Source organism: Gavia stellata, chromosome 14 (assembly GCF_030936135.1).
Source record: "Gavia stellata isolate bGavSte3 chromosome 14, bGavSte3.hap2, whole genome shotgun sequence".
NCBI classification, from domain to species: domain Eukaryota; kingdom Metazoa; phylum Chordata; class Aves; order Gaviiformes; family Gaviidae; genus Gavia; species Gavia stellata.
The window spans coordinates 24129278-24268803 of record NC_082607.1 but is presented as its reverse complement, the minus strand read 5'-3'; the positions used below and the strand labels follow the sequence as shown (position 1 = coordinate 24268803).

The window sequence follows — 139526 nt, the reverse complement described above, 5'->3', positions numbered from 1 at the left end:
GCGGGAAGGGGATCTTTGCAGGAATTTCGACCCAGGAAGGTTTCAGTTCTTTCCAAAAGAGAAGGGAGAAAAATAGAGAGACAGGGAAAGAAAAAATGACACGTGTCTTTTAAAGCTGCTAATGGAAGATTCCCCGAGGCGACCAATCAAGCTGGCAATCCTCCTGTTTCATTTCTTGACAGGTTCCTCTCTTCGACTGAGTTGTCAGCCCAGACATCTCTGTATTTCGGCACTCGAGGGCTGACGGGCGCCGGCAGGAGGGGACAGCGGGACGCAGCCAGGACTCCACCGGGACCCGGCGCAGCCCAAGCTCAGAGACCACGCGTACCTCCTGGCTCTTCCACCCTCTCTTCTCCCCAGCTGTTCGCTGAGACGGGTAAACATTTTCGCTTTTTAATGATGGTGTTAACTCTGACTTACATAATTGTTTGTGGCTAGCGATGGATTCAACCAGACTGAGATTTGGCTACCATAGTGCTCCACGTAAAGTAGCTGACGCAGGCTAAAGGCAGCTGTGACCCTGGTTTCGGTGTGCGATGTTTAAGCTGGTGGGGTCTTTGCCACCCTGGCATGCATGAGTTAGCGTGAAGGCATCAGCCATGTCCCTGCTCATGTCTTTCCCTTCCAATGGTTCTTCAGGCACAACGAGCGTGAGGGTTGCACAGTGAGCACTGACAGCTCTCCAAATTGCAAGTGGGCTTATTTTATGCCCCTTTCACATTCCCTTGGAGGACTATGCTGGCCTAAAAATGTGTTTTGATCAAAAGGCGACTGAAAACCTTTCTGCAAAACTTGCAGAAAATCAGCCTAGAGCCTTTTGCATCTTGGGACATTGGTACGGGGACAGGCCCGACAGTCTCGTGTTGCATCCGTGAATCCCAGCAGAACAGCGTACGGCGCACTGAAAACAGGCGTGCCGGTCCGAAAGCGCTCGCTGTGCACGTGAGCAAATTCATTAGTACTCATGGTCTAACGCTTAATAGCCTGCGAGATCGCGTTGCCCTCTAGCGTCTGCTCACACGGCAGGAGGTTCGCGTCGCTCCCAGCACTCTCTGCTCCGCGACGGTTTGGTTAAGCACTGGAAGTAAGGAGTGAGAACCTGTGGTTGCTCATTTTGGGCACTGCCAACCAGCCCCAGGCAGCTGGGGAAGATGCATGCGTGCATGTGTGCGGGTGCTGTCCTCTGCGGCCTGTTGGTTGGTGTCTAAAACCAGAAATCGGGATGAAAAACTGAAAGCGAAATGCCCCAACCCCATGAAACATGTCCAGAAGAGTGTTTCCCCCTCCAAGGCAGCAGCCACTTGGAAATGGGGATGCTCGATAAAAAATGGAAGGTGTATCAAAAAAAAAAAAAAAAAAAAAGACCAGTTGACGTTTCTTTGCCACACCAAGTCTGCCCTGTCCCCTTGTGAAGCCAGGGACCCCACGCTGGATTTCTGACGGTCCTTCCCTGCAGAAAGGTGGAGACCCCCTTTGCCTCACTGGGCACAGAGGTGGCTCCTGGCTGGGAGCTGCCCCACGGCTAAGGCTAAGGCTAAGGCTAAGGCTTTCCTAAGGGAGGGAATCTCCCTGTGTGCCCTTCCATGCTCTGCCAGGGAGGAGCGCCCGGGGATGCCCGCTGCTGCAGGGAGTGCTTCCAGCAGGCGCCAGCACGCCGGGCTGCAAGCACCCCGCTGCCGGTGGCTGCCTGAGAGGGAGCTGGGCTGGGCTCCACTGCGGGAGATGCCTGCAGTCTGCCAGGAACCCAAGGGCTGCACATAACTGACATGGAAAGGGCAGATGATTATTAACAATTGTGGCTCGTATTTCACCCTAGAGGAGCCCTAAGCCTCTGATGAGTGGGGTGTTCAAGCGCCTTTGGTGTTGGTCTAGCTTTGCTCGCTTTTAAGTTGGTAATAAAACTCCCGCAGCTGGTACTGGGACAGAGCTGGGCCAGCTGTGCTGCTCTGGATGCACAGGCTCCTGTCCTGCGCAGGGAGATGCACGGGGCTTTTGTGTCTGTTGGGAGGCAGCAGGACCTGGCCAGGGAGCCAGCGTCCTTGTCTCCCAGCAGAAGAGAACCAGGACAAGTGCCTCCCAGGTAGCTACCTGCTCAAGCATCACGGGGAAGGATACCACCTTCCCACATACTTCTGGGCACAGGTAGTTGCAATGAGCTCTTAGCATCAGTTCTGCTTCACTATGTTTTTGAAAAGTACCCAACAAAATAGACGCCTTCCACCCCGCACAGAGTCGGTGATTTAGTGACACACAGATGTAATGTGATCGGAAGAGCGAGGAGCGGCAACGTTCCCGGTTATCCAACAGGCAGAGGAACTGCCTTCAGGGACTTCATCCAGGAGCTGTGGGAAGCAGTCTTCTCTTCTGGTCTCTGTTTTCAAGTGGCTAAGCCGATTGCTCTGAGATGTTGAGCACACGGGTTCCTGTTGCCTGCAGCTGCTCTTGTGGCATTGCTCCCAGTTCCTGCGCGTGCTGGGTCTCCTCAGGGGATTTCACAGCTGCCCTCCAGGATTTTGAGGTGTTGAGGATTCTTGCCAAAGCACTTTAACTGCTCAAGGCAAGTAATCCAAAATGGGCCACAGCTCCTTGCTGCGCACCTACAGAAGCGAGAGGAAACTGTGACATACCAGAGCAATTGATGCGGTCATGTGTGCTGCCTTCTGGAAAAGTGGCTGTAGAGCATCCTCTGCCCAGAGGGAAGGAGGAGGACACCGCTGTGGAGAGCAGGGTGATGAGCCCTGACGGAGATACAGACTCTCAAGTCAACTCCTACACTGGGACATGTGGTTTGCTCTTAATTTCCTTGAATCGTTCACAGAGGTTAATGCGCCCTTCAGGGGCCACATCCAACACCCTGCTCGGCTGGAGGCAAAGCAGAGCCACAGTTGTTTACAGTCAGGGGCTGCTCGGGGGGCTCTGTGAACCCCACATCTCCCCCCTGCACAACCAGAGCAAGGTGTTGAGAGGGAAGGTGATGCACAGGGCTCACCGCAGCGGGACCAGACCGTGCTGGGGATCGGAGGTGCCTGGGGTGGCTGTTGCCAGCCATGGGGATGGTTTCCAGGGAGCGAAACTCCATGTGGGCTGCAGGGTGAGGCCAGTTTCTGTGTCCGGGAGGTGCTGGAGCTCAGCCTAACTCGTCCCACACAGAACCAGGCTATCCACCCCCCATCGGCTCCCCCCTTCCCCCCTTGGTCCCCCTCAAACAACCTTTGGTCTGGGATACGTGGGACGTCCAACTCCCCCACTGGGTGCAGAAAAGAAAGATAAGCCAGTGCTTCAAAGCCAGCCCACAATCCCTTTGATTCTGCAGATACAGGGTATGAGAAAGTCCCTCTTCTGCTCTGGTACCGGGAAAGACCGGGCAGTGAAGCCCAGCCAAGTCCATGCAGATGCCATCAGCTTCCTCCCCGGCATGCAGAGCAGATGGCATTGCCCACACCCCCCATAAGGTGGGGGGAGTCCCATATAGCTCTGACACGCAATGTCCTGCCTAGGGCTGCCTGGGCTTTCTGCCTCCATCGGTACCATCAGCAAGCCAACGCACGGGGGACACGAAGCAGCAGCAAGGATCCTGCCGCGAGCACTGGCCAGGGAAGGGGATGCTGAGGTTTAATTGCCGTACGCATGTGATCTCCTAAAAGCCCTGTTAGTTCTCGGGGCCTCACTTTTCCCCGTGTGAGCTGGAGAGCCTGCTTGCGCTACGCCTCCGCTGCGTGGTGCATCACCGCAGCAAAATATGCTCCTTGTGGCAATCACGGTGTCAGAACAGAGCCGTAGAGGACAACCATTCCTCTCGCAACCATTGCCAAAAGGATCTGCTCCCTGTGTCCTGGACAGTACCAGCACCACGGCATCCTTTTCCCCCTAAAAATGGGGAGCATCGCCTGCATGCCCCAATAGCACAAACACTGGCAGCGTCTCTCCAGCCTCGGGGCCGGGAGCTCCCAGCCACAGGGCCGGTGGGAAACAGAAACATGGCGAAGGTGTTGTTGCCACAGGGTCAGCTGCGACTTCACAGGAGAAATGCTTTTGCTAAGTGCTTTCTCATTGCCATTTGCCTGCTGGATCTGGCCACTAAAAAGCAAAATGCCCTGGAAAAGGCACCGGCTGGAGACAGGAGAATTGTCACATTGAGGCAGAGGGACTCCATCACGGCACACACCTGGAAAACATGGAACAAAGTCCTTGCACCTGCACTGCTGCTGCTGGCGCTGGGCAAAACATGAGCAAAATTATCTACAAAGGCTTATCCACATTTCTGTCCAAATTCACCTTCTCTGCCTCTGCTTTCCCAGTAACACACTGTTGACAACACAGTGGAGTTTAAGGATGCATTGCAGACTTTCTTGGGAAAACACACTCTAAAATCCTAATTGTGAGCCTTGTACTCATCTGACCTACTCAACACCACATGATCCATGTAGCAAATCATCTGGATACTGAATAATTATAGCCTAGTGCTAATAAATGAGCAACAAACTCATAATTATCTGCAGAAGTTATTTGATGAATGATTTAAAAAAAACACCACGAATCCAGCTAAATTTGGAAGGACTCAAAAGCTGTCCGGAGCCAGGGGAATGAGTCAGTGGGAAAGACGAGCTCTGGGCCTTTCATCACTGCATGACAGCAGTGTGAAGTTATTGCCGACTTCCACGCTGTGGATTTTTTTTGCACCCCATTAGGCCTCCAGAAGGTTTCAGTTCCTGGTTCCTGCAGCGCAGTGCCCGCTGCTGCGTCCCGGGTGCGAACACTGACAGCAGATCTGGTATGCCCAGAGGAAACTTTGCTTTCCATTGGAGAGAGAGAAGAAAAGAAATAAAAATATCTGGGCTATGTTTCTGCTCCTCTTCAGATTCCCAGATTGACTGGGCATCGTTTAGGCTTTGGACAAGACAAGTCTTTGGAAATGACTTGTCAAGGGGGAATGGTGTTTGGGGACCCACTTTAGACACCCTTACAGCGATGTGCAGCAGTGTCGCTCATGTTGGTGATTGCCTGAGACCTGGAAACACCAGTGCTCACCCTTCTGGTGTGGCCAAGAGTGCCGTCTCCATGACTTTCACCTTTAATGCGTGCAGGGGAGAGAGCCTCCGCTCCAAATGCAGGGAAAGCAAGAGCCTGCGAAGATAAAGCCTGTGGATGGGCTGGCCTTGGATGGTCTTGCATGCGGGTGATTCAGGCAGCAGCAATGCGATCCAGTTGGAGCAGGCTCGACGTGCGCAGCTGCCTAATTACGCGGTAAGGGGCTGGCAGCGAGCCGCGGCGCTGTGCTGCATCTCCACCCTCCAGCCGGGAGCAGCGAGGGCCCCAGCCGGTTCCCAGCCCCGGCTCCTGCCATGGGGCAGGGCCAGGAAAGCTGCTTCTCTCCCAAGAAAGGGCTTGGCATTGCCTGATCCCACCCTGAGATAGCAGCAGCACAGGGTAGGCACTGAAGCGGAGCTGATGCCGGGGCAGGGAGTAACCAGGGCTGCGGAGCGCTCCTCCGTGTGTGCCCATCTGTCCCCCTGCAGCACCGCTGCCTTCGGAGGGGGGTTGCTGGTGATGGAAATCCCACCAGTGACCTGGAGGGAGGCAACAGAGGCCAACTTCAGCCAGTCCTTCCAAAAGCCCATCATGCAGAAAGGGGCTCGGGTGGTTCCTCTACCTCATCCCTGCTGTCCTCAGCACGGGGCTGGGGTCCCCACTCGGACACGGCTCCTCCCGAGTTGACCCCTGCGCTCTGCCCCCACCACAGTCCCGTACCTTTGCACACATGGGGACGAAAGCTGAGGATGAAACACATGTGCTCCTCAGCTCGGCTTCAGCTGCTTTCATCTTGGTGGCACTCTGTCCTTGTGTCTCCCAGCCTGTGGTCTGTGCCTAGGCTCAGCATACATTCAGTCCCTCAGGACCTCTCTGGATTGTGCTGCCGCTCCCATCAGGACAGGCAAGACCTGGGAGCATGTGGCAATGCTCTGCAAAGGCTACAGACAGCCCCAGTGCTCCCTCGCCCGCTGCAGACCACCAAGCAGCACCCTGAGGACCCAGGCAGGTCCCAACCTCCTGTCTCCCTGCAAAATGCCCTGGGAAGGTGCTGAGCTCTGCCTGCTGCCAAGCCCTACCGAGCACTGACTCCCTTCTGATAGCAGGATCCTGCCTGGGGAAATAGCATCCCGCGCTGTGAGCAAGCTCTCCCGTCCTCCTGAGTTAGTGGAAACATTTTTTTTCAAGCCTGTAAACCTTTGCAGGTGGATGTAAAGTTGAAACAAGCCACCCAGCTACTGCATCATCTGCAAGGGCTGGATCCAGGTACTTCCATGGTAGCTGCCTGCTGTGGGAAGCTGTTATGCAGTGCAGTTAGGGAGAATTCTTCCCAATAAGAAAATAAATTGAAAAGAAAGATTTTTTCTTCCCTCCCTCCGTTAAGCCACGCGCTCCCCAAATGGTAAATCTTGGCTGGCTGATAGGTATTTAGAAGTGCTCTTTCATTGACAAAGTGAAAAAAATATCTGAACCAGAAGGGTTCTCTAAAGGTCCTTGTAGACTGTGATTTTTGATTGCTTATTCTCAGCAGCGAAGCAGAATCCATTAAAATGGATGTGCCTGTTAAGGAGCACATTTCCCTTCTCCCTGTGAGGTGCAATTACAATAATAAGCTGCACGAGAGCAAGACTAACTTTTCAAACAGCAGGTCTTGCGAGCAGCAAAGCACCTCCACAAACCCCAGGATATGACTGCCATGAGAGCACTCCTACGGAAACGTCAGTGTTTCATCAAATCAGCACCATCATCTTCCTCCCTCCAACGTCCTGCGGTCAGCAGGGCTCACGTCCAGGCAGGCAGGACTCTGTGGTCAGCATCGCCAGCACCGTCCGGCCACCCTCCCCATCACGCATGCACGGCAATGCCACGCTGGACCATGCCTGGAAGAGCTGAAGGCTGCCGGTGCCGGCCTCGCTCCTCCTCCCAGAGGAGCTTTTGCAACCGGAGAGCACCGCAGCAGTGCTGTCTCTGCCTGCCGACACTCACAGTGCTGCCGGCAGCTGCCTGGATTTGGGTCATTTTTCTCTTTAAAAACTTATACCCACGTTCTCTTTGTGTTGATCTGTGAGCTGCTGGGAAGGCTAGAAACTTGCCTGACTTTGTAAGTGGATGGTGAGGTATGAAAATACTCCCATGGCTCCAGGAACTGGAGCTTTAAAAAAACCAAAAAGAATTCTGCAGGAATTGGGTGCTGACTGGAGGCTAAGATCCTCGGATAGCTGCACATTGGTTTAGTCTAGCAGGAGCCTCTCAGGAAAACAAGGAGATAAACCACCTCAATAGTAATACTTCAGATGTGAAGTTTTTACCTTTTAACTCCATCCAAGGCAAAAATATTTTTGTTTTGCCGTGTCAGCTGAATGGACCACCAACCCTTCCCAGGGTCTGAGGGCAGCCGGGATGACCTGGGTGCTCCATCGCATGGATCAGCTCTCCTTTGGGTCCCATTTATCTGGGAAAGGAGAGCAATCTGGCTCGCTTTCAGATCTCTGATGATGGAGATTCCACCACATCCCTCAGTAAATTGTTTGAATAGCTAATTGCCCTCATAATGAGCAGCGTGCGTTGTATTTCTTATCTGAATTTCTGGGTGAAACTTCCAGCTCTGGTCTCCTGTTAGACCTGTATCAGATGAAAGAATCTTTTACCATCCAGTGTCAGCTTCCCACGCAGGTTTTCATGGGCTGGACTGAAGGCACTCATAACCTCTGCTTCGGTGAGCAACTGAGACTTTGGAGTCTCCTGACTGCTTTTAAGCCTCTCTGTGTAGTTTCAGCTCTTGTCCAGGCTGCTCCGTTGCTTTACCAGCCTCCCTTGGGAGGTCAGGCAGCAGCAGCAAGGTCCACCACCAGAACACCAGCACCAGAGCAAGGTCCTGGCGCTGCCTCCCAATTCCTCTCCCCACGCCCAGGGTGGCTGTAGCCCTTTCAGCTTGGCATGACGCAAGAGCTCAGGTTCAGCACGTCAATACCAAACTCACCTGAGGTATTAATGTGTCCTCTGAGGTTTCTGCGAAAGCGTGTGCTAGAACAGCTTCCTAAAATGTCGTGGAATGAGCATTTCTTACGGTCTATGATTCAGAGGAGGATGCACAGAGTCTTACAGTGTCATAACAACCCAGAAGGGATTTCAGCAGCATCGGCATACTCCATGCTCTCTGCTCCTCTGGGTATACTCCTCCTCCTCCATAACCCCCACCTCCGGTCCTAACAGCCCAGCCACAAAAGCCAAAGGAGAAACTGCAAGTACGGGAGTTGCACTGCATCTGGCAATTGGGTGAAAAGCCAAAACTCAGTAATAAAACGTGAATTATCAAAGCTATCTAGCTACAAGATAAATGCTACAAGAACAGGTATGGAACAAAAGCAAGGGAAGGGAGACAGAATGGAAGGGAAACCAGATCCACCTTCAACGAGAGGAGGAGAGGTTCTGAGGCAGAGCCACGTGGGGTTCGCTGAGTGGGTCCCTTTCCGTTCTGGCATCGAGCTTGGAGATAAGGAGTTTCCTCGCCACCAGACTGATGCTCAGCATTACTCGAGAGGATGCTTCACCCTAGAAGACAGACCCCAGGGAACCTAGAAGGAAACCTGGACTCGGCTGGAGCTGGTTTTAATATACCCCCCAGCATCATGCTGACTGTGCACCTGGGAATATTACTGACCAGGCTTGAAGCAGTGCTTAAAAAGAAAGGTGGACAAAATCCATTTTATAAGCATGGTGGTTGTCAATTATTTCACTTCTCTTTGTCAACTTACTCGTTATCTTATACCACCTGGTTTACCTTTAACTATGACCTCTCTAGAGTATCCTGGCAGAGCCTTGTCCCCATCATCTGAAAAGTCTCTGGTATTGCAAGATATCTGGAAAAGCAGCCGCCAGTGACTAGTAAGTTCCTCAGCTCCTCCAAAACTCTTGCATTCAATTAACTCAAACTTGGTGCTTAAAAATGAGCTTCTGAAAAGGCTCATTCCACACAGGGCAGAGCAGTGGATGACTGCGCACTGTCACACTGGCGTTGGTGCTTGCTACAACGTCCATTGAAGGAGAGGGACTGGAGAGTCAATACATGCGCATACCCGTGCATAGCTTCATACCCCTCCTCCTCCAGACTTTAATTTCCCATTGAGATTGAGCATTACTTCAACTTAAAAAGTCAGCACATAGCTGCTCTGCTCACTGAGCGCCATGCAGTGCAAAGGGAGGAGCGGCGAGTGGTGCTCCCAGTTGGACCTGCTGGGTAAGGGTGCGTGTTAGACAGGGCATTCCTGTCCCAATGTGGGGGGGAGTCACGCAGCTCACTGGGGAGAGGGGCAGGAGGAGGCTGGAGCTCAGGAAGGCTTCACTCACACCTTGGGATGTGGACATGGGGGCTGACACCCTGTGATAAGGTGGCAGCAATAGTCACTGAGAGGGTCTCTTCCTTCCAGGCTCTGATCAGGTTTTCACTTCCCCATCTGTGACCTGGTCCAATGCATCCCCAAGTGCAAGGGGAGCCCACAGAGAAGGATGCAGAGCAAGGGGTGAGGAGTTCATCACCAGATGGTTGCGCTACTCCACCAGTACCAAATCATTTTGGTACTGCAAGAGTTTGCAGACGAATCCTCTAGCACCATTTAGTGAAACTGCATCGATTAACTCTGGTTAAAGCATTCCCTCTGGAGCTACAGCCGCTTCTCCTGTGCTTTTGCTTTGCTCTTCCTTCACCTCTTCCCAGCCTCGTTATCTTCCCTGTTACAGTTTTGTGCAGGCACAGTCACCCCACAGCCATCAGCGGAGGGACCGTCACCTCCCCACAGCCTCACCCGCCGCCGGGTGAGCACAGCCCCAGCTGCATCCATCATTTTCGTTGTCACCTTATACTGCAGACTCCACTATTGTGCTTCTATTTCTTTCAGCATCGCTGCCTCTCCCATTCGCCTCTTGCTGAATAGCAGCATATCACATTATTTTTGAGATGAGCTTTTCTCGCTCTGATTTGCATTTTGTTATTTTCTGCCGTGCGTCTGCCCAAATCTCATCTGACGAGCTTGCTGCGGTGGGATCGGAGTGCCAGTTTCGCTCTCTCCGGGCTCTTTAAAAGCCGTTGGCCTCTCTCCCTGCTGGAGAAGGACCAGCCTCCCATTTCAAGCCCGCATCCAGCTTTCCTCCGGGTTTCGGCCACATGAGACACACGCTGTGTCTCTTCCTAAGACTCGCTGCCTCCCGGGGAGGCCTGCCTGTTCACAGCACCTTCCCACTCCCCCAGATAAACATCGGAGCTTCACCCACCACAGACTCCGCTCTTCCCCACGCCTGCACCTCGGAGAGGCCCTGCCTGCCTCATACAGCCTCTTGGGAAGAAACCATGGGAAGTCAGCCCACGGCAATCCCCCGCAGCCATTTTTGAGTCCACGCTGCCTTTTGCAACAGCCTCTAATTTCACATCCTAATTTAGTAAATGACCTCAGCGTGCCTTTTGCTCACTCCTCTGCCTCATTAACAAAGACAGTGCTGTTTAGGAATAGGGCTTATTTTCTGCTGGTGGCCAGCAGGCTCAGAACAGCCCTGTGTGCATCACGCACAGATACAGGCAGCTGCTCAGCTAAAACAAGGATTTTGCCCTGCCCTGGCAAACCTCAGCCCCGACTCTCCAAGTCCCTGCCTAGCACTTGCTCGCGCCTGCCTAAAGGCGTTACTCTGAACTCCAAGAGAAGATCTGCTATGGTTTGTTTCTCCTTAAATTCCCTTAAACTTAGCATTCATTTCCTCCACTCACCATCCAGCTGATCAGGTGTGAACAAGAAGGAGAAGTCACTTGTGTGAGTGCTCCAGACAGACCCAGGGGGACCCTCCAGGAAGATTTAAACCAGCGGTGCAGGGGAAGGGGGGATATAAGCTGGGGAAGCACTGCTTTGCTTTTTGGAAGGGTGGGAGGTCTTCAGGGTCCTTGGAGTGCAGATGATGGATGTTGAGGAAATTTTGAGTGCTCTGGAATGAGTGTCTTGCTTTTATTCTGGTTATAAGCCTGACCTAGGTCTTACTAAATGTGTATTTGCTTTGTTTAATTCCTAAATTAGCCTAATGCTAGGGTGAAAAAGCTAGCAGTGGGATATCTGGTACCTGTTGATATGCGAGGCTAAAAGAAAGTGAGAGATTAAAGTTAAAGGGCTGCTCCTAGTGTGTGTGATCAGTGAACTGGGAAGTGTGGGAATGTTTCCTGCAGTCTGGTAGGGTCAGGGTAGGTCTTGTGATGCCAGGGGCTGACTGGAGGGGGGGAGGCTGTTTTGGCTGCTGCCAGCCACTGTCTCCTTTGCAAGGCATAGAGGCTACCCTGAAGCATCCTAGAAGACAGCATAATGTACTAGAAGAGCCCACGACAGTGGCCTAAACTGTGCTTGACACAGAGCTGGGGAATGCAGATGCAGAGTGTAATCTTGCTTTCCCTTTGTGCCTGCGTTCGGACTTGCATGTGTTTGAGGGGGGGCTTTCTCATACGCAGCGTTGGATGTGTGTCAGAGGAAAGAGAAACCTCCATAAAACCCCTTAGAAATCTCAGTGCCCTGGGAGGCAACGTTCCCCTTGCGTGCTCTGTAAAGCAGCTCCAACAGCCCAAAACCAAGATCATGGGGAAGCGTTTCAGTAGTACCGACCCACTCCTTGCAATACAGCGCTCCACCACGTGTAGTGTGTTCTGCAGCGTTTGACCTCAGGAGTAACTCTCATACTTTTCTCTTGTTTATTTCCTAGTGATTTGACTGGTTTGGGAGTCAAAACAGTCTCCTTGGATGCAAGGCTGGGTGGCTTGGGGCACCTCTCCTACCTGGGTGGCTGGTACAGATTCAGCTCAGGCTACTGATGCTGGCATTGCATGTGGGATGGCTCAGCAAGGTTCAAAGTGGGTGGAAGACTCTCACCCTCTTCGTACACTGGAAGAGGTTTACTAAGAACTGGTGTGGAGGGGGCTAGGGTTAATAAATTAAACCAGCTGTGACTTGGGTGGCTCTAGCCCTGTTCCAGCAGTCTGGAGCACCTCACTCCAGGTTGAGCGAGGAGATCCATCTGTTTGCTGGGCAGCTGCAGAGGGGCTAGTGGCCTGAGAACCGCTGCCTCCAGTTGCAGGTAGTTACTAGCCCTCGACTGCCGCTGCAGTTGGTAGTCACTGTTGTGCCTTTTAGATGGCAGTTGCTTTAGGATGCTGATGGAGTGACTGAACAACTTCTGCCCCCAGCTATGAGCCCTTACAGCTGGTTTGTATGACAGCGAGAGGGCTGTACTCGTACTCGCCCCCAGCTCGCTCCTCTATCTGCTTCCTTGGTGCCAATGTTCGACTGGGGGTTGGTTTACCACTGTCTTTAAAAGCATGTCCTCAGGGCTGCAAGGATCAGCTTGTACATACTGGGAAGTGAAGCTTTCCACACTACACGAATTCCCCTCATGCATATGTATGGTGAGGTACTCTTTAACTATGTGATTCTTGGCAGCTTTTTTCCCAGGACCTTGTACCCTTTGGTCAGGGTTTTCATGCAACAATTCTATGTTTGCTCTCCAAAATGAGGCTCTAGCCAGGTTTTTCTTGAGCTCTGGTGAAATGCTGTGCTGAATGCAAAATTACAGATGTCTTCATGTGTGCTGCCCCTGGAGCTTGTAACTTATCCATGTGCTCTGCAAGCATAATGAATGTTTTTCCAACATGAATATCAGAAAGCTGGGACCCACGGCCCAAAGATTCTGGGGAAAAGCACCGACAGCATGTGATCCCTCTGCATGTCTGACCTGAGGTACTTGGGGTCCTTCTTCTATGCCCGAAGTGCTTGGCAAGACAGGACTTTATGCGTGTAGATCTGCTGATGGCCCCGGTCATGCTGTGCTCACCAGGATCCGTACCAACATGGGAACTCGGAGAATGAGCAATACAGGAGCGGCCACTTCCGAATAGGAGCTCTGCAGTGGTTGCAGAGATGAACCCCTCGTTCTCCGGGGTGGCACTGAACTGTCCATGCCCTATCGCATTGCTTTGCTCCGCCTGTAGCTGCCAGGCATTTTTCCATTTCACCAAAAATCAAAAGAGGTCCCTGCAGAGAGCAGCCCCATCTGCTAAACCACCCAGCTCTCCTCCCTCGCAGCATCCATCCTCTGCAATGAGTGATGAGGGAGCCCCGCGGAGTTAGAAAAGCATAATGAAAGGTGGTTGCGATGCACAGGCAGAAGGGGCTGAGCAGAGACTGCCCTTTTGGGTGCCTAACTTCATAGTCTGACGGCTCCCATGTGTTTCTCCTGTGCTGTCTTCTAGCCTTAAAAACCAGCCTGAATAGGGAAAATCAAATTGTCATGTGAAGCCATTCTGTGCCCCACGTGGATAATGAGCACATTCATCCTGCGGATGCACAGCACCGATGTCTCTGGCTGCAGCAGCAGAGGCTCTTCCAGCCCTGATGTGGCTGGCGTGGCTGTTGCCCTCTCTGCCCTGTGCCAGCAGAGCCGGGGGGGGGCTGTTGGGTTTGATGGTTGGGCTGGGAGCTCCTGGGCACCAGTCCATAAGCTGGAAGGGAAAATAGCGGGCACTGGCGCTGCTTTCTCTGTTCTTCACTCCCCTGCAAAGCTTGCTTTAGTGGAAAGTCTGTGAAGCTGAACCTATTTAGTTAACTGAGGAGCAGTTTCATCTTGGAGTCACTGTGGGGGAAGCAGTTATTGTACAGCAGGACTCCTTGGGTTAGTGAAGGCTTGATGAAACAAGAAATACAGACCAGAGAACCTGTGCTTTATTTTGGTGGCGAGCGTCCCGGCTGCTGGAGCGACTGACCAGGGATATGCCGGAGTCCACCCCTGTGTCCTTAAAACCCAGCCGAAGTCTTTTCCCCAGGGATGTGTTGTCTCAGGTCCCTCTGCAAGCACAGGAAGAGCAGCATCTGGGCTCTGCTTCGCGACCCTGGCAAGGCAGGGGAGACCCGGCTGGGGCACGTTGTGCAATGCACCCGCCCAGCCCAGTCTGGGAACGAGGGAGGACTGGGGCTTGTCACGGCAAGGGGAGGGTTTGGAGACACCCGCCACCCCCTGCCCAGGAGCTTCAAAAACGAGGAGCAGCTCTTGCAGATGTTGTGGGGAGTTGCCTGCTTCCCTCCAGCTCCCAGCTTCACGTCTTGCCTCTCCTGTGCTAGCTGCCAGGTAATGGGTGTCTTATCTCAGCGCCCCGTCCCACCCCACTGCTGGTCCCCAGCAGAACAGAAGCAAAACTGGGGACTGCTCCTGCTCTCCTGCTGTGGGAATGGTCTGGGCTCCCCTCTGCAGTGCTTCGCCTTCCGGCTGGAGGCCTCTTCTTCCTCGGGAGGAGAGAGAGCAGTGCTCTCCCTGGAGAGGGTGGGATTTGCTGATGCTTGTGTTCGCCTTGAGCAAAACTGCTTTACCTGCAGCTAAAGGGGATGGCTGAACTCTGGCGTAAGGGGAATGCAAACAAGCAGCTGAATAGGGAGGTGTTCAGAAGATGGCTTGAAACCTGGCTAGATAGTCCTCGCCTATCAAGCCCTGACTCCCTACCCAAGTGAGAATTTCCCCTCCGAGGGTGCCGGGGGAGGCAGAAGGATGGGATTGCTCACAAACAAGGTGGTGCAGAATCCTGCCCTTTGGCCCTCCTTAAAGAGCTGGGCTGGACTGAGAAAGCATCGAGGGCTGGTTCGTGTGCAGAGGAGAGATGCACTTGAGAGAAGAGTTTTTCCCCTTCGGAAGTCGAACCCTGCGGGGCGGCTCAGCCCTGCTGCTGCCGCTTCTGCGGGAGGAGGCTGAACAATGGAGCTTAGCAAAGTGCACGACACCGCCGCTGATGCCTTGCGAGACAAAGAGGCGTTGGGCAAGTGGATGCTAAGCCAGAAGAGCTTGTTTTGGGGCAGGTGAGGCCTCTGGTTTACTCATCGTGGGAGAGAGCTGGAGTTCAGATCAGGCTCTGAAATTCCAGGCCTCAACATGAGGTGGTGCAAAGCATCCACTTCCCATCCACGAACCCTGTGCAGCAGCAAGGAGGAAGAACTGAATGCCTTTGGGGAAGAACTGGAGATAAAGGAGGTGCTAATGAAAGCTGGAAGAATGAAGTCATCAAAATATAAAAAGAAAACGAGAAGATACTCTTCTCGGGGAATTCATCCATCCCTGCTCGTCTCTACAGCTGCCCGCCTGCTCTTCAGAAGAAGCAGGCAGAGCAGTTCAGAAGTTAAAAGGATTTTTTTTCTCCCCTATGCTTTCCACTGTAAGAAGGAGTTTTTGAGGGGGAATCCTGCTTTATAACCTTGTGTTATTTATTCAGTAGGCATCCCAGGCACGCGGTACAACTCGAGTGTCTCCATTCCCCGTTTGTGAAACGCGGATGCTAACGCATACCAGCCTTGGGCAGGATAATCATGACTCCCCGAGTCCCAGCAACATGCTCACAGCTGCATGTTAGAAAAATCCAGACAGTCCCTGTTCAAAATGCACAGGTCCTCCTGGAAGGGCTGTTGAGCACTTGCCACTCCAAAATGCCTTCGTGGGCAGATGGAGATGATCTCCCCACCCCGAATGAATGTGACTCACTCTGGAGTGGTTAGCACATTAGCATAAAGAGCTCTACCCTCCTGCTGCCCTGCTTGCTCAATTAAAGTGCCATTTGAACCTGATCCCTTCTGTGTTTTGAACACATGCACATACACAACACCACTGTAATTGTAAATATTTGCCCAAGGTCACCTCTGACACTTCCAGCTTTTAATGCAGAGGCCCAGCTAATCTCAGCGCTCATCAAGCTGTGAGCGAGGCTGTCGTCTGCTGGTGATCTCTTAGGAAAACTGTGTGTGGGACTTAAAAAAAATATACTTCTGCCACTGAGCTGTGGTCTGGCGGGTCCCAGCCCACTTGGGCGCCAGCATTGGATCTGTTCTACAGATGGAGCCACAGCTGCACGCACCCGTCACTGCTCCTCAGCTTGTGAGCGTGAGCGCCGGCAGCAGCCTGTTCCGGGGGGCAGAGGAAGGCACTGAGGCTGATCTCTGCTCCGTCACCCCAGCAGCTACTCCAGCCCCCCGTGCTCCCCAGCCCTGCCAGCTTGCTCACCCTCCGTGGTGAGGCTGTCACCAGAGCTGGGAGCGGGTGTGACATCGTGACGCTACGTAGCTGGCCACCGCTGCCTGCTGCCTGGGCTTTATTTCTCCCTGGCGTGCTGAGGGAGGAAGCCTGAGAGTCTCTGAGCTCAGGTCCGAGCCGAGCTGCCCGCCTCCTACGGTAGCTGCTCCCCAGCAGCCCCGGTCACTGCGCAGAGCCCCGTGCAGCCAGGCTGTAACCCACAGAGTCCTTGGTAATGGTGCTTTGCTGGGATCTCCAGCCATCTGCTAGTTGTTAGCGGCCCCCCTTCTCCCGCAGCCTGATGTGCCTTGTCTCAGGGCTGCACGTCTGTGCTACTGCCCTGGCTGCTTCACCCCAGCCACCAGCGCAGGGTGCGCCGAGCAGCCTAAACCTGACCCTGGCTACCTGCTGTGTCCTGCTGAGCAGCACTGAATTTGTAAAAGTGGCTTTCATGTCCTGCCTGTCTAACCGAAGGAGGATTGGGCCCTATCAGGCTCTGATCTGGCTGTTCCCTTCTCACTCGCTCTGCACAGATGCAATCGACAAGGACCCGTCCCAGGACAGCCATGAATTACGTGACTTGGCCACAGCCGCGCAGGCTGGGTTTTTGCTGCCAGAAAAGCAGAGATAGGATTTAATGCAGAATAAGTGGCGCATATTAACTATCCCGCTGTCAGATCCTCCTAGGGAAATGGATTTGTAATTCCTCCGCGCCGTGAACTAGGTGAGAACAAGGCTGGCCGTGCTCGTGGTGTTGACCTCCACTGCTCGGCAGAGTACAGCTGTTTCATTCCACTGGAAAGTCACGGCGTGACAGCCACCGCGTGCTCAGCGTCTGGCTGTAGAAATACAGCACGTTTGTGTGTGTGTGTGTGTGTGTGCGCGCGCACTGACGACAGTATCGCAGCGGGTTAAGGGCAGAAAGTGAAACAGCTGCAGGTCCCTGCGCACCAAAACCCTCCTCCAGCATCTGCGAGCATCTCTGCCTATCTCACCTTAAGGAGCACCAGGAGCCTGGATGTATGCTTCCTCATGTTTATTTTAAAGCGACGGCTCATTTAACACTCTGGGCAGTCTTCAAATATAAATAACCTGTGCAGCACGTATCCATGTTACCGAAGAATAAATTACACTTCTGGGTTCCCCCTCCCTTGCTTCCCTTTGATGTTATTGCCGTGGATACATATGTATGTATACGCGCGCCTCAGGCATGCCCACGTAACCTCGCCCGCCAGCCCTTCTGCGTGTGGGGAGCCCCAGGACGTCCCTCGGCTTTGCTGGACCCCGAAGTCGGACCCCGAAGTCGGACCCCGAAGTCGGACCCCAAAGTCGGACCCCCCGCCTAACCCGCTTTGCAGCCGCGGCCGCCCACGGGAGAACGGACACGTCGGAGGACGCGCTGCCAAGGGACGGGGCCCCGGCGCGGGCGGAGGGCGCGGGCCGTCCTCCAGCACACAGGGGCGTTACGCGGCTCTCCGCGGGTGCGTGGCTGCCGCCTCTCCCCCACGCGGGGCGAGACGCGGCGGGGGGGGTGCGTGGGCGCGCTCCGCTCCGCGCCGCGCCGCGTCGGGCCGGTCCGGTCCGGTCCGGTCCAGCCCCGCGGCGGCGGCTCCCGCGGTGGAGGTGCGGGGGGGCGCGGCGCGGCCCCGCCCCGGCCGGGCCCCGAGGACCTGCGGGCCTCACCTGCGGCGGGGAGGGGCGGCGGGGGGGGCGGGGAGGGCGGGAGCGAGCGAGCGAGCGCGGCGCCGCCCCCACCCGCCCCGCGCTCCGCCGCCGCCGTCGTCTCCCCCGCGCCGCCGCCGCGCATCCAAGATGACCGGGCAGCGGCGGGGAGGCTGCCGCGGCCCGCTGGTAGGTAGCGGCCCCGGGGGAGCGCGGCGGGTCCCGGCCGGCGCCCGGGCACCGGCGGAGGGGGGGGGTACCGAGCGCGGCGGCGGAGCGCGGGGCCCCGGCGCGGCCCTTCCTGGGCTCCCCGAGGGCTCGCGGCAAGTGGCGTCGGGGGCGGGGGGGGGGCTCCTGCCCTTCCCGGGGGCCGGTGCCCGGTGGCGGCTCCCCGCCACCCCGCTCGGCTCTGTCGGCCGCGAAGTGCGTCTGCGAGCCCGCCCCGGCATCTTCCGCCGCTCGGCGGGGGGACCGGGGGGGGGCCCAGCCCCTTCCCCGCCGTCCGCGGGGGGCGGCCGGGGGGCGCCGCGTCCTTCCCGGCCCTTCCCGTCTGCTGGCAGCTGTCCCGCTGGGAAGCAGGCATTTATGACCCGGCGGGAGAGGGGACGGAGGGAGGGCCCTCCGCGCCGCACCGGCCCTCCCTGCAGCCGGTGTCGTGCCCCGGCGACTCCCCCCACTCTGGGATTGTCCCGGTGGCGCGGGTCGCACCCGTTCTGCCCCCGAGCCCGGTGACCGCCTTTCAAATCCTGCCTTTCTGGGTTCCAGGCTCCCGCTGCTGTCGACAGGGAGCTGGGTGCAGAGCCGCTGCCTTCCGACTGCTCCCGTTTTCCTTCCTGGCAGCGCGGCACGGCGTCAGTCGTGATAAACTTTAGTTAAATGGCAGTTAAAAGGTAACGGGTTCTCCCGAGACTGGCACCTTCGGGGCTCCCGCGGGCTTCTGGCAGAGCAAGAGGGAAGAAACGGGCATGTGCCATGTATCTCCTAATGCAAACCCCTCCGTTGCACCGAGAGGCTGGGCAGTATTTCTTGGGATATCGCTCCGGCGTTTTACTGCCTGTGTTCTTTCAGATATTATTGCTAGTCTTGAAGCGGAGCATGTTTTGCTCACGCTGAGAATCTGTTGAGCTGTTAGAAAATGTGCCTGAATGACACGCGAGAGCTGAATTTCCTCATCCTCACGCTTTATTTATGTGTCTTGCCTCCAAAAACATATCAACCGCATATTTTATTCCTCTAATGTGCACAGCTAAAGATGGTTGTAATGTAGCTTGGGCAGTAAAGGGCCGTTCTGCTGAACGGGCTGTGGAGCTTCTGGAGAGGGCAAATGGCTCTTGTTGCTCCATAATTTCCTCAAGTCCCGACACGCCGGGGTGTTAATGGCTCCGGCTCTGCCTGCCCTGCCTGGCTTTCGCCCAGGCCTCCTCGCGCTCTTGAGCGAGCCCTGAAACCTCGACTGAGCCTTTGTTGTTGGAAGGCGGCTTCAAGGAGACCGGCTCTGCTTGAGGAGCTGCTGCAGCCAAACCGAAGCTGGCAGCCAGCGCCCGCTGGAGCGCTGTGCCTCGCGCTGGGGCATTGCTGGCTCCCGGGTGGCATCGGCTCAGTGGCCAGGGCACCGCTGGGTAGCGTCCAGCAAAGTCGGGAAGCGCCACCAACCCATCACCCTGCGTGGACGGGGTCGAGTGGGGGCTTGAGCTGCTCCTTGACCCTTGTAAGATCTGCGGTGTCCTTCCTTCCTTATCTCCCCCTGCTCTGGCGAGGTGGTGGTGCGCGGCGGCACTCAGTTTGTGTTGGAGGGGGGCCGTGGCGGAGCTGGCTGCGGAGGGCTGGGTGGTGGGCTGCAGGCAGAGCCCTCCAGCTTCTGCAGGTGCCGTGGGCTCTGTGCTGCGGTTGTTGTTGCTGCGTTTTGCCTGCTAGGAGCACGCTTTAAACTCCTCGCTTAGCTCTTGCCCCTAACGAAGGGGTAATAAAACTAGCCACGAAATGGGAGGAAGGGAGGCTGGTTGTGGCAGTCTCCGTGCCCTGGGCAGTGGTGTTGGAATGCTCTCACACCCGAGGGGGTATTCCTTGAGGATGCTCCTGGGGAAAGACAGCGAGTGGGGTAGAAATAGGAGGATGAAAAATGAACGTCAGTGACAAAAGCAGTTGCATCGATTCAGGCAGGTGGTGTTATTGCTACAGAGCCCTGGGTGTGCCGGCTGCTTCACGAGCGATTAGAGACAGGTCTGTGCCCTGCGGAGCCTTTTGCGGCATCGGGTGAAAGTAGTGCGTGCACGCAGCCAGGGTCCTGAGAGTTGCACTGCCTGTTTTGTGAACGTTGCTTTAGAAAGAGAAATTAAGCTGCAGTGGGTGATAGATTCCCTCCCTTGAAGAGTGCGCTTGCAGGCGGGTTGCGCTCCAGTGGCCTCGCTGGCACAGCCACAGCTTGGGGGGGGTGATGTGCTAACAGTTTGTGTGCCGTTGCATACATATATGTGTTTGTAGGCAGGGTGGGATCATCCTTGAGACCACGTGAGATTGATAAATGACTTATTTTTAAAATCAGGATTGCCTTGTCTCTTGATCATCTCCTCAAGGGGATGGGGAGGCGTGGTTCCAAACCTGCACTTGGGTTTTTCATCCTGAGTCCCCTGGATTTTGGCTCTGAGTGGGTTTCTGTGTAGTCAGTGGTTGGGGCCACTGGACTTTCTGAAGTAGAGGGTGGGGGGCATTTTGAGCCCGTTACCTCTGAGGTCGGCTCCTGACTTCTAGGAGTCGTCACGTCTCAGAGGCTGGTTGCTGGAGAGACCCTGGCTCTCGGCTGTCCCATCGGAGATGCTGGAACCAGAACCTTCTCTGCAGGCTGCACAGCTGGTTCTTTAAACGAAGCTAATAAGGAGTGTGATTATTTTGTACCTCTGGAGGCAGTTACTGCTTCTGATAACGTACCCACCTTCGCTCGCTTGAAGTCTCTCTTAGGCTGGTGCTCCCCTCCACGGGGCGAGCTAGCAGGGTATTTCAGGAGGGTTTGTGGCTGCAGAGGATGCTCCCCTGAGCACCCTCCTCGGGAGGGACAAACAGCCTTGGGGAGGTGTGGGGTCAGGGTCTGGTCTCCTTGCCGGGCCTTGAACCTGTGCTGCTGCTTTTGCTCATTTTTTAATGTTCTTCCCCTGGAAAATGAGTGCATGTTGCAGCTTAATGAGTGCCAGGCTTTACCGTCATCTTCTGCAAATGAGCAACTCCGTCAGCCTCTCCGATTAGCGAGAGGACGTGGCGGGGAAGCCAATGACTGGCCTCCTTCAGCTGCCCCTTCCAGCGTCATCGCTTGCTGGTGCGGAGCCCGGGGTCCCGAAAATGCCAGGGCAGGGAGGTCACTGGCGGGGAGAATGGGGCGTCTGTGTGCCGCTGAAAGCTGCCTTGTGCTGTGCGAGGGCGGCGCGGCCTGGACCGTGGCTGCCGGCGGGGCTCCGGCAGCCCGAGCGGCGCTGGGGAGGGAGCGCCTCGCCCCTTGGATCCTGTGCCACCTTCCTGTTTTCTTACGTGCGGCCGCTGGAAAACATTGCGTTAGCTCTTTTTGCCAGCAGCCCGGGACCTGCCTCCTCTCTGCTGGGTGCGGAGAGGGGAACAGTGCTGAGCCCCGAGCCGGTGGCCCGCATCATCCTTGGAGGTGACGCGGGGGCAGAGCTGGGCACGCTGCAGCCCCAGCTTTGCGGGGCGCAGGCAGCGGGGCCCCGCCAGCATCGGTGAGACGTGCAGCGCTCGGTGGCTTCGGCCCCTGCGCTCCCCCCACTCCTCGTCCCAGCCCCGAGCAGGCCGGGGGGCATGGCTGGCAGCAGAACAGCTCCTTTTGTGCCTCTGGACACGCTGGCCTTTCTCAGGAAATCGCTTATTGTATTTGCTGGCAGCACCCGGCTCTGCCGTCGCCTCTGCTCGCCGCCTCCGCTCCGTCCCCGCTGCGGGCAGCGCTGGGCCCTGCGTCCAAGCGGCTGCTGTGCCGGGGGGCAGTGGCTAGGACGGGGACACCCCTGCCCTGGTCAGCTGGGGCTCCCCACTTGCTGCTGGGGGTGGGAAGGCAGCCCCCCTGCCGCGGCAGTGCCCACCGGCACAGCGGGGAGAGGAGCGGGGTGCTGTGCCTCAGGACCACCGCGGTGTGGGGACGGGGCTTGGTGACGAAGCTTGGTGTGCCCGGCTGCCCCTCGCCTGCTGGGTTGAAGCTCTTTGCCCCGCGCAGCCTGGCCCTGCTGCGCCCCTTCGCTCTGTGCTGGGCCGCAGCCTGCCCCGCGGGGCTGGGGCGCTCCCAGAGCTGACGCGGGGTCTCCAGGCGGGGGGGTCAGGCATGCCTGCGTGGGGGCTTGGACCTCTGCTCGTCTCCTCTCCCACTTTCAGCTCTGTGGTGCCAGTCTGCCTTCGCGCAGCTCGCTTGTCCCCGCGTCACCGGCTGGGCTTGGCTTCCTTCCCGAGCAAACAAACCTGATGTGCCTGCGGGCGCCGGAAGGGCAGGGGACATCCCTCTGACGCCCCTCTCCGCTGCTCCCTTCTTGCCTTCGGAGTCCTCCTTGCAGCCAGGCTCAAGCTGTCGTCCCTCTCATGTCCCCCCCCCCCGCCCTGGCAATGTCCCCCTTTCCCTCCCCCTGTGATGTCCCCTTCTTCTGCGCAGGGATGTTCGCAGGGATGTCCCCCCCCGCCCCGGCAATGTCCCCCTTTCCCTCCCCCTGTGATGTCCCCTTCTTCTGCGCAGGGATGTTCACAGGGGACGTGGCCCAGTGTTCCCCGGTGTCACACCAGTGGCTGTTGCGAGAGCCCGGGACCGGGGAGGGGACGCTGCACTGCCACAGGTGCCGTCACTTCCCCCAGCACCCAGGTGCGTGGGAAAAGCCTGGCGTGCTCTGCAGCTCTGGGGCTGCTCCCTGCCTCGGCCAGGGCTGTCCTGGGAGGGCCCAGGCATCTTTTGGGCTGTGCTGGACCAGGGGAGTCTTTTAAATTGAAGTGGAAATGGCTTGCGGGATTCAGAGGGTGTTTCCTGATGAAAACCGTGTTTATTATTTGAAACTGTGCTGGCTGGGACGCGTCCAAGCGGAGGAGCGTGCTCGGTAGCCTGCTGCAAGCAACCTGGCCTGATACACGGATGCCTGCTCTTCCCCGCCTGGGTGTTGGCAGCTGGTTTTGTTTCCTTTTGGGCATTTCCCGCGGGATTTCCGCACTTCAAAAGGAAGAGGGTGCGGATGGGGTCTGGTTCGAATGCGATCTTCAGCCAGAGTGCCCTGGGGATGGCCAGGGACACTTGGTCTCACCCGTGCGGATTAAAAATGATGATGAATTCTTTTCTCTCAAAATCTGAGAGCAGAGAGACTAAATAGAAAAGGGGTTTGCTGTGCGGGGTTTTTTTGTTTGTTTTTTTGGGGGTTGTTTTTTTTGTTGGTTTATTCTTACAGCTGTTGCGGAGTTGGATGCTGCAAGCTCTCAGGTCTCAACACTGTGTTTTTGTGTTTTATGTATCTCTCTATCTGGACTTCCTACGTGAGAGGGAAAAGGAAAAGCCTGTAGCTTGTGAAAAGTCAATGTGAGAAGTAATAGGAAGCCTGCTACATCAGTGAGAAACTGAGGGCAAATCCAAGAGATGCTTTTTGCAGGCCGTGCAAGAAAACATTTAGCAGGTCCGTGTGCCAGCTCTGCACGAGTGACTTGGCGTACGTCAGGAGTCCCGAGGCTTTGCCTGCTTTCCGTGACGTGGCTCGAGATCCCGAAATGAAAGGGGCTCTGTGCCTCTGCAGAATATTATTACTATTGTTTATAACTGGAATCCATGTCTAAGAGGGAAATGAATTGCTGGGGCTGTTTGTTTATTCCTCATTCTGCAGACACAGGAGCTAGACCATAGTGGGGTAATGGCCTAGAAATTAAATTTCATTTTAATACACAAACCTGATTTTGAGTTGGTTGACCAAAGGGGAAAAAATTAACTTCAGACAGCAGGCAGAGGTCTTCCTGCAGTAGGATTCAAGCACAGCATAATAAGTGTAAGCTGGCTGAAGATCTGTATGGGAGTAACGAGGAGACGCATACGCGCACTCCTCTGAAATGCAGCTGTGCAGCATCATTCGGCAGCCAGTCGGAGATGACATGAAATAAATCAGCTTTTGCTTTTTCAAAGAGGCACGGAGCGAGTTAAATGTTTCACGGACAATTGTCAGAAGAACCCCACTAAAGCTGGTTGTGTAAATGGGCTGATTAAAATTAGGCAGGGTAAGGCCATCGAATTAAGCTCAAGTACCCGAAGCAGGGGGTGGGCTGGGGTGGCTGCGGAGCGCAGCGCTGGCGTTGGAGCGCGCTGGCGTGAGGCTGTGAGCAGCCGCTCCGGTTTGCTGCCCCAGCTGGGTGTCCTGGGAGGGAGGGAGGAAGGAATTCAGAGGGGCTTCTTTAAGCCAGGTCACCCGGCAGCTCAACGCTTGGTTAAGGAGCAGGCTGGGCTTTCTGCTGGATGCTGCGCTGGCTCAGGCTGCTGCCCGCGGCACCTGCTGTCGGGTGCTGATGCTGAGCACCCCCGTGAAGCCTCGCCGGTGACTCTGCGTGGTGGTGGCACTGGTGGCTGCCGTGCTTGTGCTGCCTGAGGTGCTGTGCCTCCGCCCCAGGGCTTTGCTTTGCCCAGCCAGGGTGTCTGGGGCTCCGGCGTGTGTGTGGGACCTGCTGTCCGCCTGTCTTGCTCAGCAGCTTCTCTCCAGTGGTGGCTGTAAGCAGATGCTTTGGGAGAGAGGGATCGAGACAAGCGAGGGTGGCAGGGGTCTGCAGTCCCCATGCAGGGGGGAAAGGACAGGCACAGGAGCTTCGCGTCCCTCCCGTAAGTGCTCCAAAGTCCCGGGGCTGGACCTGCTGCCCATGCAAGGAAGCAGATGTGGATCCAGGCTTCCGAAGTCCTGCACGAGGGCATTTATCCTGGTTGGACCTGCCCTTGAGCCAGTACCCGCTGGGTGATCGCTGCCCTGGTACCCTGGTACTGTGGATTCGGACGAGGTGTCTGCACCAATTCTTACTTCTTGCATTCAGCTGAAATCTCATTCAAGAAAAGGCTTTTTTTTTTTTTTTTTTTTTTTTTTTACTGTGAGATTGGTCAAATTGCTGGCACAGGCTGCCCAGAGAGGCTGCAGAGTCTCCGTGCACGGCGGTGTTCAAATCTCAATGGGCCATGGTCCTGGGCAGCCTGCTCCGGGTGACCCCAGGTGAGCAGGGGTTGGTCCTCATCCCCAGAGGTCCCTCTGGACCTCGGCGTTTCTGACACTTACCCAGTTTCTCATCCGAGGGTCCCTGGGACCGTGGTGGGCCCAGTGGGATAGCACGGTGCCCTGTGATCCCCAGGGAGGAGGGATGCAGTGGATTCAGCGCTCGCCTTGCAACGCAGACGTTTGGGAGAGCTGATGGCTGTGTGCTGTCATATCGTAGGGTTTAGTGGCAAGAGACCTACATCAGCCTGTTAGTCTGTGTGGTTACTACTAGAAGTGATGTCTCTCCTTGGAGTGATTTGCTTGGACCAAGTGGACCCCAGACACGAAGGGAAGGACCTATTGCCAAGCTGTTAAAAGGATATTTAATATGGGGGACTGCTATCTGGAGGGGATGTGCATCAAAGGGGGAGTGAGGTGCTGGCGGCTGTGCTCCCAGCGAAGGAGGGACAGTCGATTACCCTCCGTTTTAGGGACACCCCTCCAGGGTGAGGAAGGAGGGGACAAGCTGTCCCCTGTGAGCGTGGGGCTGTTTGTCAGCTATGTAGTTGGAAGAATGATCATGGAAAAACAGAGAGGAAAGGCGAGATGATGCCCCAGGTCCAGAGGTCATCCAAACCACTGGGTTTATGGCTGGGGAGGGAAGAGATCGAAGGAAATAATAAAGCCCTTCAGGGCTGGGATGTTGCTGAAGGGCCCTGGGGGGTGTGGGTGGTCCTATGGGTGATGTGCTGGGTGTCGGCGCTGGGCGGACATCGGACGTTCCTGTTTTGCAGCCTGCCTGCTAGGCCAGAGGAAAGAAAATCTCTTCCAGGCCGTTATGGGTGAGCTGAGCAAGGAAAGCATCCTGCATTTAGGAATAATTTTAATCTTTTAGCCCAGTGCCCGTAAAGGCAGCGGTGGTGTCTAGAGGAGTCGTTCTGCATGGTCAGTCTAGCTTTGCTGCCTGCTCAGCTCCCCCAGAATAGCTGGGGAATTCAGGTGAGAAGCAAGGCATGGATTTTCAATGGTGTGCATGATGAATTGCTGGAAAAAGAGGGGTGGTGATGCTCCAGAAATGTGCTCCGCCGGGGTCCAAAGACACCTGGGCAAGGGGGGACGTGCCAAGGCAAACCTGAGCTGGGGGCAAAATGCGGTGGCCTCTGTTATGTGTGTGATCAGGTTCTTCGAGGGGCCTTTTGGCCTTGAAACGGCTGGTCTCAAGGTCACCCGAGAGTTTCTGCCACCTGGAAACAAGTCTCTTGCTGGCTGTGATGATGTGGTGCCCCCCTCATGCTCCCAGGAAGGCCCCGGCTCGGTACCGCTGTGCCCGTGGGGACGGCGGTGCGGGTGTCCCTAGGGCAGAGGACCTGCCAGCATTGGCGTCCGTTACTGAGGGCTGTCTCTGCCTCCAGCTGTGGAGCTGCAGCTCGTGCAAAGCCCAGCACGGCTGCCCTGCCCTGCCGAGGGTCACCCATGGGTTACACCCCAAGTGGGGCAGAAGAGCTATGCTGCCTTTTCCCAGTTCCTCCTGTCTGTTTTGGATGGTGGGGTGCTCCAGGTGCAGGGGTGGGATGAGCCAGGTGCAGAAGAAATCCAGAAACTCTGAATTGTTGCAGAAATATATTGGCTCAGGCCACCTAAAGGCATTTTGTTTTTCTTAAAGCATCTGATGTGTTCTTAAAGCTGGCGCTTGGGAGCTGCTGGAATTCCTCCGGCAGCACGTCCCGGGAGCAGCCTGCACGCACGTCGGCTGTCTCGTGAACCCTGTCTGTAAACACGGCAGGCTCGTTCAGGCAGTGCTTGTGTTGCCAAGGTCTTCTCCATTGATCGCTTTGCTTTAGTGCTCGTGTTACCTTCTCAGCGCTGCAAGCAGCTGCCCCAGAGCTGAACAGTTTGCACAGGGGTTGGAGCACAGAGCAAGGATCCCGACCAGCTCTGGAACTCCACGTGCAAGGTCCTGAGCTGCAGCAGAGTGCTGGAGGATGAGCCAAGCTCAGTTGCGTTTCTTTAGTGAATTCGCCCTGATTTCTTCTGGCTTGCACTTCGCATCACGGTATATTTGCGGCACGCTGGAACCTGGCCTCGGCTCTCTCTGCCGATGCCTCTGTTTGCCTGCCTTGCTTTTCCCTGGCTGTGGGTGGCTCCATCTCTTGCTCCCTGGTGCTGGAAGTGTTTGTGTGCTTGTGGGAAGGAGGAATGGGCTGGGCTTTGTCTTGCAGGAGGGTGGTAAGTGCCGAGCTGCACGACTCGGGGCCCTTTCTATGACGAGCAATCCTGGCCATAATCATCTTATTTGGCGCATTCCTCCTCTATGGCTGGTGGGTGGGAGATGTCCTCTGGGATCTCCGCTGGCCCCATGACCATGCCTGAGGTTCTCCTGAGCCCCTGCTTTTCTGTGCTTCGCCTCTCAGGCTTGCTTTCCTACTGGGAAATCTCCCGTTCCTTCATCAATGAGGGCTGGCCTCTCCCAGGGGCAGGCTCCTCTTCTTTATCCTCTCCGGGATTTTTCTTCTCAGCCCCCAAATCCGGACTTGATGCTTCCTGGCTTCCCTGTTCTCCCTCGAAATCATGGTCCTTCCCTCCACGTCCTGAAGCACCCGCCCCACCGCCCCAGTTCCGTGTACTGCCCCATCCCGTCTCCCTGCCCTCCGCGGCTCTCCCTCCCTCCCCGCCACCCGCAGCTGCCCCAGAGAAATGCTCTGCAGCCATTTCGTGGTCGGACCGGGAGGATTTCTTCCTTGCGCCCTGCTAGAGATGCTCTCTCCTGTTCGTTGCTCACAGTACAGGCTTATTTCAACTCTTGTGCCTCTTCCCTTCTCTCCTGGCACCTCTGCTCCCATTTCCCCACCACCATGTCCTTGCTCTCCCTTATCTCTTTTCAAGCCCGTTGCAGTTGCTCTCTCTGTCACTGGTGGCTCCCAGGCTAGGTTTCCCCACCCTTCCTCCTTCCAAGCCTCTGCTGCCCTCCTGACACGGAGGGCATCCCCATTGCTCCTGCCGTGCCAGGGCCGCATCCTGCACCGTGCCTTACAGGGGCTTCCCACTCCGCCGTTCCCCCTCTCCCAGCCCCAGCCTGGGCATGACGCCTGAGCTCTGCTGTGCTCGCCTCTCGCCCTGACCCGCTGCGCGCTGAAGCGAGCGCGCAGGAGGCCGCACGCGCGGGCAGAGCTCGCCGGGCACTGGGTCTGCAGGGAGGCAGCAAGTCCCTGCGTGCTCACGTGGGGAGCACGAAATGCAAAGCTGGGGTCCCAAGCTCTGCTGCTAAGGAGGTTGCTAAATCTTGTTGCATGCCCTTGCTAGCTTACTCCAGGGCGCTGAGGCCACCCAAGCAAAGCGCAGGGATGCTGTGGCTTCTGCTTTGGTATCCCAGGCACCTGCCCGGACTCACAGTGTTTGGGCTGATGGTGTGCCAGCTGTGAGAATGTGTGTATAGTGCGAAACTTAATTTCCGAGAAGAATCTCGCGCTGGTCTTTGACTTTGTGCTTTGAAAGGCGGGAAGCCAGCTTCTGGTTGTCATCAGAGGATGCTTTTTTGGGTGCTGGCTGCTGTCGCCTTCCTGGCCTCCGTCTCCGCATGTGACACGTTTGTGTTTTTCTGGCATGAAATATTTCAGCCTTTTTTCATCCCTTTTACCTGATTCATGAAGCCTTTTAGCAGTGCTTCATCTCATGAATAGTCATCAAGCAGCATTATCACCCTGCCTGTCCAGAGGTGATTTGGGCTGGTCTGCAGGGGTCATTGGTGGCAGGGTGACATCTGTCACCGATGGAGGTGCCACAGGGCTGGCGCCTCCCCAAAGCACAAGGTGGTGATGCCCGCTGCCATGGGAGAGGATCCAGCTCCCACCCTGGCCCCAGTGTCATCGCTGCACATGGGGAAGACAGTGGGCAGGAGATGGGGCTCGGGCTCCTCCCCACTGCCTGAAAAGCTGCTCAACACTCCAGCCCTTGGCTGAGAAAGACCATGGTCTGCGCATGCCAGGCTGAATTGATTTATATACATTTTTTTTAAAACTCTTTCACTCTTGCCAATACTTTCTTAAGCCTCTGACCACTGGTGTGGTCCCTGTGTGACCTGCAAAGTGATGCGCTCCCTTTAGCATCCTCGGGATTTGCGTGCATTTATTACTCTTCAGCAGTCGTGAGCTTTGCTGTCCGTCTGAGGAGACGCGGTGGGCTTCCCACAGAGAATCAAGACAGTCGGATGCTCTTGGAGGCAAAGGTGCCTCTGCGTGTAAAACCCCATCTCCAGCGAGCCTCTTGCAGAGTCTGTGATTATTACAAATGCAAAATACAGAGCGTTTTCTTTTTCTTTCAGATCACTGAAAGAACACTTCAGTGTTATATAGCAGGTATTGTCTGTGCTGTGCCTCTTGTTGCTAAAAGACATCCTCTGCCTCCCTCCGGCAGCCCACAGGCGGGGAGGGAGTGGGGATGGCCGGAGGAAATTACCTTTGTGCTTACCTGCTTCATCTCATAAATTGCATTTAGGGAGAGCTGAAAGGGATGGCAGGGAGATCCATAGCCCCTGCACGCTAGCAAAATTATCTCGGTTGCCCCTTGGAGCAGGGAGGAGCGCTCTGGATGATGTAGTGTAGCGGAGCTCTCCTGTCTGGGGAGCATGGGCTGCTGTGCCGGGGACGGGGAGTGATGGAGGCAACCGGCGCGGTTGTAATCCTCTAGGAAATAGGGTGGGATTCTGTAATGATTCAGTGTGCTCTGGGACGCAGCCTGTGCTGGGCTTTGGAGAGGTGGGTTCAAAGGTTATTTGGTCTTTCTCCTCAATCTGATCAGTTAGATGTCTTGGTGAGCTGCTTGTTTCTAACCTGGCTGTGTGCGCTTGGGACCTGCCTTGCTTGCTTGGTGTTTAATCCTCATCCTGGCACGAGCTGTGGGACGTGGCAGGTGGTGTCCTGCAGCAGCATAGCCTTACTGGTGTCCTGCTGATACCCTGGCTTTGATCAGAAAACTTCTCCTCGGTGAGCCCAGGGCTGCTCCCAGAGGATGCTCAGTGTTGCGTTGCTGGTGGAGCATCCCGTGACATGCCACGCAAAGCGTGAGGGACCACCGCTGTGGGTGTTTGGTGGCATCCAGAGCAGAGAGTGGGATGTGGGGGCAGGTGGTGGCTTTGCTATACTGGTCCCCTCTGTGTGCTGGAGCCTCCTCGCTCTCACTGTAGAGCATGAATTCCTTTGCACAGGGATATTGCCTTGTAGCGTGCTGCATTGATAAACGCCCAGGGTGTCCGGGGCAGCACCGGCACCGAGGGGTTTGTGTGAGCGGCTGGAAGCATGTTGCTGCTGCCCAAGCTGGTCATGCCGTGCCCATGCGCGCCCCTGTCCTGTAACGTTGGGCCGTCCCTGTTGCCTGGGCCAGATCCTGCCTGGACGCAGGGTGCAAATCTTTCCAAGCCAGTGCTGTCAGCTGGGTGATAAAACCTGGCCGAGTTGGAATTGCAGAAAGCAGAGCTTAGAGCTCGCAGGCGGGTGGGTGGGCATCACACAGCGGTGACAGCAGCAAGGAGCTGAAAACATCCAGCCCCTACAAAGCCAGCACCGCTTGCTCGCCAGTGGTCAGCGGTTTGGGAGATGAGGGAGCTACGAACCTGCCAGCAGGTCCGTGCTGCCGTGGCAGGGTGCGTGCAGTGCCCGCTGCTGCACCTCCAGCAGATCTGGTAGCAGGGTGCTTAGGGCAGGGGCTGGCTGCTGGGCTCCCTGAGCGCCTTGCTGTGAGCCCCGGGCTGAGGGCTCGCAGCGCTGCAGCAAAGCAAATACAATTGCAAAATAATCTCAGTGTTAGGTAGATTACAGCTGGGGGAAAGCTGAGTAAGTTGAACTGGTGCTTTTTTTTTTTTTTTGAGATGAAGGGTAAAAGTGCTTATGTGCAGAATTGATTGAGGGCTGGAGAGCCCTCTCCAAAGGGATGCCTAATGGTTGTGAGTCACCTCGGAGTGCAGGAGCATTTTGTCTTGAAAGGCTTCAAATGACCTGTTTAATGCGCTGGCAAAACATCCAGGGAGTGCTGAGGTCCCTCTGTCACTCTGCAGCGCTGGGAGGAGGACTGGGAAATCTGGCTCATGTACGGAGCACTCCCAAGGGCCCGGTGTAGGAAAACGGTTTAAAAAAATTGCCGTGATTTGAAAACAAGCCTTGGTTTGTCCCTCTCTGAAATGAAGAGGTGGTAACTGTAGCAGCAGAGGATCTCCGACATCCTCTGGCCCGGCCGTGGACTGGGTTGCAGCTGGAGCCCTGCAGCGACATGGGAGCTTTCCTCTGAGTTTGCTTGTGGCTGGTCCCACACGGCATCGCTGGCTGTGACGTGCTGGGAGCGAAGCAGGGCTGGGGCATGGGCGCTAACTCCGTCCCCAAACCTTCTGCATTGGGACCCTTGGCATGTGGGTGCCCACAGCCCCCAGCACGAGCCTGGGTGGTGCCCAGAGCCACTTAACGCTGGAAAAAAACTGTCTCCAAATCACGTGCCTCGTGCGCAAGCCTCCTTTTGCAAGGGGAAGCCTGAAACAGCGAAGCCCCAGGCTGATCCCTCTGCTCCGGTAGCGTGTTCTTCCCTCCTTTTAAATAGTTTGTCTTTTAGTGGAGGCCCATGGGCCAGGTTACGCCGGTCTGGGTGCCTCTTCCTGAACGTGGCGGGGGGGAGGGTGTGAAAGACCAAAATAGCTGCTACCTGCATTGTTTCTGCATTGGGGATTAACGCTAATTATTCCCCCATTGTCTTCAGTTCCTGCAGGAAGCCTTGTTTATCTTACCCGCTTCACCAGGAATGCAACCCCAAGGAGCCCGTGCAGATATATTTAAACTTGCACAAGGCAGCACAATAGCCTTTGAATTTCCCAACTCCGCAGCATCCGTCGCATTTAGTGGTTTTGGGGTTTGGAGGCTGGAGCGGGTGCTTGGCTGGGGCACCCCGGCAAGGCTCTGTGGCAGCGGCTGGCTCTGGGCTGACTTGCACAACCTCCGGCTAGCAGCGCGCGAGGTTGGGATCTCTGCAGGGAGGTTGGAATAACCTTTTTCCTGCTGGCAGTGCTGAGCAAAAAAAATGGGACTGAAGTGACACCGTCTGCAGCTTGCTTTCTCGTGGGCTCGTGGGGCTGATGCAGCGCTGCATCACGTGTGCTCTTCAGAGCGCTGTCTGAGCTGCCGTCTGGGGACACACCGTAGCGCTTAGCAGGCTGAGAGGTTGATGGAAATCTTGGTCCAGCCAGCAGTTCCTGGCCCTTTTGGCGCCGTGCCTTGATTCCATGGCCCCGTTCCAGTTTTCTTCCTTCCGCTGCGGGGCTGCCCGGCACTGCTCTGCAGCATGGGTTGGGGAGCGTGGCGGGGGGATTCCAAGCACTGGGCTGGCACGCTCAGGCTCTGCACCTTTGCAGGGATGGGGCTGTACCATGCAGGAGGAACCCCTTCTTTGATGGAGGATCTGTTTTCATTCTGTCCCCCAATACATGTCCCTTCAGTAGCAGCCTCGACGTTTGCACAGCGGAGGGTCCCTGGGGAGCACCGGTGACGGGCCAGCTCCTCGCCGTCCCACGCTCTTGTTGCAGCAGCACCGGTACCTTCCCAAGTTTGGGTCTGTGTCTTCTGTCTCTTTCCTGCAGTGGACTTTGCCATGAGCCCAGCCTTGCCTTTGCTACAGTTTTTCTCAGCACCTCTTTAGACCCCGCTCCCCTGTGGGTGAGCGGCACCAGTGCCCTGCGTTGAGACTTGGTGGCCCGGTAGGAAACACTGGAGTGGGGATAACCCTGGCGTGGCTCACGGGGTGCAGTCCCCGAAGGATGCTCTCTCCCTTGTGTGGTGCCGGGGCCGCGAATGCTGGAGCGGGCTGCTGCTTCTCTAGCTTCCAGAGAGGTTCACCCTTGAAATGTGCTTCTCAGCCACGCTGCTGCTCCAAGGTCAGCGGGGGATTTACGTGCAGCTGCCTGCGCTGCCTCGCCTGGCTTCTGGTTTGGTGAAGGAGCTGAGCTTTCATGGTTGGTGCATGCAGAAAGTGGTTGGGGTGCTGGGTGGTGGTGTGGGGGGCTCTGCTTGCCCTGTAGCTAATGGCGGTGGGCCCTGGCAGCGCCTGACGTGGTGCTAGATCGGTTGGGTCTTTGCCCGCAGCAGCTCTGTGCAGGGCTGGATGCCTCTCCATGCAGCATCCATCTGGGCGATTAAAAGCCACGACTTGCTCTTGAGCCCAAAAGGTTATTATAAAGCACCAGCTGCTGTTGCAGTGCATTTGCAGCCGTGCCCTCCCCTCGTCCTTGCAGGGCCAGGGGCCTCTGGCTGCTTGCAGGGAGGTTGCTGGGCTGCAGCTGCATTGCAGGCGGTGGCTGAGGAAGAGGGGAAGGACACAGAGCTGCGGGGTGTGCTTGGAGAAAGGCTTGGATCAAAAAGCTGCTGCGATGTGTGGCCTGGCAGGAGCCAGCCGGATGCAGGTCTTTTTTCGGGAGCTGCCGGTGCTGACATGAGTGCTGTGTTTTGCTCGCCTGCCCTACAGCAGCGGCTGACCGTGCTGGGCAGCGGAGGAGAGGCCGTTAGACCAGGGTGGCAGGAGAGCAAATAACTGCAGGAGAGGTGAAGGAGGGAGGGAGGTGGCGAGACCTGGGGCAGAGGAGGGGTTTGGTGGGCAGGGGAAGGAGGGTTTGCAGGGGATGGCAGGGCTGCCAGCACCAGGGCCGCGGGAGTGGTGGATGTGCCAGTTTGGTGGCATGCCAAGTCCCCAGCTGCTTTTCTCAATGACTGGGCTGGAAGTGCCTCACTCGCATCTGTGCCGGTCTTGGGAAGGTGGGGCTGCTCCCACTGCCACTGCAGCCCTCGGAGCCGGGCGCCTGCAGATGTCCCTGGCTCCGGCACCGCGGGCTGGGGCTGCCCGACATCGCCGCGATCCCCGGCTGCGGGGCTTCAGCCCCCGAGCTGCTGCCGGCCGAGGAGCAGGGGCTGCTGGGTTTTGGCAGTGCCAGGCAGAAACACACGGTTGGGGAGGCTGGGACAGACGGATGGACATGGCGCAGCGTGCGGAGAGGAGGTCTGCGATGGGCTGTTGCCTGCAGGAGGGTGAGCCTGGCTGCCACAGTCCGTGGTTTTACTAATTGCCGGAGCGCAGAGGGCCCCGGGGAGCTGCGGCGTGCGATAGGAATCAAGAGCAACTGTATTGTGCTCCAGGGACCTGCCGAATCGGAGGGGCCTGAAAAGGTGCCCTGTCAACTCCTAGGCCACCGAAGGAGGTGTCGGGGGAAGGTTTCCACGCCATGTCTGTGGGAATTGCCCTTTAAGGCTCCCAGAGGGTGATGTGCACCGTCACTGCATGAGGTTGCTTTGAATCACTCCAGCTGCTGAGAAATCCGTACGGCGCGATTCTAGTGTGCATGGCTGCAAGAGCTGGTGAGCAAATTGCAGGAAATCTCTCCCTCATCTGCCTTGCACGTTGTAAACTCCAAACGCCGGATCCTCCGGGAGCCTTCTGTGGGCACGTGCTGTGCTGAGGTCCCGCGGGAGCGCTCGGGGAAATGTCACCTCGCTGAGCAGGGCCGAGCACAGTGCTTCATGCACGCTGCTGAGCCAGGCACCGTTTGTAGGAAAGGGGTAAAATCTTCCCTTTGACCGGGCCGTAACCGGGGAGAAAACAGATGAGCTTTGTTTGGTGCTTGCCTCTCCGACGTCTTGGAGGTGAATGAGGTCTCTCCCCGGTGGACACCTCGTGGTCTTCAGCCAGAGCATCCTTGCCTGTGTGGGTACCCTAAGGCAAACTCCTTGGAGCTGCTTCTGCTCCCTGGTGAGCTCATCTGAAATGTGAGTGGTGCTGGGCTCCCACCGAAGGCTTTGCCTCTATGGGTGAAGCATTCAGCTCCATCTGCGGAGGGCTGTCGTGGATGCTGGTGGGCTTGGGGTACTTTCAAGACCTCCACGAAAACCAGATGATGTGCTGCGAGGCTGGCACCTGATACCGGTGAATGGGGAGCACAGCTTGGTGATGGCTTGTGTTCTTGTGCGGTCATGACTGACTTAAAACAACCACACAACCTTTGTGCTTCATCCTATACTGCAATCCTGTCGGGCTAGACAAATACAACAGTAGCAGCTGATGGTTTAACATCAGGTCACAAAAAACCCCCTATTGCTGTGAGCCCTCCCCACATCGTACTTTCTGGCTGGCAGGAGCGTGGCTCTTTGTTTCGCACCGAGCGAATCGGAGGCGGCTGCAGATAGGAAGGTTTCATGGCATTGCCAGAACAAATAGCGTAATCAATTGATTTGTGCACAGCTGTAAAAATATTACTAGCCATTTAAAACAATGGGAAATGTTCAGCTCCGGCGCTGGCAGTAGGGGAAGGACGGTGGGGCATGCTGGGCACAGAAGGTGCTGCGTATTTGGGGGAGCATTGTGTGCTGGGCACAGGGGGCTGCGTATTTGGGGGAGCATTGGGAAGAGCCTGCCAGGGCAAAGGCTTCTTGTGCGTATACAAACTACAGAAATCCCTGGGGGGTGATGGGTGGTGGAGGCTCGTGGAGCTGCTTGACAAAGGGAGAGATGTTATCAGGAAGAAAAGAGAGAGAAGGGGGGCGGGAAAATGCGGTGCCCCAAAACAGAGCCACCCGAGGGGCAGCCCAGGAGCTTCTGCAACGGGGATGGGAGCGGTGGCCGGTGGGACGTGCTGGACCGGTGATGCTGACGGGGGGCTGGAGTGCCCTGGCTTGGGGCAGTGCTGTGTGTTGGTTATTAAGGCTTGTGCAGTGTTTGCACATTGGGAATCATTCCCTTTTTAGGATAGGGTGGCGGGGGAGACCCAACCAAAGCTAGTGCAAGCTGCCAGGGCAGAGGGACACCCCACCAGCCGTGCGGGGGCATGGAGCAGGGCGCGGGAGCCCTTCCCAGCCCTGGAAGCTCCGCTCCGTCGCCGGAGCCGGACAGTAGAAGTTCAGGAGAAAGAAGATGTTGTGATGAAGCGAAACAGTTTCATCCCATCAGCCAAGAGAACGTAGGCAGTGATGAAGATGAAATTCCCCAGGGGAATAAGGTACTGTGCAAAAGGAGGAATTAAAGAGCAACAAATCACCAGCGCCTGGTGGGCTCCAGCCAGCTCTTCTGCAGGAATTTAACAATGAAGCGGCTGAACTGCCAGCAAAAAGTAATCTCTCATTAAAAGCAACTGCTGCATGGGAGTGCAGCCTCTTCTGCTCTGTCCTTAATTTAAGGAGGTACGAGAAGAACTGTGGGAATTACAGAGCAGCCAGCTTTATTTTAGCACCAAGCAAATTGGCTGAGAAAATAATTAAGGCTTGTGTAGAAATGCCTGCGCTTCAGCGTGATAGATTAAGGACAGCAACGCATGGCTTTTATACAGGAAATCCAGTTTAATTGGGGTTTTTTTATTTTTTTCAGTATTGCGATAAGGTGATTGGGGAGGGCAGTTGGGAGATGAGTATCTGGATTTTCAGAAAGCCTTGCACAAATTTGCTAAGTTATTAAGGAAACTGTTAAGGCAGGAGCTGTGGGAGGAAAGGCCAAATTCTGTTTGATGTTTTCAGATTTACTGGGAGGAAAAAGCAAGCGAAGAGGCACATGCTGCAGCGACGGCCTGGCCGAAGGATGCTCTTCACCGTCTGGGGCTTTAAGCTTGAAATTTAGTGTTAAATGTGCATAGCAGCTCCACACGCACCCGCTTATCAGGGTTGCAAGTCAAGCACAGAAAAATTAGGTAACGCTCGGTCTAAATCGGCTGGGTGAGCCCGACTGCCTCCCCTCTCTCCCTCGAGTGTCTTCGTGGGGTAGGAAGCTGTTGCTAACTGCAGGGCTGGGGACTCTTTTTTCCTTGTAGGACCCCCATTTCTCTTGGGACAGACCTGTCCCAAGGGCAAATTTAGGGCGGTTTGTTGGAATGGCTGGTGTTCGCAGGAGTGCAGTGTCATCGGCAGGGCTGGGGGGAGCAGAGGGGAGCTCCTCTGCCCCATCAAATCGGGGAGCGGGTGCTTGCCGCTGCGGGAGGGTCCCGTTCAGCTGGAGCGGGGGCTGCGCTGGGCAGCCTGGGCTCTTCAGGGATGTCCATGGCTCCTGGATGGGGTTTTTGTTTTTCCCTGAACAGCGATCCAATTTCGAAGTAATTTTCCCGAGGACAACAGAAAGTACACAGACAACTGCTGCCCGGATTTTATATCCTGCTGTCGTGGAGCCAATTAAGGAAAGGGTTGCCATATTTTATTTTATTATTTTTTTTTAAATGTACGGGTGGAGCAACATAGCTTTTTTTAAGCCTTATTCTTGGAAGATGGCTGAGCAATTTGGGCTGAAGTTTTTCGAGGGGGGGTGGGGCGGGGAGGGAAGGAAAAAAAAAAAAAGAAAAAAGAGGGGGTGGGGGAAAAGGCACACTTGGTGTGTAAAATATCAACCTGAAGAGTTAGCATTTGCCTAAGTGGGTCCAGAGAGGAGAGGTGGTTTGCAATGGGGGGTTTCACAGGCTGGCAAAGCCCTGCCCAGTTCTGCTGCTGGAGGAGACCAGGAGGAATTTCAGGTGGACTTAGGAAACATTGGTAAAAGTGAGGGCTGGCAAGGTCAGGAGGCTGTGCCGGAGGGGAAAGTGTGACCTGCAGATGTACGTTGTTGGGTTTTAACTTCTCCGCAACTGTTTAGGGAAGTGGGTGCTGCTGTGTCCAGCTTGGCAAAGGCTGATGCTCGCAGTGCACAGGGCGCATTGACCTGTCACCACCAAACGGCAGCGAAGCCAGATGCTGGGGGGGACTGGATTTTTAGCCTGATAAACCCTCTGCAGTTATACAATAATTATACGCTGATGCCTGGAGAGCGCTGAGAATTGCATCCTAAATACATCAAACCCATAACTCACGGGGCTCGGGGAGAGCTGCGGCACTCCTTGCGCCATGTATCCGGTCGTGGGCAGGGGTAGGAGGACCAACTTCAAGATGTAGTTGTGGCCAAGCCCAAGAACTTAAAAGAAATTGCAGCTCTTAAACACATACAATGTGCCATACTGATTTTTGGTATCCGAACTCCACGGCACAGGGCTTGCACGGCATGGACGTGTGAGCAAGAGCTTGCTTGCACCAGGGGCCAGGCGGAAACCACAAGCAGGAGGAGCAGGGGGAATTTTGGGATGCCTGAAGGTGGTCAGAGGGATCCAGGGGAGTTTTGGGCTGGCCGACCATGGCCTTAGGTGACATACACCGGGACGTCCCCTCCCAGGTATAGGGTATAGGTATATCCCAGGTGATGTGAGCAGCATCTCCTCCTGCTGTTTCTCTCGCCTCCCTTCTTTCCTTGGTGGCAAACCCCTGCATTGCTCACGATGAACCTTTGAGCTGGAGGCAGCAATGAAGCATTTTTGGCTTTGATCTCGTCGAATTAATTATTTGCGAGAGGTGGTAGGGGAACCTTTGTATCAAATGACCCTTGGTAAAACTTGCTAAGGTTACCCCGTGCACCCCTGGGGCTCGCCGCACTCGTGCTGCTCCGAGTCAGCAGGTGGGTGTCGGAGCCTGTCAAAAAGCCGGGCTCGAAGTAAAAGCACTGGGTGCTCTGCGTCCCAGTGGAGCTGGCGGCTGGCTCTGTCACCGGCTCTGCGGCACCCACATCGTTGCTTTGCTTGTCCCGGCTCTTGCTGCTTTCTTCTTCCCTTCTGGCTTTGCCCTTCTTTCTTTGGCAGTCATTGATTTATTTTTTATTAATTTTTTATTTTTTTTCTCTTTCCCTTGGGTTTTGAGCAGAGCTGAAATTAACACAGCCGATTCTGTTCCTCAGCGTCGGCAACAGCTTCTCATCAGGGTCGTTTTTACCCCGCGAGTGGGAGGCGCTCGGTCTCAACTGACGCACCGGTACGTGTGCGTGCCCGGCAGAGCAGCGTCTGCCGACGGTGTCGGAGGATTGCAGAGGCTGGGGGTGTTTACACCAAGTGCTGCTGCTGAGGTTTGTCCCTTTGGGAGGAGGAGGGCTGGGCTACAAGTGCCATTCCCTGCTGCTGGGCTGGCACCGGCGCTCCGGGTGGCACCCAGCAGGCTCCCACCACCCTGAGCAGTGACCCCGGCGAGGACGCAGGGTCCACGGCTGTGCGCATCTCTCCTGTGTTTGTCCTCTCCACGAGTTGTGTCTCTCACCCTGCCTATCAGCCGGGAAGGGAAGCGGGGAGGCATAGAGTGGCACGTGGGTATGTGTGACACTGGTGGGTCTGCACGCACCCGCAGCATGGGGGGAGCAGGTCGCAGTGGTGCAGGTGGGTGCTTTGCCCACGTCTCGCCCACTGCACAGACTGACCTCCGGCAGCACGGGTGCCCGCTGGCCAACTGGCACCCACCTAAAGCCGCTCGTCATTGCCGTCGTGCTGAGCGAAGGCACCCCGCACATGTGCTGGAAGGACGCTGCATGCCTCCGTGTGTTACGCAATGGGAGAAATCCCACCCAGGCGTTTCCACGGCAAAAATGTTTGGTTTTATGTTACTGCTTTGTTAAACCGCTGCTTCTTGCAGTCGCAGCCCTGCCCAGCCCTGCCGGCTGCAGGGAGTTTCCCCAGGGGCCGGTGCGAGCGTGGCTGGGGCCGCAGACCCTTGGGCACGAATGACACGGGGCTGTTTGTAAACTGTGTTAATATTTTATAACTTTTATATTTAGGGAGTTAATGACTCTAAACAAAGCAGATTTTAATCTAATCAGCTATTCCTCGTGCCACGTCAATCCTGGACATCAAAGTGAACATCAAAGTGAGAGGCATGAAAGGCTTCGAAGGCAGCGCCAACTGCTTCGCCCAGGTGCATCTCTGAGCGAGCTTCCTCCTCCCTGCTTCTGCTCCAGCCTGGGTTCTGAGGCTCCTCTCGGTTATCTCAGATCTAAAGGATGTTGTCCCAGCAAGGAAAACAAGATTAACATAAGAATGGCCCTCAGGAACAAAGCAAAAGGCTGTTTAAACTTTTTGCATCTTTTCGCCTCCATGGCGGCGAAGCTGGGCGCTTCAAAGGCAGGCGGGCTGGGGTAGCGCGGCGTTGGCTCCATGGGAGATTGGTACAGAGATGAGCGGCTCTCGCACCGCTCTGCAGAGGCTGTTGGGGAACTTCTTGCACCAATCCTTATTTTTAAATTGTTTTCCTGATGTGGGTCAGATTCTGAAACAAATCCTGTTATTGTCCTCCATTTTTTTTCCTTTGTGTTTTCCTGGCCGGAGAGAATCCGTGGCTGAATCGGGGAGGTGAGAGGTGCTCTGCTCCCCATGCTGGTGGTGTACGCACAGCCGAGAGCGTCGGGCTCTTACGGTGAGGGAGCTGCTCTCCCTGGAGCATCCCAGCAGAGCAAGGGACCAGCCCTGATTCAAAGGCAGTTTGCAAGGTTTTAAAGCATGAGTGCCCAAAAGGCAGTGCCGGGGAGCTGCCTGCAGCTGCGGTGATGGCGATGGGGGGTGCCATGGCTGTGCACCGGGACCCCCCTTGCCCTGCCAGGCTTGGAGCTTGGGGAGCCCAGCAGATCTGGCTTGTGGCAGGGGACGGCTGCTGCAGAGTGTGCAAGAGCTCCCGGGCAGGCGGCCAGGAGCGTTTCCTCCCCGCCGCTTTCCCATGGCTGAGATGGGCTCCGAGGCTTGAGAAAAGCACCGGGGGCCGCAGAGAGGAAGCTGTTGGGAGCCTTTGCGCTCCTCAGCTATTTCGGACGCAGCTGCTTTTCCACTGTCTCTCTCTTGAAGAAAAAAAAAAAATTAAAAAAAGAGTTTAAATATATACATATGTGCAAGGCTGCATTTGGGCAGGCCTTGATAAGGCTGCTGCAGCATTATCATATCTAAATATCCAATTGCTTAATTTTATAAGCCCCTTGAGCTGGTGCAGGGAAGAGCTCAAGATCTCCTCCAGGCACTTGCAAATCCTATTTCAGGCAATTAGGAAGAGACGTGCAATAGGCAGGGACCGGTGCGGGCAGGTCCCAGCAGGGCACCTGTGTGATTTGCCATTTGCAGGCACTGGAAGCAGCCGTCCGCCCCGGGCGGGTGGGCAGAGTCCCCCTGCCATGGCTGGGGACGGCTGCCAGCACCGCTTGCAGGTGAGGCTGGAGCTGGCCCCGGAGCACGACGCGAGCGCTGGGATCACTCGAGGCTCTGAAGCCTCTTGGTGGGAGGAGGTGGATCGGAAAATACCTGCAAAATGCGGGACCGCTCCTGCCCTGCCGGCTCCCGGGCTGCTCAGCTGCAGGCGCTGGCTGGCCCCGCTGCCACCTCCCCTGCCCGCCCAGGGCGACTTCTTGGGGCTCTCTGCACCCAGACCCTCTTCTGCTTCTGCTGGTTCAGCCCATCCACACTTAGATTTCAGCCCCTTTTGACACTGTTTTTCCTCTTCTCCCCAAACGGGAGCCCATGTACCCTGCCAGGGTGTTTCTGGAGTGGAAGCTGGGGGTGGAAAGTTGTCTGGGCTGGGCACTGCGTTGCTTTTCGTCATGTCCGCTCCTGCAGCAGCGCCGAGGGGGGGAGTTCCTGTCGGGCTGTGATGGAATGGGGCTTTCCTCGCGTCTGTGGTATAGGGCTGGGTACCACGGTGGGCATCACTTGCGGCTTGACCCGCTGGAGCCGAAGGAGGCCTGGAGGCACCGTGTGTGCACTGGGTGTCGGGCATGATCCGGAGCACGGGTGAGAAAGGAGAGGCTGAATCCAACCCCGTGTCACTGCGTGCCGTCGGCTGCCTCCCTTTGCTTTGGGGTGGCATGGGGTAGGGCTGGGAAGGGTGTGATACGGCTGGGAGAGGCTCTGCTCCTGGGCGTCTCTTGTGGGAGAAACCAGTGTGCAGGTGCAGAAGGGCTCCGCTGCCAGCCCAGCAAGAGTGGGATGGGCAGTCGTCCTCAAACGGGGCCTGCTCATGTCTCCTGGTGCCCTGAAAGGGCACGGTTATGGACTGAGGCTCTGCTACCCAGGCCGCAAAGCCCACCCCATCCCCCTCCTCGCTAATTAGCCGCCGTGCGTGGCTGTGGTGAAGCTGGGGAGGGAAGCGTGCAGTTTCTCTTCTTGGCACCTGCCAGGCTGTTGTTATTGGCCCCTTTTTTTTCGGAGACCTGCCAGAAGCCGGTGCGAGGTCTGGAGGTGGGCTCGCAGCCTGTGCCTGCGGCGGGTGCCGTGGGGTTTTTATTCAGAGGGGGCTGTCGGTGTGCTGCTCCGGTGCCTACTGCTTGCTTGTCCTCCAGCCCGGATGGAGAATTGTCCTGCAGCCTGGGTGGAGAGGGAGCTCGGTGGCTGCTGGGCGCGTGGAGGGGATGGCATTTGGGAGCGTGCTGGGATGCCGGCAGAGGCAGGCCAGTGCTCGTGGTGCGACTTGGTGCTCGGCAAAACCGGAGCTTGGGAACGGTGCGACAGCAGGTTCGGTCGCTTGCTGAGAGCCTGTCTCCAGCCTTGTGCAGGGGAGGCAATCTAAAAATACGAGCTTGTTTGCCTCCAGCTGGAGTTGGTTTGGGCATCCCTGGCTGTTGCTGGAGTGCAGCGGAGGACAGCTGAGGGATGGAAATTTGCAGACTGTAATTTTGCTGATCTTCCTTCCCCGCCCCACTCCTAAAAGGCGACGGCTGGGAGAAACACGGAGCAGGAGGACAGTACCTGGAGCTCCTGGCCTGCTTTGCTCAGAGTTTCCAGGACATGATTCACCTTTTCCCCTTCACCAAAAGGAGACAATACTGTGTGGCTGCTAGAGGGGATATTGAGAGGTTTATCTTTGCTGTGCCTCAGAGTCTTTATGCATGGGAAACCGGCACAGCCCCCTGCTCCTGTCTTGGGCAGCGGTCACTAAAAGAAACATGAAATCATGTGGTTTCTCCTGTTTTTGTCTTCAGCCTTGCTGCCCAAGTCCTCTTCCCTGGCTGGGCTGGAAGGTGATGGAGGGGAGCTTGCTGCTGCCCCTTCTCCCTTCCTCTCCAGACGGCTCTCCTGTTCCACAGCATCTCTGGGCACTGGTCCGAGCCGGTGGCTCGGCTCAGGTGGACGATATGGTGAGATGCTTCAGCCATGCTGATGAGCTTGCGTGAGCCTGGCTGGGCTGTAGTAACAGCATTAGGGTGCAAAGAGCGTCGGGGTGTTGCAGAGACGATGCATCTGACTCCCCGGGCGTCTGTTTCTGGTGGAGAGGAGCTGCCCGGGAGAACTGCTGTCTCATGTCTCTGCTCTCCTCTCTCCCAGGTACCAGACCACCTTTCCTGGTTTTTGATGCTGAATCAGGATCTTTTTAACTAAAGATGGAAACACTGGAGTCAGAATTGACCTGCCCAATCTGCCTGGAGTTATTCGAAGACCCTCTCTTGCTGCCGTGTGCTCACAGCCTCTGCTTCAGCTGCGCCCACCGTATCCTGGTGTCTAGCTGCTCCTCCAGCGAGTCCATTGAGCCCATCACTGCCTTCCAGTGCCCCACGTGCCGCTATGTCATCTCCCTCAACCACCGGGGCCTGGAGGGCCTCAAGAGGAATGTGACCCTGCAAAACATCATTGACCGCTTCCAGAAGGCATCCCTGAGCGGCCCCAACTCCCCCAGCGAGAGCCGCCGCGAGAGGACGTACCGCAACAGCCCTACCATGTCCGTGGCCGGCGAGAGGATCGCCTGCCAGTTCTGCGAGCAGGATCCCCCACGGGATGCGGTGAAGACGTGCATCACCTGCGAGGTGTCCTACTGCGACCGCTGCCTGCGGGCCACCCACCCCAACAAGAAGCCCTTCACCAGCCACCGTCTGGTGGAGCCCGTGCCTGACGCGCACTTCCGAGGACTCACGTGCTTGGAGCACGAGAACGAGAAGGTGAACATGTACTGTGTTGCCGACGACCAGCTCATCTGTGCCTTATGTAAACTGGTGGGCCGCCACAGGGACCACCAAGTGGCATCCCTCAGCGATCGCTTTGAAAAGCTGAAGGTAAGCACCCAGCGCGGCTGCAGCGAACCCGAGGGCGAGGTCGTCCGTAGGGGCTGGTGTTTGCTGACGGACGGTTGTCAGAGCAGAAGCTGGTTCTGGATGCCCCAAGTGGCACCTCTTAACTTAAGCCAAACCACTCCTTAAAGATACGTGGGCTGCAGGATGGAGCTTGTGGGCTCCTCCAGGACCCCAGTACCAGGAGGCTGAGCTGGGTCTCGCTTGCACAATTAGAGCAAAGTCTTTGCTATTTTATTTTTCTCCTGCTGGCGTGTGTGTGCCAGGCCCAGGCGTTGGACCTTGTCCCCAAACGGCCGGACAGCAAAACATCAGTGGGCACTGAGGTGCCCTGTGGCTGTTGCCCCAGGAGCGTGGCTTTCCCCTGGGGCTTGTCCTGTCCTGCGAGAGAGCTGGGGTGGCAAAGCATGGCCTGGGGGCCCTGTGAGCATCGTCCCCTGAGGCTGTCACGCTCGGACCATGCCTGTTCAGCCCTCTCACAAGATGGGAGCAGGACAGGTCAGGCCGTGGGCATTTCCTTTTGGAAAATCGCTCTGCAGCCTTCCAGCCTGCAAGCTGCAGTGCGTGGGAACCCTCCTGCTGTCCATAAAACCTGCCCCGCGGGCTTTACCCGTGCCTGAGGACCGCTGTGCCCCGAGAAGCGTTCCGGGGAGTACTTTCAAGTCCTCCTCGAGCTGACTTGCTCAAAGCTTCTCCACTGTGAGAGAGGAGAGGGCCAGGCTCTGGGAAGTGACGGATGATGAATGGGTTGGGAACAGCCCTGCGGAGAAGGAGTTGGGTGTACTGTGGGTGAAAAATTGGACGTGAGCCGGCAACGTGCGCTCGCAGCCCAGAAAGCCAACCGTGTCCTGGGTCCATCACCAACAGCGTGGCCAGGAGGTCGAGGGAGGGGATGCTTTCCCTCTGCTCTGCTGTGGTGAGACCCCCCCCTGGAGCACTGCGTCCAGCTCTGGGGTCCCCAGCGCAAGGAGGACATGGACCTGTGGACCATGTCCAGAGGAGGCCACAGAAATGGCCCAAGGGCTGGAACCCCTCTGCTAGGAAAAGAGGCTGAGAGAGTTGGGGTTGTTTAGTCTGGAGAGAAGGCTCTACACGGAGACCTTATTGTGGCCTTTCAATATATAAAGGTGGCTTCTAAGAAAGACAGAGACTTTTTACCAGGGCCTGTAGCGACAGGACATGGGGCAATGGTTTTAAACTGAATGAGAATAGGTTTAGGTTGGACATAAGGAAGAAACGTTTTTCAATGAGGGTGGTGAGACACTGGAGCAGTTTGCCCAGAGAAGCTGTGGATGCCCCATCCCTGGAATCGTTCAGGGTCAGGTTGGATGGGGCTTTGAGCAACCTCATCTAGCGGAAGGTGTCCCTGCCCATGGCAGGAGGGTTGGACTAGATGGTCTTTGAAGGTGCCTCCCAACCCAAACACTTCTGTGATTCTGTGAGGCAGTGGCAGGGTTCCACTCTGCTTCACGAGCACCCCAAACTCCTCTGTCTTTCACCCTCCCATGGATCTCAATGCTTCAGCCCTTTGCAGATGCCATCCCTGGAGGGGCTGGCCTGAGCGGTCCTCTGTGTCTCCCAGAGGGACCATGCCAAGGGAGGCTGCCGTCTCATGGAGAAGGTGGCTGGAGGCCGACCAGGATTTGGAGGCTTCCGAAGATCTCCCTGATGGCCCTGTTGCCTGGGGTCTCCCTTCCACCTGCTTCCTGCTGAGACCAGTGTTTCCAGCAGCGGGGAGCTCCCGTGGTGGGGAGCCCCTTCTCTACGACAGCGTTTTCCATCCTGATTTTCCCCGAGCTGAAGCGGCAGGAATGGACAATCACTCTCCAGCCCCCTTCACTCGTAGCACGTATTGATCCGAACTGAATTACTGTTCTGCTGCTCTTCAGGTAGGAGAGAGCAAACTTCCCAGGGACCCCTCCGGAGTGCTTTGAAGCTTAATTTTTATGCAGTGGCTGTGGTTGTACTGAATGTTATGTGAACCTGTATGGATGATGTTTGACCTATATAAAGTTAGAAATCCCTCTCCGTCCCCCGTGCATTCCACATGAGTCTGCAAAAAGGTTTTAATTCCTTTTTTTTTAATATTAAAAAAAATATAGCTGGTCCCATTAGAGGTCACGTTGGTGAGGCTGTAACTGTGGCAGCAGTCATATTCCCATTATAACCCTTCTTGTGTGTTTCCAGCTGCTGCTTCCTGGTCTTTTCTCCCTTAACGTTCTGGGCTGTTCTGACCCAAAAGTGCTTTTCCTGGCTCTTTGTCTTGTTAATATTTTGAACAAAATCAATTTGTCTGCTCTTGTGTTTTTTGAGGGCAGAAGAAATACTTCCATCACTCTAGCAAAAATACAGAAGACTTTTTTTTTTTACATGCAAGCCAGATTATTTTTTTCCTCCTTTTTTTTTTTTCTTTTTTTTTTTTTTAAACAAACTGATGCCTGAAAAGAAATCTGTCTAGATGTCCCGTTTCCTGGGCTGGTTTCCCACCTCCCTTCTCCAAAATCTCCCAAACCTGATGTGACATGCCCAGTGATGCGACTTCAACATCTGCAGCGGCAGAATGTGCTGTAGGATGTCCCGTACTTTATTTCTGTCTCCCCCCATGTTCCAGCCATGAGGTCTGTCTTTCGGTAGGTGCTGCCAAATGGTGACGGTGCCACTGCGTGCCCACGAAGCACCTGGGGGCCGTGGTGGCTGATCTTTGCCTTCAGACCTTGATGTGCCTGTCTCGCCTTCGCATCACACCTCACCTAAACTTCCCCCGGTGTGCGGAGCAGTGCCAGCAGCCCAGTCCTTAGTCCAGGACATTCTTTTTCCATGAGGAAATGTCTCAATTAGCAAACTGGAAACCTTAGAAAGAAATGACCATGTATGTTTGCACGCAATAAAACCCGGGAATAGAAATTAAACCCCTTTTAATATTTTCCTCCCTAATCCAGCCCGTGTCAGCTAGCCAGGCAAATTCATCTGAAGACAAAAACCCTTGACAACCTAAATTGCTTCTTCAACCAGCCAAATTTTGCAGGTTGCCAGAACACCATTTATTTTTTTTTTTCGTTTTAAATAACAGTCTGAAGTGATTTTGGACAGGGAGGGAAGCTCTCCTCTGCTAGAAACATTCTTTCTGTGCTATTCATGCTGCCCAGCTCCCCGTTCAACTGCAGGAGCTGCAGCTGAATGGGGGAGCAGGGGAGAGGGGGCTGGGGTGCCTCTGCCCGAGCCCGCCGGTGGCAGACGTGTCTGTCCTCCCCGGCACGGCTCCTGCGCGGGGGGACCTCAGTTACGTGTCTGTAATCCCCGCCTCTGGCTGTGCATCGGTTGGGCTATCTTTTGGATGGCGTTTTCCCTAATGCTCTACCTCCACTGCAAGAATTGCAGGGGATCAATGTCGAGCTTTACCAGCAGAGTCAATATTTGCATTAGTATTGTGTGTCGTCTTCCTTGTACAGCCTCAGTCTATAGTTCCGACCGCAACACGCCCTCTGGCAATACTTGAAATCCTTGCAAGTATCTGAAATACTTGAAATCCTTAAAAACGCGCTGGGATGGGAGCTCTGGTGAGATGCTGCCCCCCGGGAGCTTGTGGCTGATGGAGCTGGCTGCTGCCTCCCGCAGCCGCCTTGCCCCCCAGGCCTGCCCAAAATCCACCCGTGCCCCACGGCAGGGCTCTGCCCCCTCCCTTCTCTCTTTAAGTCATTAATCAGCGAGTTACGTTGCAGCCAGCCTGCTCTTGAAGATCCGTGGTACACTTGGGCGTCGAGCAGCGAGCACTTGCTTTTAATCTCCAGCTTTGATCCCGTAGCTAGAGCGAGCTGGAAACATCTTTCAAGTTGTTTTTTTTGATGGAAAATTGGGTTTTGAACGGAGTAACTCCATTTTATCAAAAGGGCTGTGCTTTCCACAAAAATCTTTGGTGGGGATTTTTTTTCTTTTTCCTCTTTAGAAGAGCTGAATGCCTGAAAACCATACTGTTGTGTCTAAACCCTAAACTATCTCCCAGTGCTCCCCTTCCCCTCCGAGCTTGTTTTACATCAGAAATCTCTAGTGCGTGTCTGCAGCGTGGCTTTCCCATGGAGACTCTGCAACGATCTGTCCATACCATATTGTACACCTCAAGGTTTTTTAGGAACCACCTTTAATCCCTTTAACGCATATTATGGCTTTTTATTTTGTGCATCTTCAACTCCAATGGTTTATATTATAAAGAACCTGGTAGGTGCGAGCAGTTTTCCTGAACTGCGGTAAATCCGAGTTATGAACCTCCGGGCGGAGGTTCTGGACGTGCCCCGTGGTTGCTCACATAAGGCCCATTGCTTTGGGATAAAGGACTTCTTGCTCCGATTATGCTGCTGTTTGCCAGTGCATAATTCTGCACCCAGTTCTTTCAAGCCCACAGGTCGGCTCATCCATAAAAGCGGCTCCATTTGCTGTGCGCTGCACCTCGGCCGTCGTCTGCCAGCTCAAACAGCCGCTGGCAGAAACGTTGCAAACCCCAGGGATGCTGACAACGCAGGATAAACCACGGCTATTTTCAGCCCTGGCCATTTGATGCCGCTAGATGTTCTGCGGCGAAAGCATCCACCTGTTTTTAGGATGGACAGAGAGGGTTTTCCCAGCTCCCCTCCCCTTTGCTGGGACTCGCAGCCCGGCCCTTGTTGTGAGATGGGAGCCCGGGTCGGGGAGCATCTGAGTGTAAGAGGGGACCACGCGGGATGCCAGGCAGGATGGGGCAGAGGTCGAAGCGCTAGGGTCACCCGTGTGACACGGGAGCGTGTCCAGGAGCTTTCCAAAGCTGAGATGCCTGGGGTGGATGCAGCGGCATCCTGTTTCCCTGGGAAGGCTCCATGTCAAGGGTTGTCAGCTACAGAGGCCACGAGGGAAGGGAAAAACAGCTCTTTGGGTAGGAAAGTGCTTTGAAATAGAGTGGCTATTTCCCAGCGCTGCGCTTAAGCGCTTGGAGAACAGAGGATTCAGGAGATGATATACTTGGCAGTAGCATCTTGCCAGGCGAGCGGTGTGGGTGAGGACCAGCAAGCAGGTCATGCAAGAGGAACCTGGAGAGAGGGCAAGCGAGAGGCACGATGCTTTTAAGGCGTTGGATTTCCGCCCGTGTTTTCTGCTTGCCTCAAGGTTTCGGCGTTTGCTAGTAGCAGGCTGTTTGAGCGGGTCCTGCCACAGCGTGACCCACAGTGCCGAGACCAGTGCTGAAATATTTGTGCGTAATCCTGTGCCGACAGACACTTCTCTTCAACCAGAAGCAGTGTGTGCCTTGTGCTGCCGCCTTTTATTCATTCACAGCTGCGATGGGTAGAGAAAGAAGTGCTCCTTCTCTTCTCCCTCGCCAGGCAAGGTGGCGTTCACATTAACATTTACCCTGGTAAGAGGATGCAGGCGTGTCTCTCTGCTTCAAGCTGGCCTGCTCGACCAGAGCCTTGAGAGAGGGCACGTGCTGGGCTCTTCAGGCAGAGACTTGGCATGCTGCTGGCTGAGGATTCATTTGGTGACATAATTACATCTGTGCAGAGCGGGCGGCTCCAGCGCCCACTCGGCTTTGAGGCGGCACCCATTCAGCTGGGAGAACAACTGGCTGGTGCCTTCAGAAAGTGGACCTCAGTTAACGTTGCGTGTTTGAGGGCATCTTCATATCTCTTGTTCTCTTGCAGCTCACCGTAAAGGTTGCTGGCTGCCTAAACCCCCCTGGCATGAGCTCTCGGAGGTCCTGGGGTGCCACCCGAGTGTGTCTTTTGGGGTGTGCGCTGCTTGATGTCTCCTTGCTCAGCCTTGGACTACCAGTCCTGCTGCATCGTATAGCCCTTCTTGCGGTGGTGAAGCATCTGCCGGCAGAACGGACTGGGCTTGCTCATTGACAGCGTTGGCCTCCGCTTCCTCAGCCCGACGGGCAGCGCAGGCACTCCTGATGCGTGAGCTTGGCTGTGAGCAGTCAAAGGGCACCGGGATTTTGGTGCTTGTTTTCCCTCTCTGCGTGTTCAGGAAGGGTCGAGATGTTTAATGCAATCAGCGGCAAAGAAGTCCGTCAGCTCGGCTTGCTGGCTGAAAATCGACATTAAAGATCAAATTAAAAATGTATGTAGATTAAGTGCAAAACTAATGGCTTGACCTAGATAAAGTCAGCGCCTAGGACAGCAGCGCATTATCTGCCGAGTAAAATCTCGGCCAATTATAAATTCAGATTGCTTGAAACTCGTAATTACGATCCTCTCTGCGGAGCGCTGCCCTGCCCCGAGCCCTGCCTGCGCCGGCGGTGGCTGCTGCCGTGTCGGGGCCGGGCGTGAGGTTACGCTGCGCAGCAGCTCCCTGCAAGGGAGAGGTTACATCAGGAAAGGCTTTGACTGAAGAGCTCTGCCCGGCTCCTCCTGTCCGTGATTTGTGGTGGAAGGAGTTTGCAGAGAAAGGATTTTGCCTTAATTATTTGCTGCCATCCTTTGCTTCTCTGTCCGCTCTGTTCCCTTTGCGGGAACCGGGTAAGGGCCAGCTCAGAGGAGGCTTTTCCTTCGCCGTTGCTGAGGCTTCTGTTGATTGACAGGCTGGAAATACCACAGAAAGTGTTTTGTAACACTTTTATATCTGCTCTTTTCTAGAGGAAGAGCAACGAGCCAGGTGGAAAGCTCATCACCTCTTAGGCTTCAGAGAGGTGCGCTGCCTCCAGTGGGTCTTTGTGAGTGGGACTCAAAATTAAAAAAAAAAAGTCCCTGTGCTAGACAAATCGTATGCAGAACGTTGATAGTTATTCCAAGGCTCTTAAGTGAGCAGTGGGGTAGAAAAAAGAAAAAAACCCCTTCCTCCGCGCTGCAATATAGGACTTCTTCACCTTGGGACTTGTGAACGTGTTCTTACTTGCTCTGTGTGAGTCACTGAGATTGCAGCTTAATTTATAATTTACTGTTCTGCCATGGGGCTAAACTGATTTTATATATATGTATTTCCCCCACACAAATAAGAGTTAGCTGAGAATGAGGGTTGCAATTGTGACTGCTGTGACTCCTACACAGAACGTGGGGGGCCTGTTACCAGCAAAAATACAGAAAGCTCTGGTTGTGTTGTAGCTATCGGTTCCTTTACTCTTCACCGGCAGTGGATTTGCTTTTCCTGCTTGAGACCCGCTTAGAGAAGAAGATGCAAACCCAGCTGAGGCTTGCTTCAGACCAGGTTTGCGGTGGTGGGAATTGCAACCGCCCTGCTGCTTTGGAGACCCTGGGAGGGTGGCGGGCGGTCACCTGTGGATGCTGCAGCCCTGGCCGTGCTGGCGGAGGGGGTCTGAGTCACCCTTGGCCGCAGCCCTGGCTTGGCCACGGTTCAAGCTCACCTACAACGGTTGTAGTACCGGTGCAGGCAAGTCCATCCCTTCCTCCTGCCCATCTCCTCTCTGCAACCGTGCTGGAGATCCAGGCGCCTGCACTGCAACCTGCCGCAGCTTTGGGACTGCGAGCTGGGGCTGCAGCTGCTGGGATGATCGACAGGCGTTTCGGGGCAAGCAGAGCCCCTTCCTTCCCCCACCAGCCTGCTCCTCGACCTCACCTGCTGTTTCTTTTGCTTTCTGTGCGTGAGTCCAGGCATCTCTACTCCCCAGCAAGCTCCTGAGGCTTTTTAGCAGCGGTTTCGTTCTCCTAAGGCAGGTAGATGGTGGGAAAAAACCAATACAAGCACGCTGTGGGGTTTATCTCTGGTTGAGTTGGAATCTAGTGACAGGTTAGAAGAGATGTCTCTGAGCAGGGGAGACCTGTGGTCCAAAATGGTGTCCCCATCACAGCGTTATCATTCCCATCGCTTTGTTTGCGGTAACAACCGAACACCTTGCAAAGCAGCAAGCACTTAACTGACGTTGAACGCAGAAGAGCACCTCACCTTGTTCCTGATGCCGATAAAGGCCTTTGATCCTCTGCCAGGCTCCCGTATCAAGTGACTGCCCTGGCCTCTGTCTGGCGTTTCAGCGTGCCCTTTGGATGCCACACAGCGGGAGTCAGTCATCACTACGGCTTAGATGCCAAAACTGGAACTAGTTGAGGTCCCCTTCATGGGAAGTTCTGAAAGGTCCTGGGGGGTGCATCACATCTGCATGAGCCAAGGGTGCCTGCAGCCATCCTCAGCCTCGTGGAGGGGACAGTCCCCAGGACCTGGTGTGCTGTCCCCATGGCGGTGGAGGCTGCTCGGGTGCAGGGAAGCTCCATGCACTGGAAGTTGTAGCTGTGGAAGTAAGGCTGGCAATAAATAAGGCTGGAAAAAAAGCAGGGCCGCAGCTCTAAGCTTTTTCTTTTTTTTTTGGCATGCCAGCAGGAAGCATCAGCAATGCAGGCTGGTCAGCGTGCTGGTCTGTCCGCCTTTGAGCTGCTGCTCTGGCGTTGCAGAAGCCCCAGGAGGCAGGAGGAGGCTCGTGAGCACGTCTGGGGCTGGCGGCATCTCCCTGCTGCAGCCTGGGCTGCGCTTACTGTTTTGCTCAGATTTCATCGAAAACACGTGCTTGATGTGCGCGGCAGGAGCGCGTCACCCAGTCAGCCGCCGCGGGGAAGCGCGTGTGGGTAACGCGCACTGGGGCGAGTGTGCGCACGGCACTGCTTCAGCCGTCGCATTTACCTATGGAGTGCGAGTCATAAGGAAATACATTTTCCTGGCTGCTTTGCCCCACGGTAGGAGAGGGATCAAAAAGTGCCCCTGATGTAGCTCCCAATTTAAGTTTTCCATCAGCATGGAGGACGCAAGTGTTGGTGACTGTTTAATTACTGATCATCTGTAGGTCACGGGGACTGGAAATCAGCACTGTGTGCTGTGATCCTTGGGGGTTTTTTTTCCCAGAAATCTGCTTTTTGGGGAGGGTTTTGATTTTTTTTTTTTTTTAAACTAAGCTGTTATGGGTCTTGAGATAGCAGACTGGAGAAACTGCGTTGGTTAGATTAATCTCTTGCTTTTTCCAAAACTACGTTCACATCCAAGCTGATTTCGATGTTATTGTCTCAAGAGCAGCTTGAGCTGGAAAATGAAAGTGCAAAGCTGTGCAAAAGTCACTCGACAACACCGTGTTTGGGATGAGGCTAAAGGATTACTCTCCAGCCTTCAAGTCCTGCAAGACAGCAGGTCAGAACTGAAGTCTATGGAAGAAGCAAAATGGTAAGCAGATGAAGTTATTTTTAAATAAGAGGTGTCACCTTCTTTTATTAGTCCCCCCCCACCAAATGCCTTAATTTCAGAAAGTGGCTGGGGGTCAGTCTGTTGCATCAGCCTCAACAGTAGGAAGTGATGAAGGTGATGGTTAAGGATATGAATGAATTCCACCTTTGTTGGGGTTGATAAACCAAAATTCGTGGTTCTTATCAGCTGTGTGAGTGTGGGGACGGTGGGGTGTGAAAGCTGAGGAGCACGTGAGGCTGTGCTCGTGGGGGCTGGTGTGCTCGGAGAGTTGACTTGTTTTGGGAAGACGAAGCCAACAGGGAACGTGCCATTGACCCGCTGCTTGGTGGTGCTTGGTACAAATCCATCGGTTAAGGGACATGGTGCAAGGTGAGCAGCCGTGCCCAGGAAAGCAAGGTCAGAGGAGCAAGGAAAGGGCAGATGTAGGACGTCCAGATACCCAGGCAGCAGCCCTGGCCCTTCAGCTGCTTGCTTTGGGAGATGTCTTGCTTGGGAAGGCACTGGCTCTTGATGGGGCTGCCAAAAGCATCAGTGTCTTCCATGTGCTGGCAACATTGCAACCAGCTGATGCCTGTGCCTGCCGCAGCCTCACAGCTTCTCCTGGCTTGAGGACTCCTCCAGGCCTTCAGTGTTGCAGCAGCAAAGCATCAGATACGCTTTCAAAAGCCCAAGGAAGAAGAATAAAAGCCCCCGAACCTTTTGCTGTCAACATCGGCAACATGCTCACGATGAGTCCGTGTGGGCAACGTTTCTACTCACGCCTAAGGATGAGGGCAGAGGATGCTCAGACCACATTACTCCTTGCAGGGACACTGCTTATGTCCCTGTGCCATCCCTTGCTCTCCACACGAGTAGTATTTGCAATGGTGGTTTGCTTTTATTTTAATTAGCTGCTGTCCTGTGAGCTGCTGGCAAGATGCCGGCATGGGCAGTGGTCAGGCACGGTTAGGAAAGCATCGGCGTACAACGCCAAGGGCCGTTCAGCTGCTCCAGGGGCTGCCGTGCCCCTGGTGCTGCTTTCCTGGCAGGCAACAGCGTGTTTTGCACTGGTGCGGTCTGTGCTTCCTTGCAATGCTGCTGGGTACCCAGCTCAAGGATGCTCTTTTGAAGATGTAATTTTGTCATTGCTCTGTAAATAAACTGGGCTTGAAACGCGGCGTTTCCACTCCGAGCAGCCCTGCAGCGCTTTCATCAGGGGGCTAACCAGAAACAAAAACAGGTCCAAGTTACCGAAGGGGGACGGGGAATTTTTTTTGGCAGAAGTTATTGCGCCGGTAAATTAGAAATGAAAAATTTATGAGCGTGTCAAATTGTACAAGTGCAGCAGCTCCAGATCATTAGGTATTAAATTCTTGCTTAACTTTATACCTTACGATGATTGACTCTTACACGGTGATTAGCTGGGTGGGAATAATTTGTGTGTGGGTACTGCTCGTGCCTCCTGCCGGCGCTGGGCAGGACGTGGAAGGAAATGCAGGTGCTGGAAGTACGTAATTTCCTCTTCAGAAGGGCTTGTGGAGGAGCTGGGGTGCGTGGCAAGGGAAGGAGCTTTTCTCCCTGCAGCAAGAACCTGGCAGAACCTGGGGTTTATGGCCCTTTGTGAATGTTTCCTTGCTCGTGTCATACACCTTGGGGCTTGAAGACCGGCAAGAAAATCAATGATGCGCAGACGAAAGTCTCTGGCTCTCCCTTCCCTGGGGAGGGATCTTGTCCCTGGACTCTGGGAGGCGGGAGACGTGAAACCGAGCAGGAAAACGTTCGAGAGCAGCATGCGTCCTGCTCGGGAGCTGGGCTTTTTGTGGTGGCCCAGGTCTGTGCTGGGACCTCATCGCTGCCTCTGCCCTGGCCGTAGCCACCTTTCCGAGGGCATTGGCAGTGCCGGTGCCTCGGTCACCCGGACCTGCCGCAAGAAGACAAGCGGGTTGTAGAGGAGCCTTGTGCAGAGGGTGGAGGCAGGCTGGTCCCGGCATTCCCGGCCGACGAGGGTCTGGCAACCTCAACTCAACACTGAGTCTGGGAGATGCTGCCCTGTTGGTTGTGCCAATGGGTTTTACTCCTAATGCTGTTTTGCGCAACTTCATCAGGTGGCGGTTGCTCTGAACCTGAAGTAGTGTGTTCAAACACTGCAAAAAATGAGGTCTTAAACATCTGCAGAGTCCAGCTGTGGCTTTTACTGGGCTCTTCTGCAGCTGCTGTGGTGTCCATCAAACAGGCTTAGGCATGAGATGACAGGTTTAGCAGTTGAATTTTCAGTGCTATTTCTGGAGAAGGGGAATAATCTCTGAGATCTAATACTTAATGCTACTTTCCAGCATCAACAAATCTATGCCAGTCCTTGAGCCATGGCCCTGTAGTTTTTCAAGCCAATTTATGTTCCCACCAAACGTGATCTTTGTTCTAGCCATCCCTCATCATGTGATTTAACAGATTATTTTTTCCCCACTCTGTCAACAGATTTGTTAACAATGTGGATACTTTTATGTTATAGTTTTCTTCATAGCATCTCTCTGGATGCCTCAAATCTGTGTTATCTTTTGCAGTTTCTAAATTTCCATTTAATTCTGATTTTTCTCTCCATGTACTCCTGCTGTTTCTCTGCAATATAAACTCTTTCAGGGAAAACTTACCCTCTTGTGCATGGTTTCCTTCCCAGAATAGGGACATTTGTTTCCTGAAACAACTGCAAGCCGTTATCTTTTCAAGGCTTCTGTTTTGTGCTGTTTTTAAGGGTCTGAGCTGAACTTCAGCTCTTTCAGTTCTGCATGAATAGTGTTTTTTTTTTAAATAAGAAAAACAATAAAAATAATTAGTGCAACTCCAGATCCCATGTAAAGTCTTCAGCGGTGGAGGATTGTCTGTGTGGGAGGTGATGCTCTACCAGCTGCACAGCGTTGCCTTGTGGCCTGTCCCCCAGGAGCTCTTCTTTGGGGTGCTTGGGTACATTTTCTGCTTCTTGCTCCTTTTCCTTGGCTTCCTGTTAGATGGTTTTGCTCTTGCAGGTCTGCACCTTGCCCAAGGGCAGGATGCTATTTAAGACTGTTTATTCTCAGCTATTCTGCAGTGCTCCTGCTGCCAGCAAGCTCATGCTACCTGTGCTTTTTTTTTTCCCTTCCCTTCTTTTTCTGAGCTTTTGCTCGGAATTTTTGTCTTTGCTTTGTGGCTTTGGTAACCCAATCTTGGAGCTTGCACTTGGTATGTCTTGCGGTCTGCCGTGTTCCCGTGGCTTCTCCCGAGCTCTCGGCAGTGTTTTCTGGCAGCCTCGCGCTCCGTGTCCCCGAGTCCTGCACCACCAGCTCTCCGAGGTTCCCCAGGGTCGTTCCCTGCTGCACCCTTGACTCCGTGGCCTCAGGTTCATCACAGGGGTCTCGGGATGGGGGAAATTGCTCTTTTTGGACTTGTAGGTGTGTTTCCCTCACGACGCTTGTATTCAAAAATGTTTTCTGCACCATGTCCTTGTGTTTCTTCAGCAGGGAGAAGTGCTGTCCCTCTCCCTCCTGCCTGGCACCCGGAGCCCTCTGCTCACCGAAACAACTGGCAGCTTTGCCAAAGGATTAATATTCCTGCACTGAGTAGCTGTTGTTTAATATTCAGGATATATTGCATTATGGGTGTAATGAATATTCAAGAGCATGAATTAGCATAGCTCAGTTAATTATGCTCCGTGTGCAATTGGGAAGGCACTGGCTCTCGTTAGGCTATTCGTGGCGCGTACTCTCACTTGGAAAATGTGTCCCAGCAACGTTCAGTATCTTTAAGTGATTTGGAGAATCGGTTGCGTGCATTGGAGCGTCATATGAATTTCTTAGCAGGCTCTAAGTCATGCTCTGAGATGCTGAATATTGCTATTATTGTCACATTAGACCCTTAAATAGGCTTACAGGTGTTATTAAATGATTTTACCATGACAGCTGACATGCTTTTTTAAAAAAACCTAATTTGAATATCCTATCAGTGTAGTTCGATGTGCCCTTTTATAGAAATTAATGTACAATAGCAGCACATCTGCTGATAAAAATCCTCCTGCATTGGGAGTGGAAATGGATCTTGGGAGCTCGAGATGAGGGATGTGTGGGGTTTACCTGCTCTGTCCTTCCAGCTGGCTGCAGGCTGGTCCCTGGAGTGTCCCGGCTCCTGCTTTGGGCTTTCTCCTTCTTGGCGTGCTGGCTCCAGGGAGACTGTCCCATTGCTGGAAGGTGCACCTTATCCGCTGCGGAGCTGAGCATGTCCCATGGAGCTGGCAGGCTCCAGCTCGCGATGGGTGCTGTGACCATTCGCTTGACCTTTCCAGCCTAAATGATTCTATGAATGCCTGATAGATCAACCCACCTCGTTTTGATCTTTATCTATAAAGACTAGCGACAGGACAAGAGGAAATGGCCTCAAGTTGCGCCAGGGGAGGTTCAGGCTGGATATTAGGAAAAATTTCTTTACTGAGAGAGCGGTGAAGCACTGGCAGAGGCTGCCCAGGGAGGTGGTGGAGTCACCATCCCTGGAGGTGTTCAAGGAACGTGTGGACGTGGCACTGCGGGACATGGTTTAGTGGGCATGGTGGTGTTAGTTGATGGTTGGACTTGATGATCTTACAGGTCTTTTCCAACCTCAGTGATTCTGTAATTCTGAGGAAAGCAGAGGTGTGTCCCCAAAAAACCTCTTGAGCTGGCTTCCAGATGAACAAGTTCTTGCACCTTTAGTACTGCTTCAGAGCCCCTAGTGGGCTGGTCCATAGGAGGCCACATCTGTAGTGGTTGGAGAGCCCTGTCCTTGCAGGATGTCGTGACTGTATAATGCTATACGATGTGCAATGTAAGCACATAGCTTTTACGCTACCAACGTGTAAGGTATAGCATCTATGTCAGAAGATGGAAGCCCCATTGTGGGCCATGCAGCCGGGGTGGAGGACAGTTCTGGGCCAGCATTGAGAGTGAATTCTTGCTTATAAATTAAACTACTGAGGCGGTCAGTCCTCCTGACCTGCCTGTCTCTCGTGATGGGGCTCTGGCCGTACGCAGCAGGATTAGGGCTGCCTTCAGATGCTTGAAGTGTCCGTGTGAGCCGTGTGACGTTGGGAGCTGGGGAGCCGATGTGCCGGTTCTGGGGCGTCGATCGATGTCCTTGTCTTTGCTGCTTGGAGCAAAAGGAGTCTCGGACATGAAAAGCAGAGATGTTTCTCATCGTCTCTCTCTCTCTCTCTAAGGCACAGGTTAGGGGTCGCTTCTGCCCCTGCCTGTTGCCTTCCTTTCATTTGGTTGGTTTGGGGGTGTATTTTGCTTTGATGGGAACCTGCCCAACAAGCGTTCTTGGGAGGGATATCTAGCACCATTGCCTGTGTGCTGCTCTGCACAGCTCTGATCGGTGGGTCGTAGTGCCTGATCCTGTCAGCCTCGTGGAAGCAGTGCTTTGTTAATCGTGCCCCGGAGAGAGACCCCCGGCTCCCGCAGGGAGAGACCGGAGCAGCGGAGGGGACGGTGTGCTCCTGCCCCGCGGCCGGAGGTGCCGGTGGCTGGGGAGCTGGCTGGGATGCTCCTAGCATGCAATGCCTTTTCCACCTGTGAAAGCTCTTGGACTAATCAGCTGCATCCTGCCATCTCCTCCAAGCACAGCCCTTTTAGAGGCCCGTCGGAGCGCAGCTGGCTGCGCGGGAGGGAGGAGCTGCCTGTGGAGCAGCTTTGGCAGGCTGCGCTGCTGGGAGGGAGGCTCCGAAGCCTCACCCGTGCTGCGATCTGAAAAGCAACCGGCACGGCTTCCCGCTCGTCCTCCACGTGCCAATACCCCTCCCTTCGGGGACGGAAAACGCATGGCTCAGAGGAAGCACGCGTCTTCTGACGCAGCTTGTTTGCGTCCTCGGCCAGCTGGCCGTAGGACAAGGAGGGGAGGCTTCGCCGCGTCCCCCGGCTGAGCACCCGGTGCTGTGACTTTCAAGGCACATCTGGTTGCGAGGGGCCGGGATTTGGGCATTTTAGTTTTCAAAATCCGCCTGATATGCAGCCAAATCCTTGTGAGCCTGCTGAACCCCTTTCTGCTCTTACGGGCATCTCTGATTTATGGAATAAGCTCAGAAAATAACGTGCAAAAAGGCGTGTGTTGCGCAGGATGTGCCAAAGCAATAAATCCAGATTCCTTCCTTGTTTCTCTAAAGGGCTTTTGGGAACCAAACATCCGGCATCCAAGAGAAAACGTGCATGGGTTGTCTTTCAGCATGTGCTGTTTGGCTTTATTTATTTATTCTTATGATGATGATGATTGGAAAATAAAGGTCACGAGGCAAAAGAGCCTGATGGATACGCCCACTGCAGCTCTGCGTCCTGGCAATCGTCTGACGTTTGTGGTGGAGTGATCCATAAAAATCCAGCCTATAATGTAAAACATTAGGGGGAAAAAAAAAGCGTCCCCTCTTTGGCCTCCCAAGGAAGGAATTATGTCCTGCCTGAAGCTCTCCCAGTACTATGAAGAAGGAGACATTTCCAAGCACAGTGGTTCAAGGGTAATGGGGTCTGCAGTGTGGCGTCTAACAAAATTGAAAGCTCTTTCTAAAGTGTGTTTGTAAAGCTTTATCTCAAATAACTTACCTTGAGTACTTCCATACCGCTTAAAATGGTATTCTTCCCGGATGACTGGTGCGGGGAATGATTTTTTTTTTTTTATTAATGTGGATAGAAGTTTGGGGGTTTATTGGGTGCAAAAGTTTAAAGCTGGATATTCTCTGATGGTATCTGCAGGCGTAAAACTGGGCAAGGGACTCGGGGAAGCTGTAAGTCCCGTAGTGGTGTCCGGGGAACGCTAACGTTTTATGAGACTAATCACTAGGTTAAAGCCATGAGAGTTTAAGTCCGAATTTCTTTTCAGCCACACCTAGCTTCTGACAGCAATGCCTTTCTTACCAGAAACTCCTGCCACTTGGATCCTCGTCAGGAAGCCAAGCAGGCTGGAAAACTGAAAGACGCTTAGAGACGGTGTCGTGGAGACAGGAGCTTGGACGGAGGGGTACCTATTTTAGGAACTCTGTTTGCAACGTGAACGTACTGACTTTGTTTTGAATGTGCAAGGTGAGGACAAATGCAGAAGGTTGTTTATGCGTCTGAGGGGTAGAGATGGGAGGTGGGAAACGCGCGATGGCTTTCCCGGTGTTCTCCTCCTGGATGCTCTCGGGCACTGGCACGGAGACCGTGGTGGGTGTTGTCCTCCAGAGGTGGGGCTGGTGAAGGAGACACAGCTGTGGTTGCTGGTAACGGTTGGGCCATTGGCTGAGACCTGCACCCACTCTGTTTCCAGAGAAGTGATTTATCTTTCCCAACTCCTTGAGCATTGCTGGCAGAGGACTTGCAAAGAGGCAGTGCTGGGTTTGCAGGTATGCATTGGTGCTGCCTGGGCAAGGGGGAATCTCTTCTGGCCTGTGCCGGTCCACCTCTGCAGTCCCCCCGAAAAGCAGCCGTGCAAAGATGTCAGCAGGAGCCATTCAAGCAGCTTAAATCGGTTCTCTCAAAGCAGCAGCTGGCTCAGCTGTTTGCTCTTGCTGCACTTTGATCTGACAAGCGTTCACTAAGAAAATTAGCTGCACGGTCTTTGCTTTTGTGAAACCCAGGCAGTTTGGAGCGTGAAGCGTACGCTGCGAGGACCTGCTCTCCCCAGGGCTGCTGTGAAGAGGGGTGCTGCACCACCTCCCGCTGTGGCTTCCCGTGTGCTTGGCCTGGTCTCCTTCTCGTCTGGGACTTTGATTCCCCCCTGAGCGAGCAGAGCTTCTGCTGGGAGCAGGGACGGGTGCTGGGGGTCCTGCCCGCGCAAGGACTGGGCTCCTGGAGATGGCCATCTTCTGGGACTGCAGCCTGGAGAAGTTCTCTATTCCCCTGAAGCCTCCTGTTGCCTTGAAGAGCCTTTTGAGTTGGAGGAAGAACTTAATCTTTGCCAAAATTGATTAAATTAATTTCTTAAGATCGTAGGCGCGGATGCTGTCCTAGTCCCTCGTCCCTGGCCGTGAGCCCACTCGTGTGGCCGTATGGTCCTTCTCATGCTAGCTGGACAGGCTGCCCTCTACCAGCTGTACTTCGGGCTGCAACCCCCCAAAACAGCTTATGGTAGTTCATCCTCCTGCTCCTTGCTTGCCTGTGGCAAGTTCTTAATTGCTCTGCCTCAGTTTCCCATCTTTAAAACAGTGCTATGTGAGATTGGCATTTGAAAGACAGAAGATGGTTGAGAGAAGCTCCTGCTGAAGGGCAACGCCATCTCCTGAGCTCAGAGCTCAGCTGGTGAAGGGAAGAGCTATTGATTTTTCTTAACCTTGTTTTCGAATGGAGTTGTCCGTTTTCTGACTAAACATTATGTGCTGTTAATGATTTGCTGTCTCAACTTTTGTTTTAAAGTCTTGCTGTTCACCTTTCTAGAGGTGAAGCGTGTAAGAGTCGGCACCCAGGAGGCATGCGGGAGGCAAGGTACTTTCCACCTTCTTGGGTCATTTGTTGTCAGCTCAAAAAAAAAGAAAGAGCAACATTATGCAGGAAGGCAAAGAGGGGCTTCATTTGCTCATTGGGTGTGGAGACCTTTGGGGTTGCGTTCTGTCCCGTTGTCTCTGGAGAGCACCAGCTGTAACTGGAGGTATTCCACAGGCACCAAAGCATATGTATGGATGTGTCCCCACCCCTGGCGATGCTCCATCTGCTCCTCCTGGGTTGAGAAAAGTTCAGTTAATTCATCATTCATTAAATAGAGGGAGAGTCTTGCCTTCTCCTTTTCTTGATGCATCTTTTACTCCATCTCCTGTGTCTTGAGTCCAACCTATAAATCGAGGCTGAATCAGACCTGTCTGGAAAGAGCAGGCAGTTTGGGTGGGATGGGGGGGGGTACACGGCCACGCCTCGAGCAGCGTGCCCGAATCTGGCCACATCCCGGCAGCCTGGTCTGGGAGAGTTTTTGCTCTTCGTTCTTGGGCTGCTCCTACCAGCCCTTAGCATCGCTTCCAGAGAGCAAGCAGGGAGGAACTTGGAGAAAGCCAGCACCTGCTTGGCAGGCATTCAAAGTGCCTCTTTGGTCCTTCTGCGGATTTTTGCACGCCTGGAGAAGTGATGACTTTTCTTCCACTGTCTCCAGAGGAGCTGATGGTCCTGCTGGGAGGAGGAGAGGAGAGCACCGTGTCCCCTCCCGCCTGGGTGAGGGTGCTGCCAGCATCAGCTTGAACTTTGCTTCTGCCGGGATTCACCCTCCTGCGCGGCCGGTCCCTTTCCCCAACCCCTGCGTTTGTGCTGTGGCTCAGGAGGCATCGATCTGGGGTCACAACGTCTGCTGTCCTCAACCACCCCCTCCACGTTTGGAGGCTCTGGAAGCTGCGGGATGCAGGTGACCCGGGGATTCCCGGGACTCGGCTGCCTCTCCAGGGGCCACGGAGCAGCACGTCCACTTCCTCCGACCCAAGATGCCCGTGTCCGCTCCCAAGGTGAGGCGGGCTCTGCCCGCTCCTGCTGCTGGAGCATGTGTTTATCCGCAGCGGCTGCTCCTGCATGGGCTTCACGCTGGTGTGACGCTTGGCAAGTCACCGCTTTGATGCGGTCCCAGTGACAAATTACTCTTCGAACGCTTGCAGGCTTCCCGCGCCATCTAAATGTCAGCTCTTTACAGTGCCTCAGAAGTAAAGAAGATTCGCATCCGTTATGATTATTTTTGCAATGCCACTAGGTTTGAGGGGGCTGCTGCTGTTCCTTCGGTGCTGGAGCTCTGGAAGGGCGGGGGGGGGGGTTTGCTTTAATCTTAAAAGTCATAAGAAGAAAGGGTGAATTTTAGGATTTTGACAGCAGAGCCTGGCTGCAGGTGATGTGTGTGAGTCTGAAGGGACCAGCTGCACAGAAGTTTTCTCAAGCCCCAGGCGTGAGCTGCAATGTGCTGCTTTGTCTACCAAAGGGGTCGGAGCTTTTCCCATAGGAAATATCCTCATCCTTCTCATTGGGCCATGCACGTGGGCATTGCGGGGGACCCGTGTGGGAGCTGTGCTAATGCAAACGAGCGTCGGTTGCTTGGGACCGGAGCAGCGTTCAGAGAGGAATCCCGTTGTCTGCCCGTTGGTGACGAAGGGCTGGTTATTTATTTCTTGGTCTTCACCTCTTGTTCTGGGTTTTCTTAGACACATCTCCCATGCTGTGCACGGGGGTTCTGCTCCCCCTGCGGGGAGCCCAGCCCCATGGGGCAGCTTTTCCCTGGCACCACACGTCTGCCCGGCTCTGCCAGCTGTTTTGCGGGTGGCGAGAGCTCCCAGGACCTGCAATTTGGGCACCCTGGTTCCTCTTTCACCATCTCATCACCAGCTCTCTGAGCCCCGAGAGCTAACTCAGTTGTAGCATAGCTGTTACCTCCTAGGAGAGGAGAAACAAATTATTTCACGAGCTCGTTTGTGTGTTCTTCCCGATGAAATGCGTCAGGTTTTCCTTGCTGCAAGCCCGTAGTGCTGCAGTTGCTCATGCAGTCAAAGGGAGTAAATCAGGATCTTGACTTTTGCGCTGCCTCCAAGGTCAGCCGAGACACCGTCATCTTCAGCGTAGGGATGGCGTCGGCGCTGCGGGGAGTGCCTGCGCCTTTGGTTGCGTCTTCCTGCCGCTACAGGTTGGCACAGTGGTGCTGCCTTCGTGCCTTGTCCTCCTTGAGCTGGGATGGCAGGGATGTGGCACGGTGCCGGCCGGTCGCTGTCCCCACGGCGCTGCTCCAACAGTGGTCAGGCAGGATGCGGTCCCCGTGGCACTGGGGTAATCGTGTCCAAGTGACACTCCCAGCCAGAAACGGTTGCAGGGGATGCACAGGGGTTGCATGGCCACTTGGAAAAAATCCATGTTGAAGTTTAGGACTGGGAGGAAACTGAAGGAGGGTGGCACAGCCCTGGGGCAGGTCCCCACGGAGGCCGAGGGCTCCATCCTCGACAGGGACCCCCTTTGCAGCCGTGCTGCTGCAGTGCCCTGCGTCGGGAAGCCCGTGCATCCGGCTAGGGCAGGACTTGCTCAAACCCTTCCGCATCATCCCTTGCTTAAAAACTAGCCTTCCCATTTAATCTACTGCCACTTGATTCTTAAAACTGTGATTTTTAATCTGACAGTGTTCATTCTGAGTCCCAGCAGGAAATATGTTTGCGACCAGTTGGGAAACGGAGGAAAAAAAATTACCAGAGGTTTTTTTCACTTCTTTGATCTACCGTTTTTATTTTTATTTTTTTTAACAGAAAGCACAGCGAGAATGAGTAGTCTCCTGCAATCTGTTTTCTGCTCTCTGGGTATTAGAGGATGACACCAGCTGGGCTGGTGAAGAAAAATCTTAAAAAAGAATAATCCCAGACCCACATTAGCAATTAAACAGGTCACTCGGTGAACTCTCGAGTTTAATCAATTTTCCCCCTTTTTCTCTTTCTTTCTTCTTTTTTTTTTTGTTTCATTTTGTTTCTGAATTGTGGTCTGAGGCCATGCTGGCCGGGGGTTGTGCATCAGACAGATGCAGAGTTATTTTATATTCCACTCAGGCTTAATTAACACAATGCGTAAGTGTGTTGGTGCGGCTGTGGCCGCGGGAGCGTGCTGTAACAGGAGGGCCAAAAGGAAGGGAGGAGGCCAAAAAGAGCGGATCGAACCCCCTGTTTGGGAAGTAGACGGGTGAGGCTCTTGCAGCGCTTGCTGCCTGGTCGCAGAGCGGGTGGGCGTCATCCCCCGGCTCCGCTCCCGCCGTGCCCAGCCGGATGGAGGGAAGTGACGTGCGGCTGAGCAGAGCTCCGGAGGGACTCGTGCTCCTGGTGCTGAGCTGCCTGCCGGGACGGGCTCTGCTGCGGGTGCCTCTGCGCTGCTCACCGCCCTGCACTGGGGGGGTTCGCTGGTTCCCCGGAGCTCCCAGCGCTGCAGATCCTCCCTTCGGGTGCAAGCATCTCCGGTGATGTGCCTGTATCCTTCAGCTGCAGCCAACCTCCCCTAAAAATGTATCTGCCCACGGGTGACTTTTCCAGCATCTCTTTCTGAACTGTCAGGGAACCTCCCAGTCTTGACGCCTTTGCCCGGAGAACTGCAGGGGTGGTAAATCCCTATGAGCTGCACCGGGCTGCTATAGGGGTGCCTGCTCCCTCGTGAGCTGGACCAGGTGGCCATGGAGGGACGATGACAACCCATGACAGCCGTGGTAGTTTGAGGGCGTGTGGCACCACCTTCCCCCATGCCTGGAGAAGCAAAACCCTCCCCTTGCCTTGCTGACCTGATGTGCTGCAGTTCAGCGTCTCTTTGGAGCCGATGCTTGCAAAGAGGGTGAAGCGGGGCTGGGAGCAGAAAAACGGTGCTGTGCCAGAAAGTAACCAGCCAAGTGTTTTGGGAGGCTGCAAGAGCTCGGCTTGGTGCACGGCGGCTGCTGTCATCCCTGGAAAGCCTTGCAGAGGGCAGGGAAAGACCAGCAGCCCCATTTTGCACTGAAGCCCGAGTGCGTTTCTGTGCGCGCGTCCCACGCCAAAGGTCCTTGTCCCCTTTCCAGGGCCACAGAAGCGAAAGCACAGAGCGTTTCTTTGCTTCTCTTAATATTAAGCATGTGCTTTGCCTTCTTGTGTGGCTCCCACGCGTGACGGGGGGGAATGAGGCTCCTCTTGGCCTCTCCTCATTGCTGTTGGTGTGGGGTGGCTTTTCTTGAAGCTGCTGTCTGTGCTGTCCCAGATGTAAATGAGAATCCACTGCGCTGCTGTTGCGAGCCGGGTGCCGCTGGAGAGTGTCTTCACCAGCGTGGAGTGCTTTGAACGTCTCCCGGAATGGGCTCCGAGGGAATCAGGGCGGCTTCGTTTTCCACAGGGAGGGAAGAGTGGATGAAAAGGCAAAGCGGCGCGTCTGTGGGGCAGCTCTCGCCGCCGGCCAGGTCGCTGTCTGCGCTGCCAGGGAGGTGGTTTCAGGGTGGGTGTTCATTTGGGGTATTGCCAGGCGCCTGGCTCTGCCTCTCCCTCACCGCGGCACATGCCAGACTGCCCTGGAGCCGCTTCGGGTGCGTTGCTGGTTGAGTTGTAGCCGAAAGCCGGGAGGTGCGCGTGCATTGCTGTGTGGGTTATTTTGGGCCCAGGCTCTCCCTCTGGGCTTTTTTTGGGCTTCAGAGAGGGGCATCCTTAAGCAGAAGGTATCCCTTGACAGATGGAAGTAAAAACGGTTATTTCCACTCACAGAGGTGCGGGATCAGCTCCCCCTTGGGTCACGACTGCTGGGGTGATGGCAGATGTTGGCTTGATGATGCTGCTCTGATGGAGCACGAGGTAGATGATGCCTTTGGATCAAAACTCTGAGCACGGGGGTTTGATACGCTGAATTTGTACCACTTGCTAAGAGGGATCTCAGAGCATCTCTGTGCATCCCAGGAGGGATTTGCTGGAGGTCACACGTGCTTGGGGATCGGTGGGCCCCTCACATGGGAACCCAAACCTTCCCCATGAAAGTCAGTTTGGGCCGATCTTAACAATAAGCCGTTGAAACGTCCCATTTTGGCATGTTGAAGCCTGCCTGCACTGCCTTCCTCTCATCTCCCTGCTGCTTTGCAGCCCTTCTTTTTGTGTTTTATCCTTTGCTGCAGGGTTTGAATGAGTCCTGGAGCTTCTTCAGCCCACTGGTAACGGCAGCCCCCAGTGAGGCGTTGCACTCAAGCGCATCATTGAAATAAATTGTCTCATAAATTATCAATGAAACCAGCTCCTCTGCTCTAGGGTTGCCCGGTGGTGTCCTGACAAAGGAAGCCGTGCAGTGTTAATACAGCAGCACGGACAAAGCCCCTTTTATATCGGACCAGAGCCTTGGGAAAGGAAGATGGAAAGCTGATGTGGGAACCACCCCCTTTCCCACCCATCTTCCCCCCATCCCCTTTGGAAGGGGCTTGGCAGCATGAAGGTAGGAGTGAGCTTTCTCCAGTCTCAGCTGACCCTGGCTCGGATGGCAGGGGCCAGGCTGGGGTTTTTTCCCCTCCTTTCGTCATAACTCAGGTTGAGCAGAGCGGGAAGATGCTCTGCTGCAGAGCTCTTCACCCCGGGGTGGCCGGGCTTGGCCAGCCTGAGCAGCAGGACAACACGGGCTTTACACGTGAATATGCAGTTATTTTTGGAAACACAGCAAAATATCCCACCCAAAGCAGTGCGGTTATGATCCAGGTCTAGAACTACTTGCATTTTTATCTTTTTTTATTTCCTTCTTTGGAAACGGGCTTTGCCAAGAAGCTTGTTGAAGCAGTATGTGCTCTTGCTGGGAGGGGCTGAACATCTCCGCCGGACGTGCCCTCCACCCAAGAGAGAATCGCTGTTTGGACACGCAGCGGTTCCTGGGCATTTATGAATGAATTGGTGTCCTTAGCCTGAGTTCATTTGCGTTTGCAGCGGATCCTTTAAAAACAACTTAGGGGTCCTTTCCCTACCTGAGTTTGCCTTGATAACGAGGTGATGCAGAGCCTTCCCTTTGTGTATCATTACGGGATGAAGGCGTTTGCGGGGAGCGGCGAGGATGGGGGGGACGCAGGGTGCAGTCTGGGGCTGGGGAAGCGTTGCAGCGGGGTGGATGGCCGTGAAAGCTCTAACAATTTTAATTGCATCTTGCCAAGGAGGAGGGAAGATGTATTGGGATATAGCTGTTTCTCCTCCCCCAGGGGTACTGTGGCTCTTTGGCTTTGTTTCTTTTCTGCATAGAAAAACCCGTCTTCGGTGTCGAAGCGAGCAGATCAGACCCGCTGCTCAGCAGCAGCACGCGGCCGTGATCTGGCAGTGGGTTAGAAATGAGGGGACCCTATAGCCTGAGCTTTCACGGCGGTGACGGAGCGAGCTCTCCCTTCCCGGGGGAGGGAACTTTCCCGTGGGATGCAGGGCTTGGACCTGTGTTGAAGCTTTATTTATTGAAGTGCAAGAAACCTCTCCCTTATTTCCTTTCCGCTCGTGACCGGAGCGGAGGGCAGGGCGAGCGTGCAGGCAGCATGCTGCGACCCCTCTCAAAACAGCGTTCCTGTGACAGATGTTTCTCCCTCCAAATATGTCACAGCGGCTACCCCGGCAGGTCTTCTAAAATTCCCGATCCCGCTGGGAAGAGCCTGCTGTGGCGAGCACGGGCTGCTGGCCGTGGGGCTGGGCCGGGGCAGGGCGCAGTGCCCGCTGCGCAGGACGGGCTGCGGGACCCGCAGCTCAGCTCGGCAAAGCTCCTGGGTTGGGAAAGACTTCGCCGGTTTTAGCACGGTTGAAGGGCGGTTCCTTCCGAGCGTCACTGCGGTAGTGGCACATCCGCTCCTGGGGTTGCCTGGAGAGGCTGTAACGTCTGGCATCACTGTAATTACTGTCCATAGATCTTACGGATTATTTTTGGGGTGATGTGGCGACGGCAGACAGGTTTGTACGCTTCGGGGTCTTTCCCGAACGGTGGGCGTTTGCTGGTCCTGCCGGAGGGGCCAGCCTCAGCCCCAGGCTTCATTCGCGGCTGGGCTGAGGCACAAGGGAAGCGGGGAAGAGTAAGAAGAACAGAGTAATAAAAGTGATGGCTTTTGAAAGAATTTAAATCCGAGTCATGCCCAACCAGGGACTTCATCTTTCAAGTTGTCCACAGCTGAGCTTTGTTTAACCTTGGATAATTCTTCTTGGGTAAGCAAAAAGATCCCTTACACCTATAATATCATCTGTTGGTGAGAGTTATTAAGTGCTCAATATCTGTTTTTTAAACTGTTGTAAAACGCTGCAATCGAAAAATAAAAATAAAATGCTAATTGGTCTGGTTTCAAAGCCCGTGACAAGGCCTCTTACAGAAGATGTATGCTCGCAGACATGCTTGCCAACACATATATTAGCAGTGTCAGAAGGAACAAAAAGTTCCCGTTAGCAAAGATTAGCTTTTAAAGAAAGATGAGGGGACTGGGGGAAAAAAAATAAAGGAAAGAAAAGAAAACTAGATAAAGGTTTTCTGAGTAACGCTCTTTGTGGAGGGCTCTGCCAGGAAGATCAATGTGGTGGTTTTATTTTTGTGCTTTGACACTGCTAAATTTTGAAAGGGTCTTCTGACCCGTTGGTGAATGTGCAGGAAAGAAGCTGCTGGGGCGGGAGGGGGCCGGGGGAGCGGGCAGGGGAGCGTGTGTTTACCGTGCCAGTGTTCCATTGTAATAGCGCACGGATCTGCTACAGAAAATGTCCTGGGTGCCTCGGCTGATGACAGACGAGCTCCTGTGCTCCTGTTACTGCGGCAAAGGGTGCGGGGCGAGGCAAGGCTGTGATTTTGCTGGATGTGGGAACTCTCCTTATTCCTTCCATCTGCAGAGTCCTCCCAAGTCATTGCTCTGCTGCTGACCTTCCTCTGGGAGCTGCTGCAGAAGCTTTCGGGCTTGCCTGGCCCCCCTCTCCATGCCCGTTGTGGTTTGGGAGCAAGCCTGAGACCCGAGGAGCTGGGATGCTCTGCGGCAGCTCTCTGCATCGCTCCCTGTGCCCTTAATGCCTAGCTGCTTCCCACCGAAGCCAGGTAAAGCTCCAGCCTTCCCAGTCCCCAGGGAGACTGTCGCTGGGGCAAACGGTGCCGCTGGGGCAAGTGCTTACCCCAGTCATCTGGAGGGTTTTGGAAAGCCCACCCCTGGGGAGGAGAGGGGACGCGGGAGCCTCAACCTTCGTGTCAAATAAGGCATCACGGGGCTGTTTTCTGTGTTATTCTGCGACTTTGGAGAGAAGCTCAAAAGCTGACTTGAATCACCCCAAAGGCTTGCAAAAAGAACTAGGAGGCAGATAAAGAGTACCCACAAGGTATTTATTTATTTTCTGAAACTCTTGGGATTTTCCAGCCCGTCTCGTGACTCGCCCAGGCTCTGACTCACCGAGACTGAATGCCCAGGCTTGGCAGCCTGTGACTTTCTGCTGCCGTCCCGGAGCTGCTGGGGCAGGGAGCTGCCCGCGGGGATGCCGCGTGCCCCTCAAAGCTTTCGGCTTGCTGCTGCACCCAAGCGATGCTCGCTCCAGCTCGGCACTGGAGCAGCTTCCTGGCCCAGGGGTGTTTGAGCTTTGGCTCTCCAAGGCGAAAAGCTGTCTGCCTGTGGCTCAAAGCACCACTTGGTCCATGCTGGAAAACCTTGTGTGAGAGGAGGGGGCAATACCGGCGCTGCGCCCCTCTGCAGCCCACCCCGAGGGTCAGTGGGTGGCCCTGGGGCCCTGCCCGCGGCACGTCACCCTCCCCTTTACCAGCTGTGCCAGAAAGCAGTATTGCTGAGAAATAATCAGCTCGACTTTGGGATTTAAATTGCAAAGCGTTGCGGGGACTTCGGCGCTGGCCGCTGAGCAGAAGGCGGCTGCCTGCAAGGGGGCTTTGGTATAACGCCCGCCCCAGCCTTTGGTGGCTGCGTGTCGGGTTTGCAAGTAAACGCTTTTCTGAAGGCAGCTCTCTGCGGTTTGCTAGAGCACTCAGAAGACCATTTTTAAAAAAAACTACTTTGGCAAGGTAAGCCTGGAGTGAAGGGAAACCTTCAAGAGCGAGTGCTGGAGGGCAGCGTGCCTGTCTCAGAGATAGAGCAAGGCAAAGTTTGGAGCGAGGGGTAATGCCGTTATTGGACCAGGGATATAGGTGAGAGGAATAGCAAAGCTTTTGGCCACGCATGCCTTGTCTGGAGGCCTTTCCTTGCGATTAAAATGCACAGAGGCTGCTCCTTGGGGGTACTCCCCCTCCCAGCTGGGCAGAGCCCCATCACCGGGACAGCTGGAAGCCACCACCGCTGCTCGAAAACACGCCGACAGCCTGGACCTGCGGTACCCCGGGGCAGGGCCTGAGGCTGGGCCCTTGCCTTGGCGCCAGAAACTAAAAGCAGAAGATAGCCAACCCTTTTTTCTGCTCGCGGTGGCCAGCTGGACTTCCCTTCCCCGCACGCTGCCTGCTGACGCTCTGAGCGCTCCTCATTCCCCTTCGCTCGCGAACCCCCCCTTTGGAAGTGCCGGCTTTCCGTGGGGCTGCTCGCAGCAGCCGCCAAGCTGCTGATAAACACCCGCGTACAGGCACGGGAGGGAGGTAAGAGCACACGCTCCCTCCGCCCCCTCCGCACTTGCTGAGCTGTGATTTGAACGCTGCCAAGCGCAGCTACGTGTCGGTTCAGCAAAACCAAAGGAAGGTGCTGTTGCTTTCTTTCCCTTTGTATTAGTTTCCACCGAGGCCTGTTTTTCATTTAAACGATAGGAGCCAGCCCGCCTTGGAAAAACATTGTTCTCAAAGCCACTGACTCGTTGGGTGATAAAAATAGTGTATTGTGGAGTTGCTGCGTCCTGCGGAACGAGCGCGATTGCCTTCCTTGTTGCCCTCCTTGCAGCTGAGGAGCGTCGCAGCTGGCTCAGCAGCCGGCACGCGCCGGGCAGGAGGGTGCTGCGGTGGCTCGACCGGGACGCGAGGGTCCTGCCGTGGCTGTGCTTGGGTCGGAAACCCTCCTGCGGGATTCTGCTGCCCACCAGCTGGAAACTGGACCTGGGCAGATTCGGGCACCACCCGTTGCCTGCCCTCGGTGCTCCCCGGGTGCTGCGGGGCGAAGTTGTGCCTGAAATGCGGCCGCTCCTTGCAGTCACCGAGGGGTTTTCAGCAGGGCGCGGAGCGGGTCTGCAGCAGCTATCCAGACTCAGCTGTGCTTTTTGCTGGGCACGTTGCCCGTAGTGCCCAGAAGGCATCGTGAAACCTAGCCGTGACCCCCAGAACAGCACAGCTGGGAATAGTGTGGTAGGTGGTGGGGGGCTCTCCCCCCCAGCAGGACGTCTGCTGGATCAAGCTCTGCTCCCCACATCTCTGGGTGTCTACGTAATTCTTAAGTCTGCAGCCATGGCAATCCCAGGGCTGTAGGAGAAGCTCAGCTTGCTTTTTAAATACGCAATTTTGTGACCTTTAGAGACTCAAAAGACAGGAAGCAGATAAGAACAACACCAGCTTTCTGTAAACCTTGTGGTTGGGTGACACTTGGCTGCTGGTTATCAAGGGTATGGGCTGGCAGTAGGAGGGAGGTGAGTAAAAGAGTGCGACGCGTAATCCCATTTCAGCGCGGAGTGCTGCTGCGGTGTGCAGCAGAGGCCGCGAAGGGCTGGCACTCACTTAAATGACGCACAGCGGATGGCTTTGTAGGGGGGGATGAATGCTGCTGGCGGGGTTACATCAGCAGCTTATTCTTTCGGAGCCGCCTCGGCTGCACGTGAAATTCAGCAGGTTTTTCTGTTCTGAACTCGCTGAGATTTTGTGCTTCCCAAAGCCGGTGCTGCACGTAGCAGCGAGATGCTTTCCATAGGGCTTTTATTACGCGGTTTAAGATCTATTTGGTGCATTAATGTGTTATGTCAGCCCAGCTGCAGGTCCAAGCCCAGGGATTCGGCTTGTGTTTATTCCGGATGCTCACCTGCTACTCAGTTAGTACTCCTCTGTGTTGCACAGCTTCAGCAGCTTTATCTGAAGCCTCTGCAGCACAGCACTGTAGCTCTGTTACAGCCGTACATCACACGGGAGGCATTTGCCTCCTGTACAAAAGCATTTGCCTTTTCAGCGTGCATCCAGTCTGCAGCAGCATATGCTGCTGGGCGAGTCGCTAATGCTGCTTCTTTCTTTTATTAGATGGTGTTTTCAGTAGCTTCGCCGAATCGCCACTCTTCAGGGTGAAATTTTCCAATGTAAAAGGCTGAAATTGGGTGCAGGCTTCTTGATTTCTTGGGTTTGGGTTTTTTTTTTTTTCTGTGTTTTTGCAAAATGATCTGGTTATATCAGAGAACAGGGCTGGAGGAAGACAGAGGGTATCACAGGCAGTTATGACTGCAAGTAAAATAAATCTCGGTGCCTCTTCTATAGACAAGCCCCCTGCTTTGCAGAGACCAGTTTTACTTGGTCCTGTGTCTTGTGGGCCTTCTGCTGTTGTCCCGCTCCGTCCCTGGGCTTTTGAGAGGAGGAAGAGAGGGAGCTGAGCGTGACTGGGGCGAGGACAGTGGTGGCACTGGATGGCAAAGCCTGGGCTGCTGGGTTTGAGAGATGAGGACTCTGGGGCAGCACGCCAAAAATCCCTGGGGGATGCACCAAAGCCTCGCAGCAGCTCATCGCTTTGGTACCTTCGGGTTTTTTCAAGAACAGCTAACCTTGCCCTCCAAACTTCAACCTTGACTGACAGTGCTGATCCTCAGAGTTTTCTAGGGAAATAACTGAAAATTTAGGGGTTTCCCTCCTAGTGTGGAGGAGGAAAGAGAATTTTTCCTTTTCTCATTATCAGAAACGGACTTTTTTTTTCCCTGAGGAGGGAGCAAGGACTGACAGGAGCTTTACACTTCGCTGGGTGAAGTTTTAGCCAAGTTTAAAGCTGAAACAGGTTTTGGCATGAGCAGTTACCCTTGCGCTTGGCTTGAAGACTCTGGCGGTCCCTCCCCTCCGCGTTTTCCAGACGTTGTAACTTTTTGAAAAGTCTGTCTTTGGTTGGTTTTTGGCCTTTCTTCTCAAGGTGGCCTTCAGAGAGGCTTTAGCAGAGTCCGTTCAGCGGCGTGGAGCAGAGCTCCCAGGGCACTCGGCGCTGCCCGGGTGTGCCGGCTGGCGCGGGGTCTTGGGGCGATCGGCAGGGCTGGGCACACGGTCGCTTTATCCGGACTGCCCAAACGCGCTGTCTTCAGGCCCTTTGGGGCGTCTGCCATCGCCACGCCGTGTCCGCGGCCCTCGAGCAGCAGGCATTGCAGGCTGGGGATGGCAGCTGGCAGCGGGTAGGGCTGTTTTCTCCAGGAAGGAAAACCTGTTCAGACGTTTTCTCTCACGCCTGTTGCTGTAAGACGTCGGAGTTTGCGTAATCCACGGGGCTGGAGCCTGAGATCTGCCGGATAAACTGAAAAAACAGGCGCTCGGCAGCCCGGGCCAGCGCTGGCGTTTGGCCGGGGCAGCCCGGGGAAGCGTGCAGGGACGCGCAGGAGGAGGCTGCAGGCTTGGCCCCGCTGCGCAGGTGCGGGGCTCGACCCGTCGGAGCCATCCCTGCAGGGCCCTGGGTGTGCTGGAGGAAGCGCGCGGGCTTTGCTCGCCCCAGCTGCACTGCCGGTGAGCTTGCTTGCCCGGGGTTTCTGCAGCAGCCGCGGTGCTGGCTGGTCTGACGGGACTGTCGGATGCGCAAGCTTTGGAAGTGCAATGTCCCCTACACATCTCTGACGAAGTCCGCTGTAGCATCCCACACGCTGCAGGGGAAAAGGGGGTCCCTGAGCAGTGCTAAAGCTCTGGTTGCAGAAGAAACTCCAGAAGTGCTGTCTGTCCCATTGCTTAGTGATGTTTTTGGTGACTTCTTGGTGCGTTTAGCCATTTCGTTTGCATTTCCAACAGCAAAACAGCTGCGAAGGGAAAAAACAGGCAGAAGGAATGGGATTTTCTGGTGCTCACAGCTGCACAAGGAGTGGAAGTCTTGTCACAGCGTAACCCTGCTGAAGTCAGTGCGTTTACCTTGAGGCTGAGTTTGTACTGGTGCGTGTCTATCTCAACAGCTCCAATTCTGGTTTTAACAGTCTCGCCGCGGCTTAACGTAAGCAACAAATCAGCCAAAATAAGCCCCATCCTGGGCTCTTGGTTGGCGCGTTGCATCTGCTTCCAAGAGAAACCTGAGGGTTTGCGTCCTTCTTCACGCTTTGGCAGCGCTCGCGATGTGCCCTGCCAGCCCAAGCTTGGCCAGGCTGGCTGACGTGGATGGGAGCGGGGGAGCAAGCCCAGCGCCGGCGCTCAGCTTTCCCATGGCCCTGGCTTCTGCCCCCGCAGCCAGGTGCTGGGATGGGGGAGCCCGGAGCATCCGCAAAGCCAGTGCAGCTGAACGGCTCCTTCTCCCTACAACGTGGCTTGGAGCGAGACAGAGAGAAAGTTCAGGGCAAGTTCTCCATGAAATGTGGAGTGGCCTGACTAAACTTGGCCGTCTCGAACGTGCCCCCGGAGGCTTTCATGTGCTGGTGCCAGAAAGGTGGAAAAGTTTGTTCAGCACAGGCGAGTCCCACATGAAGCAGGAATTTGGGAGGAAGTTATTCAGGCAGCAGCCTCTACGGGCTTTACGTTTGTGCCCCTTCTGCCCAGCTCATCCTAGTTTTTCCGTACAAATTTGTTCTTCTGCAAAGAGAGGTGAGGAGGAGAGACTTTACGCTGCCACGGTCGCCCTCCAGCCCATCCTTCGCTGGTAGCGGTGCTGTGCTCGCTGCCAGCCCTTCCGCTTAACGAAGCAGCCCAACGGCAGGAGACCACTGCAGATGAGAGGTTAAGGCTCCCAAAGGGAGCGTTGTGCTTAATCGTTCCCGTTTGTCACTGTCCTACCTTTGCACAGTGCTGGGATCTGGGTTTCTAAATCAGCATCGGGGCCTCTTTGTGCTCCCGTGAACAGGGATGTAGCGAATGCCCCGATGCAAAAATGTTTTCCTGCAATGGCTTACAACGCTTCTCTTCATTTGTCTTCAGGTTATTAGAAGGGAAAGTAGCTGGGTTTATTGCCTTCAGACAAGCCATTCAGTAGAGCCACGTAAATCTAAAGCAAACAAGACTGCAATGGCTGGACGGGGACAGAGGCTCCAAGAACATCCCGGCCATCCCCGGGGTGTTCAAGCATGCTCTTGATCAGGGCAGGCTTTGCATCGCTCAGCGCTGGGCTTCGCCTTTCTGCCGCCGTTGCCTGCTCTGCACTGGCTCTCTCCATCAGCGCCTGTCGGAGCCGGGGGCCGGGTGCTGCCGGGTGCAGGGCTGGGACAGCCACCCGGCCGGAGCTGCCCACCCCGCTGAGCGCCACGGGGCACGGAGGGGACGCGACGGCCGCTCGGCCGGCGGCTTGTCCGTGAGCAGCCCCGGCTCCTGCAGGGACGGACGTGTCCCTGCCTTGCTCACGGAATGTCTTCTCTGTGCCCCGCAGGGTGGGCAGCCCCGGCCCCCTCCCTTGGCGCGTGTGCCGGAGGGGTGCCCAGGGGGAGCTGGTGCCATCCGGGTGGAAAGGAGCCTTGGCGAGGGATAAATCAAGCCTTTGGGAATGTTTTGCTGCTGTCTCTTACAGCCCCAGAGCCTGAGTGCTGACAAACAGTGGCAAGGTTTGGGGATGCCTTTCAAAGCCTGATCCTGATGTTTTGTGACAATTAATTTTGCTATTTATATCAGTATAATTAGCTATGTTATTAATATTATCAAGGCGCCACAGCGCTAATTATATGTCTGCTTAACATGTGCTATCAGTGCTGTTTAAAATCCAATGTAATTCTGCTTGACATTATCCCTACCATTAGCGTTATTTGTTGTGTGCTGCGGAAGATAATTTGATGCTTCTAATCGCTGCGATACCCATTAGGCAAACTGTCCCCACTCGCCCAAGCTTTTGAGAATGATGCCACCAAGTGGTGCAACCTTCCTAGGGACGTTTCCCTGTGAAATCTTCCCCATTTTTGGGATCCCCAGTCTGTCAGGCTCTCCCTTAGAAGGAAGGGAAGCCTTGGAAAATCCTGCCCCCAAAAATGAAGTAAGTAGATCTTTGCTCTGGGCTCTGTAGGAGCTTCTCTGGTCTTTTGTCTCGTTTTCTCTCCTTGCCAAGAGCTTAAATATTTCAAATTTGAATAGAAACATAGCTGAAGTGTGGGGAACCTGATTTTAAAGAAACTTTTCCATCTTTTGTCCTACAGCACTGTCTACTAGCAGTGCAGGGGTTTTCCTTCTCTCCCACCAGACAGCTGGCTCAGGAGCTGGCGGTTGCATTTGACGGCCAGGCTGCGTAAAGCGGAGACCATCCTCCCAACACTGGCTGTTCCCTTAAGGGATAGGGAAGGCAAACGCAGGCGTTTGAAGCCGCTGAGGGTTCCTGTTTGCTCCCAGCTGCCTTCCATCAGAGGGGTTTATCGCCACCTACCATTTTTGAAGATCCTCTCGCATTACTAAAAATAGGGTTTTGCAAATCTAAATGTGGAGCAAGGTGCCTCTACATCTATTTCGGGACTAAAATAGTGGTCTAAGTACCAGGGCAGGTTTCTAGCCTTTCTCCCCTGCGGCTCCTCCAGCGCTGACGTGCCGTGGGAGTGATGCCTGGCTGCAGTGGGCGCAGACGCTTGAGGTCCCTACGTACAATGCTCGTTGCAAGACCCCATGAACTTTCTAATCCTTTTCCTTGCCCTCTGCACATCTCCCGTGGCTTTACCTCTTGGGAAGCCACGTGACAGGAGGGTCCCTGGGGATACCTTGGGTTTTTTTCTCCCCTGCAAGCAGACGTCCTCATCTGGATGATGAGGACCTGGGAGCCAGGTCCCACAAGCGTCTCTGTCCACCGCCCAGGGCCAGCCCATCCACGCTGCCCACCCGCCTGACTCCCAGAGAAGGTTTTAAACTGAGATAAATCCTTCAGTATAGGGGCAGGTAAAGAGATGCATTTGATTTCTGACTTTCCCACGCCTGCTGTTCATGCCTCAGCCTGCTCTGCTCCTGTGGCTGCAAACTCCCATTGCTTCTGCTGCAGAGATGGGGGGAAGTTAAAAAAAAAAAAAGGCTCTTGAGCGTGCGCAGGAGTTGGAGCAACGGGGAATTAAAAACCAGCTGCTGGAGCGTTTGATCATCTTGTTTGAGCCTCAGAGCTGGGAGCTGAGGTTTTTTTAGGGCATGCTGGGAGAGGGAAGGCACCAAATAGTAGGCTCTGTATTTAATTATCGTTCATTTACAGCCATCTCGGTGCCCCCTCTCCAGCTTGAGACCCTGAAAGAGAGAGAGTGGGTGTGAGGGTGGAAGGCTATGAGAAAGGGGGGCAGGAGCAGCTTGGGGCTGGAGGACTAAATATTTAAACAGGTTTGGCGATGTCGCTCCTGCCCTGTGTTGGGAAGGGCTCCGACCTGTCACGAGTGGGTGCCAGGTGGTGATCCCTTGGGCAGGTTGTTCTGGTGCTTCTGACTGCCGAGCTCGGAGATGCTGAGCCCCGGTCCCCGTCGGTGGGATGCGCCCAGAGATGGATGGGTGTTGCGGCCCTAGAGATGGGTCTGGCAGCCCTAGAGCGGGCAGCTCGTGCCCCACCGTAGCTGTATGACAGCCCTTCCCCAGCTACAGTGCCTGGGATGGGGCTTTGCTGTGGGCAGAGATTTTCAGGGGCTTGGTGTGGGTCAGATCCACCCTCCAGACTCCCCCCTGGATGGAGCCGTGCGCCCGGCACTGCAGCCTGGGGACTGACGCAGGGCTCCAAGCCCGCTGGGCTTTCCTCATCGCTTAGCCCCTTTCCCCTGCGGGGCTGGGGCTGGGGTGGGATGCGATGGGGGACCCCAGCCAAGCCACCAGTAACCCTTTGATCTGCCTGGAAATAGGGGGCTGTGGCAGAAGGGGGGGGTCGGCAGTGTGTGTAGTGCCAGAGCTTCCTCTGCTTTGCGGTCGTGTGAGAGGGCAAAATCTGGGAGCTTCTTTGGATCTTCTCCTTCCCCTAGGGCAGGCAGGGAGGTTTCCTTCCTTTTGGGTTTCTCGTCGACCTCCTCCCCTTGGTGTGAACCTGCCGCTCTCCCCATCCGTGGTCACCGGCACCAAGTGCTCGTGACCCTTCCCAGCGCTGTCCTCCTTCCAAACCCTCATCCCACCGTCCTCCTCCAGCAGTCGCTCCCTTCCAGCACAGACCCATCTGATGTTCGGTACAGCTCTGTCTGTATTCAGCTCCTGGCCAGAGGAACTGACAGAGAAGAGAGTTGAATGCCCGTGCCGTGGTGGAGAGAAGCGAGGTGGCGGTGAAGACGATAAAAGCCAGCAGTGCAAGGAGGATGAGAGACCAAATAAATGCCTAAGGTGGGACTAACAGGCAATTCGGAGGATGAACCATTTGCAGATATAATTGATGCATTTTATGGCCAATTAATATTTTAGATTAAAATCATGTTCTGCAGTGTTTTGGCTTAGTAAAGCTAAACTCCAGGTCGTGGTCATTACACAAGTCGAGCTCCCCTGGAATTGATTTCTTCCCCGTCATTTGTCATCGACCTCTGATGCTGTATCTTTCTGATCTCTGCAGAATTCAATACATTTTCTGCAATAATTTGAAATGCAGGAGCTTTAGCTTCACTTTCAAGCTAATTTTGTATTTGTAATTCAGAACATATCTCCCCAGTGTTTAGGCATGAATTCTACTTCTAATTCATTTTATGCATTTCGTATTCAGTTTTGGAACAGCTGAATCTAAATATTGATATGCAGACCAGGCAGTGAGGAGAAGTGGGTATAACAGGTACCTTCCTTGCAATTTTTCATTACTTCTTGCTTGAATTTTGCTAATTTGTTTTGGGAGGTGTGATAGAAATTGAATGAAGTAATTAGTGAATCTTTGATAAAACTGTTATCTATCTGGTGAAAATCACAAAGCGTCTTTCTTATTGTTGAATGGAAGCCAGATGTTCCTCGGAAACGTATGAATCTTCCATGAATTTCTCTCTAGCACCTTCCTAAACTTTGTTAAGTGAGTACTCATTGAATTTCATCTCTTCCTTTCTGCAACAGAAGCTTGATTGTTAATTAAGTGCAATTTGCGTAAATTATGTGCCAAATTCCAAATTTCCTTTTAGCAGCCTCAGATTGGGTGTTTAAGCTCTTCAGATGATATCATTAATTTGGAAAGGCCGTCAGACCTTTCAAAATTCAAGCCACGCACCGATCCTTGTGTTGCAAATGGCCCACTGGATGATTTTGTAGCTCCTTAGGATGCACCACACAGTCGCTTCAGCTGTCAGACCGGGTTTAAAACGCTGACAAGAGCTGATATAGTCCGCTGTCACTTTATAGACTTACTTATTACAGCTTTTACTGAGGAAAGAATCTCAGGCACTGTGCTGTTTATCATTCAGTCATGAAAATGAAATAGGTATACTTACAACGCTTCTTCCCATATAACTGTATTCTCCAATTTCGAGAGAGTAAATGTAAACGAGCTTTTGACTAATGAAGCTTTCTTGGTTCCGAATCACATTGAGAGAGCTTCAGAAGGGGAGGAGTGAGGGTGTCTTCAGTCAGAGCAGCTCGGGAAATGACCAGCAAAGCATTTGAGCCTTTTGGTAGAACCCACATGGTTCGTGGATACCGAAACGCTCCTGGGGGCGCTTCCAGCGGGAGGGCTGAGCCCAGGGTAGGGCAGGGAGGAAGGAAGACCTCACAAGAGTGAGCAGCCCGAGGGGTGGAGCTGGGTCTCTGATTCGGAGCTTCAGTTCTCCAAGTGTTTTAAGAAGTTCTCAATTTATCACAATATTGCTGCTTTAACAACACATACCACTTCTTTCTCTTTTGTGTGGTTTTTTTTTTTTTTTTTTGTTTGTCAAGGGCACGTTTTTCCTATTGCCCGTCATTCACATTAGGAATTCCTACATCTTCTTCTGTTAGAACTTTCATGTCTTCCCTGATGGTTATGCTTTTCATTATGGTTGTGTTTTCCGTCTGGTCTGTTGCAAGTTTGAACATTGTAGGAGCAGGCTCCTGAGGGATGCTCAGCCCAGGCCTTTTGCGTTGTCCTGCCCACACCTCCAGCACACTGAAGCCATTGGGATCCCACTTCACTGGTCGCATTTGCCCCTTTGTAGACTTCCTGCAGTTCCTCCTTAGGTCTTCTCCACATGTTGTTCTTCCCCATAGTCCAAATTCATTTTAGCGTTTCAGGTTCAAGGATATTTATGGTCTTTATTTTTTTCCTTAGGAAACTTTAATGGCAAAAATGTTTGTTGGTGCTCTTTTAGTTAGTTGGTCCTTTTCTGCCTTTAATAATTGATCCCAAATATTATCAGTGACGCTCAGTCTCCTGTAATTCTGATGCTCCCTGTGTGCCTCAGATCAGTATTTGTCAGGCTTTTTTTCCTGGAAACCCCATCTGCGCATGAGATTCTCACGTACCCTTAGGAATATTCCTAAGGGCTCTTGATAGCCGTACCATTATCTGCAGCAAGAGCAGTTAACGTAATTGCACTATCATTAGTGAACCCGTGAAGACTCACGTTCGCTGAAGTTGGTCTCCACCCACCTTCCCTTCCCTTCCTGTTCAGGGCAGCTTCTAAGGGCAACTTTTATGTTGTTCTTTGTCTTTGCCTACCACGTATAAATCCTTCAAAGGATGCATCTTCTCTTCCACCAGTCGTTTCGTCCATGAGGATATACATATTTATAGGAATGAAGCTGTTTTGTCTCTCTTTTATACTTTGGAAGAAGTTTTGTTCACTTTTGGCTTCAAAGCCAGTGGTAGCAGGGTACTGCTAGCTACAATCCCGCTCCTATTTCATGTCTGACAGCCCTTTCTCAGCTGTAAAACAGAGTGGCTGTTTTCGCATGGGCTGATCTATTGTCGAGCTGCATTGTTATTAGCTTTCTCCTCTAGTTATTCCTTTGCATTCGGAAGGGGCCCTCCAGATGCTCTGTGTATTCCAGTTTCTAATCCTTTCCCTGTGTCTGAGGTTGTTAATCTGCATTATAGGCTGTGATTTGTTGCAAGCTCGCTGAAGTCTCTGCCTTCCAGGGGTTGTGTGTGTAACTTCTGCCTAACCTTGACGCGGGTGTCGGGTGGGTTTCTCCCCCATCTGCCTCATGAGACGCTGCTGGTGTAGTTCTCTGGGCGCGGGACCGTGTAAGCCTTCCACCTCCCCGGGGTCTCACAGACCCTAGGAGATGTAGCACGCCCTGCAAAGTGGGGTTTGGTCACCTCAGGTGTCTTTAAAACATGGTATCTCGGGAAGGAACCTGCACTGCCGCCAGCACACAAATCCTCTGTCTCCGATGCGGGGACCTGCAGCAGTATCTCCGAGAGGTGAAAGGAGCTTGTTCCCTTGCAGCCTCCAGAGACGGATCAAGAAAAATCATTGGGCTGTTGCTTTTCCGGTTAAATTAAGCCGGTTTTCTAGCAAGCTGTCAGATTTGTCATCTTATTGCCTGCGTGAGCAGGCAGGGAAGGGGACAGATGCTTGCTGGGGCCACATGCTTCAGCGCCCGGAGGTCAGGGAGAGCTGGAACGGAGAAGGCACATGGTAAATCACTTGATTTTGAAGGTTCCCACCTTTTTGCTAGTGAAGCATTTTGCAGGGCTATTTTTCTAACTGACTTTTTAAGAAGGAGGAAGAACTTTGAAATGACCTTAAATTTTTCTAATTTTGATTGGTTTTGGGTGGGTTTGCTCTTCCCAGCCTGGAGTTGCATGTGCTGGAGATGCTTGCATCCAAGCCAATCCATCATATGTCCTTTCTCATCAGTGGAGAGAGAGGTGCTTCTGAAGCACAGTTCGCGCAACTGCTTTTTGGTATCTCACATCAGGAGATTGGTCTTTTATTAATGATTTCTGCTTCTCACCATTAAAAATTGGGGAAGCCCAAACGCTTTGGGCAGCTGTAGGGGTTATGTTATAACTGCCCAAGTCCAGTTAGTCCATTCCCACCCTTCCCCACTGTTAGAGTGGGTCAAAACTGAAACAAAATTTTCATTTCAGCCTATGGAAAACATTTGGTCTGGCCAAACCTTCTGCTTCACTCTTGTCTCAAGCATGCTGTCCCTGGGCACTGTTGCAGGGAGGGCGTTCAGCATCATTGCCAAGGCTGCTTACACTTTCTGCCCCAGTGACCTGAAAGGATGATAAACTTAGCTAACCCCAATGAAAACAAAGAGCTGCAGGAAGCTTCAGAAAGGTTTCCAAGTCCCTGGTGCTCGTCCAGGTCTGGTAACACCTCCCTGAGCTATAAACGGGAGCTTGGCCGGAGCTCGGGGCTGCTCTTCTGAAGATGTGCGGAGGGGACGAGGCGGCCGGCAGGAACCAGCCCCGCAGCCGCGTCCACACCGTGTCCAGGCAATCGCGCCGGTGGGATGCTCAGGTCCGGGGTCACTTTTGCAGCATGGGAGAGACAGAAACCCGAAAGGACTGAAGGCTGAAGAATTAGGGCTGAAGGAGCAGGTGGACATCTGCAGTGTTGTCTTTATTTTTTTTTTGTCCTCTCTCCTCAATTTTCCTGGTTTCGTAACTGTGGCAGAATCAAACAGAATAGTTATTAAGGGCTTATTTTTCCGACAGATGGGATTTCTCAGTGAAGCAGGGATGCAGGCAATGCTCGGTTCCCGTGGGGACAGCAGAGCTGCTTCCAGAGTTTCTCCCGAGATGAGCCCTGGGGATTTCTGGGGCTGGTGTGGGTGGACCGTGGTTGGGGAGGGACTGCCGGGGCTGCTGCCGGCTCCTTTAGCACACCATCATCCATCCCCCTGCCTGGGCTCAGAGATGGGGAAGATGGGGAGGTTTGTTCCCCAGCAGCCCTTCCACCCCCTGGGACATGCACCTACAAGAGAGCATCACAAAACGACCTCTCTGGACCTCCTGGTATTGGTTTGGAAGAAAGTAGAAATTACTGACTAGAGGAAAATTCCTGGAAAAAGGCATTGCTTGGAGCAGTGGAAATATTTTCCTTTGGCTCTGTCTTTTTAAAGGAATAAATAAAAGTAGTGTAAGATAAACAAATAAGCTCAGGACTCAAGGACTCACCATAGCTTGGGAAATTTTACATCAAATGTAGCAAATTTAATAAGATGTCTGACAATCACATTCTTTTAAGCTGAAAAGGGCGCCGCCTGAACCGGGGAGTAGAGTCTTGGAGTGTTTAAATAGGACAGCTCAAACAAGCAGATAATGGTTAGATGGCTTCAGGAATAAAAACTGGCTTGTCACAGTCAGGATGTATTTAATAAAATATTTAAACAATTTTCAACACTGCTGCGATGATACAGAAAACCGTGATAATATCCAATAGTAGAAGAATTGCTTTGAAAAGATTAAAGGACGTAAACACTGAAGGACCTAAATAAGCCGTATGCACTTCTGCCGTGTTTTTGCAGAAGTGTTCGTTCAGCGAGCTCTGTAGTGCCTCGTTAGCTCCTTTCCGTAGCTGGACGGTTTTAGGCTGGAAGGTCAAGGGATATGTCCAGCCTTGAAGGTAACCTGCCCCCTTGGACTTTGCTGGGCACAGGGATAAAGCCCTTGGGGACGGCTTGTCCTCCAGCCTCCTCTCTGTGGTCAGGGTCTGCCTAAAAGTGGATCAGAGAGGCTGCTGTGGGTGCTGGGACCCATCTGGCTGCACCAGGGCCAAAGGTCTCGGTGTTCCTCTGGCTGCACGGGTGGGTTTTTCAGCCAGCGTCAGCTCCACGTTAGCTCTGCAGGGATGCTCCTGGGAGCACGCCTACGTGCTGCTGGGCTGTGCCGTCAGCGTGGCTCTTCTCCAAGTGACGTGCACCGCAGGGTGGCTTGGTGCTGCCCCGGGCTTCGCGTCCAGCCTGGTCCCCAGGTGCTTCTCTCTTCATAGCTGATTTGGAAATCTGTTGTTCTTCTGATTTTCGTGATTGATTTGTAACTTGTTAATGTTTTGGAGGTCTGTCACACTGCTGAGCTGGGGTGGCCAGGAAGGAGCCCCATCTCAGCTGAGGTCAGCCCTCCCCTGTGGCAGCATCCCATCAGGACCACCTGGCATCCCGAGAGGGGAGCAAATGCTCCAGGTGGCTCCTCTGCTCCATTCCAGCTGTAAACCTCCAGGAAAAAACACTTCTGAGCATCACTTACGGTGAGCATAGGGGGAATTGGGCGACCAGCACAGACACAAATAGCTGTCTTTGGGTAGATGAATGCTGCTGTGCATCCCCTGCCCCTCTTACCCATCAAGGCAGCACGTAGCGGAGGGCTGAGTGTGGAAGCAGGTTGCTGTTAAAACGTGCTCCTCAGGCTATCTGATCTCCTGCAAGGCCTGCTGTCTCTCTGGCTGGCAGGCAGTAGTTATCCCACCCGTGGGGTCGGCCTTGGGCAGCTGGTAAACAGGGAGAGATGCCGCGGTGCTCCCGCATCCATCAGGCAGCCACGTGCCTCAGCGTGTGCCCTCTGACAGCCGGAGGATTCGGGGTCTTGGAGGTGAGCGGCCAGAGGTCCCTGCCCCTCCGTAGCCTGGAAACAGATGTCATAACAAGATCCGTCCCAAGATGTCTCAGTCAGCGATGAAGGATGCAGAAGAGAGACCACCCAAAAAGCTGCTGTGCCATGCCCTGCACTGACTTGTTGCTGGGATGAAGGAAACCAGCCTCTGCTGGAAGTTTATTTGGTGGATGCGTGACAGCTGAGCTCTCCTTTGGGCAGCTCCTGGTTCTCTCCTCCAGCTCCCAGGACAAGGCACATGCAAGCCCCGGAGCTGCAGTGCTTCAGCGGGCTTTCCCCGCCCTGCACTGCGGTGTGGACTCACTGCCCTCGCACCTTGTGATGACTTAAGAGGAGGTGTAGTCAACCCATAACAGGGAGGGGTGTCAGCTGGCTTGTTCTCGTCCTTTTTCTCATTTTGCCCAGGAAAACGGATCAACGTGGCTTCCCGAGGAACGGCTCATTCCTTGGGCGGCGCGCTTGTGTGGACGAGCTCCAGCAGCAAGAGGTTATCCATCACCAGCGAGCTATTCCTCTCCTCTCTGCGGTGAGGAGGACGACTCGTGCCAAGAACTTGCAGGTGTTAGGGCTCTTACAGGATCTTTGCCTGGAGGAATATTTTCGGAAGCAAAGCCCCTGTTTCTATTAAGTAGCGAAGGGACAGGAAGAGCAAACAGGGGAAATGTAAGTCTCGAGATGCATGCTAAGCAGCCAGACGGCAAAATTTGCCAAAACGATGCTTCAGACAGAGTCTGCAACTAATCAGCAGCTTTGGAGAAATAACAACATTAAACTGTTTCATGTGATCCTCCCCCCCCCACCCCTTGGAAATGTGCGGGAGAGCTTTGATTTGTAGGAGAATTAGCGCGCTCTCCCCACCCCATTCCTTGGGTTGTCTTTCTGTAGGAGCAGAGACATTTTGTCGTGTTCCGGGGGAAGCGACGCCAAAGAGTGAGTTTCTGGCAGGAGGCGAGCATGACCCTGGGTTGCTCCCATTGACAGGCAGCAACTTTTACCCATGGCTGTTTTTTTCCTCTCGTTTCTTTAGTTGAGAAACCACATGTACCTTAAGAAGACAAAAGTTCTGTGTGCGTACGTGTGTGTTCGTAGAAGTTGAAATGTCTGCCGTAGTTGAGGACGTGCTCCAGTTGTGTCCCTGCGGTACACGAGGGTGTGCCACAGGGACAGAGCGATGCTCAGGAGCGGTCCCAGACCCAGCGGCAGTAAGACTGTGCAGAGGTCTGGCCATTTGACGTGTTCGGAGGGCTGAGCTCTAGGAGGAGTGTGGTGGGCTTCAGAAGGATGTGCAGGTGCAATTATGCAGCTGGACGTTCGTGGGAGGTGCTGTCCTCCGTGGTAGACAAGAACTGTCACTGGCAGAGGGAGGAGAGGGGACCTGACAAAGTCGTTGCCGCGTGGGGGAAAGGTCCAGGAGGTGCTTTGGAGCCTGCAGACCTTTCTAGTGCAATATCCTGGGTCATGTCAGTGTTGAAGGTCTCTTTTCCAGGAGCTTCCAGCCCCAAGAGCTGTGAAAGGTAGCCATGGTCCTGCTAATGGATGTGTCCCACCCGTTGGGGGGAGGTCAGTGGGGAGCGCGTACAGTCGGTGCCCCCCGGGGAAGGAAGAGAGGAGGTCGACAGAGGCAGATGAGGGAAGCTCGCTCGTGTGTGTTTGCGTGCCTGGCCCCCGTCCCAAGCGTGTCTGCTCTGCACCTCGTTACGGTGTCTCGGGGCCGGGTCCTGAGGGGAAGACTCAGGAGCCAGGGTTGTGCTCGCTGCGTTACCCCATGCAGGGGTCTACAGCCCTGGGTTGCCTCGCTTGCGTGGCGGACATGAGTGCTGTAGCCCTGCCAGGCTGCAGGGTTGAATTTAACAACAGGCAAGGAAAGTGCTCCTTTAATTCATGAAAGGTCTTTCACCACGAGCACGCACCCCTTGGCAGCACCAACCGGCATCTGGGGCAAGCGCTGGCTGTCGCTGGCATCCCCCCAAAAAACCAAAGGTGCCTTTTCTAGCACCAGCCCCGGACCCACGGCCAGCCATGGGCCCCTCTCTTGCACAGCCTGGGTTTGCCGGGAGGATGAGATGCGCTTGCGGAAGCGGGTGTTGTTATAAATCTTGGAAGAGGCGAGGTTTCCCAGCGGCTTCGCAGGGCAGCAGCTGCAGGACGTGGCTTTCCCTGCGAGGTGTAAAGCTGTCACGGCACCAGCGAGCCTCCTCACACAAAGCTGACCCAGGTGAGCAAAAATATGACATTTTAAGTGCCTCTTTGCTCCGACTGCAGGATTTTCCAGCTGCCTTAGTGGTCATGAACCACGTCTGTGTAAATCAAACAGGCTTGCTCTAACTCTCCTTGCGAGCGATGCCGGTACGGTTTCCATCCTCCCTCCCATCCTGCCAAAAACCAGAGCTCATCTGAAGCCGCAGGAGGAGAGGAATTTCCTGAGAAGGATAAACAAGCCATTCTCATTACCACATCTTTGCTGCTGCAAAGGAGACTTACCCACTGCCCTACCTAGGAGCCCCTAACGGCTGCTGTGTCGTTAGTGGCCATGGGCTAGTGACAGGGCAGCAGGAGCACCTGGGCAGAGCACAGGGAGAAGTCCTGGCTGCTCCTCTTGCGTTCCTCCAGTCCCTTGGCATATCCAAGAGGAGGAGCGGCTGCTGCCGTCATGTCTTCATTAACTCCATCACTTTTCGGCATCAGATCTCTCACCCGAATGAAGCAATTTGCTGTTCATGCTTCGTAGTCACTCCGTAACTCAGGCGGCTGTACGCGTGCTAATGAACCCTTCATTTCGTGTCCAGTCAATGGCTCGTATCAACGAGACGTCTGCAGCGGTGTAGATGACTTGTGGTGAAGATTCAGGGTGGGACCCTGGGGCACGTGGACCACGCCAGGGTCTGCCCTCGACTCCTGCCCCACTGCAGGGCAGGGGATGGGGTGCCAGCGGGCTGGGAAGCATCAGCAGCTACTGCGGCTGCGGTGCTTTGGGGTCACCAGCCTGAGGTTTCTGCAGCCTTGCACCCACCGCAGGGAGACACCAGCTCTTGTACAGGCTAGATGGGTCTTGGAGATTGCTTATCTCCTGTAAGCTGAGGGCTCCTTGCAGCTGTGCACTGGATGCTGAGTGGAAGAGTTTTGTCAGTCACAACAGGTACTTTTCCTGTATCCTTTCTATTAGGGAAGGACGACATGTCAGAAACATGTTGCGTTTTGGGTAGGCGCATCTGTGGGCAGAAAACTCTTCCCTGCCCAGGAGCACCTGCTTGCTCTGCTCAGCGCCTTCCTCGGGGCTGCAGACCCTTCCCACCCCTCTGGCTGCTGGCGCGTGGCTCAGGGCAGGTTGCAGGGGGGCTGCGGGTCTCCGATTCAGCCGATCTTTTGATGTTGCTGCTCCTAAACTCTGTCAGGCATGTGATCATCTGCCTGTGTGCATGTGTTGGGCAAGGAGCGCTCCCCTTCCTCCCAGTGGGATAAGGGAATTTGGGCTCTAATGAAGACGTTTACCTTGATGTGTAGCCAGGTCCTGGGGGAGCTGCTGAGAAAATAACCTGCAGCACCGATGTTCAGAGCAGTAAAAACCACAGCAATTATGTGAAGGGTAAAAAAACACCTTACTGTCTCCTTAGGTGATGGGTTTGGAGAAGCCTGGCTGCCTCCCCTTGGAGGAAATGCATTTCTCATTTAGAGGGAGCCTCACAAGAGAAGCTCCTGGCAGCCTTTCTTAAGGAAACGAGGGCTGGAGAAAGGGGCAGGAGCATCCCCTGGAGGTCCCTGCCAGCACAGGCTCCTGTCCCCGCGTGCACCCGGCAATCCCCCATGGCGTGGTCTGGGCAGCACCTGTGTGAGCAGGCGGAAGGTCGCCCCTTTGTTTGCACACTCCGACTGGTTGTGTTTAGCTCACAGCTAACTGGGATGTCTCCTGTTTCGGAGACATCAGGACATTTGATTGCCTGCTGGGCACTTTCTCCAGCAAGCATCCGAGCGGCAATTCCCTGTCCCTCCTTCAGCGACGGACTTGCATCCTCTGTGGCAAGAAGCTCTAGATGTTACAAGCTAGTGGCCAAAGCAGTGCTTGTTAGATACTGCTAGAAATAAAGAGAAACCAATGCACGATACAGCTGCCTGCAAGAGCCAGGGGCTGCCTCCCTGCCTGCCATGCCGCTGGAGGAGAGCTGCGCCGAGTCCGGCTATGCTTGGCGGTACCCGGCCAGGAGTTTTGGAAAGCTGGTAGGGAAACAAGTCAAGCTCAAACCCTCATGGCCTTCAGGGTCAGTGGGTCCTTTCCTCATCCTCTGCAGCAATGGAGGGATCGGGAGCCCTGTGGATGCACCGGAGGATGAAGGGAAGAAGCCACGCGTGAGCCCTTTGGCAGAGCTGCCGCGGGAAGGAGTAAATAATGTGTTGCTGCTTTGGTGGTTAAGCAGAGTTCTGCACAGGTTCGTCTGCTCTCGTTAAGCTGGTTTTGGGACCACCCAGTAATTAAGCGCCAGAGCTGCTGGGAGTCTGCCGTGCCTGTAATGGTGTCCCAGGGGGTGGATGTGGGGGTACGTGCAAAGCCTGGCCAGCGTGGGGAGGGATTGCGTTACAAACCCAGGGTGTTGTGTTACCTGTCACAAGGTGAGGCAGAAGAGGGGTTTGCTCCCCATAATCAGACGAGTTCAAGCAATGCTGGTTAGCTCAGTCCAAAAGAAGATGCTCAAGAGGAGCAGACAAGATGCAAATCCAATGTGTGCTAATTAGGCAGTGGCACAACACACAGCTGCAAATTTTACATTCCGTTAGCCTTGTTTACTGGGCTTTTTTCTTCTTTTATTTTTCTCTCCTAAATTTAAGTTCCCAAGAAGACACTAGATATGGTATGTGCTAATGCAGTCTGTGTTGAAGGGTCGTGTGGAGGAGCGCTTATTTCTGATCCTGCCTGCCCTGCCTCTGCAGCCCTGTCCCTGCTCAGCCCAGCAAAGCTTCCCCTCTGGGCGCATTCCTTCCTCTCCTTTATCTCACTGCAGATTGGGAGCTGGGTGACTGGAAATGTGGATTTGTCCCACCGAGAGAGGATCCATCCCCAGGTCTTGCTGGGCTGAGATACCTCTGTGCTTCGCCGTGCGTGGGGTGAAGGGGATGGGCTGGGGACCCCCCAGGACTCCGGGCTGGGGACCGGGGACGTTGCTTGAGCACCGCTCGCTGGGGCAGCACGGGTGGCTCCCGCCGCAGGACTTGCGATGCTGCTTGGGTGGATGCGGTGGGGAGCCCTGTGCCGTGGCACACCCGCCACCATGTCCCCGGCACCCCCAGCCACCAGCTCTGCTCCCCAGTGGGAGCTTTCCTCCGGAGCCGCTCCCCAAGCCAGCACGGAGGCAAGGGTGGAAAGAACATGTCACAGGGTTTAAACCTGATAAACAGATTTAGAGCTGCTCTTAGTCACTCTGACTGGGCCGGGGACATGGAGGGAGATGTTGCGGGTTGTCTTTGCAGTGAATTGCACCCTCAGGTGCATCCTCGTCTGTTGGTCGAGTGCTTCCCCTCGGTCCCTGTCCCCCGCCGTGGAGGTGACGGACTGGCGGGATAGCTGCCAGAGCCTCTTTGCCTGGCTCAGGGCTCCTGCTCTCGACTCTCTTCAGCACAATTAGAAACACCATCAGAACCTCGCCGTAACAAATCGCTTGATTTTCTAGGTCAGCTCTGCCAGTTAGGGTGATACCAGGCACGGAAAGCTGGCAGTTTATTTCAGCTTTTACTCAGTACGTTTTGCTCCAAAGCGACTTAAAATGCATTAGCGTCAGAAGGCGGGAGCTGTGCGGGAGCCGCTCAGCAGCTCAGTCGTGTCTTTCTGTCATTTGTCCTATTGTCTGGGGAAATTCTTTTAGCAAAGGCAGGCAGCTGACTTGCTTATCATATTTTCCCCCTGATATCTTTTTGGTTTTTTTTCTGGGGGCTGGGAATTGATGATAAACATCAACTCACAGGGATGTGTCGCTAGCAGGGTTGATGGTGGTAAATAGCGGGTGGGCCCCATGCTCAGTCCTCTCGCTGCCCCACGGGGAGGGGAGGTGGGAGCGGGAGCATCCGCCGGCATGGGTGCAGTGCCGGGGCTCTGGACCTGCCGTGGCCGCAGGGAAGAGCCTGGTCTGTGCTGTGCTCGCTAACACCCAAGTTTTCGGTTTAGCTGTCATTAGTGGAGCTGGGAGGATGCTGCACAACCACCCCGTTACCCTCCCTCCCCAAAATGCACCTCAGAGGGAGGCAAACGGCATCAGGACTGACCTGTTGGGAGCTGGCTGCAGCTGACGCAGGCCGGCTGCTGCTTCCAAGGAGGAGACGCACTGGTGTTTCCAAGACGAGCGGCATCGGTGCCCCTCGTCCCCACGAAGTCAGCGGCTGCCTGGGGCAGAAGCTCAGCACAAAGCAGCGTTTTGGCCGGGAGCAGGGACATGGATGTGAGTTTTTCATGGCTCCAGCAGTGTTTCAGCGGCAGGATGCCATCAAGAACTTTGATTGTGGTTTTAAAATCTGACCAGCTCCCGCAGGAGCGATCATGGCACACTCCGGATACCCTGGCCGAGGTACTGGTGGCACCTGGCTTTCCCGTCCTGCTCCAAACTGGGCAGAGGACACCCAGCAGCGATCCTTCCCTCTGCCAGGAGACCCGACAGCACATCCTCAGCCACCGAGGGCTTGGCCATGTGTCCTCAGCCCGGCAGAAATCCCACCCGGCTGCGCAGGTGCCCTTCCCCTGCCTCCTTCGGTGAAGCTGGTGAAAGGTGGTAAGCATCCAGGGACCTATTCTCCTGCCGCTTTGCGGCCCCGGAGGTCGCGGCCGGCCAGTGGGCGTGCGGGGAAGCATTTCGCAGCTGGTTTGACTTCTGCGCGTGAGCGCGCGTGTGTTTATGGATGCACATGTGGTTTGTGTTTGTGGTGCATGGAGGGAGCAGGGCAGGGACCTGCGTCCTTTATTGAAAGCAATTGTAAATGAACGAGGGCAGTGAAAAAAGCCCTAAATAAAACACTGAAAGTGGACACTCTCCAGGTTTGGCTGCCTTTGCATGAAGATAAATGTGGAAAGCTAGTCCTGTAATAAGGCAGAGCCAAATGACAGCCTCCCACGCCGTCTCGCCAGGCTCCCTGGGGTGAGCCCTCTCGCCCATCAGAGCAGCGCTGGGGCTGGTTGCAAGTTAATGTCAGCACAGCCCGGCAGCAGGAAAAGCCCCCCAAGCCACAAACAGCCTTTGCACTCCCGTGCCTAAGGCTTTCCGCAGCTACCGGGCACTCCAGGTTCTCCTGTCCCGCACCCAGGGGTTCCCGCTGGTGGAGGAGACCTGAGGCTCGTGTGTCTCAAAGTCCGTGGGAATCGGACCCTCCGTCACCCGGCGGCTCCAGCAAGACCCGGTCTGTGCGATGTTCCCGAGCGGCTCAGCAGGGACCCTTTCCCCTGCCAGCCTGCTTGGGACTCAAAGGCCGCTCTGCTCCCATCTCCCAGCTGGTTAAAGCTGCGAGGCTGACTGCATTCCCAGTGCGGACCAGCTTCCAGACTGGTGGGTGGGGTGGGGACCTACCATGGACCGCGGCTCCCAGGAGCATGGGGAGCGCAGGATGCACTCCTGCCGGGTGTGGGCAGAGTTGTGTTTGACAAAGCACAGCAGACCAGTAGGAAGCCTAATATTTATAATTCCTAAAGTTGTCTTGAGCACCCAACCTTGACGCAATCTTCAAACAGGAACAGAGAAATCTGTATTTAGTTCAACTGCTTGTTTGATATTTAGGAAAAAAGGAAGATCGAGTTGTTGCTCATCATGCACGTAACTAAATGAAATAGGAACGTCAGTGCTTGCACGTCAGTGCCGTGTTATTTGGCTCCTTCGTTTTGGCTGCCAAATACATTTATTTTGCATCTGGTGACCTGAACGCCAATGACGTTTGCTCAAGGACATGGTGGTGTTTCCTTTTTATCTCTTTTTCTCACTTCTCTTCCCAATTGTAGAGAAATCAAATACTCTCTATTTCAGGCCAGAAGGTGAATGTTTGGGGAAATTATGAGCATGTTATAATGCAATTAAAAAACAACCCCTACAATTGCTGTAATTTATATATACACCTACAAAAATAACCAGCTGGTGTAATCAAAGCTTCTAGTATATTTTATTTGTTTCAGCAAATCAAACAGAAGGAAATGGTTCCGTCTGCATTGTCACATGCTGCACAACTGTCTGCAGCAGTCAGAGGTGCCTCCTCGGGAAGCCCTGCAAAGGAGGGAGCAGCAAGAGAGGGTGCTTGCTGGTTGAGCCATCGGTAATACGAGCGAAACACTGCCGGCGGCTTCAGCATCGCTGCAGTATCAGCGTACGCTTAACGAAGGGACAAGTGCTCAGGGTCAGGTTTTGTGCGTGTTTGTGGATGGCGGAGGAGTGGTGCCGTCCCCTGGAAAACTGGGGATGGTGCGTATGTGTTTTGGGCTCGTGTGCTTCAAAGAGTGTATCTCAAGCTCATCTCCCTTCCCTCCCCTCCCTGCCCTCCATCAACAGCCCTGGAACGTTAAAGCAGATCGGCTGCAATTTCAAAGCTGCGACTTCAGTGCAGCCGAGTTGGTGATGAGGAAGATAATTAGCAAGTTAAACGTTCAATGCTTTAGTCAAATTATGTTTAATAATATTGAGCAATAAGGAGAGAGGGTGGCAGGAACTGTTAGCAGCTGGCTTTTTCATTATCGATACAGCGTTGTTGTGCAAAGCACTTCCCGCTTAATGAAGGCACCCTGGGTTTTATTTCATTTTTCAAGCCTGTTTCTGTGTTCTGCTTCAACTGCCGTTGGCTAGCAATTTGCAGGATTGCAACCAAGCTTGGAGTATTTTAGGAGCCAGTGGTTTTTCAGGAATGAATGCTTTGCCTGTGCTTCATGACTATGATTCAGGTTCTCTTGGCTAACTAGCCCCCAAATTATCTGTGCGTGCAGAGAAAGGCCGTGTTAATGGGTCTGCTGGAGTCTTGATGAAAGCCTTGGACGGCAGTTTCAGGCCAAGGATGAATAAAACCCCGCAGGGATCCTCTTCCAGCCCTGAAGTTTAAAATATTAATAGGATATCATTTTCCTGACAAACGCTGCAACAGGTAGTGAGCACTTTGTTATAAAACATTTCCTCTCAGTGGAGCCACGTATTTTAATGGAAATGCGATATCACTTAAATTATTGATATCCAAAAAAATACGAGTCCACTGTGTGTCCACAGATACTGAAATCTTTTCAAACGGGCTCTTTCTCTGCACTCCGCTGGATCCTGTTCTGCTCCATGAATATTGCAGCCTGCGGGTGCCAAAACAGACCGCGCTCCCCGGGGATCCCTGCGCCGCTTGGCTTGCAATCCGCCGGCGGTGATCCGCTCCCACGAGCAAAAGGCAGCGTGGCCTGGGAGCTGGGAAGAGAAACACAGGCAGCTTGTGGCGGGGACCGCGACCTTCTCCCGGGGGCCTTTCATCTCCGGTACCGACAGAGGATGAGGAGGGGAGAGGAGGGATGGAAAATAGCAGTGATTCATTGAGAGCGGGCAGGCTTCCTGGCTGGCTGTCGAAGCAGAATGGCTCTTTATACTCTTACAAAAGGGTGGGACATGGCGGGGGGGAATGGCCGAGCTTGGCCGGGTTTCGGCAGCGGTGGGCAGCCTGGTGGGAGCTGGGGAGGGTTTCGCCCCCGCCGCTTGGCAGAGGCTGGCGATCGCTGGCTGCCCGTGCCGGGAGAGCTGTCCCTGTGGCTCGGTCCGGAGCTGCCGCGTTGCTCTCCCTGCCTGCGCCTGTGTTGCTCCAGCGGAGATGCTTTGCGAAGGGGAGGAAACCCTCGGATGGGTCAGCAGGCTCTTGTTTGGCTTCCTTACCCCGTGCAAAGCAAAACTGACGACAAAAATAGCCACCCTGGCTTCTTTCCTGGTAGAAACGTGGGGAGCGGCACGTTTAGTCTCTCCCACCTTGTCAAGAGGGTTCAGCAGCAGCAAGTGGTTTGAGAACACTTTTGAGAAACTTAGATACTCCTGATGTTTTTCCAGCTGCCCGTAAAGTTTTCCAGGGAATGCAGGAGAAACTCAGCTTTGCTGCAGGAACACAACCCACCTCAGCTTTTCAAACCGTCTCAGAAAGGAGCAGCAAAGGGCAGACACCCACGCTGTCCCCTCTGGCTGGTGACCTCCTTGGGGCCACCGTCGTGCCAAGCTCAGTGGCTCCCCCGTCTTGGGCCGAGCACTTGCACAACCCACCAGCGTGGGCAGAAGCTGCCAAGAAATTCACGAGTCTTTGCCCAAAGTTATTCAAGTTGTTGCTCCCCCAAGGCAGCGTGGTGGGTGGCAAATGGTCTCGGTTGCTAATGGCCTGGGGACAGTCCTCTGGCTTTACTGATATTTTTGTTTTTTCTCTTTCTCCTCTCCCATTTCTGGACTCGCAGCAAACCCTGGAGACGAATCTCACCAACCTGGTTAAACGCAACAGTGAACTGGAAAATCAGATGGCCAAGCTGATACAGATCTGCCAGCAAGTGGAGGTTGGTGAGAGCAGTCGGGGGACCGGGGCGGTGATGGGGAAGGTGCGCCGTAAAGCTCCCGGCTCGAGTGACGGAGTGCGTGGGATTGCTCCTGCGTCCTTTCCCCAGGGGCTGCTCTGGGAGCAGAGTGAGTGTGTGGTGGGAAGCATCACTGATGCCGAGGGGCTGGTGGGAGGCTTTGTTGAGGCTGAATTGTTCTGGAGAGTTTAGTCCCAAGTGATGGGGGATGCGGGGATGGTTCCCAGGGGTCTGTAGGGCCTGAAGGAGAGGGTGGCATGACTGGGAGCCACTGGGAAGAGACACAGGCTGCTGGGCTGGCTCAGGAAGGGAAGACATGCTGGCTGCTCTCTGCACGGGGGGTGGAGGATGCTTTTGGTTGAAGCCCGGGTGACACCAAGCACGCAAACTCAGCTCTCGGAGAAGGGGAAACGAAGTTACCCCTCTCATCGCTGCCTTCTGCGATCAGGTGTGGTTTTGCCGGCAGCTCCTGTTTCCTCCACTGTGCAGGTGGGACCCACTGGGGCTGAGTACTGCAAAACCTCGTCTGCAGCTGGAAGGCATTAGTGAGAGTTTGCTTTGGACGCTCAGCGTGCCATAGCCTGCACCCTGCCTTCAAAGGCTGGGGCACCTCCAGCTGCGCTCCCAGAAACAACAAATCCCTTTGACCGTGATGCCTCCGTGCTTCAAATTCCCTGTGAAACTCTGGGCTAGTTACACCTCCTCTTTCTTGTCTGGGGGTGCTGTTAAAGTAAACTAGTTAATATTTGCAGAGCACTTGAATATCAAAGTGACAAGCGCTCTGGGAAAGCCTGGAAGGAAATTGCAAGCTGTGCAGCGGAGTGGCGTTGGAGCAGCGTGCAGCAGCCGTGGCCAGGGCAGCCTCCTCACGGCCAGCCACGAAGGGAGCTGTGGTCACATAACTGCAGCTTGTGTCAAAACTGCCTCTGCCCAGGCAGGTGTGGGAGCTGTCGCAGGGGTCCTTCTCAGCTCCAGGGTGCTTGTACTGTGTTAATTATATTTTAACCATTTCCTCTTGGGAAGGAGAGGGTGGGACCCCACCATGGTGGGGTGGGTCGAGCGCAAGTCCTCTCCACAGCCTGATGGAGAGGACGAGGGAAGCAATGGGTCTCTGCAGGTGCTGGCAAAGAAGCAATATAAAATCCCCAGGGCTGTTCCCAAGCATTTAACGGGTGGGGTGTGCTCTCACCTGGGATGTGTTTTGGCTGTAACAGATGCCCGTCCCGGGAGCGAAGCCAAGCAGCTCGAGTCGGCCTGGAGGTCAGAGGGGGACAGAGGCACAGGCAGCGATACTGGGAACGTCTGGGTGCGCAGTGGGTGAGACGGTCCTCCCCTCTGCGGGGCTGGGCGGGTGCCTTCCAATGCATCCCTCCCTTCCGCGGCGCAGGGGCTGTTCTTCCCGGCACTGATGCTCCCCCGGGCTGCTGCATCCACCGTCGATGAGCTGGGACCGCGCCACGTTTGGGGCAAGTCCTTCATGCTGGAGAAGGATGTGCCTACGTCTTCTGCAGGGTTTGGGTGAACCAGGGCGGGTAGTGAGGCCTTCCCTTCCCAAGGGAATAAAGGGGGGGGTCGGGTGTGATTGGGGGAACCCTTTGGGGGTAAGGTCCTTTGTGTGGTGAAATCAAGGCTCATTTGAGTCTCTTTCCTCCTAAGCACTTCGGTATAGCCTTACTCTTCCTATTAGCACGAGAGTGTTTTTCTGGCCTTCTCTGTAAAAAGAGGACTTCCAGGCATCGCCTCCCGCCGCCGTATTCCCATTTTGCTGTGTCATTAGCTGCTAGCTGGGGCAGAAATCCTGGGAGAGCCTCTCTCGTCCTACTCTTCCCAGAGCCACTCAAACACTCTGTGACGTGAACGTGGGTCCCAGACAAGGAGGACTGGACGGGATCATCCCTGTGAGCACCGGTCCTGAGCGCATCGTGGCGATGGCTGTCCCACCCAGTCCTGAACGTGCGACGGAGGTCCTGCCTCTTCCTCTGGTATCTCGTGCCTCGCCGTGCCAGGAAGCTTTCGCCAAGTCCAACCTGAAACTTCCCTGCTGCAGTTTCAGCCTGTAACTCTCTGCCTGGTCCTGTCTGCTGCAGACATGGGGAAAGTTACTTTGCTCATCCCTCCAGCAGCCTGTGACAGACTGTCGGGCAGCGCATCCTCCCTTCTCTTTTTTGGGTTGAGATAGTTTCATTATTGGGGTTTTTTTCAAGTTTCTTCACAGCACAGTTCTCAGTTTCTCTACAATCCAGACTGTCTCCTTTTTGTCCGCACTTTCTTGGAGATGCAGTGCTCTGAACTGGTGCAGTTCCCCGGCCAGAGCAATGCTCTGCTCTTCTTCCACAGCTCTGAGGAGAGAGGAAGGGGTCATTTTGGCTGTGTCAAGGCTATAATCCCATTTCTGTATCCCAGGGCGGTGGCTGCGATTTTCACACCCGTGTGTCCCATGTAGTTTTTGAGCCATCCCCCCTCAGACCCTCTCTGCGGGTTGCTGCCTGGCTGCTGTTCCTCAGGACGGTGCGTGCCCTGCACTCATCCTCACTGAACCTCACCCTGCTCGTTAAAGCTATTTTCCTCATCTCTCTAATCCATTCTCGGTCCAGGGCTAGCCTCGCCCTGTGGCAGTGTAGGCAGAGGGACTCTTCCCCAGCCCCTCGATGCAGGCGGGCACGTTGTCTCCATCCTTGCTGCGACAGCAGCGTCCCCTCGCAGGGCAAAGCTGGTTCCAGCCTTTCTGCCGGTTTGCAGTGGCTGGTCGTCTTCCCCGCTTTCCTTCCTCCTCCCAGCCACATGCACTCTGCCTCCCTGCATCCTTCCTGCTGTCAGAGATGGCGATTGCCATCTCTCCTGCCTGAGCCCTGCTTTCTGCAGCAGAGCAGCAATGTTCAGGCTTAAGCCAGCAGCGAGTGGGAAAGGCTTTGTAGAGGGGATTACAGCAAGCGTCGGAGGAAGAGAGGAGATCACCTTTAATCCTGCTGAAGAAAGGGACTCAGCTGACCTTGCTGCTTTGACCACTCGATCTATAAAACCCTTTGTGTTCCCGGTGTGCAATCAGGCATCTTTTGTTTGCATCGCCAAGGGAAGTGTTTGTGCGAGCGGTGCGCCAGGAGAGCCTGTGCCAGACACTGACGCTGCCTCTTGGCTGCGGCTCCGGAGTCAGGAGTTCATAAGCGATGCACTCCCGTGGAAAACATTCGAGAGGGAGAAGGTGGTTAATGCCTTGCTGTTGTTTCAAAGTGCGCATACCAGTTAACAGCGAATTAATTTGCAGCTTTGTTTACTGAAGTGATACATGGAGAGAGGCTGTCGCAATTAGCTTCTCCTTAATGGGCTATTGATTTTTTTGGTTGCTAAATTAAGCAGCGGTTCCTTGAACCAACACCTTTCCAGAGAATAAAAACACCAGGCTGCTGCAGGGATTGCCGACATGGATTCGGGGGGACTTTGCCAGTGCCTGAGTAAGCACGATGGCTATTTGCTTCACCCTTGGTCAGCCCTTGCTGGGGGGGATGCAAGCCCTGCAGCTTCCCACACGACTTCCCTGAGCTGCCTCGCGGGCCACGCAGCCGGCGGGAATGTGGGGATGCTGCGTGTGCTGCCTGGAGTCGTGTGCCCATAGCAAAGCACGCGGGGATGCATTTGCACAGGGAGCTGCAGCTTGTTCTTCACCATCTGCATCTCAGAGAGCGACTGGAGCTCTCAGGCCAGGAAGGTGCTTCCTAACCCCCGCGTTCCCTGCAGGCAGCATCAGCATTTTGTTCTTTGCTCACTAAATAAGGTCCTTGTTGCTGTCCTGATGCTCTGGAGAGAGAAGAATACGGGCAGTGCCGTTATGTGCCACCAGCAGCTGCGAGCCACCGTTGGATGCAGCTCTGTACGCGAGGAGGAAGGAGCTGAGATACACTCTTGAGTTGCCATGACAAAATAAGGAGTGGAAAAATCACACCTGAGTTTTGCAGCACTGCTGGCCTTCCCAAGCACGGCTGCGCTGATGCTCCCGCGTCGCTCGCGTTGTCCTGCTTCTCTCTCTGCTGGTGCGTTGTGGTGGGGAGAGGGATTTTTGCCTCTGCAGTAGGAATGGCTTTTGTTGGAGGTGTCTCTCCTGGGCTGCCTCTTCCCCCAGGGCTAAGTGGGTTTGGACTGACTATGGTAAAGTAGATAGCACATGGATGTCTTGCAGCAGAGAAGGAGCCAGAACGTCCTTGCAGAGCCGTGGTGACAGTCATCAGCACTCACTGCTCTTATAGGTCACACTTGGACTCCAGGACCTCACCAGGGATGGGGCAGGGATGCATCTGGCTGTGCCAGGACGATGGGATGTCTTTCCAAACCTCCTCCTCCTCTGAAACCTGCACCAGCATCTTAATGAACTGACCTGTGAAGAATTGAAAGCTACTTGGTATTTCTGATTGGAAGTTCAGACCTCTAGGCTGTCATTTTCTACATAGTTTAGGAGTTTTCAGCTTTGTCAGTCGTTCTGCTTAAAATAACAGTTGAAATACATTTCTCAGCCTTACTAAATATGCAGTCCTGCCCTTCAGAGGCACCTTGTCAGAGAGCACATTAAAGTGTGAAGTAGAAATATCTCTGCCCCTCTGCGCTTCCCCATGAGTCTGAAAGCAGGGGATTTTGCTTTTGAGCTATTTGTGGACCTTGCATATAGGTGGACACGTGCAATCCCACCATACTCTGCCCATCAAGTCACGTTCAATGCAGATCCCACGTTATGTCCAGGAAACTATGGCAGCAGCACCCTGCGGTGCAGAAGGAGGGACTCCAGAGAAGAGCGTTGCAAGTGTCCCCAAGCCACTGAGCCTACGCTGCCCGTTGGCGTTGCAAGGAGTGACTCCCTCCGGTACGGTGTGTGGGAGGCTGCTGCTGAGAGAGGGCTAAATCCTGCAACAGCGATCGAAATGTGGACCAAAGAGAGCAGGTAACAACCCTACAAAGAAGCTGAGTTTGTAAAATACCAGGGTGAGTAGCAGAGATGGTGCCCACCCCCATGTCCCCGTTGGGGAGGACAGTAGGAGGTGCTGCCCTTGCGCGGTGGGATGGTGGCACTCGGAGCCATGGCACCCGCAGGGCTGGCCTTGGTGCAAAGCGGTGCATGTCCTCTGGGGCACAGCTGCCGTGTTACACAGTCAAAAACCTGCTGAGGGTTTTGGGGGTGACAGCGCTGTGGGGGTGGGATAGGATCCTCTGCTCCATCTCGGAGTCGGACTCCTGCTGCCGGGGCGTGGAGGATAAGGTTTGTCTGTGCGTGAATCACGCCCCAGGCTGAGATGATGTTCCTCTTCCCTCCACGAGCTGCAGTGTGAGCTCTTCCCAGGTTTGAGTTTTACCGTTTGCTTTTTATTGTAGGGCTGTATTGTCCCTAGCACATTTCCCCCCTCCCCTCCGCTGAAAAGGGTGAAGTACTTTTTCCCCCCTTCTTATGCCTAAAACCTCCCCCCAAGCCCAGCTTTGTGCAATTGTAGCACCCGCTGAGTCTTCACCCCCAAGTGCAGCATTTACCTGGGAACTAGTTCATCCTAGTGAGAAGTGGTTTGGCCAGTATCTAGCTGTGCCTGAGCCAGGGCTTTTGCCAGCAGAGCTGTGCTGGTCTGAAATCCCACCTCCGTGCTCTGCTGGCACTTTGGGAGTGGGGCCCTGGCCTGGAAACGCTCCTTTTTGGACAAAAAGCAGCTGGGGAAAGGGATTGCGGTGGCCTCTGCGGCTTCATCTGCCTTCAGTCTCCCAGAGCATGAATGCTGGCTGAGCTGCAGATTTCTTGCCCTGGGTAGGTTTTCAGATTTAGGATTAATTTAACCAGGAGCCCAGGATTTCTGCTTGGCATGCTGGGCTGGAGGGGGAGCGTGGTACTTGCTAAAGGACTCCCCCCACTTCTCCTTCTGCTGTTGTTTTTGCAGTCCTGGCACCCAGGGCTCCCTCCTGCCCGCAATAGCGAGCTCTGGGGCTGCAAACACTTGCAAACAGCCCTGATTTTGTGCTCCCGGGGAATTCGAGTGATGGCCATCTCTGCCTGCACTCGTGCCTGGAGGGAGGAATGGGCTGCCAGCGTCCTCTGCCACAGCCTGGGCTGCAAGGCAGCGCTGCTGCCAGCACAGGCTGCTGCAGGCTCCAAACCCTGGGTCTGATTTCCCCTCTCCGCTACCTTGCAGCAGATTTGGAAGATTATCCGCTGTTTTTTCTCAGTGGAGTTATCTTTGCAGACCATCAGCTGTCTCCCACTTTGGTGTTGCATAATCTGCTGGCCAGGTTTAAAAAAAGATCTTGTATCAAATGTGTTTAACTCTGGGTTGCCTTCAGACTTTTCCACTGTTTCACATAGCTTTGAGAGCACAAAATGAAGAAAACCTATTTAGGTCCTCTAGTACACTGTGTGATTTAAGTGACAGGGCTCAATTCCCCTTCTGTAACATGTGTCCCCCCTTTCTTGTCCATCCCCCCAAGGACGCTTGTCTTTCCTGGAGACAGAGGACCAAAACCTGTGCTCTCCTGTGCCTGGGCTTTCGCTGCACTCTTTGCGTGCCTTCCTTTCAGCTTTTAAAAAAAATAAAAAAATCTGTGTATTTGAAGCCTGGAAAGGGGATCCAGCAGGGATTAATTAGTCTAAATTAAGCAGGACGCATGCAGCTTTTTTTGTAGAATCAAGCCACTGTTTCCTTCTGCCTCCTGGGGCTGACATGGTGCTCACGTCCGCTCGTTCGAGGGGCAGGGTGGGAGCCCCCCGTGTCCCCAGCTTGCTGACCCCGCCACTATCTGCATCCTAATAGTCCCATCTCTCTGAAAAGCATGTGCTCCACCTTCCTGCCGGCAGCACCGGCTCTGGTTTACCTGGAGGAGCTGCAATTCAGACAAATCCTCCAGCATCTCAGCTGCCGACCGCCTTGGGGAGAGCTCCTGCTCTCTGAGGCCACCACTGTCCTCCCTGGCGCTCCTGACATGTGCCTGGCACCTGCGTGGCAGAGCCGGGCTGGGCACTGATAGCTGCTGCACCTGCAGCAGTGGTGTCTGTGCAGAAGGACCGATGGCCTTGGGAGGTGTATGAAGAAGGAAATCATCGATGCATCTCCTACTTGGGCTTCTCTGCTCTTCTGTGAGGTCTTACGGGACAAGTCCACCGTCGTGTCCCACCGCCTTCTCTCGCTGCCCCCCACCCTTGTCACAGCCAGGGAACACAGCTCCGTAGCCCGGGGTGATGAGGGTTTACTGGTCCCTTCTCCACGGGTGAGAAGGCTGTCTTGAGTAGAGTTTTCCAGAGCAAAGCTTCAGAATCGGTCATTCAAGAGTCCAAACCAAATGGAGGAGCCACATGTGCTGCTCTCCCCTTTGCAGCATCCGTCCCTTCGTGACCAAGGAGCGAGAGTGTCTGCTTGCTGCTTTCCCCAAAAGCATGCTGAGAGCCACGCAGCCTGCTGGCAATGCCCTGCCTGGCTGGTGGGCATCTTTCTAGTTGGCAGGGGTGGGAGAGCATATGTGATCTCCTCATGGTCATGTTTTGGTAGATGCTAAGCAGCAAAGTTAACATCTTAGCCAACTGTCCACATTGCAGAGGCCACAAGGAGACCAGACCTGATCTGGAAGAGGCCAGATCATGTCCAAGGTGGTTTGCAATAGCTGGTCAGACCTGAAGGTGACTTTTGGGAAGCTCTGGCCAGTCTGTGTCATGTTCAGTCCCCCGCTGGGACTGACGCAGGTGCCCAGGTCTACACGAGGTCTCCTCATCTCCTGGCTCAAGTCCCTCTTCTCGGTGCAGTGATTCTGGAGGGCAGGGTGGGAGGAAGAACTGGTTGCGCTGTGTAGTGGGTTGTGTTTCTTTGCCACTGAACCATAAATACCAGGAATGAGGTTAGGGAGGGAGGAGTATCAGCAGCAGTCGAAGATGGCCATGATCATGAAAGCGCTGTTTGATGCTCGCTCCATTACTCCGCTGGGGGCCAGTTCAGCTGAAGCTGCGTGTCTCGCATTGGGAACTGTGGTTAGGAGGGGATGGTGTAGGGATGAGAATAGGGGGTTGAGCATCACCAGGCTCCTCTTGTCGTGAGCCCAGAGCAAAATCCATTAGGGGATGGTGCCCCAGTTTAGGAAGTGAACTGCAAGCGCAGTAAGAAATTTGCCTTGAGCTGGAGAAAGCTTAAAGATTCATTGTGGTCTGGGCACGCATCCTACCAAACCTTTGCGCTATGAAGAAATAGGGCTTTTTAGAGCAGCAGGTGCTGCTAACAGCATCTGGTCTTTTTTTTTTTAGGGGGAAGAAGGCTATTTGTAAAAGGCTTTGCTCAAAGAGCGGCTCCACAGGAGTGCTCGGTGTCCACCAAGCACTCCAAGCACTGTGCTGTGCTGAAAATAAGGGTAATGGAAGCATCCACGGAGCCTGGGGCTGCCTGCCGGGTTGGCAGCACCGACATGGCGTGCCCAGTGGCGGCCCAGCTTCCCTGCTGAGGGCTGAAAGCTGCCTCCGAGGAGGTGCTGGAGCCCCCCGAGCCCTGCCGAGAGCATCCTGCAGCACCGGGAGGGAGAAGATTTTCCCTCCCCGGGGCCCTGCACCATGCTGCAGAACTTGGGGCTGCAGCCCGGCACAAGGAGTGGCCGGAGCAGGGGTGGCGTGGCTACGCCAGCCCAGCTTGCCCATAGTTGCTGCCTTGAGCTGGTTCAGCCCTTTCGTTAAGACCCCAGGTGGCATTTCCAGATGTGCCCTTTGCAGCTGCATGGCCCCGCATGGGCTCTGCCTCCGCTGCCCTCCCGCTGCCTGCACCAAGCCGTTCCTTTTGGTCTCGCTTTTGCGGATGCTTTGAAGTTGTGGCTGCCCTTGCTCACCCAAGCAGGGTGTTCTCATTCATCTTTAAACCTCTTCTTGCTTTAACTAGCACACGGGCACTGCCTCGGTGTGGGTGCGAGAGAGCTGCGAGTTTTGCTCGGGAGGAGAGGGCAGCGAAGCTCGCTGCTTCTGCAAGAAGCCTGCGCTGCTCAACTCAAAGCAGGACAGCTAGGGTGGGATACCCTCCAGCTGCCCCATAGCTGAGGGCAGGATGGGGGTCACTTGGGGGTGCTAAGAGCAGCTCGAGCAGTGCAGCCACGGCTGTGCAGAGCACCCCAAAACATACAGCCTGCCCAGGGAAGGGAGGTGGAGAGATCCCTGAGCATCCCTGCGCTGGGCTGGCACAGGCCAGCACTGGGTGTCAGCGCTGTCCGGCGGTACCCAAGCTTTGTCGGAAGGCGATGGAGCCATGACTGTGGGGTGCAGCACCCCAGCAGGGCTGAGCTGGACTGTGCAGCAGCGGCAGCAGGGCCTCGCTGCTCCCGGGCTGCAGCCCGTGCCCAGGTCCTGGGGAGGGGGCAGTACCTATGGAGGAGCTTGTGCCCCACAAGCCACCCAGGATGGCCCCGTCACCCAGTGCCAACCTTGGACGTGCAGCAAGGAGGGTTTCACACCCTCCTCCGGCCTTTTTCCTTCCTCCAGCTGGAGTGGCAATGGATGCAGGCAAGCCAGCCTGCTTCTGTCTGTGGTGCAGGGCTTTTATCTCCTGCCCGGCTCAGCCCCTGGCAGCCAGCAGAGCTGGGACCCAGCGTGGAGGACATCTATTGCAACTCTCCCAGTCTTAGCTGGGAGAGCCGCGGGGCTGCCGGGCTCAGGGTTGAGTGTGTCCCTCCTAACGGCGTGTGCTTTTGCTGTTCTGGCCAGGTGAACACAGCCATGCACGAGGCCAAGCTGATGGAGGAGTGTGATGAGCTCATGGAGATCATCCGCCAGCGCAAGCAGGTCATCGCTGTCAAGATCAAGGAGACGAAGGTAGGGAGGGCCAACTCGTGTGTCCGGGGTTCGAGGGTCCCCTCCCATGCCCGTGGGTTGGCTGCTGCAGGGTCTATCCTTCCTCTTCGGGGACAGCCCAGCAGTCCGGCAGCCCATGATGCTGGGATGTCCCAGCCACACGCAGAGGGGCTGCTAGTGCTGTGCGTTGCCTTGTCCATGAAGGAATTGCTTTGGGCAGCTATCGGTGCACACAGCTTCATCTCCCTGCTGCCCCAAACAGCATGCGAGTCCGGGTGTCCCTCGCTGCTGCTGTCCCCAGGGCTCTTCCGCTGAGGACAAGGTGTGTGCTGGACATGGCCGGAGGAGGGAAGGCGCATTGATTAGCATGACAAATTGGTGCAGTTGCTTGGATCAGTCCAGACAGCTTCCTCGGGGCTTTTCTAACACTGTGGTGCTAATATAATAATGTAGGATTAATATGGAAGGGCCATCCGAGCCCTGTACTGCAGATAAAGGAGAGGCTACGTGCTCTGCACTGCAGCGTAGCCGTAGGTGAGCTGGTTTCTCACCCTTCTCTTTGCGGGGTGTCTGGACCCTTCCTCCATCGGTTCCAGGTGTCCTGGCTTTTCCTGACGGTTTCCATGCGATGGGGAGAGGCTGGAGGGATCAGCTGTAGCTCTGAGTGGTGCCCACGGGAGTTTACAGTGTGCGTGCAAAGCCCTTTGCCTTTCTTACTGAGCTGGAACATGCGTGAGGGTCCAGCTCCGCATCCGTCACAGTGCTGGTAGAGTCCCTAGGCCAGGGAGCAGCATCGCCCCAGATACAGATTTTTCTTTTTGCAGGCAAAGGTTTGGAAGTGGGTTGCGCCACGTGCGTATGCAAGAGAGCCAACCAACTCTCGGACACCCTCGGCAGGAGTGGAAGCTTTAAAATGTGTGCTTTTATCCCAGCCACTTCAGGGAACATATTTTATGTAACGGTGCCTTCTGCTGGTCCATCTGTCTGTCTGCCTCGCACTTCCCTCCCTCTCCCCTAACGTCTTTTGACCATGTTGTCCAGTTTCAGCCGTACTTGGCAGGGAGCTGGAAGGCTCAAAGATGTTATTTTCCTACAAATTGGCAGCTGGGTAGAGGAGAGAGGCCCTGATTAGTGCCCAAAACCATCAGCAGAAGAAACGCTCAGTGGCTTCTAAATTGCCAGGGTAGGAGCAGCAAGCTTGTGCCCACGTAGCTGCAAACCCAGCACCACACCAGTGGGAGATTGGATGTGGGGACGGTGGTACTGGCAGTATTGGGGAGAGGACTGGGTTTGGTTGCCAGAGTTACCTGGAAACTGGAATAAGCCTCTTTGCTGGTGAAATTGGGCTGGAGATGGAAACGTGTGAGTTTGCAGCACTGCAATGCCCCTCTGTAGCCCCCTGTGCCGTCAGCGCTGGCCTGCGGGGAGGCTGAGCAGGTTTCCTCCATTGCTTTTGACACCTCTGAGCAACAATTTCCAAGTGTGAACGGGAAGCAGCCTTTCCGAGGAGCCCCAGACGCAAACATTGGAGAGTTTGAAAAGCTGCAAACACAAAAGAAAGGAGGAAGCGCCGGAGACTGCAGCTGGTTTGAAGCACTCCGACTGCGGAGTGAGAAATACTGCTTTCCTGCTGAATTGCCGTTTGGTTTTCCATTTGTTCTGGGCTGCTTTTCCTGACAAATGGCCTGACGGATGCGTGGAGCAGCCTGATTGCACGGCGTTGGAAAGAATGACAGCCCTGGGCCCAAGAAGGAAAGTCTATGGAGGCAAAAATGCCGAGGCAGCGGTTTGTCTCCAGCCAGAGCGCGGTCCTGGGAGGAACTAGCTGCTCCGTCCCCGGGCTGCTTTGGTAGCTGTGAGATGGAGCTCCTCTGCCTCCACAAGGCAGCAAGAGAGATGTAAGGACCAGGGCAGCAGCCTGAAGTTTGTGCTCGGTCATGGGTGGGAGCGAGGGACGCCAGGCGAGGATGCCTGGAGGATGACGGCTGCTGTACTCCTCGACAACGCACCTTTGACGTAAGGAAACCATGCCCAGCCTTTAGGTATCGTTTATTCCAGTAATCCTAAAAAAGATCTCTTCCTGGATGTGTCACGCACATGTCTTTGGAAACCCACCAGAGATTAGATACCGAGGAGCCCCCGTGCAGCTCCAAGCTGGGCTCACCCCTTGCAGGGCTCAGGTTCGTGCTCTGCCGGGGCTTGGACACCACCGGCCATGAGACTGGGCAGCGCCCCGTGGCACCGAGGTGGCAGGGATATGTGGGAAGGACCCGGGAGGCAGCGAAAATAGTCAGGGAGGACGTGAGAGGAGGAGCAGGAGGGAAGCCGGCAGCTGGGCTGCCCTGAAGAGCACTCTGCCACGGCGCGGATCCGGCCAGCCGGTGCCAGCACCCACGTCGCCTGATCGGGGCACTGCAGGTGCTGGTGTCACAGCCCGGCCTGGCTGGCCTCGGGCCAGGGCACCTGCACCTTCTTTCCCTTCCCAAGGCGGTTTTGCCTTGGATTAATGCTGCAGGCTGTGGTCATTGCAGGGATGTGGCCGAGGAGAGCTGGGTCTGGGCATGCCAGCAGCTCCTGGGAGCAATCGTGGCAAGGGCAGGGGCTCTCCTGCCTCTCCCTGCCTGTGGCTGACAGCTACTCCAGAGCTCGCCGAGTCCTCCCTTGAAATGAAAGTCATCTTATTTCTCTTCCTTATTCTTCTTTTGATAATTTTTTTCTGACAAGCCTGGTCATAAAATGAACCATCCATCAGCCTATTAAGCCTCAGCAGGAGAATTGCTGCCTTGTGCAAATAGCCATTTTGAGCTATGCCTGCCCGCTGCTGGCGAAGATGAGCCCGTGCTCCTCCCCGCTATGTGCCACCGAGGCACAGCTTGCTGCGGTGTGCTGCTCCCTGCCCTCTCCCCCCGGCACTGTCCCCCAGGATGCTCCCTGGGGTGGCAGCCCTCCCCATCCCCGAGTCTTGGTGCTGGGGCATTGAGGGGTTGCAGAGCTCCCGACCAGCCCGAGAGGATCCCCCCAGACGCCGAGGCTCTGGACGGACATGTCCCTTGTCATGCTTTCTGTTGTGGGTCTGTGCCACTTGTCTGACCCCCTTGTTTGGACGTCATTCATCCAAACCAACATCTTGTTGCTTACTAATAATCTTGTCGGTGCACCAGGAAGCGAGGACACAAGAAGCAAATGGCAGTGGTTATGGAGTGACCCACGCCATCGTTCAGGTGCTGTGTCACTGGCTGTGTTCATCCACGTCTTATCCCGTAAAGCCAGCCAACTCCCCTGCTCTTCGCATGACTTCCCCCAGCCCTGCCCAGACACCGGTGCTGGGATGGGCTGGGTCTCCATGGGGTGCTCTCGGAGGTGGGAAGTGCAGCGGGGCAGCTTGGTGAGGGGCAGGATCCCAAGGCAGGCACGCTTTCAGCCCTGCCTTGCTGGGAAGAGAGTTCGGGTGGAGGCCGACGTGTCCGTGGCTGCATGCCTGGGAGCTGGCAAGCTGCTGTGAGGGGAGTGGAGCGATTAAACCGCGGTGACGTGCTCTGCTGCCTCCTTCCCTCTCCCCCTCTCCTCTGCCCGCTCCCATCGTCCAGCTGCTTCTGGGCTTGCGGTTCTGCACTGGGACCCACGGCCTTGGCGTGGTCAGCGCGTCTGGGATCTTCACGGGGGCCGGAGCGGGTGCAGGGAGATGCTGCAGCTCAGCATCGTGCTGCGGGGACATGGGGCTGGCAGCTGATGTCCTCCAAAAGCCTGGGAGAAGGCAGAGGGAGAACGTGCAGGGTTCCCTTGTACCTTGGTCACCTAACAGCTCTGCCACCTCTGCCGACAAGTGACAGCTGCCTGGCCACATGTTGTCACCTCCCAGGTTTAACATGAGTTTCCTCGCTGCTTGCTTGGAGCTGGCACATGGCTGGCTCCGGGCAGTAAATCTCACGGGATGGGCGCCAGCGTCTGGCAGGTGTTTCTGCTGGGTGGCTGGAATAGGCAGGTACCAAGGGCATCCTCACCCCTAATGGGTGATGGCCTCACCCATGCTGGCAACGCAGCGGGCGCTTCCCAAGGGATGCCTCACCCTGGGTGCCTTTGCAGAGCTCACGGAGCGGGCGAGAGGATGCCCAAGTGTCCTCGCCTTGCTGGTGATTCACCCCAAGGTCTCCTCCTGCTGCAGCCCGGCACGGTGCTCTGCGGCCGGCGCTGGAGCAGGTGCAGCTGGGCGGGTGCCACGCTGGTCGCGTGGGGCTCTGTCAGCTGGCACCCAGCCATGGCGCAGGGTGCAATGGAAACCCTTGGGTGTTCGCGGGGGATGCAAAGTCACAGCTTTTTCTTGGCTTGAGGTGCTTGGAGCTTGTGCTGGTTTTGGCTGGGATAGAGTTAATTTTCTTCATAGTAGCTGGCATGGGGCTGTGTTTTGGATTTGTGATGGAAACAGCATTGATAGTACAGGGATGTTTTCGTTATTGCTGAGCAGTGCTTACACAGCGTCAAGGGCTGTTCTGGTGCTCGCAGCACCCTGCCAGTGAGTAGGCTGGGGGTGCACAGGGAGCCAGGAGGGGACACAGCCGGGACAGCTGACCCCGACTGACCAAAGGGATATTCCATACCATATGACGGCATGCTCAGCGTATAAAGCTGGGGGAAGAAGGAGGAAGGGGGGGATGTTTGGAGTTACGACGTTTGTTTTCCCAAGTAACAATGGTTACTTAAACCACAACAGAGCTCATCTGTTGGCTTTTCACCCCTGGTTCTGTCTATTTTGTGCTCCTGCAGAGGTGCCAGGGGCTGCAGCAGGATGCCTGCAGCTGTGCAAGGGGAGCAGGACCCTGCTGTCACCCGGGGATTAGCACGCTGCTTAATTGTAAGTGCACTGACAGTGCTGACACCTCGGCAGCCTCCCGTCACCTCCGAGAGCTCCTGCTCTTCCTTCCTGATGGATTTTCAAGCCGCAGACGGAGGAGGGGGTGGATTGACAGCGTGCTGCAGGGCAGCGGCGGTGAGCGACGAGCTGCCACCCAAGGTGCTCCAGGAGCCGCTGTCAACAGCAGCTTCGCGAGGCTGCAAAATGCCCCCCTCCCTCGTTAAAAAAAGGAAACAAGGAAATAATGTGAAGGTGTGCGGACGAGCAGCACGATGTACCAGCTGCTCCCTTCGGAGGTGGGCTGGGAGAGCTGCCGGTGGTCGTATGGAGCAGAGAGGACACGGCTAAATCTCTGCCATTGCATTCTCGCAGGATGAGTCCAGCATGATGCTTGGTTGCAAGTGCCCGCTAATTAAGCGAGAGGGAATGGTGTTGCTCTGGTTGGTGCCGCAGGCATACTCCTGGAGGACCACTTGTTTCATTTTGAGATATATTGGTGTGTTGACGTTCAGGAGAGCCTTGTGTGGGATGCGGCTGCAGAGCACAGGGCAGAGGTCTGAGGTGGGATTTATCATTTCAGAATCTGTTGTTTGGGGGACTCCCATCCCAGCTCCATCTGCTGAAATTTGCTTTCCCCTCTCCTGGGTGTCTGCAGGGTCCTTTGCTGCAGAGGCACACAGGACCAGGGCAGTGGGAATTTAAATTTCATTAGCAAGTGCCTCGTTGCCCCTCTCAAGATGCTTTTCCCGATACAGAATTACTTCCGGCTTGGCTGCCAGTGCAATTCCCAGTGTGCTGATTCGCCTCCTTTCTTCTGTGTCTTTGCTGGTGTCAGTGTAGGACCCAGGACTGCTCCTCCCGAATCCAAGTATTGTCTCTGGCACCAGCGAAGCATCAGCCAGCCAGAGCAATGGTATAGCAGGTTTTAAACACATGGTATTGACCTCAGCCGCCTCCAGCTGCAGGCTTTCCTGAGCTCCCGTGCTCCCAGTTTAAACAGGAGAACTACCCCAAAAATCTGCTGGCTCCTCTGTAACCTCCTTTTTCCCTCTGACCTGCTCTGCTCCTGGCTCACGTTTGAGTTTTCCCATTTCCAGCCTGAAGCTGTCTGGTCTCTGACAAGCCCCCATTGCCTCTGGGTTTCCAGCCCTTTACCTCCCGCCGTCCGCGCTCTTTGGAAGGCGAAGGGATGCTGCAGGATCTGAGCCCCAGGGCGATGGAATTTCGCCTGGGCGCAGCCTGATGGGAAGCCGGTGCCAGGGGTGGCTGCACACCTGTGTGTGTTCACCTGAGACAGGAGGGAAAGAAGGGGGTTACATCTTGTGATTATTTTGCTGTCGGAGCTGTAGGCCTTAATTGAGTAGACTCTACAGAAACATGACCATTGTAATCCACGAGCAGCTTCAGGGATGACCTGGGCTTGTGCCTGCCTTCCTTTAGCTTTGCCCTGGCTGTGTGGAGGAGGTGGGAGTTTCAAAGGGCTTTCCCTAGTGCTCCAGCACAGCATTCCCCTGAGACACAGAGATTTTGCCTAAGAAGTAATGTTTCTTCTGGTTTCTTTGCTCCCCTCGCTGCTGCTGAGCACCAGTACTTTGCAGAAGAGAGAAGAGGTGCCATCAAACCTGTTCTCTTTGCTTATTCCTTAACGGCTTGTTCAGTACTGTCTTAAGCCATCACAGAATCATTTAGGTTGGAAAAGGCCTTTAAGATCATTGAGTCCAGCTGTAAGCCTAACCCTGCTAAGTCCACCACTAAACCATGTCCCTCAGCCCCTCATCCACATCAGTAAATATCTCCCACAGAGCTTTGCGGGGAAAGGACCGAAGTGTCAGAGGTGCTTTTTCCTGGAGTCACTTCATGTCCCCTTTGGAACGGTGGCTGGGCCAGGTCTGAGTTTCCACTGGACGCGGCAGAGCCCTGAGCCCCATCCCCGAGCACGGGCTGTGCGGGACTCGCGGGACACTTGTGTGGACAGAGCAGAGCCCCTTCAAGCCACGTGCCCTAGTTTTGGGTACAAGCTGGTGCCCGGGCTGGTTTTTCAGCTCCTGCTTCCCTGTGTTGTGGGTAACTCTTCTGTCCCATCTTACTGCAGCCCCTCACCTTTAATTACAAAACGGTGTGCGGCTGCAAATGTGATGTTTTCCAGCAGCTCTGCTGGGGCTGAGCCAGTGTGAGGTTTCCTTGCTCGGTGCTGAATTGCTTTGCAGGAGCGCTCCTCTCCCGGCCAAATCTACTGAGCCGGCACAGAGGGGATGACATTGTGTTTGCATGAGAGGAGCAGGGAGAGGATGCATCACTCTCCTGCTTCCATCATGTGGAGGACCCTTAGAGCAGTGCAGAGGCTTTTCACTGGGGCTTTCCCATCTACAAGCAAAATTTAACACTGTAAATGCATTGCTGGTCTGCCTCCCCAGAGCCTTTGGGGACATTTCCGTGCCATTTCACTGCTCCTTGCTTCCCCTGAGCAGCCCCTGGCTTAGGATGGGATTTCCTCTGTGCTTTTCAAGTTACGTGCTGGCTCCTGAGCACCTTTGCTTCCCTCTGCTCCTCTTGCAGGTGATGAAGCTGCGGAAGCTGGCCCAGCAGGTCGCTAACTGCCGGCAGTGTCTCGAGCGCTCGACGGTCCTCATCAACCAGGCAGAGCACATCCTGAAGGAGAACGACCACGCGCGGTTCCTGCAGACAGCCAGGAACGTGGCCGAGAGGTGGGCTGGCATGCTTGGCTCGGGACACCGATGGGATGTCGCTGGAGTTGTCCCCTGGGCATAGCTCCCTGCCCAGGGACACCCTGTCCTCCCCCCTGCAGCGTTCCAGCGTGCTGCCCTCAAATAAATGCCGGTCAGGGGTGCCGCCAGTTCCTGTCCTTTGCGTGGCAGGTCCTAACGAAGCCGAACATCTGCTATGGGAGCAAACATCATTCCCTGGGGGTGAAAGTGGTGGAAATGCCAATCTGAAGGGAGCTCGGGGGGCAGTCGGGGCTGGGACCCCCAAGAATGGAGCCCCCCCACCTCTCTGGGGACCTGTCCCCAGGCTGGGCCACCTTCCCGAGGCAGGAGCAGTGGTTAGTAAGCACAAGCCGGTTTCCCGACGGCATGTAATGCCACTGCTGCTTGCACCCTTTTAATCCCCCGTCTCACCGCTGCTGGGTGTCGGGAGCAGCGTGCACCCTGATGTGTATTGATGGTCTCTTCTTTTCTTTCAGGGTCGCCATGGCAACTGCATCCTCTCAAGTTCTGATACCAGATATCAATTTTAATGATGCCTTTGAAAACTTCGCTTTAGATTTTTCCAGAGAGAAGAAGCTGCTGGAGGGGCTGGATTATCTAACCGGTGAGTGCACAGGCACGCTCCCCACCGCCTGTGCCCCCGCGTCTTCCCCGCAGCCCTCCTCCCCTGCGCCCCGCCGAGGGCTGGCAGGCGTGTTTTAAAGCAAATGAGGTTGCCGCTCATTCTCAGCAGTAAAAAGTGCCTGGTCAGCTGCGGCAGAGCAGAGGCTATGCTGTCACCAGGACAGTGACATGTCCCCGTCCTCCTGTTTGCACTCTGCCTCTCCTGGAGGGCAGGTGGAAAAGTTCAGAAAGCAGGTGAAAAATGACGGTCTCCGCGACCCGGGGAGGAGGCTGATGCCCGTAAGGATCCGAGAGGGCAGATTACAGAGAGGGAACAGTGAATTAATGAATTATTGTACTTCTAATACACCACATGCTTTAGCATTTTGCTGCCCTTTTTGGGGGTTTCTTGGTGCTAAATTACGAACTCCTGTGGGCAGAGACCTTGCTGGGCCCCGTGGTGCTGCCTTGACGCCCGTAGCACAGGCTAAACGCTGCTCTCGCCCTCGTCCGGGGCGATGCGGGGTGTCCAGGAGCAGCCCTGCCGCAGCCCATGGCTGCTGGACCGTGCCGTGGGCTGGAAAACCAGTGGGAGGGATAAAGGCTCCGGAGAAGCGAGGACATCATTACTCGCCCAAATCCAATTTTCTTCATCGTGAAGCAGATCAGCTTGCAATGAAAAATTAACAACAAACATATGTCCGGAACAGTTATGGGATGAAATACTTATTCCACAATCAGTGCCAAGAAATAGCTGGATTTTGAAGTGGCTTCTTAGCTTGTTTCAGGGTGGGGGTGTCGGACCTGATGGAGGCAGCGGCGATAAGCCCTCATTCTGGCACGCCTGAAAGCACTCTGGCCCCTGGATATTTTGTTATCCCACTAAAAATTTAGTTAAGTGGGAAATACAATGACAGATAAAATGAGACAGTTGTTTGTGTTGAGAGACTCTCCTCCCCGCACAAGCCCATCTCTATCCTTAAGGGAGCAAAAAAGCCCTAGGCATATTAAGAAAAGAAAGCACAAACTTACTGAAATACGTTATCTGTGGTCTCCCGCAGCGCCGAACCCACCGTCCGTCCGAGAGGAGCTTTGCACGGCCTCCCACGACACGATCACCGTCCACTGGATCTCGGAGGATGAGTTCAGCGTCAGCTCCTATGAGCTGCAGTACACCATCTTCACTGGCCAAGCCAACTTCATCAGTAAGTAGCCGCGCACCGGCTCGGTTTGGGGGACCGTGGTCCGGTTTGGGAAGAAAAAGGTTCTCGGGGAGAATCAGCAGGTTTAAAAGCTGGGAGTTAGCGGGGGGGGAACCACAATGAAGGATCCTCCGAGGACACCACTCAGGGCTGTAATGAAAATGATGGAGGACCCCTCCCCGTGCTGGGGGTCCATAACTGCATTGTTTTGCCCTGCACTGGGTGTCTGCAGCCTCCGGCTCGGTGAAGCGTTTGGTGCATTGGAGGGTCTCATCCGTCCCACAGCTGCCAGATCTGTACGTCTCACACCGTGCCCTGGGATCGTATGGGCAGCGCGGTGCCGGCTGCTCTGTGGGCTGATAATTAAGCGTGATTTATATACTCTTCATAACAATATTGGGGCACATCTCCAGGTAATTTTTCCTGAAAATAACTACTGTACCTAATTGTTTTTCCACACCGCCACAAATTTGCTTGGCAGGAATGGGATTCGAGGACCGAGGAGGGCTCTCCCTGATGGGTCTGTAGTGATACCTAATAAATTCTGAAGTGCTGTGGTCGGACAGCAAGGAACCTGCTGTTCAGGTCGCAGCATCCAGCTCTTCTGGGAGAACCTTGGCTTTACGGACTGTGTGGTGCTCAGCATATTTTCCATGCCGTGATATCTTCTAGTGCAACAGGACAACTTTTGAAACAGTTTTATAGGGCTGAACCTGCCCCCAGGCTGGCCACGAGGTCAGGACAGCAGCCTCTTAGATGCAAAGCTCCCTCCTGGGTATTTGTTATTTGATGAAGCCTGTGGTAGTTATGGGGTTTTTAATATTACAAATATTTTAACAGTGCATTTAACAGCTGGCTCCACCGTTTGGGGAGGGAGGTAATGGGATCCAGAGACATCTGCGCAATGGACGGTTGGTTGTTTCCAAGGCACCCTCGGAGGCGTGGTGCGTCTTCAACCAGCGCGAGCAGGAGAAAGTGAGTTTCTGATTACAGAGGCTTTGAAGGGACGCGCTCTGCCCCTGGTCCTGCTGCCTGAGTGCAATGGAAAACAGAAGCGGTGACGGCAATGAAGGAAGCAGAAGCAACAAAGGGAAAAGGAGGTGGTGGGAGAGACCTGTTGGAAATTGGGGGAGGTAGAGCAGCTCTGGCAAAGCATCATTTTGTCCCGACGACCTCCTGCTGCTCTTCCAAAGATCAGGACCTTAGAGACCAGAGTTGTCCTCCAAGGGTATCCCGGCCATGCGCGGGGGCTCCAGTGTACTGCTGCTCACCAGCACCGCCGTTAGTCGGGGGTCTGTGCCTGGGATGATTCCTGCCAGCCCCTCGCAGTGCTGCTGTCTGGGGCCAAACGCGGTCTGAGGGTGCAAAACAACGCCGGGCACGGCGAGGCTGAGCTGTCACGGGCAGGCTCTGCCCACAGCCGTGCCGAGGCTTCAGGTGGTTGTACCTACCCCTGCAAACCTCCACATCTGACAGCAGGGCTGGAGTTTTGCTTTAATATTAGCCAGGCAGAGTTCATCAGACATCCTGAATCAGCTGGAGACATGAAGATAAAATGAGCCAGAAATTGCCTGGGGATTAAAAGTAAAGTAATGTGTTGAATGTCTATTTAATTTCCTCGCCCCACACCTAAATTGATCAAAAGAGACTCAGACTCTGAGCTTTTTAGCACTGTGGCTTATCATTAGGGAGAGCTGGTAAACTGCAGGTTGAAAAAGCTGGGGCTGGAAACCGTGACACCCCCTTCCACTCCCCCGAGGACAGATGCGTCACATCTGCAGGAGCCATGTAGCCTTCCTCCTTGTTCCTTGTCAGGAAGGTTTATTTGAAAAAACAAGAAAAAGCTGGCTTGGTTGTCCTCGCAGGAAAGGGCATTCTTCAGGTTTCCACAGAGGTGCAGAGAGAGGAGAAGAGCAGTTCAGCCATAAAGCCAAGGACTATTTGCCAGTCTCGGCAGCAGTGATTTACTCCTTTGGGTGCCCGGTGAGCCCTCGAGGTGTCAGGAATATGTACCTGTTATGATTTCTTGTAACGTTATCTTTTTCCTAAAATTGGAGGGGGTTTGCATTCTGGAGGAAAGTTAATTTATGGGCTGGGTTATAGGAGAGAGTCCAGGGAAACTGCTTGTTTCATACAAGAAAAGAATAGGGATGTTTTAATGGGAGAACAAAAATACAGCTTCCAGTCTGCCCCTCCTGAAGTAGTGCTTTGGAAGAGCCGAGTATCCCCACAGCATGGCTCATGCAAGAAAGTTTTATTCCTGGTTTTCCTTAGTAGCACTTAACTGTTGTAGGAAGTGCTGACAAAATGCTTCAGAGTGGACTTTTTGGGCCGCTGTCAGTTTATCTCACTGGTCAGGAAGACGTGGGTGCTGGAAGCGCAGTGTCGCGGCACAGGAAGGCTGTTAAGTGCACTTTAAAATATGCAGGAAGCTGCCAGAGAAAACTTACTGCTTGCAACTTTCAGAGCTGATAAAACTTGCATCCCCAGCCTTTGCCCTCATGTTGGAAAACAAGATGATTTATTTCCTCTTGGTCAGAGGTTGTGGGTACCCGGCGCTACAGCAGCTAGATTTCCCCTGCTCAGTTCTCTCCTCCCCCAGCCACAACACGTCTCCAGCATTTTGTTCTCCTCGGAAAGCCTGGGAGAGCTCAGCAACCTCTTTGGCTCTGTTCTTAGGTGGCCACCAGCCTCCATCTCACCTGCACTTGCCAGCTGAGGAAGACACGTGGACCGTGCTGGTATCACCGAGTTGTTTAGGTGGGGAGGGACACCCGAGGGTCTTTGCACCAAGTCTGCATATGCCGGGCTGACTTTGAGCTCGGTCGGGTTGCTCAGGGCTTGCTTGAGCATTGACCGTCTCCAAGGACGGAGAGTCCCCAGCTCTCAGGGCCCTGCTCTAGTGCTTCCCCACGCTCAGCTAGAATTTCTTCCTTATCTAACCGGGATTTTGCCCACTGCAACTTGCGCTGGGTCTGTGCTGAGGTCCCTCGGGGAAGGGTCTGGCTCCCACCTCTCCCCATGCCCTGCTTTGGGTGCGTGGCTTGGAATCCAGTCCATCAAGGGGCTTGGGAGTTAGTCACCTACCCACCTTTGAGGGCTGTGTGGGTTTGGCACAGGCGTTAGGAAGGCAGGGGCTGTGGAAACCGCAGGGGTGATGAACAGCAAGGGCAGCTCTGGAAGAAAGCCCAAAGGGGCACACATCTTCCTTGGCTGCCTTTGGTAGCTCTTCATAGAAGGTGTAAAGAAAACATCAGTTAACATCTCAGAGGAGAAAATGAATAATATATTGTCACTTGAAATAACACAGTCAGGTCTGGGTGATGAGAGCGTCTGAGTCCTGGCTGAACTCATGCATGAAGAGACACTGGAAATAGTGCGCTAGGGCTCACCTAGCAGGGGCACGAGGAGGCTTCCCATGAAAGGAAATACTTTCTCAAAGAGCGCACAGTTGGCTTGTGGAAACCACCCCCTTCACGCTCTCTTTAAAGCCAAGAACTCAGCAGGAGTCAGACATTTTTATGGATGACGAAAACTGCAATAAAAAGGATTTTTTTTAAGTTTGGACAAGGATAGAAGCCTTCAGTCTTAAAGGCCAACCCCTTCTTGGTTGTTTTGGGAAAGCAACCTGCTTGGGAAGCCAAACCATTCTCAGACTGTCATCTCTCAGCCACCTTGTCCTTTCCAGTGAAGGATCCTTAGCTGGTCCTTGTCCGCAGGGAGATAACACCTACCAGTGCTTGGCTGAAAGCTGTGTGCTCCGATGAAAGCAGCTCTGCGTGTAAGGTGCAATCGGTATAACATCTGTTTTATTTTCTACTTCAAATAACATTGCTCTGCTCCCCTAGGCCGTTTCCACGTGTATTTTAAACCAAATCCAGGCTGACAATGACTGCAACCTGCCCCGTCCTCCAGCTGAGCGAGCCACCGGAGATAAATAAACACCCCAATGTAAGCCTTAAAAGAGGAGGTGTGGAGTGTTTTCCAGGCTCCTGCCTTCCAGCCCTGCACACGTACGCTGGCAACAGGAGGCTAAAAACCCTCCTCCCATCACCCTTAATTCACAACCCACTCCTCACGTATCGTCTCGCTTTCGCCTCCAGACCCACTGGATCCGAGGAGCCTCCAGCTACTGCTTCTGGGCTTCCTCCTTACTCTTCTTTCAGTTTAAAGCAAGAGCCCCGTGTTGTGATAGCTGCCCCAAAGCCGTTTTCTGAGAGCCCAGAGCTGTTGCGTGCTGCGGCGGATGGTCCTGGGCACTCGCTGCCCCCAGCCCATTGGTGCCAGTGCTGGAGGTTGCTCCCAAAACACGCAGCATCCTTTTCCCCAGGCGCTGGCTGCTGAAGGTGCTTGTGCGGTCTGCACGTTATTCTCACCCCAGCCGTGCCAGTGGTAGTAACAGCATCTGTGGCACCATGTAGGATTTTTCTCCTTCCCTGGAGCACTGTGCCATCCCACCGTAGACACAACACTACATGTACGTGCCGGGTCCTGCAGCTCTGGCAGCACAAACTGCTGCAGCATTAGTGCCTCCAAGGTCTTTGGGCTCTTAATTCCTTTCCATTTCCAGAAAGTTTAGGCTCCTGAATGTTTTCCAAGCGTCCAGATCCCACTCCCTTTGCTGGGAGCTGTAATTTTCTTCGAACCACTTTGCCAGCAGTCTACACAGGGAGCCGAAGCATCAGCATCCCTTGGACATGGATTATTGCTTCCCACCCCGGCGCACTGAGCACCGTGCAGGGGGAGGATAAGGGTGAAAACGTGTCCCTTCCTGCTGCCGGCATTGCATACTGCAGCCCCCAGAGCAGCAGGGAGGTTTTCCTGCAGGAGCGAAGAAATCAGAGAGGATGATGGTGGGCATCACCTTCTCCCGGGCACCGGCAGCTGCCTGTGCCGTCTGCCCTGGCTGGAAGGTGCCGCTGGTTGAATTCCTCTTTCTCTGCACCCTTTCCCCATCACTTCCTGTGGATGATGCCAGCAGCCCACCCCTGGCTTTGCCTTGCCAAGCATTGCCTTCATGTGGTAATAAAACAGGCTCTTTGAGTTGCTGGGGTTTATCATCTATGGAAATTTTCCTGCAGGTGCTCTTTACTCACAGGCAGGCGGTAAATCAGGCTGAGGGATGCGTGGTCGGTGAGCTCTGCGTTAGCAGCATGTGGTCTTTGTATTCTGTCCTTTCCTGTGAATAAATCTCTCCCCCCTCTCCCATACCACAGGTCTCTACAACTCCATGGACAGCTGGATGATAGTCCCCAACATCAAGCAGAACCACTACACCGTCCACGGGCTCCAGAGCGGCACCCGCTACATCTTCCTCGTCAAGGCCATAAACCAGGCAGGCAGCCGAAACAGCGAACCCGCCAGGCTCAAGACAAACAGTACGTGCCCGGGCGCTCGCCTCGCGTTGACGGGTGGTGGGAGAGCAGCTTCATCGGCGCCTGAGTCCAAAGGGGTACGGCTGAGTCACTCCCTGCCAGCCCAGAGTTGCTGGCAGCATGATGGAGACTCCCGGGTTATTTAAATCATTTAACACGCCCGTCTTGCTCGGTGTCTCAGCTCCTTCCCTGCCTCAAGGGATGGTCTCCTGCTACCCCACGCGGTGCCTGGGGCTCCCATCAGCTCTCTGCTCCTGTTGGCGCCCATCCCTACGGGTCCCCGAGACAGCTGGGATTTTAGGTGATCACGAAGGTCCATTTTTCTGGTTGCTTTACGTGACTGGGCTTTCTGGGGCCAATGTGTGGAGTCCCAGGACAATTGTGTACTTGTGCGTGGCTTTGCTCACGGAGGGTTGCAATTTTGGGGAGCCATAAGGAGATCGTCTGTGTGGTGGTGGATGGGGCTTTGCAACCGCACGCGAAGCAGTAAAGAGGTTGCACTTTGCAACACCCCGGGGATGGCCAAGGAGGGTTAAATATGTTTAGGGAAATCAGAGTGAGATTCGATCAAAAATCAGAAGGCAGCAGAGCCAGACCCGTCCCGGCAAGGAGGGAGTTTCTGGGTTTGCAGTGGGAGGAGGGAAGCCTTTTCCCGTCGAAGGGCAGCAAACACGGTGGGGCTGTTAGCACCCGCTGCCTGGTCACAGGAGAGACAGCGTGAAATGTCGAGGGAGAAAATAAGTCGTCTCTCCAGGCATGTGCCCACAGCTGCCTTCTCCATGGCCGTGTCTCTCCGATGCTCATTGAGCTGTCTCTGCCCGGCCCCGGCAAGCGCAGCCCTCCCTTGTGCTTCCTTTCCCGACGACGCTGCAATCGCTCCTGCCTTGACTAGGCTTTCGAGATGATTTATCGCCTCCGCCTCCTCATTTTCTTTGCGCAACTTTAAACCAAATGAAATTAAGTAAAGGCGGTGGAGCGGTGGGGCTGGAGGGAAGCTGCCGAGACGCAAACCCCAATCCAATTCTGCCTTGTTTATTAAAAATGTATCACTCCTGCGGTTGCTGTTTTTAAGTGCTTCCCTGTGCTTTGAAAGACACTCGCGCTGGAAATAAGAAATGGGTGGCTTGACAAGCCGAGGGCAATGATGTGACAGAGCAGCACAGAGGGGAGCGAGGGCGGTTTGCTTCGGTAGCCGCTAGCGGGGGACGGGGCTTGCTCTTTTTTTTTTTAACCGCGTGTCAGTCATCAGAGGTGCTGGTATGCTGCTGAGGGCTCCTCTGTGGAGATGAGCTCGGCTGAGTAGATTAAATAAGAGCCTGATCAGGTTTTGAACTCCCCTTGTTGCAGGGATGTGTCTGCAGCAGCCTCCTGCATGTTTAAAATCTCAAGCAAGCCTCACCTGAAGCGCTGCACACGTTATTATGTATGACGGTAGTTTTGCCTGTGCCAGGAGCTCCTTTCACAGGAGCGAATGACCACGGAACCGATCCCGGCGCCTCCTGCTCGGGCGATGGGAGGGAGAGGCGCACGGCCGTAATGGGCACGCATCCCTCTCTGCCGCTGTCTCGGCATTTATCTGCAGCCCATGAAAAGTGTTTAGGGAAACTTCTGAACGATTGATTTAGCAATGTATATGTATATAATATACATTTATATATTTTCTTTCTGTGGCCAGCCTCGGTGTACGAGGGCTCCTTTGGGGTGTTTGCTGCTCATCATCGGGGTGGTGCCAGCTGAAGGTGCCGCCGCTTCGTGCTGCACCCCCAGCACGTCCTCGCTGGCCGTTTCTCCTGCCTGTATTTGTCGTTATGTGGCAACAGGGTTTTCTCCTTTTCAAGCGGGCGATTAGAAGATAGCGTACACTTTTCAACTGCTGTCACCTTGGTGGAAATGTCAGCAGCTCAACAAGGAGATGGGCCAATTAGCGTATTTCACAGCCCTCCTTCTGCTCCTGAAGTGATGTTTGGAGAGATTCCTTCATCGCCAGAAGGTCAGTGTCAGGACACGTATTGATTTTTGCAGCATCAGTGCTGTCAGTGCACGCTAAATCTGCGTTCCCAAACTGCCCAGACAGAAGAGCTTGGGAGAATAGTTTTGGTTTAGCGACAGAGAGAAACCTTCCTTTGCTGAGTTTGCACCTGAGTAGATCTTATTTATTAGCAAGTGTCCAAAAGCGGATGAAAGTGCCAGAATACAGGGACGGTCCCAGCTCTGGTAGTAAATAAAGTGCAGGGAAGGTGGTTTTTTACAGTCCTTGCCTTGACCATTGCAGACTGGTCTTATTCTCACTCACGTTTCCATCTATTCCTGATTTATGCGTCGCTTGGTGGGACCTTCTGGGTTGTACGGGGTGGCTCTTGTCCACATCCCGTCTGAGATGACAGTCGGATCTCATCCGGAGGGGTGGGTCTGCTGCAGCACGAGTTTGCTGCCTGAGCAATGGTCTCCAAGGTCCCTGTTAGTGTCAGGACCGTGTTAGTGCAGATGCTTTCTAAGGAGCGGGATGATCCCTCAGCAAGCGGCCCCGCAGGGAGTCTGTTGGAAGATTCACAGATTTGCATGGATTTATTGCTTTCCTACGACTTGACACCTCGACATTACCGTCCTGCAGCTTTGCTTCCTCAAGGCGATGTCTGATGGGAGGACAGTAATCACTGCTGTAAGGTGTCCTGTGGCCCACAGCCGCCTTCAGCTTGCTTGCTTCTCGCCGCGGGGCAGCTGGCCGAGGGCTTATGGACCAGGCTGATAGTTCCGCTGCAGGGCCACAGGTCCATCAGCTTTTGTACATGGGTACTTCTGCGTATGAGGCACGGGTGGCATCTTAGATGGCTGGTCAGAGCAGGGACATTGCTGCTGCGGGCAGAGGGGAAGAAGAGCAGAGCGAGAAGCGCTGGCAGTGTGTTGCTGTGGCTCGATTTGCTCTTCTGCTGGGCAGACTGTGATGGACGTCTGCAGTGAGGACAGAGATCATTTCTTGAGAGCGGGAGCGTGTATCCATCCCTGCCTTTCTCTCCGCAGCATCTCTGCCGCCTGCCCTCTCTGCTCTGCCCCGTCCCCTTGCCCTCGCCGCGGGAGGAGCAGGGTGCACGGGGAGCTGCCGTACCGCGGGGCATGGGCCGGGACGGTGCTGCACCAGCAGTACCATGGCACCGACCCACCCAACGGAGCGGGCTTGCTGCTCCTCATCCTTTCAGCTAGATGTTGGAAGTTGTCTCTTGCTTCTGGGGGATCTCGGTCCAGTTGTTTCTGTAGCTGTTACGTAAACCAATGCGCAGCCCTGTCTTGGCTGTCCCTCTGGATGGCTTTTTCGACACGCTGGAGCTGGCATGGTTAGCAGGATCTGCTGAGCTTCACCATAATTGATTCCTTCCATGAAGCATCGAGAAAAGAAAATCTGGCAGTGTAGCCTCCCCATTAACAGCCCTTGTCTTGCAAACAAATTACTGCTGAGGTAGATAGAAAATGAAATAGTCTTTTCTGCACCCAGGACGAGTGAGCCTCATGTGCTCCTGCCTCCGTGCTGCCCTCCCTCGTGCACCTCTTCCAGGGAGCAAGGGGCGAACAGGAGCACCCAGAGCCGGTGCGTCTGCTCATCTGGTTGGGTGTCAGGAGCCCTCTGAGGTCCCGGGGAGCTGGGCGGATGCCGTCAGTCCCTCAGGCAGGGCGTGCAGGCTCCCGCCTGCCAGCACCTCGCCTCTGCCCATCTCCATTCCCGGCACGCCGCTGAACTGCTTAATTAACCTTGAACATTTTCCTCGCGGCAACATCGGCCGCTTCCCCTCCCTTTTTGGTCCCGCACACCCAAGGCCAGCCAGGATTTCCTCTTCTCTGCTCAGACGTTGCAACGCTCGAGACCTTGCAGGGAAGGGAAGTATAATTAAGCTGATAAACACCCTGGAGGGTGCAGCTTGCTGTGTCCAGCCCTGGAGCTGGCTGGTTTCCCACGGCTCTCAAGCCCCATGCAGGCGCCATGGATGGATGAACCAGCAAAAGGCTATAGGGAATATTCCAGCAAGCTGAATTTGTGAGATAAAAGTTATCTATCTGAGTGACCGGCCCAGGATGTATACGTTAATGAAAGCTGAGGGGAGGAACTGTCATAACTCCCAGCTCCCTGCCAGGGAGGGCTGGGGGTGCTGGCGAACATCCCGCAGCTGTGGGGCAGCCCCCTTGCCTGGCTGGGCTCTCCTGTGGTGGCTGAGCCCCACTGCTGCTGCCTGTCCCGTGGCAGGGGACCTCTGCTTCTCCCAGCCTCGCTGTCCTCAAGTCATGAATCCTCCCGCATCTTCCCATACCCCGCTTGTCCAGCACGGCATCGTTTGGGGTGCGTGGTGCCGGCAGCCGCAAACACAGAGGACCCTGCCAGGGATTTGAGGCAGCTGAGGTTGGAACCACTGAGAGTCCGTGAAATCCGTGTTGTTTCCCAGGGCCGGGGTGGTATTTTGGGAGGGGGGTCAGATGGGAGCAGGCACCCAGCTGTGTCCTCTGAAACGCCCTCTGTCCCAAGCAAGATTTTGCAGCCCAGCCTGTGTGCTTTTTAACTCCCGTCTTGCCCATTGCAGCGCGCTGTCTGCAGATATTACTGCAGCCCTTGGGCCAGGACGTGCCAGGACAGACCAGCGACAAGGCTTGGACTCCAGCTGCTCACGCTGACCTTAAACAGGGGTCGTCTTCATGAAAAGGGCTGTGCCTGTCTCTCTCTCCTGACAGAGCTGAGTATTTTTATACCACACTTTCTCAGAGCTTGTCTCTTTGCATTACTGCTGGAAAAAGATAGCTACAGAAATATTAAAATAGCTAGAGGAAAGGAGGGGGCGGGTCACTCCCAATTTGCAGCTTTACTTTCAGGCCTCTCAACACAATTATCTAGCAAATTGGGCTCTGAGGAAAATCAGCATAAGCTACCATCAGGTATCAGAGAGCAGCGCGGATGAGCTCCATTACCGGGTCGCACTTGAAAGCTCTCCAGCCTTGCCATAGCTAATGCTGCCGGCTGTTTGCAACGGTTCCTAGCCCCAGCTCAGAAACCCCCTCGCTGCGTAGTGTTGGCGCGGGCCTTTCTCCTCGCCAAGACTCGGTGTCCGTAGCCGAAAACGGGAGCGTGCAGGAGGGCACGGCTTGTCGTGCACCGCAGGGTCTGTCGGCAGCTCCTGCCCCGGAGCCGGGCCAGAGACCCCTCCAGGTACCAAAGCCTGGTTTTTAAGTTGTTTGCATTTATTTAAGGTGTTTTGCTGCAGCTGCCCTATTCAGCTTGCTTTGTGCTAAAGTAGATGAATCCCTATAGAAATCCTGTCCGGTATCTATATGCTCTTTACTGTATCTTGCATGAAAACTCACAGCGACAAAGAACACTAGGACTCAGTTTGCTTCTTAACAACATCTTGGGCTTTTATTTGCAAAAACAGGGATAGTCTGGGGGCTTCTAGAGGGAAATAATTGAAAAATAAGGAGGTCAGATGAAGTCTGTGCTTTGGAAGCAGGCGACAAGGGAGTGCTGGGGACCTCACCCAGGTTTGGTGGAGCTTCTGCATAACCTGTGTCCCTGTCCTGTCACATCCCTGCCATCCCAGAGGAGGAGCAGGGGCAGGGCTGTCCTCCCAGCCCCGGCCAGGGTGTGCACAGGCGGCTGTCAGGAATGCTGTGAGCATGGGAAGCGTGCCGGGCCCCAGGAAGGAGCCCCCGCTGCAGGAGGCCATCATCGTGGCAGCAGACCTATAACCAGAGCTGTGCCGAGGGCTCTGATGTGACAGTCCCAGCTGCCCTGCCCTGCAGAAGGCACGCGGCCAGCGTGTGCACTGCGTGGGGTTACCTATAGAGCCAGGAGCTGAACGCAGCCCCATCGTTCTGCAGGTCTCTGCCGGAGTGATGTGGGCTGGGGCAGAGCACGGGGGATTTTTTTTCTGTCCCGTGGAAAGGAGGTTGCTGTCACTGCTGCTCAGCAATTGCTTTAGCTCAGGTGTGCTGTTGATGTTGGTTCTCATGCAGCTGATAATATACCAGGACTCCACTTTGCAGTTCCCTTTAAGAAAAAAAATAGGGAATTACAGATGGAAAAACCTCTGGGGGAAAAAAAACCCAAACCAGCATTACATTTGCGAAGCCAAGAGCACAGGATTTAACAGGCACCAGAATTAAGTTGCACATGCAGTTTGATTTTGTGCCTGCTATTCCTGCATTATGCAGCCTGCTTCAATGCGCTGTCCCGCGCCCCTCGCCCTGTCGGGCTCCCCGCTGGTGCCAGCGGTGAGGGGCTGCAGCGCAGCAGAGCGCCTGCTCGCCGGTGTCCCAGCCGGGCTTGGTGGCTCGGAAGAGCTGGCTCCTGCCGCAGCCATCCGGTGCCTTCACCAGTCGCACTTTGTCGTCAGCGCTACTGAAACAGAGTGTTGCAGCAATGTTTGGTGCAGAATTTCCACCCCTGCTCGTAGTCTCCATAGGAAAACCCACTGCTCTTGTGGGACTCCACTGACCCACACGCAGCCCCTTCCCGACAGCGCGGTGCCCATGGGCTTAGCGGGGCTCCCTGCCGCTGCTCCCCTGGGGATGGGTGCCGTGCTCCCCATAGAAGGGTGCGGGATGGAGCAGTAGTTTCCCAGAGTAGCTCTTCTTTTGCAGCAGCAGCCAGAAAGTGTCGGTCACCCACCCTCAGCACCCCCGGGGATGCTCCCTGTTGTACAGAGGGATAAACCGAGGCACAGTCCGTGCCCAAAGTGACCATGTAGGGATGGACCAGGAGATTCTCAGGGCTGGGCAAACTCATTTAGCCGTGCAAAAAAAATGGCGCTGTATAGAGAAGGCAAAGTCTGTCCTGAATGGAGAGCAAAGAGAGTGACAGGGAAATGCTGGTGCACGGAGCAGAGAGGCTCCCCAAATACACAGGCTCTCTTCCCTCGCTGCCCCAAAATGGAGGGCTTCGTTTCGGGCTTCTCAAAACGCAACCTTCTGGCTTCTCCTTTCCACATCTGGTCTTAAAATGACCCTGAATTATTAAAGGAGAAAAAAAAAGCATTGAAGTGAAAGGGACTGTGAATTCCCTCCCCAAAAAAAGCTAAACCTGGCTCAGAAGAGCCGCAGTGGGGTGTTCAGGGGCTGGGCATCAGCCTGGGCATCGCTGCCAGGGCCGTCCATTAGCAGCCCATCAGATGCACCAAATCACCCGACCCTCCAGACTGAGTAAGTAAGTCTGTGTTTGCAGGTATTTTTCTGACCCCATCCCCATCCCTGCATGCACAAGACCTGGACTCGGGAGCCAGCGAGGGTTAGTTTTGTGGCGAGGCTGTGTGGCACCAAGAATTGGAGCCTTCCAGAAAAATCCTTAGCACTCACTGCTGAATGTGCTGCACAGCTGGTGCCCAAAAGAGACGGTGTTTATTGCCGTGAGGGAGGGCAGATGTTCCCCTGGCCTTGCGGGTCTTCAGGAGGGTTTTATCAAAGCACGCAGGACAGCAGCGTGTGTCAATTAGGAGGCAGTTTGGCTTTCTGTGTGCTGGTAGCGTTACAAAGGAATTGCAGTCGGGTTTCAAGCCAGCATTAGAGATCTGCAAAATCCATCGAACTCCATTCTGTTAATTGCGGAGGAAGCCCCGGGGCGTGCGCTCGCTGGCTGGCCCTGTGCTCACACCTCCCTTCCAGCCTCCGCTGAACACGGGCTGGACCCCATGCCTTTGATTTGCTTCCACCACCGTGTGCACAGCCCAAACTGTCTTCTCCGAGTGGCGAGACCTTGTTTGGCAGCGGAGAAGTGCTGGAAAACCTCGGGCGTGCTTCCTGTAACATGTAATAGCAGGCTATGCGCTACGGGGAGCAGTCTGCGTCGGGGCTGATGGGGATTCGGGGACGTGCTTGATGCTGCAGTACCGCTTCTGTGATTCGGTATTGTTATACCAGCACTTAAGGGTCTGTTCTCCCTTCCCTGTGCTCATGTAACTCTCATTACCGCTAATAGAGTATGGATCTGCTCAGGAATTCAGGCTACACGCCCTGCCTAGGCTTGGTTCACAGTGCATCTTGATGGCATCTTCAGTGCCATTTCCATTACCTGGAAACACCCCCCTGTTTCTGCCACAACAGTTTATATCATAAACAGAGGGCAGAAGGGAGTTGCTGCATCGGGAAATGAGGCATTTGAAGCAGGTAACGCGTAATAAAGAAACCCCGGATCTTCCCCAGCCCCTCACTTAAGGATCCCTGCCAGCACGACACAGCCCTGCCCGACGTGCGGTGCTGCCCAGCCTGGCTGCTCTCCAGTCCGGATCCTCCCTGGGACAGAGAGCTCACTCTTTTCACCTCATTTCTCTCTGCGTTTTCGAGTTTCTCCTTTCCCTCTGTTTGGTCCCGGAAGGTGAGTGATTCCCGGGCTGGGGAATAAGCCCAAGATGCAGGTGCTGCTCTCGTCCCTGCTCCCCTCTCTCTCGCTGGCGGTGCCTGGGGTGGTGGTTTGCTTGCAGGTGTGGGCAGCAGTGACTCGCTTTCTCCTTCCAGAAGGGCTGGGGAAGCCGCTGCAGGCACCAGGGGCACGGGAGCAGCACGGGGACCGATGGCTTACGGATCAGCCTGTGACAATAGATGCACGAGGCACGTGGATGTGCCTTGGCACCTCGCTGGGCATGTGTAGTCCAGTGTCCTTGGCTGGTGGGGGAACCTTTGGCTCACAGAGGATGTCCAGAGAGCCTGGGCAGATGTTTCCTGCCACGTTCTGCCTGCACGATGGTGGTAACAAACATAAATCCTAATCCCTGTGTCTTCTTTTAACAGGTCAGCCTTTTAAGCTGGACCCCAAGATGGCTCACAAGAAGTTGAAGATCTCCAATGATGGGCTGCAGATGGAGAAGGATGAGAGCTCCTTGAAGAAGAGCCACACGCCCGAGAGGTTCAGTGGGACAGGATGCTATGGCGTGGCAGGCAACGTCTTCATTGACAGCGGCTGCCATTACTGGGAGGTGGTGGTGGGATCCTCAACCTGGTAGGCAGCACCATTGTCTTCCCTCCCTCTCCTAGAGGCCCTTAGATTTCCCCAGAGATGTTGTGGGACACACTGGGGTTAAAGGCCAGGGTTTTAGCAGAGCTGCTTATGGGCAGGGAGGTGGTTGAGACCTTAAATCTGGGTGGATGTGGCTTTCAAGAGGTTTATGAGTTTCTCCTTTCTGCCAGAATCTTTTGGGTCTGATCCAGCCAGGCTGCAAGGTGAAGCTTGTATCTTCATTTCCCTCACCTGCTGAACCTGCTAATGCCTGCCAGGGCTCAATTCTCACCCCGGTGGCAGGGCAGAGGTGACATGGAGCTTTAAATCTGATGGTTTTCCCATGTGCAGTGCCCTCCCCTGAGCTGGCTCGTGCAAGGTCCTGCTTAGCTGGGCCAGATGTGGTTGTGAAGCCTGAGCTGGAAGGCTAAGCAGAAGGGGACCATGCCTAAGCAGAGGAGACAGGGATGACTCCAGGGGAGGTTTGCAAAGGCCTGGCAAGCCTCTGAAATATCCCTGTGACAGCAGGCAGATCGGGGGAGCCCTCAAGCCCAAGCCCCTGCCTGCAAAACACATCTGGGCAGCAGCAGAAGGGACGAGTCGGGAATGCAAGGTAGTGCATCCTTCATTAAAAAGCAGTTTCCGACTTCAGCAACTTGACTCGTCAGTTGTTTCTCAAGCAGTAATTGTATCTGGAGCTGTTTCTTAGAAATGGATCTGTTCCAGGCGTTGTTTTGCTGGTGATCAAATACTGCAAGACCTTTAGAGGAGGAAATAGCTTTCAAATATACAGCAGCTCCCTGGGCTCTGCAGAGGGGTGCATTCAGGTGAAGAACCAGCACAGCCAAGTGCTGGAGGGCAGCTAATTGAGTCAGCTGTGGCTGTGACTCAGAGCGAGCCCAGAGCCCTGTGTCCTGGTGCGGCTCATAGCAAGGATGCTTTGAACAAAGGCAGAGTGGGACCTGCGGCTCTCAGCAACCTTCAGTGCCACCTCCCGTCCCCCCATGCCTCAGCCCCTGCACCGACACCGATAGCCCTTCCCCGCTTCGCCCCATCCCTTCATTCTTGCTGCAGGCAGGGCAATACTTTCACTTCGCTGTTGTGCACTGCCTCCTTCGTGGCGTGTAACGAGGACTCGGCTGGTCCTAGAAACCCGCGTGCGTCTCCAGGAGCTCCAGCTGAGGAGGAACTGGTATTTGAGTGCTGCTGCAAAACACCGCTCCTCTCCCTCAAAGAGATCCACAAGGGACACAGAGCACACCAGCCTGGTTTGCGGAACGGGTCATCGCCTGGTTTTGTCCTTCTCCCCCATCCTGCTCTCCCCAGCCGGTTGCTCTTGACCAAAGCTTGCTGGTTCAACTGACCAGAGGGATGTTGAGAACAGAGAGTGGCAGCAGCCGAAACCCGAAGAGACACGGCACACACTCTCTTCCTGCCCCCTAACTCATGACCACAAGCTTCAGGGAAACGGTGCTCTTCTCCCCGGGGCTTCAGGTGTAGCCAGGAGGGAAGGTCTCGCCGTGGGCTGGCAGCTCTGCGCTGCAGCGGCAGGGGGAGTGGATCAGGAGCTTGCTGTCCCGGGGGTTTGGAGGAGAGGGGTGTCACTTCTTCCCTTTCCCTGAACCCTGTGCTTGCAGCTGCTGCCTGAGGCAGAACACCAGAGCTCGGGGTTCATTAACAGAAAACCCCTCTCCCTGACCTAGAGAGCTGGCTCTGCTTTCTGGCTGTGCCTGTCTCCCTCCCTGCTGGGGAAGGGACCAAGGACCAAGCACAGCAGCAGACCCAGCTCAGAAACCGCTCCCAGCGCTCGCTCCCGTCGGGCTCAGCCTCCCATCCACCCCCGGGCTGAAAAATGCCTTCACACAAAGCACGCTCAGCAGTGAAACAATTGGGGTTTATTATGAGAAAGCCCCTACTGAGCAGATCCCCGGAAACCCTCTGCTACCGAGCTGAGCCGGGAGGCATTACAGCAGCATTATCAAGCTGCTGCGTTGTTAAAGCTGCTTGTGCAACACAATGGGGCTAAAACGGACGGTTCCTGCTGAAAGCACCCAGCTGTGTCACCTCTGCCTCTCGCCTGGCCTGGCAGCAGAAGGTTGCGTGGGGGGGAGTGATGCTTTTCCCCAGCCAAGCCTCTGCAAGCAGCTTTTCAGTCACATAAAGCTGTTGCCATGCTGCTTCCACAGTCAGGAGGACTTTTAAAGCATGGGGTGTCAGCAGCCGTGGGGGCTGGACTTTGTCCTGTGCCGAGGCTGAAGGTCGCTAAGCCAAGCTTCTCCTCTCTTGCAGGTATGCCATCGGCGTGGCTTACAAGTCGGCCCCCAAGAACGAGTGGATTGGGAAGAACTCCTCGTCTTGGGTCTTCTCCCGCTGCAACAACAACTTCGTGGTGAGACACAACAACAAGGAGATGCTGGTGGAGGTCCACCCGCAGATGAAGCGCCTCGGCGTCCTCCTGGATTACGACAACAACGCGCTTTCCTTCTACGACCCCGCCAACTCCCTCCACCTCCACACGTTCGAAGTCTCCTTCATCCTACCAGTGTGTCCGACCTTCACCATCTGGAACAAATCCTTGATGATCCTCTCGGGTCTGCCCGCCCCGGACTTCATAGATTACCCAGAGCAGCAGGAGTGTAACTGCAGGCCCCAGGAGTCCCCGTACGTATCAGGGATGAAAGCCTGTCACTAGGCTGCCCTAGCCCTGCCTGTGCCCCGCGGTGGCACCAGCGACGCTGGCGGGTGCCAGCGGTCGGAGTCGGCTGCTGGGAGCCTGCTGGCAGCTGTGCCGGAGAGCCGCCATGCAGCCGTAATGCTCCAGCAAGCGAGCACCTTCCCACACGCAGCTCAATTTTTTTTTTAAGGTGAAAGAGGAAGATCCTCTAACCGCAGCTGAAAATAAACTCCTGTTAGCGAGCTCCGCTTGTGTGCGAGTGCAGCTAGTGCAACTCCTTGGTGGTGTGCTCCGATCTCTCCCGAAGCGGATTGTCGCCTGGATGGTTTTGTCTTCCTTTGGGGGCTGGAAAGGCTGGGGCGGGTTTTCGGGTGACCTTCTGAGGCGCTGCTGTGGTCAGGGGGGCGTCTCATGTATCCCCGCAAGGCGCAGGTTGGAGCAGGAGGGATTGGCTTTCTGGAGCCCGTTGGTAGCTTGTCTTGAGAGCCAGGTGGGACCTGAGCATTGTTTTCTGGGGAGGACTCTCCGTTTGGGTGAAGTTCGTCAGCTTCTCTGGTGTGGTAGATAATTGCATGGACCCCTTGCACGTGGCAAGCGCTGGCGTTGGTTATGTGGTGGATGGTGGTTATGTGTCGGGTGGTCTGCGAGAGCGAAGGCAGCGCTGAGAAGGACAGTCCCGCTGCCTCACCCAGCTGCGAGCGTGCTGCTGCTGGCCATGTTCCCTGGGCTTGCCTGGGTTTGCAGTCCCACGGTGGAGGACAGCCGGCCGTGGACCCCCACCCCACCGTGTCTCCTCCTTTGGGAGCCCACCAGGAGTCAGGGAGGCCCCCACCCTTAAGGAGCAAGCCAAGGAGCATCTCGCCCCCGGAACAGGGGTTTGGCAGATACTCCTTCCCGACTTAGGGTCTGGTCGGCTGTGCCCCACCACGTGCAGCTGTGCGTAGACCTCCATTGGTTTCATGTCTGGTGTCCCTGCAGAAAAACACCTCTCCCCGTGCTGAGCAGGTGGTCAAGTCCTGCCCAAAGACCATCTCTGTGCTTTACGACCCAAAATCTCAATTTATGACCCCAAATCTTGGCTCTTGGTTTGTTCTCCACCATGGTGGTGTGAGCATGGAGCCGTCCTGTTTGCTCTGTGCCAAAGGACTGAATCCGTCCCAGGGGCTCCAGCCCCTGGCTACTGGGGGCTCTTCAGCTGCCACCAGTGCTCCCAGTAACCACAAGCACCAAGTCCCCTGGCCAAGCTTCAGTTTCCACATTTGCTTAAAAGCCAGGAGGAGCTGGGCCAGGCACACCGGTCCCTGTGTCGCAGGGAGCAAAGACCCAGCGCGGGCAGCTGCAGCCAGGGTCCGTGGCACGATTCGGGGCAGGTGCGCATGTGGATGTCCATGTCACGCCGGTGGCAGGCGGCACGGCGTGGCGGGGATGCCGGGGAAGCAAGGAAGTCAGGCAGCACGGTGGTTCAAGATGGGCTGGTGCTTGAGCTTTGGTCTGTGGTGTTTGAGAACCCCTTTTTCTCCTCTGGTTGTGGCACTGTCGGGTGCCTCGGTGGCATTGCACGGGGACCATCAGGCTGAGACCTCCTAGTCTGCCAGCCTTTCCCGTTCTGTTTTTGGACCTCGCTGATAGGGAACTACCTCAAAGCCCAGCCTCAGAGGGGTAGGTGGCCGGTTCAGACAGGGTGACAGCACTTTGAGGCTTGTCCCACAAGGGCTGCAGGAGAGGCTGGTTGAACTTGGCTGGAGCCAGTTGGCCCTGTCCAAAAGTGGGTGCTCTGTGCCAGCGACCTGGCCTGGGGGACACTCGTCACTAAGTCTGGCCGTGGTAGCTGCCAGGCAATAGCTTTGTCCAGGGAGAGCGTACGTATAAAGAGAGCCTGTTTCTCAGCCCAGCATCCCTCCACTTCACCTGGCTGATATTTTTGGGGACTGGCTGCCTGACACTGCGGGAAGGGAGGCGGGTGTCACCTGCGGGGAAGGGTTCTGCCACCTGCACTGCCAAGCTGAGGGTGATTTTGCCTCTGGTCTGGGCTGCTTTCCCATGGTGCTTGGCAGCGGCTTGCAGCAGGCGCTGCATCCCTCCCGAGCGGACAGAGCGGTTTTATTTGCTTCTTCTGGCCCCAGTGTGCGAGAGCTCTGGGTGGGGATGCAGCAGGGTCACGTCTGCCATGCCGCACAGCTAAGCACAGAAACACAATTTTAAAAGGATAAGTTGCCATTTTCAGTTGGATGTTTTTTCAAAGCTGTGCAGGGCCATCAGGAAAGTCTTTTCCCCGTGTTCTGGTCCCGTCCGGGGCTGCTCATAATGAGTCAACCTCTAATGCCCAAGCACTGGAGATGGATTTTAGCGTTTGCAATCCAGGTGCCAAGCTTTCTGCCGGCACCGGCACCGCTTTGACTGGCTTATTGCTAGAGGACTCAGCGCATCCATTAACTCAGAGCACACGAGCCATTAATGTGACATTTGCACCTGATGAAATTGCACTAATCGCGGTGGGATCCCCCACCCCACCGCGCACGTCTCGTACCCGGGCCAGGCAGGAGGACGAAGCGCCCCGAGCAGGCAGTCCTGGGGGTGAGAGCCCTTTCCGAGCCACCCGCGTTTTCCTCTCCTGGTGTTGGAAAAGCAAAACCCGCCCGAGTGTGTGTGACGGGGAGGGTGGGAGCAGCAGTCCCATCCCTGCTCCCTGCTCTGTAAATGATGCTCCTCTGCTGCGCTGCTCCCTTTGCCCCACCCCGTGGGCGCGCGATCCCATTGGTTAAAACCGCTACACAGCAGTAGTTTCAGCCAATCCGAGGCCCCGCGGGCCCTGCAGCCCTGGGTTATGAATGAACACGTTTCCCACGGCCCCCGGGGGGGCGGGACAGGGGTGGGGGGGTCATGGGGGGCGGCCGGGGCTCCCCGCGGGGCTGGGTGCTGCTGCTGGCTCCTCTGCTCCTGCTGGCTCCCTTGTATAGACTGGGGATGTGGTGAACCCCTGGTTACCCTGCGCCCCCTCGGACTCTCCTCTTCCATATGTAACATACTTGTTTCGGTTTTGTTTTGGGGGAGGGTTGTTCTTCCTGTCACGTTTTTCCCTTTTTTGTTGGGGTTTTTTTTGCAATTTCTTTGTTAATGTGTATATATATATATAAAAAATATAATATAATATATATACGTTACTGGATATGTCTGTGTGTGGCGGAGATTGCGCAATGTGTGACATCCCTGGTCCTGGGATGCTCTCTTTGGCCATCACGGTGGGCATTTTCCAAACCTCTGACAAAATGCAGACTGAGAACCTCAGGGTTACCGAGTCACGGTTGTAGCAATAAATCGGCAACACAAAAGAAAAGGCCTTTACTTGACATAACCCAGGATGGGGATGAGAAGCCAGCCCAGCTGAGTCCTGGCCGGCAAAGCCCCTGAGAGCACAGCAGGCTCCATGGGGCAGCTCAACAGGAGATGGTGGGAGGGTTTGCTCTCCCCGGGGATGACACTACGTGTCACATTCGCTCAGGGGCACCTGCCAAACATATGGCTGTGCATCCACAGGAGCAGGGGGATACGTGGTGCCATCCAACGGCAGCACTTCTTGTCCTGGACTGCAACTCAGACTTAAGAGCCCATGGGGGTGGCAGGTCACACGGGATGCTACAGCTCCATCCAAAAAGTCTGTACACATGAATATTCTGTGCCCTGCTGTCAGCCCCCAGAGGATGTCACGTGAAGGCATGTTGTCCAGGTCCTTGGGACATCAGGTGCTCCAGCATTCCCTTTCCCGAGCTTTCGATGGCCACAGGGACTGCTGCAAATCTCAGGGTGCCAGCCAGACACTGCTGGAGCCTTGTTTCTGCCGCCCTTGAGCCCAGGTCCTGCTTGCACTCAGCCAGTGCCTCAAGAGCTGTGGGGGGGCAGGGATGGAGGCTGACCCCATCTTTCACTGTGGTGCTGGACTGAGCTCGTGGTGGGGCCAGGCACCGGCTGTGACATCTCTCCCCTCTGCAGAGGAGCCCCTGCCCCAGCACAGTGTGGCTGACAGCCAGCTCATCTCCCTCGTTGCGTATCGGTTTCCCTTTCTGCTGTCTGTGCCTCTGTCGCAGGAGGTCCATGCCAGCGTTCCCCGTGTCCCCCTGCCCCAGCACAGCCCCTCGAGCCACCTGCCCAAGCCCCAGACCTCGGCCCGGCTGCAAACCCATCCTCCCTGTCCCCTGCCCCGCTGCCCTGGGCTGGAGGTGGGGCTCTGCCAGCGCTGGGGCTGGTTTTGGGTAAAACAAGCTGTGGCTGTGGGCCACGAGGGTTGATCCTGCTGCATCTGCCCCAGAGAGCTGCTTCTAGAGGCAGGAGCCCAGCCAGCCCCAGCAAGAAGAAACGTGAGTGGGGCCCTTCACTCGGCCCCCAGCACTGGGCTCCCAGCTTCACCAGCCCCCAATAGCTCTGAGCCCCTGCGCCGACTCGCTGTGGCTCGGGTCCGTGGGAGAAGGCAGGGCTGGGCTGCCCAACCAGGAGCGTGTCCCTCGGGGTCTCCCCTGGACCCCAAACAGCACTGGCCCTCGGGTGCGCTGGGACCCCCATGCTGCCCCATCCTCTCCTGGCTGAGACAAAGCTGGACCTTGTGCAGGGGCTCTGCAGGCTGAGATGGGGCCACTGGGCAGAAATCTCACCCCGGATTGCCTGCAGAAGAGGCATTGCCAGAGGGTGGGGAGCCCAGGACCTGCCTCGCCCAGGGGAAGCAAAGACACACAAGCCCACAGAAGACAGAGCCCATCTTTGTTGAGCATAAGAGCTTAAAATATTTATTAAGTGGAAAACATATGGTGCAAACCAACACTGTAGAATTAAATATTTCTTACTTTATTCCTTTGCTCTAGGCTTTTTCCCATTAAACATTAACCACCAACACATGGAACCTCGCCTCAAGATTGAGTAGCTGCTTTCATTATGGGACAAATCTGTGGCATTTGCATTATCCCAGCCCTCTGCTCTCACTGCGTGCTGTTGCTGACAAACACAACTGTAATGAGCCACTCACTGGGGCCTGACATTCATGCTCCTGCTTCTTCCACGCAGCACCATCAGCTTAAAGACCCCGCTGATCCAGAGCCCCACAACAAGCTCTCGCCACAGCCCCAAGGGGTCACAGCTTACGTTTCCAGACCTGGCGTTCCCCGACTCATCCTGACACATCCCAGATCTCATTGCTAGCCCTGCCTGTTAGTCTTGCATTAGATTAAAGGAGCTGCAGTTGAGAAGCAGAAAGCTGAACGGCAATCCAACTCTTGCTTTTGGAGCGAATACCCAAAGCCTGCCCATGTGATGCTAAGTAAGTCAAGGAGGCTGCTAATTGCACATCCCTTCTCTTTGCATGGTGACGACTGTTCAGGGCAGGAGCTGAGGGTTAGAGTTCCTCTCTGCATGGCAGCATGTGTCTGAAATACCAAGAGAAGTGCCCAGTTGACATCAAGGACAGACAGCATATCATGAGGATGTGACCCCTTGGGGCTGTGGCGAGAGCTTCTTGTGGGGCTCTGGATTAGGGGGGTCTTCAAGCTGCTCCCCAGGCGGGAGTGTGCCAAAAGCACGAGATGGGAAGGTCGCAGATTGCCTTCTGTGCTTCTCTAACCATGTGCTGCCACCAGCACCGCAGCTGCTCCAGGTAGGCTTTCCAAACACAGCCTAAATGGGAAATAAGCCTAATGCTGCTTCCACTAACATTGCCGGGAGTGGTGCTGCTGACATCAGCAAGGCTGGAAATAAGCCTCAGCTTTTGAAAAAATACCCCTTTCTTCAATGTTTCCTCTGTCTTTCAAGTTCAAGCAAATGCTTCTCAACCATCTGGGAGGTATCAGCGAGTGAAGTCACATTTCGGTGCATCTCCAGTCATGGGTAACTCAAACGCACTGTGGGCACGGGTTAGCAAAGCCTGGGCAGGGGCTGGGGCAGGGGTAGGAGGCGGCAGTGACCAGACCCCCAGCAGACACTGCTCCAGGCTTGGCGAGACTCAGCTCAGCTTTTTTGGCAGCTGGAGGACCCACATGAAAGCAAGAGGAGGAGGAAGACTGGGACTCAGCCACTGGAGCCCAACGAAACTCCAACCTGAAAACTTGATCCCACTGGAAAAGTTGGATTTTCAGAGCCCTCAGGTACACACCAAGAATTTAGCACAAGCCCCATTTATCACACCCTTTCAGCAATCCCCCTCCCCAAAAGGCAAGCCCAACACATCAGTAAAAAATGGGAGTGGATTTTCCTTTAATCTCAGAATTTCCCAAATCTTCTTCCAATGATACCAAATCAGAGAAGAGACAATTTTCCCACTTGGCCCTAACGCAGATCCTAAAACACGTGCAAAAAGCCGGAGGTGACACTAGCACGGGTGACCAGACGCCGCGGTAGGAGAGACATCGAGCCATGGAGCCCAGCCCTGCACCACGCCTGGGTGAGCACCCACGGAGCAGCGAGGACGCGAGAGGAGCAAGGACTGAACATTCCCGAAGTCTGCACAAGGGGACACAGCTCCTGCCCACAAATCAAGGGCAAACACACACACTCACCAGAAATAACCGGTCTGCACTCAGCTGTATCCTAAATCAGCAGCCGTGACTCTGCTCCCTGAGCCTGAATCACACTCACTTTCATTTATTCCCTTCCAATTTTCCACAGCTCTGTCTCTACCGACTGGTGTGGAGAGGAGAGAGAGAGGAGAAAATGCTTTGAAAATGATGGTGGCATTGCAAAATCAAAATCAAGGCCTGCCCAAGAGGCCTGGATGTCCCCTCCTGTGCATAAGCTGATGCTACCAGGACTACGTGATCACTGGCTCTTTTTCAACAGAGGATGTTCTTCCTTGGGAGAGAAGCTGCTCACTGAAACGAAGCGGCTGTTAAACCCTTCCACGCTCAGCACTCCCACGCTGTGCAGAAAGCAGAGCTTGTCCTTTCCACATGAACTTTTCTTCGGTGTTGGGCACCGCAATAGCAGAGCGGTTCACAAATAGTCATTTATTTCCAGAGCCCCCATGAGATGCAGCAGTATTATCTCCGCTCTGCAGAGGGCTGGCACGTAGGCACAGGCAAGCTAATACGACTGTTGTCAGGAGTTGGCGGAGCAGGGTGCTGCCTTTCTCGGAGCTGTTAACACTTTCAGAGGATGGTGTTTAATGCTCACCCCAGTGATTGCTGGGATTGACTGAGCATGTGGACCTTTTTTTTTTTTGAATTGAAAAATAAAACCTTCCAAAGCAGAAACGTTACCCGGATGGCTACAAATCAGCAATCAAGCAGCAGAAAGCAGAGCCTTAGCGCGGGAAATGCCAGGCACTGCTCTCGGCTCTGCTTGTTTTCCCACCCAGTGAAAACTCCAAAACTGCGGTGAAAAATGTGCTCTATGCAGCCCCATCTGCACGTCAGTTGAGCCCCTAGACCCTCCAGAAGGTTATTCTGCTGGGGCTCGCACCCAACTCTCACGACAACGCAACAGCATGGACCATCCACCATGCAAGAAGAGCATGACTTTTACGCTCCCATACCGGCAGTGGGGACAGGGAGAGGACAAGCCACCGTCGGCTCCAGCCTGCCTGTCAGTGCCTGCTCCTTTTGAGAACCTCGTCTCGCTGACTTGGGCAGTGATCTCAGCAGAAAGCAGCTCCCTGGATGGACAATTCAACCAACGCGTGCGCATACCGTCTTCTGCACACATCTGGAAAACACTAGGATGCCTGCAACCCCCCCGGGGTGGGTAACTATGTCCCCCGTAGCAGTCGTGATGCCTCCTTGTGTCGGCTGTTTCTAGCACACACGTGCCAGTTCTGCATGCTCCGGAGGGTCTGGAGGGAGATGGCCTCTGGTGCTGTCGAAGCTCCCTCACTGCCACCACTACACATGTTCTGCTAGCACAAATGCCTCCCAAGGGGTTAGGGTTGCTTGTAGCCAGCCAGTTCCCATTTCTTCTGACCCTCCTCTTCGTAGGACAGAGAGCATCACTAGCCACAGGCAACTCAGAGGTTCATCCAGACCTAGCAGCCTCGAGCAAGACACCCCCTTTGATGCATGGAGTGAGTCAGAGGCACCAGCCAGCCCTTGTCTATGGGTCCTCATTACAGACGACCACAACAAGCCACAGTCAGTGGCTGATGAACCACTCACTAATGAGCCAC

The 139526-nt window shown here is 54.9% G+C and overlaps 1 protein-coding gene across 2 annotated transcripts; it reads left to right on the top strand.

Annotated features, from left to right (window-relative positions):
* Positions 1-43106: 43106 nt before the first annotated feature.
* MID2 (midline 2) lies at positions 43107-131410 on the top strand. 2 transcript variants are annotated; one of them, XM_059824387.1, is made up of 9 exons: positions 43107-43658; positions 95131-95226; positions 104921-105028; positions 112413-112561; positions 113059-113186; positions 114247-114390; positions 119604-119765; positions 128514-128721; positions 131008-131410. In XM_059824387.1, exons 1-9 carry the CDS (start codon positions 43107-43109, stop codon positions 131408-131410), a joined length of 1950 nt encoding a protein of 649 aa, XP_059680370.1. The 2 variants fall into 2 exon arrangements, with proteins under 2 accessions (XP_059680370.1, XP_059680369.1); XM_059824386.1 differs by having other exon boundaries at positions 43107-43772.
* Positions 131411-139526: the final 8116 nt, after the last annotated feature.

Bases quoted from the DNA above. Each gene is read 5' to 3' on its own strand.
- MID2 (XM_059824386.1), top strand. From the start codon at position 43,107: ATGGAAACACTGGAGTCAGAATTGACCTGCCCAATCTGCCTGGAGTTA. The intron at 112,562-113,058 runs GTGGGCTGGCAT...CTTTTCTTTCAG, and splicing joins GCCAGGAACGTGGCCGAGAG to GGTCGCCATGGCAACTGCAT. The intron at 128,722-131,007 runs GTAGGCAGCACC...CCTCTCTTGCAG, and splicing joins GTGGTGGGATCCTCAACCTG to GTATGCCATCGGCGTGGCTT.